We start from the raw sequence: 117,976 nt of genomic DNA, 5'->3' as shown, positions 1-117,976 counted from the left end.
ACAGATTTATGTTGTCACCTAACAGGTAACTCCTGTTTTCAGTTGGACTGAAGGGAATTACAGACTACGAGGTGACAAGAGGTATGAAGAAGCAGAGGTGAGGTGAATAAGAAGAAGGTATGACAGGGAGTTTTAAGGACTAACAAGTTAAACGTGGTGCCTGTGTTTTGGCATGGATGTTATAAATTCTTTATTTGGATCCACAAAATGGTTACTAGTCATCTCAAGGTCCACACCAAAACAAACAATACAAGAAAAGAACAATTTATAATCACACCGAAACCTAAACAACAGTAGATTTTATGTTGTTCTCCCTACAGTAGAGGTTTCTCTGGGTTCTGAGCAAGATTGGTTTGCTCTGACTTCGACTTAAGACTGTTTTTTGAGTCAGAACTGAACAACATGGCTCAGTTTTCTCTCAATGAGCAGCAAGCATGTAAAACTCTTACTGAAGCTCTGAACTGTATTGGATGATTTGTATCTGGAGTTATTTGACTCCCTCTAGTGGTGATCAGGAATGCTTGCAAGTGCCCGATTGCTTACATTGTGGAGCATTATGTCCATAGGTTAGAGCTCCTAAATTTGATTGGTTACACCGATAACAATGGCTGCACAGCAGACTTTTATTGCTGTTTATGCCTGTTTGTACCCTGCTGCAGATGGAGGTACACAGTGTAGGTACAGCTCACATCATGACTGTCCTTTTATCTCCTCTGAGCTAAGCGTGGGACAGATGGTCAAGTAGGTGAACAAGATGGAGCACTGGGAGCACTGGACACAGGCCACGACTCCGGCTCCTCCTCTTAAAATGTTTTTTTTTTATTAACAATCTGATGTCACAGGAAATTGTCAGACAAATGTGGTCCAATACAAATCCACTCCAGCTACAACGCACGCCCAAGGTCAATGGTAAGGTCATACAATCTTTTATTTATTTATTTTTTTCTATTTTATTTAAATTATAATTTAATTGAAGGTAATTGTGGAGCAATACAGGTAAAAAAATAATTAAATTCTGGCCATTTCTTTATTACATATTTTTAAAATTTGATAATATTTGAAGCTTGGATGTGATTGTTTAAAAACAATGTAAACAGATTATTTCTTCAAGAATAAGATGAGATACAATAAGACTTTATAAATCCCACAGCATGTGTTACAGCAGCCTAAGAGTCATAGGCAGAGGGAAAAAAACAACAGTGACCGAATTATTGATGTGAAATGTAAGGCAAGAAGAAAATAGATTAATATAAAGTGAAAAAGTAACAATAATAATACTAATAAGACTATTTACACTATTTACCTTCTACTCACAAATATGACCAAAGAGAATAATTGCACCCCATAGTTGTAATTCACACATGGGGTGTAGCAATGTACTTTTGAAATTAGAAAAAATGTCTGTCTGTATAGTGATGTTGCACAGTGTAAATATATATATGTAATTTCAAAAAATAATTTTCTATTAATTTTAAACTGGCTAAAATAATGAGCAAATTACTTGCATCTTTTTAAAAGACAGGATTATTGAATAATAACTATAAATCATGGTCTTTTAGTAATATTTCCCCACCAGCTTGTGTTTTAAGTTTCCTCCTGTGCGTGCGGCTGTCGTCCTGCAGGGGGCAGCAGAGGTCTGACGCGTCATCACTCTCTTCCTCGGTGGTGGTTTGTTGTCACTTCCGTAGCTTCTGAGCTAGCACCACTCAAAAACTGACAATACAGGACCTCCTCTTGCGGTCATTCACGTTCATAAAACAGTAATTTTGTAAAAATGTCTGCCCGGCTGCTACTCAGGGCTGTCGTAAACGAGCGGCTGACGGCCGCTGCGGAGGAAATACTTCAGGTTTTTGAGAGAACGATCGTAAAATATGAAGAAGAAGCTTCCAGCTCCAAACTGGAGATTGAACGACTCAGATGTCTGCTACTGGAGTCAAACCAGAGGACAGGTGTGTTTATGTTATTTTCTCACCTGTCAGTGTCAGACTAGACTAGAATAAAGTGTCTTGTCACGGAGTAAATCGCTGTTAACTTGTATGTTTGCTGTTTGTAACGTCACTTATTGATTTATTTGACAGTTTTTTTTTTCATAGCCCTGAAAAATCTCTTGAGCTGAGAGTTTTGATCATATATTTGTTTTTTTAAATAATTGCAGCATCAGTTGTTGTATAAAACTATAAGGAAAATGTTTAAAGATTGTGAAGTTTAATAATAACTCAATCAGCAAATCAAAAACATTATATTTATACATCCCAAAATGAGAATCACATTGCCTCAGTGGGCTTTACAATCTGTACAGTGGCTGACATCCTCTCCCCATAGACCCTTGATTCGAGTGAGGAAAAACTTGCCATATTAAGGAAAAAACCCTTATAGAAGAGCAAAAGAAATACCCATCAGAATGTAAAAAGATTTAAATACAGATATGTGGACACAGTAAAACAGAAGAGAGCCATGATCCATGGGAGCCCGGGGTATTACCATCCAGATCCGCCAATATGTGAAGCAGCGGAAGCTGGGAGAGAGAGATTTTCCCAGGGGGCCGTGGTCCAGCTGAAAGGAGCCTGAATGAAAAGGAGGAGAAAGCTCGAGAGAGAAAAGGGATACTGAGAGCGACACAGCTTGCAGCTTGAGAGAGCAGAAACATTCAACAAAAATTAGAGAATGCAATATTTATAGACAGGACAACATGAACTTGAATACTAAGGTTAGATGTTATTTGGTTTCTCAAATGAGAATCGAGTCACTTGTGTCAATATCTATTAAATCCTTTTCTCATTTTTTCCCAGACTTTCAGTTGTCCATGTGTAAAGAGGAACCTCCCCCTGAGCAGCAGCACTGTGAGCAGGAGCTGAGCGGCAGCATCTGTCAGACTGCCCCCGAGCTCCGACACATTAAAGAGGAAGATCATGAACTCTGGGCCTGTGAGCAGCAGGACGAAGAAGAAGAAGAAGAAGAAGAGGTTCAAGAGTTTAATGGTGCTTGTGACTCGTATCTACCTCAGTCATCTGCCTGGAAGGAAAATGAGCAGGAGGACATGAAACCGCCTTTACAACCTCAAAACGATGAAAGTGAGGAGCGGTTTCAGGAGCTGCGGGAAGTTCAAACTGTAGAGTTCGATCTACCTCTCGCGTCAACTTCACAAACTCTGATCCAGAATGAAAGAGTCCAAGATGGAAGGGAAAACGAAAGACCTGCTGTAAGTTTTACAAACCATTCACAGACGGATCTAAATCAGAGGTCTTTAATCGCTTTCACTGAGTTTTGTCGTCAAAATTCGGTTGCAACTGACTATCGTTGTTATTTGTGCGACAAATCTTTCTCCTCCAATCGCCACCTGATAAATCACGCTGTTCGCATTCATTCGAAGGATGCAGACGTCCTCTGTGCTGTGTGTGGAAAGACCTTTGAGTCTACTGAAAGTCTCAATGTGCACCTCGAATCACACAAGGGCTCGAACTGCTGTCACATGTGTGGGAAACACCTCAGTAGTACGAACGCTCTGACTGAACACATGGCCAGCCACGCCGGGGTGAAACTGCACCGCTGCCACGTCTGTGGGAAAGAGTGCGGCCGGAAAGGAGATTTAAAGATACATATGAGGATTCACACGGGCGAGAAGCCTTACCGCTGCTCTCACTGTCGTAAGAGTTTCACCCACAGCGGACATCTGAGGAAGCACATGAGGACCCACACAGGAGAGAGACCGCACCATTGTGACGTCTGTGGCAGAGGGTTTCTACAGAGCACACACCTGAAATACCACCTGAGGACTCACGCTCAGAAATATTGACCTTGTCATCCACGGGAGGCCAGATTGATCAAACCTCTAAGCACAAAACTGAAACTTTAACCAGCCAACATAAAAGTTGGTAAAAACGTTCTTCCTCTAGTTCACATTTATCAAGCGCCTTACACCTACCGACTAGCGCTGCAGCTAACCATTATATTCGTTGATTTATTATTTTCACAATTAATTGAGTAATTAATCCCATCTCAATTGCGACATCTTCAAATAGCTTCTTTTGTCCAAAACTCAAAGACTCTTCATTAGTATCATAAGGGACAAAGAAAAGCAGCAAATCCTCACATTTAAGGAGCTGAAACCAACAAATGTTTGATAGTTTTGCTTGAAAAAACAACTTGGCGATTGATTAAATATCAAAATAGTTGCCTTTCAATTGACTAGTCAACTATTGATTAGTCATTGCACCTCTACTACTTACAGTAAAGTGTAAAAGTAGATCTCTTGTGATAATATGACTTTTCACATGCTCATAGCAGCAGGAATAGCCACTCAGAGACATGACTTAGTGCCATGTTTTCATCGTCAGATTCAATAATTCCTTCATCTGTATGAAGAGATGAATTCTCATTTTCAAAAAGTACATATTGTTTTTTCGTAAAGTTCTTAATTTCTCGTTAAAATGTCTAAAATTGACATGAAAAGAAAACCAAAATGGAGCAAGAAAAGACTTCTGCAGCTGGTTTTCATCCTAAAGAGAATCATAAAATGATTCTTATTTGGTGAGTAGGAGAAACTTACGTCTGAAAGTTCACTGTCGGCAGACCCCGAATTGTTCTGTATGTTCCTCTTCATTCATTCATTGATATGACCGGAGTTCTTTCATTTTTCATTACTCAGACAGAACAGAAGTGTGCTTTTCTCCAGTTAACAGTTCCTATTTTGAGTAATAACACTGCTGTTCACAACAAGAAAATAAACTCTTTCGGTCAGTATTCTTTCTATGTAGCAAACTTTGACGCACGGTAAATCTGTGTCAGCTGTTTTTGTGGTTTAGCTCAGACTTGCTGTAAACAGTGAATAAAATGAATTAGTTAACTGAAGCAGGAAGCACTTTTTGTATCTTACCATGATTTAAGAATAAAGTTGAATCAAGTAGTTTGTCTCCAGAAAATCACTTTTGATACTTAAGAACATCTGATCAGACACTTTAAGTTTTTTACTCAAGTCCGTATATTTGTATCAGCAACTCTCACTTTTACCAAAGTAATATTTAACATAATATCTTTACTTTGACTCAAGTTTGACTTGTGGATAATCTTTTCCCAACGATAATCTCATCCATCTCATCCAATAAATTCTTGTCAGATGGGGGACTCTGGGGTGAAATCATATGAAATGGGCGTTCAGGTCGAATTTATGTCAGTTTTTGTGTCCTTGGTGTGATAAGGTTTTAGAGCCTTTTTGTCTAAACAAATGGAAACGTTTTTATCACTTTGTTTCTGCTGACTAGGTTTTGTTCAGACCGCACTGAACCATCGTACATGAGGAATGCTTCCTGTTGCCAAACTCCTCGACCCTCACAGAAACAACCGGTAAACAATAAATGTTACATGAAGGCATGTTTTCAAAGTCTTGTGGAGAATTTGAGGTAAAAAAAAAAGAAAAAAGTCTTGAGGTCAGTTTGACCGGAGGCCTAAAATGAGAGCAAACATGTTCACATTGTGTTTTTCAGTGATTCATGAGGTTGTTTCTGCCCAGAAGTTGATGTTGCGTAACGACCGCAATCCTTGTCCCACTTGGAGGCTGATGTCAGCACTAAAATGCATTGTGGGTGATCCAATCCCAGACAGACAGATCTAAATGCAGATGTGAATTTAAGCCCTAAATCTGATGGGATTTCATCACTTCCAGAGTCACATTCAGGGACACATGTGACCTCACCTCCTGGGTGAACGCACAAACAGTCTCTGATCACACTGAAAAACTGTGTAGAGCTCCGATAGAAGGCTGCATCCTACAACTTGACAACAAAACTATTTTCCATTTCTGCCCACTGCCTTTAAAAAGTAAAATAAAAACGTAAAGGGACAGCTTGAATAATAAAAATAATAAGCTTCATCTTACTTGGTAAACTGCAACAAGCCTTGACAGTAGCCTAAAGTCCAGACACAAACAAACAAAGAGGGTGAGAATGAGAGACGGGTATGCACGCAGTCCCATGCTTCAAAGAAGCCAAACAAATAACATTGATAATGTTAATGTAATGTTAGAAGCGTACATCTACTTCTATGCTTCGTAGTTCTGGGGAAAAAATGTAATCACAAGAGAAAGATCTTCATTTACTGATATTGTTTCATCCCTAAACAAACTCTCTTTGTTTCCATGCCTGGATAAACAAACTGACCTTATAGGACGACACAATTTCATCCTGTTTTACTTTGTTTATATGTGGCGGACCCTGCCAACTTTCTAGCTTCAAACAGTGTTCTGGGGACCTTATTTTCCTCTGAGAACAGCTTGTTTACTCAGTTATGGAAAATAATAAATAAATAGTTTGTATAATGACCTCATTAGTATTGTAAATATTAAAAGTCTGAGAAATGTATCCTCCAAAACCAAATTCACCAACATCTGCTTACCCCTCACCGTACATAGCTACATATTTATGCACACATATATATACATACATACATACCCACTTTGCTCTCTGTAAACAAGATAAATAAATAGGAAAATAAAATAAATAAATAAACAACTAATACAAAAACCATCCACTTTCTAGAGAGGAATGTAGTCTACCAGCAGGTGGCACTACAGGAGCCTTTATTTATCCGGCAAGTGAGCGAGGGCTCCTTAGAGTCACCAAGAAGTCGCTACAGCTCGTCCAACTTTTGCATTTTGACTGTTTTGACACAACTCAACTGTTAAAAAGTATTTATAAGTTATACACAAATTATGTTGTTATGTTATCATCAGGACATTTGGTACGTTCAGTTCAAGGACAGCCAAGTGGAGACTGTTGCGAGTCCAAATCTCATTTCATTAAACCACAGACTCTGTCCAATGTTGCTCAAAGATTTTATCTGAACTAATAATTAACTTCTCACTTGCAGCCACAAAATTACATCCTCACACTCAGTCACCCATGACTTTTTTAGGACCTTAAAACTTTCGTCTTGGCTCTCTCCCAGGTGGCCTGAAAATCTCACCCAGAAACAGGAGCTCATTCAGGAATCTGAGAGTTTGGGAAGCTGCTTCAGGCAATTCAGATTTTAGATTGTAGAGCCAAAGGGCCTCTGTGGCCCTCAAGACTAAGACCAACTACTCTAATCTGGTTATGTAACCCCCCTGGATCACCAGCAAACACTACCAGATCCTTGGGAACAGGTTCCCACATGTCTAGCCTTAATGGGGATCCAATCATTTAAATCTACAAATCGGGTTAGACTACTGTACCGTAAATTCTTCTGTATGTATTTGACCCAGAATATGGCGATTTAAGAAAACTGGCCCATAGTTTTCTGAAGAAAAAAGGGCAAGAGGTTAATCTTCTGTGAAGTTAGATTATGTGAAACTTACCCAAGGGAATTGTGGGGATTTTCTTTATGTGGGTCAGGCTCAAGAAGGGGGGTTAGCTTGGCAGTTTTTCTATGTGAGAAGTGACATTTTGCACCCACGAGCTGTTACGAAGAATTTCAATCATCAGGAATTCCTCTGGCCCTTGGTTGCATAACTGGGTCATTGAGTTACTCTCCGACCCACCCAATGAAGTCTGCGCAGCACCGAGTGGAATCCAGATCTCCAGCCAGGTGTGGATGGAGTGGATCCAAAAGGGAGTTTCTGGTGCAGAGGGGGAGATGTGACAGGATCAGAGTGGAGGCGGACAGCCAACATCTGGTGGGCATCCTCCAGAGACAGTTTCTTACTTTTATATCATTTTGACACATCTGTTTAATGTGGGAGTCGGACAGAGCGCAGAAACATGAGCAGTGATAACACGTCTTGATGAAGAAATCCTTTTCCTTTTTTCATTTTGCAGTCTGCAGTGGATGTGTCAGACGCATGGTGCAAATCCAAAGACAGTTTGTTTTGTGGAAAAAAGCTTGAGCGACTCCAGATGATACTGTCGCCTTATTGTTTACTTTTATATTGCTAATCCCAACACGCTGCAGCTTTAATGTGTCCCGCAGGTCTGCTATTAAAAGCAGCGACAATGACTGATGCTGCTGCTGCTGCTGGGAGGTTTTTCTTTCCAACACATTTGTTTCCTCACGCACCTCCCCACACTTGACCTTCACAGATCTGATAAGCGGATCAAGTGATGCCTCGCCTGTCAGCTCTCACTTTATTTATGCAGCGGCGGTTTATCAAAATGATTTCAGCAGGGAACATGGACGAGAAGCACAGCATCGAGCTCATTCCTTGGCAAAAGGTCACAACCACGGCAGCTTCTAACATTTTAATTCTCTTCCTGCGTTCTGCAAAAAGATTTGGTGCCAATCTTTAAATGTCATTTCCTTAAAAAAAAAAAAAAAGCACAACTCACTTCCTCCCTCACCACTACTGTGGTCATTAGATTATTTTCAGATAATACGACTCAGTCATCCGTCTGCAGTCTCTCGATCACCAGATTTCCCAGGATGCAGCTTTGTTTCACTGGCAGATATGTGACTCAAATCAATTAATCAGTCTTTTTTTTTTTTCTGAGGCAAGAAAGAAACATTCTTCTTCATTAACATTCAACCAGAACCCCTGTGTTTCCATAACTCTAACCAAAGTGCTTTTGTTGCCTGAAGCTAACCACACGTGGGATGTCAGGATCTAAACATACGTGTATATAAACTGTATTTAAGAAGAAAAGAAAATGATGCAATTTTAGCCTTTATTTAAAATTATTTTAAAAAATCCCATGGTTAGTCATGTCAGAAAAGTCAAGATTACTTATAATTGTGACTTTTACGAATAATCTAGACTGTTCATGTCATATTTACGAAATTTTAGCTCATAATTTCAAATTTACGTCTCATGATTTTCACCTTTTTTTTAATCTCATTTTGACATTTTTGTTCTCATGATTAAGACCTTTTCTCATAATGTAGACTTTTTATCTCATAATTTACTTTTTGGATTTCATTATTATGACCTTCACTCTTAATTTAAACTTTTATGTCAGAATTTTAACTATTTTTTTCTCATAAATTAGAATTTTTATCTCATTTTTTTTAAAGCTTATTTTCATGACTGATCTCATTTTGATTTTTTTATCCCATGACTGAATTTTTATTTTCATAATTATTACATTTTTTGATCTCATTTTGACATTTTTGATCTCATGATTATGACCTTTACTCATAATTGAAACCTTTTTATGTCATAATTTCAATTTTTTCCCCTCAAAAAAATGTGTTTTATTTATTGTTTGTTTTCTTGTTTTTTTTAGTTTGTTTTTTTTATCTCTACCTGGCTGAAATGAGCCTCCATACCTTTAACTATGCCCCCTCTCTCTCTCTCTGACCCAGTACCTGGCTCTGGATTCTGACGCATGCTTCAACAGGATTATAATCTGCTGGTTTATTTGTGAAAATCTCAAAGTAACCAGCTGGCCTGTTATTTGTCGGCTTGTAAACCAGTGAGTCCCCCCTCCTCCCCCCTGCAGCCCCGCAGCCCGTCTCTCGCTGTGCCAGCTGCGTGAATGCGGAGCGTTGAGTTGAGTTTTGCTGCTGAAAGAGACGAGAGGAAAACACAGACGGATGAATGCATGAAGGTTGCTGCCTTGGAACCGACGTGCTGCTCAGATGTGAGGGCATCGCAGGCCGGCTGCGTGAGGGTAAGTGTGTGTTTCTCCTGGTGACAGAGAGTGAAGGACGGCGTCCAGACTGCTGACACAGCCTGCCAAAAATACTGAGCCATGACGGGGGAGGAGGCGGGGGAGGATGCTTGGAAAGTGCGCGTTGCTGGTCTCTGCTCGGTGAATGCAGATGTTTTGCTTTCAGAGGTGCTGGAGCGCCAGGTAAAACGGTGACAAGGTCAAATGGTCACAAAGTCGCAGTGCGCTTTTTGGACGTGACGCGCGCATCGCACAGCCGAAAGTGCGCAGGTTGATGTGTGGCTCCGGGTATTTACTGATGGCTGCACTTGATATGTGATATCATGCGCGTGTGCTGCGGCTTTAATACTCTATATTAAGACCTGTAATATCTCTCTGCACGCTGCGTGTTGTTATAGCTGCAGAGGAAGTTGAAAGCCGACCTCGCTTTGGACTCAAAGTTGCTGTGGGCCAAAGGTTGAGACTTGGGCACTGTCTGAGTTGAACCATCACAGCAGGTGACAGTGTGAGAATATAGATCCTCCTCACACACACACTCACACACACTCAAGCGGCGGGGGGCATCTTGAAAGAGCTCCGAGAATAGACCCCACTGAGCTAAAAACCACTACTGGAGCATGTACACACTTGTGTTTTCACACACATTTCAGAGCCCTCCCTCCTCGGTGTGCTTGATGCAATGTTGGTGGAGCGTGTTTCATAACTGGTGAAGCTGTTGGCTTATCAGCCGTCCTGTGGCTTTCAGAAAGCTGCTATTCTCACGGTGATAAGCCGCTCCGTTGATGTCAGTTTTCACATGCAGCCAGCAGCGTCGGGCACGTAAAGAGGAGAAAGGTCAAGATGTTCAGACGACCCAGCGCCTGGATGAATGCTGGGAGTGAATGTTTCTGCAACTTCAAGTTGTAACAACGCTGTGCTGATGCTCTGGTTAGGTTAAGGCACAAAAAACACCCAGTTAGGGTTAGGAAAAGATCATGCTTTGACTGGAAATTTGTCGAGGCTGATGTATTTAAAGGCCTATGGTATGTGTCCACAGGGGCGTTTTTGGATTCGGGGGGTCGCAACGCTTCAAGTATGCTTGACAACACAAGCAACATCCTCCCCCAACCATGCAAACAATTACAGGCAACACCTGATTGGACGAACACCACTTATGGGCTGTCTACTCCCAGATTTCAAATCGGACCAACGTGGCGGCTCGTTTTGGAAACTTTCTCATATATTCCGAAAGTAGTTGATTGAAATCAAGACTTCCTTATTTATGTAATTAAGGTGAGGGCAACACAACATCCCGTCTCTCTAAACCCAACACTACCAGAATGCTTTGCATGGCTGCTTTCAAAGTCAATGAATGGGAAGCATAGAAAAGACAGATCCCGTGGACGCGCACCATTACTGGAAGGTGAAGTAGACATGAATATAGCAAGCCCTTGTGTCTTTTGTACACAATCTAATTTGCTAGTTTGAGTAAATGTTTTTTTTTTTGTTTAAAAAATACTTTGTGTGCATAAGTGTCTGACTGCATACATCGCACCTGCACCCTCGAGGCGAGGCAAGACAAGGCACGTTTCATCTATAGGATTGCCTGATCATGTTTTTATATCAGAATGAAATGTCAAGCAGTTGTAGGTACAAGCTTTTGCAGTACACAGATTTGCATCGTTTCCTCTCTTTCATGACATTATAAGCTAAACTCATTTGTGTTTGAACTTTTGTTTCGACAAAATATGCAAGTTTTCAGACATCTGAGCGACAAAACAGTTGAAGGGTGCTTTAGCAATTAGTTTGCACATTTATAATGACGAGGGACTCACAAGACAGAGATTTAAAAAAGAGGGATCAAAATCGAAGCAGCAAAGGCTGTGATATTTTGGCCTACATTTCCCATAATGCATCTAATAATAGCATCTTTTCATTAGGCCCTCACTGCCAGGTGGATGTCCATGTCTTTCAGTCTCCAAACCTCCAGTTCGTGTTCACGGGTACTTACACGTTTCAAGCCCAAACCCGTATAACCCTGATGACATCGTCAGACTTGACAAACCTCCAACTGTTTCACGGGTTGAGTTGTTCTCCCTGCTATTAGTAAACTGGCCTTTATCTGCAGAATCATTCATCTTCTCGAGTAGCATAAGTGCATAGAAATAACTCCTAACTGACTTCACAGGCTAGAAGTTAAACGCAGTCGTGCCTCCCGATAAAGTGAGACAGTACCAGCTTTGCAATCAGCCGTCACCTCCTTGTTAACAATAAAACAGCTGTACCATCCCTGTTTGCTCCTCTCACAATCACCTGATCTCTCTCTCGTGTCCTGTGACGACTAACTGACTATAATTAGAAAGTTCAGTCGCAGGGTTGCAGCTCATCAGTATGCAGTGGGGTAACATGATAGAGGGAAACCAGGTGACCAGAAAATTGGAGCGTCAAAGGCGTCATTGTGTTTATAGCCAGACGCCCTCCAGCACACAAGGTCATCATTATTGATGAATCAGGGAGATTTACTGAGGGCAAAGCAAGAGCAGGGCGGCAGACAACAGCAGACTGTCCATGTATCTGGTGATTAGTATTTCAGTTATTTAATGAATTGTTTAGTCTATAAATCCCCAATAATGAAAAAGTTTCCTCAAGCTCAACAAGACGTCTTCGGATTGCTTCTGTCTGGCCAGGAGTCCAAACCTTGATGATATAAAACAGAAAAGTAGAAAATCTTCACGTTTTAGAAACTGGAAAAAGAAGCTGTGCCTCATGTTGGCTCTATGGATGGTAGAGGTGGTCGGTCTACCACGTTCGTCCAGACTGAAATGTCTTACAAAAGACTGATAACGTTCCCATCAGTCTCAGTCTCTTAACGTTTCTGCAAACCATTAATAAGCGAGAAACGTTGCCAAGCCAGTGACCACTGGCACTGCCTGTGTTTCATATGTAAGCATGCACCAATGGATATTTCTAAGGATACCTCGGGATAATTTCCTAAGCTTGTTGCAACAAAAACTGGATATTTTTGACAAGACGTGGAAACATCTCCTGTCGTGTTTGTGGCGGCCAAAAACATGATCTTTCCCTAACCCTGACCTAAAGAGGTTTTTGTGCCTAAACCTAAAAAGATCTTAAGCGCAGCGTTGTCACAACATTAAAACTGAAAAATGAACAAGAAGAAAGGTCGAGTTTCAACATAAAACATTAAGTTTCAACACATCCGTGGTTTTCAGACATGCACATTGCAAAACATTTCTTCTTGGCTAGACAATTTATGAGTTATTAAAATTGTTTCAAATTGCTTCTTGGTCAGTCGACTATGAATTGACTGATGTTTTCAGCACTTATATTTTGTATGTGTTGCCTGCATATGTGTGTGTGGTCCTTCCAGCCGTGTTGATTATCTGCAGTATCTTGTTCTCTCCTATGTAAAATGACCTGAGGAGTCAAAGACTGAGGGAAGGGCAGAGAAAGGGATGGTTAGATCGGGAGAGCTCCTGTAGTCTGAAAGAAAAAATCCCTGAAGTAACATACTTTGAGCATATTTGTTCAGAAAATAATTCTTGCTGCAGTTCAGTTTAGTTTAAACACGTTGGAATGTGGTCTCATTAACTCTCCATGAGTAAATAATCTTCGGTTTGTTTTTACATTTTGAGTAAAGCATCTTATATACACACACACACTTATCAGTTTGTTGCACTTGGAGGAGGCAAATTAGGGTCAGTTTGGCTTTCATCAGCACTTTTTCACGCAGGTTTTTATTCAGCACACTGGCAAAAATGTATACTGAATATTTCACAATAAAAGAATATGTTCGGGTGAGGAACATTACACGACGTCCCCGTGTTGGCTCAGGGAAACTCCTCAGAATAATCTCAAACATGTGCACATGTGTTTGCCATTTTAAACTTTGAAATAACATCCCAACATTGTCATTGTTGCCAGCGGCTTTTCCTTTATCCATGCACTGCTTCAGAGTGAACACATAATGAAGCGCAGAGCGTTTTAGGAGCAGCGCAGCTAATCCTCGATGACATCATACCATCGTGTGTGAACAAAGAGGCTCTGACTGATAGTTCAACCTCATATTCAAGAGGAACAATTTGACTCTTTCACAGATAACGGAAAAGGTCTCCTGATTCTGCCTGCATGTATTTTGTAGGAGTCATACAAGCGTGTTACTGTGTATCTGCTTCTGTGGGAATGTGGTGGTTCTGGGTCACTGCCATTTGGTCCTGATTGGCCCAGATTCAGAGCATGTAACCTCGACAGACCAGAACGTCGATGTTGGATTATTCCTCTACATTCGATTTCATTATTCTTCTCAGTTCAGTGCCACAGTTTAAGCCTGATGTCAGTTTGTGACATTTAATGACTTTTTCATATTTTATGAGAAACTCTTTTGAGCGTGACATCACAGCTTTTGCGCTTAAAGAGATTTTCAGATTCTCTATGTAAGCGCTTCAAATCCCAAATAAGTCTAATGGGATTTCTGTTATTGGAGTTTTAACACAATTTTAGAGCAACAATTGATAATTTTTCCAGTAAACGTGTAAAACATTTGCTGTTTCCAGCCTCTTAAATGTGAGGATTTGCTGCTTTTCTTTGACAGATATGATAGTAAATGAAGAGTCTTTGGCTTTTGGTCTGTTGGACAATTTGGAGACGTTACTTTGGGCTCTGGGAAATTGATTTTATAGACAAAACGATTAATTAACATTATGTAACTCTTTTTTAACCTAAAGATAACGGCTTTAAAATCGTGTTGATGGTACGGTGTCTGGTGTCTCTGTCTCTATCACTTGTTTCTGCACTAGGCAACTTCAGTGAGAGGGTAGGATCACAGCGTTACATACATGTTTACTTCAACATACACGTTTTCAACACATAACATTGTTATGACGTAATGCGTTTTGTTTAGTAGTTACTACATTACATCTGACAGATTGTTACAGACCTGGGATTTGTATTTACAACAGTGGTGGTTCAAACAGAAGGGTGAAGATTCTTGTTTTCTACAATGTCTGTTCGAGCATACAGTATCGTTAAGTTCAGGGAAAGATTGTGGTTACAGATACATTTTTTAAAAAAAGGCTGTTTATGAAGGAGGAAAAGGCAAACGTTAACTGACACAAACTCTGGTCTCATGCAGGAAAGTCTTACGTGCTAGATGTCCATGAATTCTCCACCCTGACCTTCACCCTCACTTTCCTCCTCTCCACTCAGAGTTCACACTGTTTCCACCACTGGTACTGAACATCAGCCTCGTGGAAAAAATCATGGATAATTCCCGGTTCTGGAACTGTGGTCACATTTTTGTCACAAGTCAAAGCTCATGCGAGATTTGATACGTTTTGTTCATCCTCCTGTCGATGATTATTCATGGTGCTACAGAGGTTTGGAGCTCGTCTTGTCTGATATTGAAGATATTTTAGCTTTACTGGCCTGTGATCTGAGTGCGATGTGCAGAAGTTTGCTGCTGAATGGAGCCAAAATTAGGGTTGACAAATGGGGGACTTGTTGACAGAGGTTTGTGGTGTTGCCTTTTACTATTTACCCAAAAGAATAAGTATATATTGATAGAAAAATGTCTTTACTCAGAGTCAAAAGAGAGGAGGACATCTGGCAGGCAAAGAAAGAAAGAAACTTAAGCAGGAAGAGGTCCAAGACACAAGGCAGGCAGATGTGAATTCCCATCCAGTCTCTAACACAGCCTAACTGACTAGGAACAGGTGCAAATGCGCCAGTATGTGTAGGGGATTATGTAGTAAGTGGGAACAGGTGAGCAGGTGGGCGAGGCAGTCAGGTGTTTGGGCGCGGCAGGAACAAGGTTAAAACAGGTCAGGATGCAGCTGAAAGAACAGGCTGGAAGAGGATAAAAGCAAGAATGAGGCTAAAATTGTGACTATATTCTGCTGAGTGAGACTGTGGGATGGATTTCCAAAAAAAGAAGTCACTGGTCAGGGATAATTTTGATATTGAGATTTATGTTTTGTGAGCAGAAGCCAACTGAGTAGGAGGACAATGAAAAAAATGGTAAGATATGCAGGAGTCACTGCCCTTATAAAACTTTTCAGTCATGAAAAGGTAAGATGTGTGTGTTTGTCTGATTCAGGTCTGCAGATATTGCTGCACTTGTTGTTTGATGTGGAGTCTGCTTGCTAAGCTACTTTACATCCCAGAGAGGAAATTACTCTCAAGTCTTGTGACTGAATCTTGGTACATTTTCTTGGTACAAGAACATGCATACAGAGACGTGGCCTGTTTTTGAGGTCTGTGTTGTTTTGACTAGACGGCTTCATTTTCTAGACAACCACAATTTAACTTCCACAAAGTTTGGTCAGCTGAGCTGGTAGACCTGCTCAGTGCTCAGAAACATGAGAGTGCAGCTGGACGCTGACGTGGTTAAAGACAACTTATAGCCTCTTAGATTAAAGATTTGTCTGCTTTTCTTTTTTTTTTGATGGTAAATTGTAAAAATGCTAAGATATCACTTCTGGTAACTTGTAACTTCTTATTATATTTGAAACATAATCAGAAACATATTGACTGATAATGTTAATCATTTGCCAGAGCTCAGTCTTAAAGGGTAGCTCCACCAATTTTACACATTAAAGTGTGTTTAGGTCTTGCGGAGTACTACTGCATATGTTAAATAAGTAGAATAAAGCCTTTAGTGGCTCCAGACAAAGCTGCATGTAATCTGATAAAGTTTTCCACAGAATGGCTGATGAATGAACTCGGGGGAAGAATCTTTCCTCAGAAACGCTTAAGACTTAGTCAACATTAGATCACCTTAATGACACACACTGGCCTGCCTCACCTTTCTGTTTCGTTAACATTCACCCACGATTCAGTTGTCATAAAAGCAGGTGTGGAGGAAACTTGTTGTTGATCATGAAGTCGATCAAAACCAACGTGCGCTGAACGACATCGCAACAACCAGGTGCACTTACAAGTTTGAACAAAACCATGGCATGTATCGATTCTGATCATTTGTTTCCAAACAATTAGGCCTACATTGTTAGAGGAGTGCAATGCCAGTGGACTGTTTTTCATCTAGCGCCTACATTACCCACAATGCATCTTTGCCACTGAGTGACATCACTGGAGGTGATTTTTCAGATTCCATGCAGCTTCTTCTGGAGCCGCACAAGGTTTTATACTAGTTCACACCAAGACCTGTTACACTTTAATGTGTAAAATTGAAGGAGTTAGCCGAGATTTCATTTCTAAGAAAGCTTTTTACACCTAAATCTACAGGAGGCTATGTGTTGTGTAACCTTGAGGCCTTACAACATTCTTCTTCATTTAAAACCTTCTGTAAATACCAACCACTGTCAGGTTTCCATGTGTAAAGTAAGGTTTCACATTTCATTGTGTTGTATAATGACGTTGCAGCCATGCAGCGACACAGTAAATACAGCACAGTGAAAACTATAAAACCATCATTTGACTTTAAATCAGCTTGTCATCTTTTGTCTTTAAGAATCCAAATGTCTCTAATAGGGATCATATAATGTTACTGTTGGATCTCAGTCAGTAGAAACGTAGAGTTTAACCCGTCTCTGATCTGTGACAGGTTTCACACACAGTTGTTGGGACATGCATGTGGCAGATGCATCTCAACCCTGTCAGTATCATGCGAACCACATGCAGCTGAGCGATCCGGTTACAGCTGCTGAAAATACTTTTGGAACAGAATTAGGTTTGAATAATGCACATGGACGAAAAATGTGTGAGCGCACCTTCATCGTAAAGTTACTGATACGAGTTAGTCCACCCAAACGACAAGAAATATAACCTCTTGTCTGCTCTATAATAACAATATTAAACTTTATTTATACAGCACCTTTAAAAACAGAGTTTTGACAAACAAGCAAAAGCAGGAAACTCAAGAAGACAATAATACAGAATAAACACTCAACAGTCGAGCCAAACACAAGGAAGCCTCCTCTAAGGTGAGTTAAAACAAGAAGGCCGAACAGAAAATATAAAAACATAAAAAGACAATATGAGTCATTACAGGTAAAAGGAATAAAAGCCACAAAGCAGGTGAGATCACAGAAAATGAAGAACAAGAATAATAGTAAAAGAATGAAATCAAATAAAGGACGATAAGATAAATAATAACAGATAAAAACAGTCAGAGGAATGAAAAAGAAAGATGAGAAATCAGTTAATCTAGCGATATGCTGATATTTTCCCCTCGAGATGTGTCTTGAGATGACTTGAGGTGTTCACATTAATTAAAAATACAAAATTTAAATTGGGCTGCGACAGGTCACTCAGGACAGTTTTCATCGGAGCTACTTAAGAACAGTCCATTTAAAAGTGCTGATAACTATCAGCCACCTTCCATAGGATAATTGACCTCTAACATCAAGAAGAGTTGTTAACATCATTGTATTAATCACTTAATTATTTTTCTTTTCATAAACGTCTCCTTCTACAATAATAACCGTGAGTATTGTCTTTGTGGATCTGATGGCTTTAACAGATGGCCCCCAGGATCAGAAGAGTCAAGCAAACAAGAGGAGCGGCCCGCAAACAGTCGAGGTTTAATCGCAAGACTGGAAAATATCAGCGGTGCCGTCTCACGCAGGAGTAAAGAGAGAACAATTGAGTAATGGATTTCAGATGGGCAAACAGGATGTCAAATGGACATAACCACGCCATAGAAAACATGGTAATGGCAGGGCTCCAAAATCTTTAAAAAAACTGAGACCTTGCCCTCAGTTAACTCTGTTTGATGATTTTCCTCGTCAGGGAAGGATAACAGGATGGCTGACAGGCTCAGATAAGATAAAAGGATGGACCCGGATGAGGACTGATGTGGATTATCTTTTAACAGATTTACACAGAGTGAAAAATCAATAAAGAAAAGACAAGATCTTTAGATGTTCAGGAGCTGAATTTACACAGAGGAGCAGAAGTATTTTAACAGCTGAGTCTGTCAGCAGGGAATTCAGATTTCCTGAATTGATTTAACAGATGATGTTATGTATACAGGGACATACATACACAAACAAAACTTATCTGATTGCACGCACACACACTTTCGTTCACATACTCACACACACACTGTACGCTGAATGGTGAATTTGATATGTGCATGCTTCATATGTACAGCAGAGGAATGAGCTGACACACCCCTAAACTCCCTGAACACCACATGCTGGTACAGACTGTACCATGACTGATAACAGCATAACAACCAGGAACATTTAGCAAAATTTAATGTTTAACTGCTCAAGAAACAAATGAATTCCTCTGTAATTGTTCATTCACAAGTTAAGGCTGCTGGCATTTTTCACAATCTGTTTCTGCAGGGCTATCATTATGATCTTGGGCAATTTTGTAGGTCTAAACCTGTTTTCCAGCAGCTTATCGTAACAAGTTATCACCTTTTTTCCCTTTTCAGTGTACCGCAAAGGCTTTGGAAATAATTTCAGGCCAATAACGAAATAATAAGGTAAAAATGATCCTCAAAACTTTAAGTTGCTGCTTTTTCTTTTGAGTGAACAACAAGAAAATGTGTTTTGGAAGAACAATAAGTCGATAAAAAAGAAAGAAATGGAATTGTGCTCACTCATAGATACCAGCCACCAAAAATTGCATGATTTATTTCATTTAGATCCACTTATTACTCCCTGAGAAATTAATGAAAATGTAGAAAAACGCCTTATCTCGCAATTAGGGTCGTCACAATATCAGATTTCAAGATATTATTGCGATATCTATTTAAAAAAAAATAATTCTAGCAATCAAATCTATCTTTAATTTTGTTTACTGTGTTTTTTCTCTTTTTTGGCAAATAATTTATCCTCAAAGTACAAGTGTAGGGAGGTGGACAGAGAGTCTGTAACCTTAACTGTAAGAAATAAAAGTGTAAACAAAAGAACTGCACAACCGAACATTTTCACTGGACAATCACAATTATCGTCAATATCGCGACATCCCTATTCGCAATTGGATCTGTCCTTTTATCTGGAAAGTTAATGGGGTCTATTCTGGCCCGAGATCCATCCTCCATCCAGGTTTTGTGGATATCCGTCCGGTATTTTTTGTGTAATCCTGCTGACAAACCAACAAACCAACAAGCGGACACGGGTGAGAACAAAACCTCCTTGACGGATGTAATAAGTCCGTATTTGAACATAGCTTTGTTCTGCACACACGAGGGTTACACATACTCTGAGTATCTAATTAGGAATGACAGAATAGACACTTGTGATTCAACAGTGAGTTTCAAATTGCCACAGAGAAGTTAAATGAACTATCTGAGACCTTAAATTCCTAATTAATGATGAAAAATAACCCCTTGTGACATCACTGGTTGAGATGCGGCCAAAGTTTCAACCCCTATAGACAGAAGCAGCTTTCTGCCCACGTGAGTAAGTGTGGATTTAACCTTTAACACCAGCCCTGTCATCAGGACAGCGCTGTCAATACACATGTTCAATTCAAGCATAACAGCTCGGGAAGGCAGAAATGAAAGGAATGCACGCTCACACAGTCGTCCTCGTACACTGAGCAGAATCTGAGCTGTGAATGTTGAATAATTCCTAAATTTAATGAGCAGAAGAAGAGTGAAAGAAATGATTTATGCGAACTCAAACTTTGCTTCAAAGTCTGTTTACACTTCTCTCAGCTGAAGTACATAATTAGTTTAACGATAAATAGGGTTAACATAAAAGATGTTATCGGGCTTTTTGTTTGCAGAGCAGTGAGGGATGCATCTCCAATCCAAAGAGCCATAAACATTTCAGCTACAGATTATAGGCTAATAAATTTAAAATGTGTTTTGCAAGGTTGCTTCATTTTTTAGATAACTTTGCATCCAAAATCTAATCCCTTGTCGACATTAAGCACATGCCAAAATGCTGATAAATGAGGGTTGTAAAGATTGAAGGGGTGAACTCGACAAATAAAAGTCTATGTTGGAGGAGTTGAGGTGATTTCCATGGTTGCAGACAAGAATGTGGTTGCAGACCACAAATGCAGAATTTCGGGACTAAAGCCAATTTTGAAGTTGCTGGACTCCAACTAACGCCGTGAATCCCATAATGGGCTGTCTGATTCTTAACTCTTGTCCCTAAATGCACCACTGGATTGAGAGGAATGTTTTGTGGATTTGTGGATCATCCATCGTGACAGGGATTTCATACTCGTGTGTGAACCTTGCAGACCTCTCACACTCTGTTGGGAATTTGAAGAAGGGGCTACGAAGGTAAAGATGAGGAGGGATTTTACTCTCATCGACCTCCCTGAGGACTTTTTCTTTGTTTGCCTGTCTCCATCGCTTCAACCCGAGCCTTAATCCTCACAAAACGGAGCCAGGCCTCCAAATTCTTAATCCCAAACGAGATTTACTTCACTCTCTCTGTGTCTCCTGAGCCGTTTAGGGGTTGAAGAGGCCATCCATTGGAATTCCTTTTTCTACCTCTGTCCTCTTAAATCTCAGTATGTGGTCAGAAAGCCACTTCCAGCCCATTCATGGCATGGCCTCCTCCTCTCCCTACACTCGCCTCTTATGCCACAAACTTCACAGGATATTCTTGAATTAGACATGTGTGATGTTTATTTGCTCATAAACATCTGTTCTAAAAATGGCATGAGAGGGAACTGTCCGGGGTCAGCAGGAAGTGAAGGAGTTGATGACATAAGATCTTCATCTGACAATAGAAATATCTACAACCGCGCAACAAAAAGGAACGTTCATTGACCTCATTGAGCAACAAGAAGAAGCCACTACAACCAGAAGAATGGATTCACCGTCCGTTTCAACTTACAGCAAAATCCCCAGACTCCCTTACAAATTGCGTGATTTTATGAGTTGCTGAGTGAGGAGAAACTTAAGAAACTTTGCAATGACAATTTCAACATTAATCATGCCCTCTTGTAAATTTGGCATTAAATTCAATACATTAATATGTTTCTTTCCTTGTAAAAGGTATCAGTTTATCACAGCACCACTGTACCAGCCTGTCTGCTTCTCTGTCTAAAATGCAGCTGCTTGAACACAGTTTGATAATTTACACTAAATCTATGAAAGAAGATAATATTCTAATGTCAGTAAACATGCCAAATTTTAGAAATACAGTAAACAATAACCAACATCGGCAACTTCTTTAACACCCATGGAGACGGTGCCCAGACTCCCTTTAAAAATCATTACATTTTATGAGCTGTTGAGTTAGGAGAAACTTTATAAATTTGTGAAACTTTGCTATGACAAATTCATAATCAATCATGTTCTCTTGTTAATTCAGCATTAAGTACAATGCATACATTTTTTTCTTCCATTGTAAAAAGTGTCAATTTGTCGTGGTACGACTGTACCAGCCCGTCTGCTTCTGTGTTTAAAGTGCAGCTGCTTGAACACACGTTTTCAACCGATTTCATCACTTACAATAAATTCACGAAAGAAGAAGATTTTTATTGATGTCAAATTTTACAAATACCACCAATATAGACAACTTCTTTGTCTCCCATGGAGAAAGTCCCCAGACTTTTGTTGAATTTGGTTGTTGAATTTGGAGAAACTTTATGAACTTTGTGAAACACCATCTGCAAAAAATGTTGAATTACTTTGGCCTTCTTTTTAATTCGACAAATGTTATACATGAAGATATTTCTTTCTTGGTGTAATGAACGTTGTGTCCGTTACTCCATTGATGTACTTGTTGATTTTCATTGCTGTAGAGCAGAACAGTGAGATCTGATCAGTCAGTGGTCACTGAAGGCGTATGTTAATGCCAGCCTTGCAGATATATTGTCACACAGGTGCCTCATAGAAATCAGTTGGTGGCCTCAACAACCTCAGTGCACCTGTCGCGCGACAGTTGAGGCTGTTTTGGCAGTTGTTTTTTGCTCTTTATTATCTGCACGCATCTTTTGGGATTCTTCTCATTTCCATTCAAATTTTTCATTTCCATGAATGTACAGTGTCTTTCCATTCAGTCTGGTAGAAACCATACTCTCTCTTTTCTTGTTTCTGTTTCGCCACTTTCCCTCTTCTATTTTCATTCAGCATGGAAAAATCCAGTCAAGGCTGCACTGAGAGGCTTCTGACTGATTTTCCCCTTTGGCTACACAAGCCAGTAAACAAGCCTCAGAGGAACGCAGCGAGTGGAGAGAGAGAGAGAGAGAGAGAGAGAGAGAGACATATTCAGCTACAGGATATAAAGAGATTTGTATGCGAACTGATATGACCACTGAAATAAAGTGTAGTTTTGTGTCTTCACACCAGCAGAGAGAGACAGGCGTCCCTCAGTCCTCAGCTCCTCCTCGCTGAGGAAACAGCCAGACTAGCGGCTTCTTCACACATGCTTTCTGTCCATAACCACAGCAGGCTTTTTTTAGACAGGGGGGAGACAGGGTGTGGATGACTGCGTACCTACCACGACTATATGAGCAAACAGAAGAGACCAACTCTTAGTGTGTCCAGACTCAAATGCAGCACAAAAACAGACTGTAAACAACGCCTCGGCACGGCGGTTCAGACAGGCCCAAGTGTTATGATGAAATTATACGTTAGTGTCACTTCTCACAGACACTTAAGAAAACAAGCTGTACTCGAAAGTCAGTCGAAGAGAGGATTGTAATATGTTTTTTTTAGACAGATATACAGCAGACATTGTGCTACATAATAGCATCAATTAATTTCTGAGGTCAGTCATTTAAATTACAATAAAACAATATTTCTAATTGCTTTTTGTTCATGGAAAACTCTTTGCTTTCATTACACTTTGGCAAGTTTAACTCAGGCACACCCTGTCCTTCTTATTATTGTGTTGTTTTGTCTTCCGACTGTTGAACACAGTCAGCACTGACCTTCAGGAATACGTATGCTGTCTTTGCATTTAGGAAAACACTGTGGTTAAGTCTGAGTAGTGCAGGGATTGCATGAGGTCACGGCTCTGTTCATCACTTATTGTCGTGTAACTTTGGGGATTTGGCAAAAACAGCCGCACCAAGAGTGTTTTTAATCGTGGTGCTTTTGTGTTACCTTGCTCTAAAAAGAGCAGAAATGTGCTGTGCAGTTCAACTCATATCAGCAAATGGATTGCAGCAGTTTCCTTTTCTGTAGGTGTGTCCCACCAACAACACGAGTCAAGCAGCCAGCAAATGTGTCTGCTTAATAAAAGACAGATTATTATCACTGCACAGGACTTTGTGATATGGTATGTACTGTTAGAGGATATGAAGGTGATTTCTGTCAGATATTTTGCCATGTTATTATCGTGTGTTAAAGGATAAGTTCATCCTAAAAGGAAAAATCAATCATTACTCACCCTCATGCCAGGTGATGGAGAGTTGGATGAAGTTTTGTAGTTTCTTGAGCTTCACAGTAAAACAGCGTTGCAGCATCCTCCTAAGGAGCTGAAGTAAATGGGGACTTGTTTTAAAATGTAAATAAACAACCAAAAACAAACATAAAATGGCTCAATAGAGCTTCTCTAGTGTAATCCAAGTCTCCCGTAGCCTTGAGATGTTATCTACACCCTTTTTCACATTGAAATCCACATCACAATCTTCATCGTAGCTGCTAAGCTCAGAGCTGTTTCACGCACATCATCTATGTACGAGCTCAACTGTTTGATTTGGGATTTACGGGCTTGGATTACGCCGGATGAGTAGTAGGGAGCCATTATAGGTTTTTTAGGTTGTTTGTCGACAATGAAACTTAATTGAACTTTCCATCAGTATGACCTTTATCATAGTTGTCATTTACATTGGGGACACTGAGGACATGTCCCCACAACTTTTTGAAATGACCATTTTTGTCCCCATCACCTTTTCAAGCAGAATTAGTTAAAAAATCAAGAAATGTCGACTAACAATTGAGAAATCCTACATGTTGAATGTTTTCGTCTGCGAATGTGTGATCAGGAATGATTTGTGGCAATCCTTAGTCATTTTAGACGGTTTTATACACACCATTCACCCCAGTGGCGTTCAGTGGGCCTCTAACAGCTCAAATAAGAAACATACAAAATAATGTTAATAATAGTTGTTGTCGTCTGGTGCCAGTTGGTGATTACTGATTGACTGAATGATAATAACTGATCTGGTGCTTCCTGCATATCTGATGTGCCACATCCTCAGAGATAATCTCAATAATGAGATTATTCATAACCACAAAAACAGACAGAGCGTTGGCAGACAGTCATGGGTAGCAGATGACATTTAATGTCGCCCCACACAAAATAGGCCCTCCATGAAGTCTCCCTCCCTTTTTCTAGTGACGAGTGGTGATAGGTTTCAACACAATCGGAAGTTCTACAACTGCGAGTTCAGGGCAGCTTAATCACCAGAAAACAAATCTGTCCACCGCATATGTAGTATGTATATAATGTCAGTTACTTATACTTAATAAATGCTGCTTATTGTGTTTTGTCTCACTAATATATTCTAGTTTTGACGCTATCTGCTAGATAGCATAATGCAATAAAGGGAAAGTTAATGATTATCTGTAAAATAAATATTTTATTGAATTCACGATTCGTGAGTTTTTAAACACGATCCATGTGTTTATTTTTTTCCAATTTTTTTTTGGCTAAAAACGTGCACAGATATTTGTGCTATTTTCGCTTGCGCGGCTGGATTGTGTCTTTTACAAGGATCCCCTGAAGGCAGCTCAGGCTGGAGCTGGTCGCTTGAGCTCTGAGGAGACAGACTGGATCAGACAACACGACTTCACAGACTTAATGACCAGGTAGGACATCACAGCGTGCTTTATTAACTCACTCAGCGTCACTGTCAGTCTGTTATCACCTTTATCTGTGACAAATGGCAGCTGTGCGAGTGAGTTTTTGCTTTAAAACCGACGGTTAAAGCTCAGTTTGCTGATTAAACAACGTTAACGGTTAACGGTTAACTCTCTTTTTAGCTGTAATTCTGCCTTCTTTCGGATGTTGTGCGGTGATTTAGCTCATTTTTTACGGGTCTGCGGCTCGTTTTAACGTCTTAAACTGTTCCCGGGAGACACGTATGAAGACGAGGGTACCGGTGTTTTGATGCCGGACTCCAGCAAGCATGCCTCCTTTGTTGACTAGATTAAATTTACCGCCAACGTCAAACGTGGTTCGTCAGGTCGGGTAGATAGCGGTGATGGGACTGTGTAAGCTAGCAGACTGGAGGTCACAGTTAGCGACAGTGTTGTGGACAGAAAGCCGCTTAAACGAAGAAAATGGAGACTGAAAATTCTGGTTGTATTGACTGGTTGACATCCTCACATTTTGCCTCATTTTATTTAATTCTAATGTTATCAAAATATGGGATAATATCTGTGATAATGTGTTTAAAAGTAGAGTCCTAAACGTTGGACTTTATGCCAGATTTTAGGATGGGGATAAACCAGTCGGCTCTTCATGAATGGTTAACGTTATAAGTCATTAAATATAGAACAAGCATTGAAAAACTCATGTGGCTCATCATGACTGAGGGGAAAACACGTGCTTCACTGGCAGCTTTAATGAAACTTCACTGGCAGCACATGGGGGAGACACTGTCTGTACCACATGACGTGACAGGAGAGAAAGTTAAGAAAAGACTGGTGAAAGTTTTATTATTATGTTGATATGGTGATGACTCAAAACGGATGTGTGGTTTTAAGAGGGGGCACAAACATTCCTGCTGCAAGGTGAATCTGTGCCAAATATGTGTATGTGGGTCACTATAAAACTATTTTAGTGACTTTGATCCTTTCGAGCATTAATATTTCACGTATTCACAATGTAATAATTGTTTTTGCTTTTTTTCTACTAAAAACAAGTGTAAAATCATGCTAATAACTTAAAAATAGATGTATCTTATTTTGAAGAAGAAATGCATCCACTGTATATAGACCAATGTCCAGGAATCACTGTAAACTGGTTTAAAAACGTGTGAGAAATAATTTTATACGGATGTTAGTAACATTTTCTCGGACATCTTTTTTTCTGTGAGTCAAAATTCATCTATCCAACGCAGTGGACGCTATGCACCAAAGGGTATTTTCCTCGGGGTCGACAGATATGGCTTTTTCAGGGCCAGTACTGATCATTAGTTATCAGGGAGACTGAAAACTGATATTTGGGTCCATTATTCATCTGCAGTAAAAATAAAAATCTTTGTCAACATTTTGAACAACCAGTGATGAAACAAACCTATGTATAATTTTGAGGTACTTTACTTGAGTATTTTCATTTTCACTTTATTTATGCTTCCTAACTACTACATGTATTTGATGAATTTAGTTACTTTGCAGATTCAGATTATTTTATTGTTTATAGGCTATTAATTATGACGCGTTACCAATCAGAAAGTGTTGTGGGCAGGACATTGTGAGAGAGGATGCTGCATCAGAGCTATTTAAAAATGTGTTACCATTTTTAAATTGGTGTATTTTATCCGCACTCTGACAGAAAATTCTCTGATACCGATAATAGGATAATGCTGAATATTGGCCCAGATAATCAGTCTACCCTACTAGATTCTGCCTATTGAACTATATTTAGCTAAAATCTGAAGACATTTAATATTGCTGTTTAATATGGGGCTCCGTCGTACAAGAGCCCAGAAATCTGTAACCAAACATTTTTTAATCACCGCACTGGTGTTTTTTTTTGTTTTATCTGTCTGGTTTTCTAAACATAAGAAGATTCAACCATTATTCCAGAGGTACTCGGTGTGTCTCGTCTTCCCTCCACCATTTTTAATTTATGATGCCATATCTCAGAATGACAGAGATCCAAAGACATTTTTTAAATGATATTATTTAAACAATTATTTAAATGTCTTCCAAATGAAAGGGTTAAATGTGCTTGTGGTCCTGAGTAGTGACTTTTTTACAATGACAATACCTGTGATGGGCTGTTGCTTACTTTTGTCATGAAGGTTGCATCATATTTTAATGGTTTCAGGGGATATTTTTGTTGTAGTCTTGTTACATTACTATAACTCCTCTCAATGATGAGAGATCTGTCTGTCTAAGAGTGAGTAAGTGTTTTCCTGGCTTGGTTCCATCTCACACGTGTCTGTGCTATTTATGACTCTGCTGACCCTGAAACAAGGAGAAGAGCACACCAGAATGGTGGCTTTGTTTTCGACTCGACAGCTGATGGGACAGCAGCATCGACCCACCCCTGGGGCACAGGAACATCTGTTTTATAAGAGTGGGAGCTAAGTTTTCCCATATGTTGCCTGTGGTGACTGGTGCTGACGCTGGCAAAATAAAACAATTACCATTTCTGGAAGATAAGATTAGGCTAAACTGACTCATGATCCCTCTCGTCTCACTCATTTAAACCTATCAGTGCTGACTGTATTATAGTCATGGAGATAAGTGGAGTTGCCAGTTCATCATCAGCCACTTGAACCAACTAAAAAGACAGGCAGCTGGAGATGGGCTTTGTTCCAGTGGCGGGAAATGATTACAGCGCAAAGGGGCGGGTCAGGGTGAAGACAATGGATTTGGAGACCTTTTATGCTCCCTCCGTCGTTTGGCATGAAAGATTTTTTTCTTTCCAGAGTTTTCTCCCAGGATTTACCCTGAGGCTGCTCTAATTAGTGTCCCACGAAAGACCCTTTTCCTGTCTCTGCTATTGTTTTCCTGTCATTATTTTTGTTAGCATGATTACATCCCAGTTTTACAAAAGCATGACGCTCTCGCCTGTTTGTCTGGAAGTTGCTTAGGTATAAATCATACACTACACATAGATTGTTTGGGCTTAGTAACAAGCAGAGAGCACAGGTAGAGAATTCATTAGATGTGATCGAGTGGAAGCTGGTATTGTTTGGAGTGAAGCTGCACCCTGTTTTTATTGACTTGCTTGTGCTTCCTCAAAAAGATCTGATGTTTTGCAATGGTGTCGGTGCCACAATGCTTCCTGTTCAAAGTGGACAATGAAGATTAAATGTAATTGTTCAAAGTAAAACTACTCCAGTTGGCCGACTTGATGTCTACAGGTTGTGCCGCTTTTTCCACTAAAAAAAAAAAGTTAAATGTCTTGTTTGAAGTGATAACATTTTCATTAGGGGTTTGAAATTTCAATGAAAATGAAATATCAATTTAATGTCATCTCTTGATGTTTAACGAATTTGCAGAGGCCTGAGTGACAACAGCAACATGTGCCAAGCTACAGTAGGTTTTCTGTTTTGATTGGTTTTCAGACCCCATTTTGCCAGAATATAAAGGTCCAATCAGTGTTATTAGAAGTTTGTTTGAGTTAATTATATTGGTCTCTGTTTCTTACTCAATCAGAGCATTAAGACCCCAACAGTGTTACCTAGGCTGCCTGGTTTGTCTCTGAAATACACAAATGCCTCTGTCCATGCAGAAGTGATGAGGTGAACGTGTATTTGGCCTCCTGTCGGGGTCCTTCTGTTCCCTGAAATGAGCTTTCGAATTTAGGAGTCGTTTTATCTTTATTTATTTATTTTTCTGTCAATAGGATTTAATTTGGCCACTCATGAAAAGCCATTGGCTGACATTAAAGGCCTGTGTGGACAAGCTGTTTGAAGGGACGGCTGCTGACTGTGAGATCGGCTTCCCACCAAACCACAGTGTGTGCATGTGATAGGAAGTTAAATGCTTCGGTAACGTAGCATTTGCTGCCAGGGTGATTGGCTGCAAATACTATAAGTCACATCGACAATACGTCTCCTACTTTTATTCAAAAGCTGACCCAAAATGTGATTAGATTAGTGATTGTTAACTTGTGCTAGCAGGTGTAGATGCATGATTTTCTGCTGTTCATTGAAAATATGAATATAATTACAATGCAGACTGTAATGCGCACTTTGCCTTAAGCTGATTTGGGAATTGTCAGTATATGTAGTTTATAATGTGCATTCCTAATGGTAAAGCTGGATTGTAAAGCTGTATGACTTTAAGATCGGAATTGTGACTCCTTTATTAATAAAATTGCTGTCATAAAAGCATGATCATTGATTTTGAAGATGGGATTTTATTTGCTAAGAACTGAGCTGAAACAACCAATTGATTTCCAGAAGATTAATTGCCAACCAATTTGACAACCAATTAAACTAAGAAAAAATGCTTAACAATCTCTGATTCTAGCTTTCCAAATGTGAGTAGTTTATGCTTTTCTGTGTTTAATATCATTGTAAACTGAATATTGATGCAATTCTGACCACTCGTTGGACACAGACAATTTTAAGATGTTGCCCTGGGCTTTGTGAAAATTTGACAAAAAAACAGAACAACAAATGGCAGATTAATCAATAATAAAAAATAATTGTTTGTAGAGCCCTATTGCTTTGCTTTTGTTGTCTTCGTCTATCCTAGACTGATTGCTATCACGACATTAGAGAATAGAGAATTTGAATATTTTGACTCTTGATACTGTAATGGCTGCACTGCTCAACTACTTGGTTGATAGACACATTTATATTTTGTGACCTATGAAAGCAATTTCCAGTTCAAACCTTCCCACTGTTGTCTAATATCACAAGATACCAGTGACATGATGTGAATATGATAACTTCAGGCATGTAATGAATTCCTAACCACGCTTGATAATGTTGAGCACGGCAAATCTATATAGTGTTTGTGGTGACAAGATGATGAAGGGTTAACTATAATTTGATTACTACATCAGAGGCATGAATCCAGCTTGGTATTTGTAATCCTGTTGCTAATTATTCTCTCTTGATAATTCAAAAACAATTTCAAGCTTTGCTCAGTGATGTAATATTTGGAGAATCTTGCATCTTTTCTTTTTTAAGATTAGCTAACAGTCTGCCTGTTGTTGCACTTGTTATGAAATTTTGTATCTGTTTTCTTCAGACAGACTGAGGACAGGGTCATTAATGCTGTCCTTGAAAGAAGAGCAGTGTGAAATGAGAATCAGGGTTGTAAAAGTCAATGTACTGCAACAAAACTATAAAGTATCCTTGGATGTTCTCGGCCCAGGCTGTTGAGCAAGCTGCATTTTATGTGTGTGTGTGTGTTGGTCATTTTAGGGACGATGTGAAATCGGAAACTTGGTTGTCAGGCGCAGATGTGAGCGGCACATCAATCATCGTTTTTTACGAGTTGTGCATAGGAAGCGTTTTTAGATCATGTGACGTCTAAGTCCTCCAATACCTTGTTGCCATTTGAACCCACTACCCAGAGATTGGTTGTTCCAGTGCAGTGACATAATAAATCTTCTGTCTGTTGTTATTTACACTCTAGTGGTGCCTCCTGTCTCTTTAGATTTAGCATTGCAGATTTTAAGAAAAATGTTCTGTGTGGCATGTGAGCACTGAAGAAGGTAACATGCACAATTTCAAAGTTTTTGTGTGGGAAAGTGCAGAGTACGTTGACTCTACAAAATCCATTTATTTCCGTTTGACATGTTGAATTGATGTTAAGAAATTTCAAGCACCCTTAATACTAATGTTTTGTGTATACAATACTTTGCAGCTACTGATGTGAGAAATTCAATTAAGATCCTGCAACCAGCCACTTAATTGCAACTAATTGTGCTTAGGTTGTATCTCATTTGTGAAAATGATCTCTAATTAGATTGCTTGAATGGAAACCAGCAGGTTTTTACATCCGGAGGGCAGTGGAAGAGAAACTGGCTGATGGTTTCAGCTATGCATTTTGAAGTTTTGTACATTTTTATAAGATTGCAGTGATGAAAGAACCACTGATGGCGTTAAAAGAAATACCTCCATAATATCTGTTATGATAACAAATATTTTGATAAGAGTATCTGCCTTCTATAAGTACTGTGAAATGACCTCGTGGAAAGGGGTTATTCTTCCTTCGCCTCATCATATGACCAGCATCAAACTATTCTGTGTGCCAGCCTGGGAATAAAGGCGACCCTGTTAGAGAGGTATGCTGGTGAGACAAGAAAAATGCACTCCTAACCTTTTCTATTAAAAAGTACCCATATTGAAGATATAAGAAAAAAAAAAATTTAAATGTTTTTTATCCTCCAGTTTTCTTTACGTTTCTTATATCCACTTCCTTGAGCACTTCAATCCCTGTCACCTATATTCCAGTCGTTAGCCCGGGTACCGCTGCAGATTGATTGTCAACTCTATTAAACATGAGATTACCTGCCACCTTTTTTCACTTGGCAGCAATTGGCTTCACTGGGACAGCCTAATGTGTAGGTTCTCACCATCCCCTCCACCCCACACTGTGACCTGCTAGTCAGTGGTGCAGCAGAAAGGCAGAGATTTAATTGCTAAACTTTTAATATCCTCAATATATTATATTAATTGTCAACTACTCAATCTAACTATTGCAGCTCTACATGACTCCTGTGATATTTTCTAGGTGGTATCAGGCCACTGATCTAAGGACTGTCGACCTACAATTAGCAGAAAAGAAAAATAAAACCCTGAAACTTTTCATACAGCAGAGAGTCTAAGGCACTCTTAGACTTGAGTGAAAACCGCAATGCTAACCATGAGTTTGGCATTGTATGCACGAGTCCCCCTACGGAGCCATGTTGGCCGAAGTCATGTTTTAACATGCCTTTTGAATGAAGGCATTTGAATTCATTGGAAGAGTGCCTCAGATTATTTGAAACTAAAGAACCTCAAACCAACAAACACCATCAATCTAAGACCCAACAACTTTCATATTCCAATCTGAGAAAAACAAACAAAAAAAACATTTTGATGTCTCGCAAATCTTCCACTGCTCCTTCCGTGGCAGGTCACCCTGCCCCCCATTGTTCCTTTCCTCCTCATGATGGATGATGAAGGCTTCAGGTCCAAGGGAGTAATCAGGATCTGAGTAGAGTCTAGACAGGAAAAACCCAGGGAGTGGATCCTCACCTGCATCCTTGATGTGTCTGAAGGTCTCAATCGTGTTGAGAACCAAACATTAGAGAGATGCTAGTGTTGGCATCAGGTTGCTGTAAATATTACCACTAACCTTCAAGTCTCAGTCCCAGTGTTGTAGTTGCTGCTCTTATTACTGCCGTCCGGGTTGCACTGTGTTGGAGGTACAAGTGTAGTTCCTGGAGGTTGTCCTGGAAGGTTACCATTTATTTCACATAATCTGATGAGTCCTTACAGGCCAGGGGAAGGCGGTGGCAGTGCAAGTCATAGCATCGATCATGGTGAAAGGCAATTTGCATGTTCATTTCTCTCTTAAAAAGACTTGCAGGGAGTAGTAAAATGGTAATTCATTCCCCATCAGTACCAAACTCACAATGTGTGTCTGTTGGCACCTGCTTGTTGATGTCAGGGAACTGGTCAAAAACCAGTGCCTCTTTATTCAGGTATCTGTATTAAACGAGCAGTATTAAGTATGGCATGATAACAGTTTGATAATGATAACTCAAAAAGGAAGGAAGAGGACCTCAAACAGCATTGTGGGTCCATTTAATTAATTGGAAACACTGGCCGATTGTTGGAGTTGGGTGTCGCTGAGAGGCCAGCTAGTTAAAGTGACAGATTAATGCCAAACTGGAGTTTTGTACCACTCTACAGACTACAAAGTGCCTGTGTGACAGTGTGTGAGTGGTGGGCACCATACCAACACCAGACAACTAACGCCAGCTGGCTCGTTTTCATGACACGTTAGGTTGAGAGAGGCGTACTTACAGGAATCTGGGCCATGGCTGAGCCAGTGTGTTTTTAAACCGTGACTGTAATACCACCGGCTATGATAAATTTTGGAGTATGCTGCGGGATTTGACTGTGTCATTGACGGCCAGTGGGAGGGCGAAAAGGAGGAAATAAGAAACACAGGGTGAGTTGGATAGTGACAGCTACTTTGGTTTAGAAGTTCTTCTGGCAATTAAACCACCAACTGAATGCCGATATTGACATTGGAGTTTTATTACCATATTGTCATCTGAGATTGTAAAAAATTAGGTGACTAACTGTACACAGATGTCACAGTTTGGCACAATAGGAAAAAACGTAGCAAAGAAATCCTATGTGCATAATGCCAGGTTTCTTTTAATTTATTTTCAGCAGACATTAGTACACGTTACAGTATGTTCCACCTGAGAAAGTTGGTACAGGTTGTAGGGAAGTATTCATTCACACAGTGCCTGGTCTTGTGGTACATTTCTGTGTGAAGAAGCACATAAGGACTTGTTGTTTACCAAATAAAGTCCCATGTCTGTCTTACCTCGCATGCCATACAGACCTTTCTCATGAGACTGTTTCTCCGAGTTAGATGGTATAGCGGTATAGTTTAGATACACAATACTTAGTGGGCTATAGTGTGTGTGTGTGTGTGTGTGTGTGTGTGTGTGTGTGTGTTTGTGTTTGTTTGTGTGTGTGTGTGGCCACATTCATATAGAGCAGTCTCTGTCCTTGCTGAGAGCACACTCATGACCAGCCAGATCAAACATGGGATTGGTCATGTTATGTTAGTCAGCAGCAGCAACAACAATCTATTCAACTGTGAATTAATCTAATCATGCATGCCTGTCTTAGCTTTACTTATGAATGGATCAGGAGGCATCACTTAGTTAAAAAACAACTGTAAACGTGTTGAATGCATGTCCTTCCTCATGAAACATTTCCAAAGCTGATTTTTCTGAAAAGTTTGAAATCTGGATTGTTTACATCCATCTGTACAGCAGTCTTCTTCTCTGTGTTTGCTGAAGCATTGCTGCATTTCTTGGCGCCAAGTGTGGATTGTTATGAAACCATTGCGTGTTTCCTGGTGAAAACGAACAAAATGGGAACCTACTCGTACAAATATTGATTCATAGTGCTAGCACCAGGAGTAGAAATTTGTGGACAATCAATCTTTGCATTTTATTTAGAGCTGTTGCATCCAAGTGCTCATGGTCCATGGATTTACTGAGACAGCCTAAACTTCGCCTTGTGTTGTTTAGCTTGATTTGATGCCAAATTGCTCTGTGTTTTTTAAGGAGGGGCGTCTTGAAGAGAACTTGTTCTGTTTGGAGAAGGTGTCACACAGCCATCTGAGCACATGTCTTCCATCAGATCCTGGGGAAAAGATGCTAGGACAAGAGGGGAGGGAGAAGTTAAGAGTGAAGATGAGAGCAAGAAATTGACAGAGAAGTGATGGGAGGTAATAAAAGGACATTGGTGAAAGTAGGACAAGAAAGTATGAAATGCACAATAAAGGCCAGGGGATATGAAAATAATAATGATAGAGGCGCTGAAGAGGAACAGTGGATGAAATGATGTGAGAAATTAGTAGGCAGTGGGAAACATGAGGGAAATGAAGGGAGAAATTAAGAAGGCGTGGGTGTAGAGATTGAAAATAAGATAGTGGAACAGATGGAAATGCAAAAGCATGAGACTCAAGAACATTGTGGAATAATATGTAAAAACGATCCTTCGTGTCCTTCTTAGTTGTTCAGTTTGCTTCTTTTTTGAGCACTGCAAACTTAACTTTTGCTCTATTTACTGTTTGCTTGAAATGATAAGAAAACAAGGAGTTGTTCTGCATGGTATCTGCCAAAGACTGTCACACATATGCTTGGAATGTAAATGCAAAAATGTGCAGGAAGGGTTGAGGGGAGTTTGAGGTAAAAGGAAGAGGGTGGGATGGAAACCGAGATGCAAAGAGGGCAGGTCCAATTGGCAGCAGCAGACAGTTGGGTGTCAACCTACTAAACCTCTGCATGGTATATAGTGAAGCATGCAGAGCGCGGTTGGCCTTTGCGTTAGTTGCATCTGACCAGAGGAAAGAGGAGCCTTTACTCAGCTGTAAGTAAATTTACACGTCATGGTTTTCTTTAAATGATAGTGGGGGCAAAAAATGGTCATGCTTTTGAATAATTTTTATGCTTTTTAGCATATTTAAGAGATTACATGCTTTGTGAGGTGTTGAGTGTGTTTCTAACTGATTTGAGGCTTATCTTGTGAATTTCACAACTGTTATACAACAACCACAAAGCGGCACTCTTCTTTGAATTTTGTTATCTGAGTGTGACCTCAGTGTTTGTTTAACCCTTCATTGTTCTTGTGGTTGTTTTGTTGCTCTCTGTAATAAAACATGATTTTTTCTTGTGAATTTGGAGCTGGTTTTAAACTCAACCTGACACTGTTAGTGTAAATGGTTAGTTGTATCATTTTAATAATGCAACTGATTGTTTATTTGCTTTGAGGGCCCATAAATGAACTTGCGTTTTCAAATATCTAAATATAGAAAGGAGAGACACATGGCTGCTGATGTCAAACTCTAAATGTTTTTCCCGTTTGGCATATGTATTTGTTATCTGTTCACTTCAGACCTGGTGCCACCCTGATTAACCCCTGACTGAGCACGTGACTCCGACAGTCTAACGAGAACCATGACGGCCATCAACGCACCTCGGGACAAGTAAGAGAAATCTGTTTTAGTTGCTGTATCAACAAAATGACATTTGGATTATTTCCAGTGAATAAACTGTTGACATGAAGTTGAATGACTTCATTAATGTGAACTTCCTTTTTTCTTGTTCCCAGATACAATGCAGTATGGATCATTTTATTCATCCTGGGCTTGGGAACCCTCTTACCATGGAATTTCTTCATGACGGCAACGATGGTAAGTTAAGTAACATTTTAAGAAAGTTGCAATCGTCTGAATGTGAAAATATTTGCAACCCTAATCCAAGGAACAACTTAGGGATAGAAGTGAAAGGAAGAGCCCTGTTGGTGGCCTTGTGGTGAGAGACAAGTTAATTAAAAGGTTTGGCTCCACTTAGAGGAAGGTCACCTCAGTCAGAGAAAACAAAGATTGTTTATTTACATTTTCTCCCAAAACCACCTGGTTTCACTCAGGATGGCTGACCTGACTCCAGCCAGGTGGATTTTCATGGCAGCGGTTTAGTCTCTCTAATCTCCAGCCATTCTTTTTCAGCTTAATGGGTTAACTTCTTAAAATGTGGAATTTCAGTTTCATTATCCTGGGGGAGTTTATTCTGACCCACCCTGGGGGAGGACTTTTGTTGAAGCTCAAATACCTTATAGAGCTCAATTGTTTTGACAAAGAAAAGTTGGAAAACCACTTTTATATATAAGATGCACTTAAAAGACTTAATTACTGCAGAACAGCTTCTTTCCTCAGCCAATCTTGTCGCTGATGGTCTTGTTTGTTACATAGAAGGATCAGTATTAAATTGAGACCATTTCATAATCAGGTAAAAGTTCCCTGTACTACGTTCAACAGTCACTCAGTTGCCAGTTTCTAAACTGGTTAAAAAAGTAAAAGTATTAGAAACGCCTCTCAGTATTGGCTTTCTAATTAGTAGATGGTTTATTTTCCTCAAATGTCACAGAAAAATAAAGTTCTAGGCCATGAAACAGACTATATGCTGCTTACATCTCTGCAATTTAAATTCATACAGCACAAACCCCATATTCATTAATTAGTCATTCGGTGCAACTGTTACTGTTGAGTTTCAAAAGCTGGTAGCCATCATAACAAATGTGCATTCATTAATCCTTTTCTTTAGTACTTCACAACCAGACTGAAGGACTCGACCGAAGACGCCACCTCCAATCACACAGCAAATGGGACTTTGGTGGGCGTTGACACTCGCAATGTGCTGGAGTCAAAGTTTAACAACGTGATGACGCTCTGTGCCATGGTGCCTCTGCTCATCTTTACTTGCCTCAACTCCTTCATACATCAGAGGTATCCACCCTTGCTCCATACGGACATACATTTATTCATTAGTATGAACACTTCTCCACCTACAGGAAGCATTGAGTTAAAGCCTATGGGGGAAAATATGTATAGTGTTTGCATAATGGCAAGTGAGCAATCCGAGCTGTAGGGACCACAGTAAGAATGTAAGCCTCGGTCTTAAGATGGTTTGGTGTCCTTTTGAGACAATGTATGCTGTAGTATTTTGAGTAGATTAGAAGGACTGAATTTTAGTTAATGTATTATAAAGAGAAACATCACATTCAAAGGATGAACTCTTTCGAGGAGAATTCTACACCTTTTACTTTCCCGCTCTTTCTGTCTACCCTCCTGCTTATCAGCACCCCTTGGCAACCCCATGCCACTGCAGGTAACATAATCCTGTTATGTGAACGTATGTCTGTATGCCTCCAGCATGTTTGCTTTAATTACAGTCGGATTGAGAAAGATCTGGGGTGGACCCTGACCACGGCCAACTGTTCCCCTGCACAAACACACCCAGGAATGCTATTTATGTTCTCGACTTCCCCCCATCTACTTCTTTACCTCTCCCTGCATCTCTTCCAAACTCTATTCTTTTCTCCTGCTGTCCCTCACTTCCTCAAGTTTTCTATTATTTTAGCATTTCCTTTTGTGAAGAGCAAGGCACTGCTCATTATGAAATGACGCAACACACTCTATTTTCCATTTTCTGTTGGGAGGATCTCAACTTGACCCTCTTGCCTCATTATTGCAAAATGTTTCTCTTTTGTTTCTGTTGAAAAATTAATCGTAATTCAACTCTTGCATAGTACGCGCTATTTACTTTCTGTCAGCTTTAAGAACGTATCCTGTCTTTCTTCTTCTTTCTTTGAACATTTCTCTGATCTCTAATGAATCTAAGCAGTTGGATATTTGCTCCCCTGAACATGATATTAACATTTACTTTCAACATCTGTTTTCAATGATTGGACTCAGCCCAACATTTATTTTTTTATTATATTTCATTTCTCTTTGTTTTTTTTTTTGTGTGACTCAGGATTCCTCAGAAGCTGCGGATATCTGGCAGCCTGGCGGTCATCTTCGTGGTTTTCCTTTTAACTGCAATCTTCGTCAAGGTTGACGTAGCCCCACTGCCCTTCTTCACCATCACAATGATCAAAATTATCTGCATCAACTGTGAGTTTCTAAATATGAAACTAGTATTGTTTCATTATATTTTAGTTGTCAAAGCGAGGAAAGTAATTCAGAATGCAAAATCAAAAGGTGAACAAAATGAAACGGAAGGGTTTTTAGTTTTTATCTGCGCAAGTCGGCTTACTGTAACCTGTACTGCTCTCATTCGCGTGAAGGCTCTGTTACACAAGGAAACTAAATTGAATAAGTCAAATTCCTGCCAAGCTGTTCTGAGTACAGCAATACCTGGTACCCTGTTATATGGAGGTTCTCTGTGACATTCCTTCGATAAAGGGCTTAGTTACACATACACTCGGGTATGCACAAGTCAAGATGATCTTCTGCATCTCTTATATTGTGTGCTTGAATAGTTTTACTCCCTGATCATCAGTTCTTCATGTTTTCTGTAAAAAGAAAACTGTAAAAATTCTAGATTATGTATTGATTATTTAAAACAATTTCCAGTAACACTTTATATTAAGTTCCTTGTAATTAACATGTTAATAGGTAATATGGTCATATAAGTCTTAATGAGGTGCATATTAACATTATATACTAATGTTGTAAGTGAGCGCCAATGAGTCATTGGCGCTCACTGGTGCTTTTTTTTTCCACGTTATTAATATACATTCAGTTGCCACGTTATTAGTTACATCTAGCTAAGACTGATACAGTCGAATTCAACAGACCTGCAATTAATGCTGCTTTTAAGAAAGGTTGTAATGTTCTGTTGTTGTTGAAAGTATTTGCCAAAGTGTTTTTTTAATATGAATTTCTTTGTTCCTTTCATTGTCTCAAGATTTCTCAAACTGTGGAGTCAGTCTGACACTAAGCTGCATTTTTATTATAATCTTAATGAAGGGAAGATGTATTGCAGGGCTTTTGTATTGGAGTGCCTTACTTGCCTCTGTTGCCTCTGCCACATTTCCTCATGCAAATTATTATTTCCATGTGTCTTCTCCGTCTTTGATCATCATCCTCTGCATCCACTGTGTTGGGAAATCCTCCACTCTCATAGCACACTGAGCTTCAGAACACAGTCTGCAATCTCACAGCCTTTGTTTATTTACAATGACTCACTGAGCAGCAGGGATAAGCTCACCCCCCTCCTTATCCCCGTTGGGCCGGTCCTGACCCCCAGGTCTACATGAGGGAACAGCCCATCGTGTTTGATTTGGAGGGGAGGACGCCGTGACCTTGAGGCTTTGATATCGACGTCGGCACATTCCTCACTTGTTAGAAGATTTCTGCAGCTATAGCAATTAACTTCCAAAGTGGCTCTATAATGGGTTGTAATCCATTGGTGTGATGCAAGTTTGTCTGAAAAAGCTTATTGGCCAAAACTTTGTGTAAAGTGAGATGCACAGAAAAGACAAGAAAATGGTACTTATATGAGTTATGTAAAACAATAAGTTTGCATCATGTTTTTAGAAAGGGTGTCATCTCTCCCTGTATGTGAAAGCAATTATTTTTCATGGACCTCTTGATGTGTTGCTGTGGAGTGTTTTTTTCTGTATTAACTCTTTAAGGTAACAAACTCTTTAATGTCCTCGTCTTGTTTTGTGTTTCCCCCCCAGCGTTCGGGGCGATTCTTCAGGGCAGTCTGTTCGGGCTTGCAGGGATTCTGCCTGCCTCTTACACCACTCCCATCATGAGCGGACAGGGGCTGGCTGGCGCCTTCGCTGCTTTCTCCATGATCTGCGCACTGGCCAGTATGTCCCACACATAAAGGACTAGTTCACCTCTTTTATTGTTAGAGCCGCAACGATTAATATATTAACAGATCGAAAGAAAATTTACAATTTGTAAAAACTACACTGAAAATAGTGACATGACGTACAATTCTGTAGCTAACAAGTTTATTTAAGCTTTAAAGTGAAAGTTATAAACACACTTTCACATACAAACATTATTCAATATTAAATGTGTTCAGTGATAAATGTTGTTTTGGTAAAAGGTCAGCCAGATGGGTAATGATTGATAAGAAATGATACTGGCTGCTCTTTAATTTGACCTCCCAGACAGAATTATGAAAACAGCGATAGTTTCTTTGAAGTCCGTATGTCTTCTTCTTTGTGTTGTGAGAGTTTCCTCTTGACGACATGGCTCAGACTGGATTAAGTAGTTCAGGCGTTATCGGTGGGATTGTCAAATAGCTTGTCGAAACCAAAATACACTTTGTTTACTTGGCTTTCAACTGCATCAGGCTACATCCATCCATCCATCCATCCATCGCCTATAACCACTTATCCTGTTCAGGGTCATTGTGGGGCTGGAGCCGATCCCAGCTTGCATCGAGTTCGTTTAGCCTCATACACATTAGTAGTGCAACAGAAACGTAACCAGCAACTATTTAAAGAACATAGTCCAACATTTGCTGGTTTCATACTTGATATTTTGTGGATTTACTGTTTTTTTCTGTCTTTTTTGAGTGTTTATTAATTGATAATGAAAATAAAGATTAATTTCAGCCCTAGTATGATTATATAATCCAACATTTGGAGTTTTAAAAGAGGAATACTGGCTGAAGCTGTGGCCCACAAGAAAAACTGTAGAGTTAAATCAATATTATTGATGTCTTAAAAAACACTCATGACTCAATGTCTCTTGTCTTTGTCTGTAGGCGGCTCAGCCCTGCAGGACAGCGCTTTTGGCTACTTCATCACAGCCTGTGTTGTTATTCTGCTGGCCATAATGTCCTACCTCGCTCTGCCCAGGATGGTAAGACATCATGTTCTCTGAACTTAAAAATGTGTTCTTTCTAATATGTTTTATCATGAGGTATTTGTTTTAAACCACTTTGAAGTATGTGCCATCTTGTGGTTATTAAAAAGCTAGAAAGCTCCCTGTAAACTTAAGATAAGTGCTTTCAGATAAATGATTAATAAAAGTTTTTTACTTTTTTGACGTCTGTGAGGTGATGGAAAACCCATCCAGTGGGAATAAACAGCTTCTCAGGGAACATGATGTCATTTCCCCTGTACCCTCTCTGCTCCGCCAGGTCAATGAAATTGGCTCATTATGGATTTTGTTTTCGTCAACAGGAGTTTTTCCAGTACTATACTGAGAGTGGTGGATCCAGACCCTCTGCTGATGAGGAAAACAAGATGGACTTGCTCAGAAAAGGTACAAACAGTGCTCACAGGCCTGCTCAGATATTTAGGGTCCTGAGAAGTCTTTAAATAAAATCAAGGAAATTAAGGCTGTAAATTGTCTTTAATTTACCATAAATTTGCAGGTGGTGCATCCAAGAGTGGTGGTAAAATTGTTACGCACAGGAGTCAAACATCAATTAGTGTGTAATTGTTTAATTTATTTAGTTTTAGACAATGAGGGTCTCCATTATCAATAGAAGCTTTACGTTATGCTAATGTTATGTTAGCTAGCTTCAAACATTGGCACCTGGCTTGGTGCCATCTTTTTGTTCTCGTCAGTTGTCCCAGACGACTTGTTTGCACGCAGCACACCTGAAAATTCCTTTGATTCCTTCACAACCTCTCAACAGTCGACACTAATTTTGTGTCACCGCATGAAACACCAACGTCTGAGGTGCTGTGGTTTCTTCATACGCTGAGCAGGCAACACTCATTAAAGTTGAATGTTGACATACATTAGGACTCCATAAATTCTGTCTTCGCTATAAAAGAAATTGCTTCAACATCTTTTGTCTGTTCAGGTCTTAAAAAGGAAAAGAACCTCTGACTTAATAATTTGTGTTTATTTTTTGCCCTTCAGTTTTGTATTTTTGTCTTGTCTGAGGATTTTTTTCTCTGTATTTCTGGTGTTTCTATGACTTATTATTTTAATCTGCTGAATATCATCAGGTTTCTGTCAGTAGTCTTTTGCTTGTGTTTGCAGTAAGCGCTGCACACAAAATTTGAACCTTTGTGATCCAAGTTTTTTTTATATTTATTCATAGAAATCATCCACTTTACTTCTTTCTGCTACATTTTTCTGTGGTGAGGTAGAAGAACGCCCAGACGTTTTTCTAACACAGTTACTCATCTGTTACACGGGTGATTCAGTCAGGAGAGTTTCATCTCTCTCCAAGCCTTGAAAGAGCTCCAACTGTGAGTCATCTAAAATTGTCAATTTAAAAAATGAGAATAATTCATACTTCTGGAAAAAAAGAAGCTTTTATCATATTTTGTGCCAGACGTGCCTTCATCTCGACGTCTCTCTCTCTTAGGCCTGCTCTATTTATTACACACTGCTAATGGAAGCCAAACCCACTGAAAATGTGTGTTTCAGTTTGTGTTTTGGCGACAACTCGACTGACTAATGTGATTGTGTGGCATTAATTACTGGCTTGTGAGCGTGTAATGGGAACTCTGTGTTACGTAACAACTAGAACCCACTTAAATGGGGGAATGATGGTCTTACTTTGTGTGTCACTCAACCAACATGATGACAGAGAGCTGTTTTTTGCAGAAAGTCCTGCAGAGAAGCGACCGGTGGTGAGTCTGATGGATGACGAGCCCAAACCCAGCGTGTCTGTGTTAAACATCTTCAAACAGGTGAACAGAAGCTGATGTGACACACACTGAGACTAACCAGTAATAATTGTAGATGTTTACTTCCTCTTCCCCTACATGACCTCTTTTTTTACCTTCTACATGTATGACTTAGATGAAAGTGGTTGCATAATATTGATTATTTTGTCTTGTGCTCTGTAATCAGATCTGGGTGATGGCTCTGTCCGTCTGCTTCATCTTCACCGTCACCATCGGAACATTCCCAGCCGTCACAGTCGAGGTCAGGTCCACAGTAGCAGATGGAGGCGTCTGGGGTGAGTCTGCACATCTAAAATCTGTACAAAGTTGCACTGCTAAAGTAGTTAGTGAGACAGAAACGTTGATAATCCCTCCTTTGAGAGGGATTGACTGCCAGGGTTTTGCCCCCTTTGAGACATTTACTAGTCTGGGAAGATTCTTAACTCCTGACCTCAATCAGTAACAGCGGTTGTTTTGTGTTTAGTTCCACCCTCAAACCTCAAACCGACGACTACCAGCGGCTAAAAATAGCTTTTGTTCTAAAATGTAAATAACTTTTAAACCACTAATCCTAACCATAGGCTTTTAACTCGTGTACAATGGAGTTTTTCAGCTTTTCAGTGGTATCACACATGACTTGTTTTGGCATTCAGAGACTCCGTAGTAAACGTAGTTTCTTCCTCTTGTTCATTTTCAGTAGATAATATATTTCTCTGAAGAAAACAAACACTTTTTGCTTCGAATAATCTTTCTATAACCTTTTCTGTTTACTTTCTGAACTTTGTTGGGCACATCTACATGATCAGTAAATGAAATATATAGATTACCTGTCTTTCATTAAAATACACCTTGCATGATATTATAATAAATGGCTGTAACTTGCTTAGGAAAGGTCAGATGTAGATAAAAAATCATTTGGAAGTATTAAACATCCAAGTACATCTTTTTAGATTAACTAAAACTGAACTTCCTGAGGTTCTGTTTGAGTTCTCAGTAAACAAAAAAACACCAAAGCTTGGCCGGCGTTTCTTAAACTTCCTGTAAATTCATCCATTGTCAGACAAAGCAAATATAAAACTGTGACTTTAAAATCAGCCAGACCGAAACTGCAGGTTCTCCTTAATTAAATGATGTATGACACGTGATACTGACAAACAAAATAAATGCGGGAGAGTCAGGCACACCCAAAATTGTTTGCTTTCTTTGTGGGTTAAACTAATTTACATAATTTTACTGTGAACCAGAAAGTAAGAAATGACTCCACCAGACAGTGATAAAATCTGCGAGGCACAAATGTGTCACCACAGTCTTGGACTTTAATCTTTTTCCTTTTCTTTTCTTTGTCTTGCATTAAATTGGACTTGACTGTTGCTTCGCTTGCAGATCTTTGTAGTTTAAACTAGTTTAGGCACAGAAGTATCTCCTCTGAAAATCTTCAAATAAAACCTCTCTTCCCTGTAGGCTGGCAGTGTAGCTCAGAAAAGTTTTCGAGCTTTCTCCTTCATGAATCACAGCACCAACATAGTTTAAGACGTCTCTAAGGATGATTTGATTCTCTGTTGAGACTGTGGGTCTGCTTTTGAATCTGTGAATCCAAGCGGACAACAGTTTCCTTCCTCCATGAAGGAGAAAGCCACAAGCTTTATTTAGCTCCACCTCTCAAACCTACAGACGTCGGGTATTTAGATCTGCAGTCTTGTTGCTAACAACAACTTGTTTGTCTCGCTCCATTTTCAGAAAAGTACTTCATCCCTGTATCGTGTTTCCTCCTCTTCAACGTGATGGACTGGGCTGGCAGGAGTCTGACGGCCATCTGTATGTGGGTCAGTAACAACACAACAGGGCCCAGTCTTTTTAACCTGCTCGGAAGGACTGGGCTTCCTCTTTGGGTTCAGAGCCAGCTTAAGTAGTTCACAGGCTTGGTCCCAACTAACTGTCAGGTTTTCTGCAGGTTTTGTCATTCCTGCCTGACAGTTACCTTTTTATGTTTGCTTCCTCTAAAAACACCTGTAAAATAATAATAATTTATTTTATTTATAAGGCGCTTTTCTGGACCATTGCCATCAGACAACAATACAAAAAATAGTCAAACAAAAGCATTTGGAGTATAAATAACATTTACTTTTGTAGTTCTAACGGTGACCAACTGTGCTACCTCTCACAGGCCGATCAACAAACTTGTCCAATAAGAAATGTCCTCTTCATAAACACTTTTGCCTCATGGAGTCCATTTAAAAAGACGGCATCATAATATTTAGCCTGATCTGCTGTTGTCTGGCGGCCGTTCGGTGCTGTGGACAGCAGAGACGTTTGTTTACACTTTAATGAAAGCCTTCGGCCAAATAAAATGTTTACACGGGAATAAATCAATGAGTCATGAGTGGAACGGAGGAAACGCATCAGTCACTCAGCGTCTGTGTGAAAATAAAGGAGACGAGTTTTGTTGCTGAGATCAGAGGTTTGTTTTGGAGAATAGTGTGTGTGTACGTGCGTGCGCGGCGTGCTGTGTAAAGGAAGTGGTTTTGTGGTCAGAGAGTTGTGATTGTGGTTATTTTGAAGGTTTGCTCACTCTGCTCCCTCATGTACATCTGGTAAAAAGTCCCCTGAGCTTTGTTTCCATTGTCAGGAATTCATTTCTGACGAATTTCTATTCTGCTGCTAGTTTGCATTGTTTTATTTTTCCAGGGATCGAGTGTGTCAGAGAGTTTTTCTTTGTACTGATACAGTAATCATCAGTTTTCTCTGTCGAAAGTTGGCCTCATCTTTTCACAGGATAAACTCAGATCTCTTAAAACGTCTTAGAGAAAATTCCCAAGTCCAATTTCCTGCGATCCAAATTGAATCAATTCATTCAGTGCAGACTGTGCAGAGTACAGTCAGCTAAACCAGTCTGACCTGCTCTTGAGTGCGGCTCCTCGGTACATTAGTGCAGATAACGGTAGTCAGCTGCTCCAGCACCATGTGAGTTTATTTATCATCATAAGACGACGCTGATCAGGATCGTGACCGTTTTCACTGAGGTTCTTTGTGACTCCGGGTCATTTGGTCACTCGTGTCTTTAAACCCGTTTCTCCCACAAAGTTACAGTTGTTAACCACACCAGTTATAAAGTTAAAATACATTGAGAGGACGTTAAGACATGAGCTCATAAATCTCTTTAGAGAAACTTTAACATCGTAAAAAGAGAAAAAAAATGTAAATACAATAAAAATACATGTATAATAAAGATTTATCTCCAAAAATCCACACACTTCTCTACATACATGTGTATGAATACACCAAAGCAACCACCGTAATCAGTACGGACACACATTACAGTGTTGTTAATAGCTGAAGTTAAATGTTTGTCTCTGTTGTTGATGTTGCTGTGTTTGTCTCCAGCCGGGTAAAGACAGTATCTGGCTTCCTGTCCTGGTGGGTCTGAGAGTCGTCTTCATCCCTCTCTTCATGCTGTGTAACGTCCAGCCTCGTTACTACCTCCCCGTGTGGTTCGCACACGATGCACTCTACATCATCTTCATGATCTTCTTCTCCTTCTCCAACGGATACCTGGCCAGTCTCTGCATGTGCTTTGGACCCAAGTAAGTACTTCAAACGCTCACTGTATGTTCATGTCTGTGGGAGGAATTCTCTTTTTTAGGTTTGGGATAGAGCCCTAGAGTTGATTAGCCTAGCTTAGCATAAAAACTGGAAGCAGGCAAGCATAATGCTACAGTTAAAATATTGGTTATTGCACATTATTTGTCATAATTGTTGCACATTATTTGAGAAACGAAGCGTCGAGAGTCGTCCTATCGACTCAGAGTGTCTGACACTCAGAGCGAGGAGTTGATACAGTTTGATCGAGGAATGATTTCCTGTGGTGCTCTGTGGTGCATCTTGGTGGAATCAGTCTAGTACTGAATGTACTCCTGTGGCTGACCACGACGTCATGGAGTGGATGGGAGCCATTGTCCAAGATGACATGCAACTTGGACAGCAAAGTGTTGTCAATAAACTGTTGCAGCTTGTAACTCCCCCAAAAACCAAGACCACACTGATGTTTTGCTTGAATACAAATTAAACAAACTATCACAGTGCTCATTCAAAACATGCTGTTCGGCATAAACTGAGGGGTTTACAGGTCCAGTCTGAAGCCTCCAGAACTGCTCACATGAGTGATTTTTACAATTTTAATCTGGATGATTACATCGGTACTCTCTGAGTCAGACCACAGCCACCGCTGAGAGGGAGGCGTCAAGTGTGAAGTAGATCAGATGAACGTTTGAGATATACAAGTAACATACAGACAGACAGACGTAGATTCCTTGCAGCAGTGTCCCCTGCCTAATTTTAACTGTGCTGTCTCCAAGGAGAAGTTTGTCTTGCATGTATTAAAAACGCAGAACATACAAAGACTTGAACGTAAAACATATAAAATATGTAAAATAAATGCTAAAACCCCACAGACAACACTGAACATCAGTGACTGCCTCTTTTCATTCACCTCTTGTGAAGAAAGTGAAGTCATATTTCACATAATGTTGAACTATTCCTTTAAGTGAGTCCATATCTACAGTATACTTCACCACAAACAGAACTGTGTGTAATGATGAACCGTTCCCTCCTGATGAATTTTGTCCCTGTGTTGTCTCTGTACAGGAAGGTGGCACCGCACGAGGCAGAGACGGCGGGGGCCATCATGGCCTTCTTCCTGTCCCTCGGCTTGGCGCTGGGCGCTGCGGTCTCGTTTGCTTTCCGGGCCATGATCTAAAATCTCCAGCAGACCCTTCAGTAGACGTAGATTAGACCAACCGGCCTCCAACGCTTTCCCTGTCATCACTCTGTAAGGGAGAGCTCCTCGACAACCTCCAGCTGAGTGGAGACAGCACAGACCAGAAGACCAAACGACCTTGGTCTTCTGACGCGAGCGGTAGAGACTCGTCTCAGACAGTGAATTGTGTTACTGAATTTTTTTGTTTTTCTAATTGATGCCATTGATCAAGCTGGTTCTCTGACACAGATTGAAGAGTGCAGAGAGCAACTCGACAAACAAATCAAAACCAAAAGTGTTAACAGAAATCCGCTGTAGTAGACTCGTCATGTAGAAGAAACTGCCAAATGATGAGCTCAGACGCTGTTGATGAAGACGGACTGCACACGAAGCATCCGGGAGCCTCGTTCACTACATGAGCTTTTGCACAAAATTTTTTAAAAGTTGCAATATAGTTTTATGTTGTTAAGTTATACACGTCTTTCACTTTCTCTGAAACAATCCAATCTTTGGTAATCAAATGAAGTTCTGATGGTGTGTAAATAAACTCTAAACACGTTTTTTATATAAACGAGGCTCTTCGATTCTGGTGTTCGGCTCGTCTACGTTAACCTCTAAATATAACCCATCTCTTCGTAAACTGTGACCCTCGGCGATTTTTTTTAATAATGAGCGTTACATCACATTGAACTGTTGCAGCTTTTATTTTTGATCAAACCAAATACATAAAGACAACGTGGGGAAATGATGAAGGTCATGATCCATCAGACGGCTGCGTGTAAACCGCTTTGCTCCCTCTAGTTTCAGCGTTAACTAGGGTCACGTGTGTGTGAGAGTGTGTGTGAGCTACATAAAGAATGTAAGGACGATTTTAATCCTAAAGACGAGGTTTTAATCAATAATCTGGGCCACTAACAGCTGAATATTCATTGTCGTAGAGAGTGACATTTCGTCTCTCCTGTAGTTTTAGATTAGTTTTAGAGTCTGTTTCAGTTTGTCCTCATCTGCCAAATAGAAGTAGAAATTTCATTCTCTGATCCCACATTGTGAAGTTTTTACAGTTCGTGTCTTCCTGGACAGATTTTTTGCCATAATGTGTTTTTGAACGCAGCACAAGAAGAGAAATATGCAGCTTTCAGTGACATGAAATGTGCCATCGTGACTGAGATTTTGAGACATTTCTCATAATTAAACGTGTTCTCATGGAAGATAGGTTTTATATCAGAAGTAGTTTTTAGTAGGGATGCACGATATGGATGTTTTCAGCCGATACCGATAATCACCCGCTTCTCACTACCGATACAGTATTTTTTAAATAAGTTCATAACTTGTAGTTTATGCACCCCCGAGGGTAAAGAGGCAAAGATGGATGATTTATTATTCATAGCTCTAATAAGATTTATTGTGTTAGACTCGTCCCCCTCCAGTGACGACATCTGTCTACATTGCGTGGCTCTATACAGGTGCAGCAGCAGCATTATTGTTGTTGTTCTTCTGTGTTTGTCTGTGGCTGGCAAACCAACTTTAAAGGTGCATACTGCCACATACTGTGTGTAAAAGCTGCACTTTGTAAGTCAACTAAAGCTATTTGGCTTTGTGTTATCGGCTCTATTTATCGGCTGTAATTTCATTATTTGATAAAAACCGATAATGTGAATTTTCTACTATCGGTCCGATATATATCGTGCATCCCTAGTTTGTTTTTCAAACTCTCGCTCAGTTAGTCTTGTTCGGGGAGTTAAAGGCCTTTTGCCCGTCAGTGTTATATTTTCTTTGCGTTTTTGTGGCCTTCTGAAGTTTTTTTTTGTTGTTGTTTTTTTTAAAGTCTGCTTTACGTGTACACAGTATTCATAACACCAGCCGTATGTTTGTAAAAAGCACACATTGGTCTGCACCTCCATACTGTGTTTTGTTTGTATGGGAGTACGGCGCCAGCCAATAAAATATTCCTTGTATTGCAGCTTGAAAACGGCTCTGTGATAAAATAAAACTGTGTATTTTTAAGAATCTGGCTCCTCCTGTTGGTCATTTTTGGAAACGCACTTCTTGACATCTCCAGGTTGGACATAATCTGGCAATATAAGAATATCTGGAGACACCGAGGCGTCTTTAGGTCACTCTGCTGATGCAAACAGATCTGTATTTAATCCACCTGATTGGCTGCGTTCCTCCACTGATCTTTTCCTTGCGCTGCCTCTGCATGTGACTAAATAATGAAGTTAACCATCCAGAGGGACACATGAATACGCCTCCGTATCAGTCACAAAAATGCAGCCTTTCCCTTCTGTTTTGGTAATTTCTCAGTGACCTTTATGAATTAAAGCCTCTGATTCAAACACTGAAATGTCACAATTTGACACAAAGACGACAAACAAGTATGACTTATGAGGTTTCTCATCACAGCTGCTGTCCGCTGTTTCATCACATTTCTTAATATAAGCCTCAAGTTACCAACTCTATTACCACACTTGCCCCGACTCAGTTCACTCAATCACATTTTCTGGCACTGGTTACAAATACAGCAAACACAACTTTCAAAAACACTTTGAATGATAACGAGGGGTAATGAGAAGTCATTTAAATCAACTATCAAAATGTATTTATGCAACATTTCGACGACTCCCTTAATTTTTCAGTCCATTTTTTTGTCCTCACTCTTAGTATTTATTATTCTTCTGAAATCTTACACAACTTTGTCTTAACATAGATTTTACTGAATGTGTTTGTAATAGTCGATGTGTTCATGAGTTCTGATCTCACTGGAAAAAAACCTTTTTTTCCCCATTTTGGCACTTTGAAGATGTTGCAGGGTCTCTGGCACAACTTCACCTACTTTAAAAAGGTCCATCGAGTAGAGAGAAAAGTCCACATTGGACAAAACTCCAGCAACACTTAGTGTAATTAAGGTGAGGGGTGGTAGTGAATAACAACCTGATTTTTCTGGAGGGTCGCCACTTGAAAAGGTCGAGAGCCGCTGCCCTAAAACATGCTAGAATTAAACATTAGTAAAGAACAGTTGACTTTGAAGTAAATATTCAAATAAAAAAAAAAAAGAAGCTGTAAGCAAGAAAGAAAACAACAGTTAAATTAAAACATTAGTTGCTTCTACACTGAATTTGATTCAGACTAAATACAAAAAACAAGACAACCGGGAGCCAAAAGACTTCAATTGATGATTTATTCTTAAGGTAAACATTTTATTCAAAAATAAATTACCAGAGATATCTTTAAAAGGCAGACAGACATCGTCTCCAACCCACTCGTCACAATCAAAAAAATTCTCCTATCAGAATCAGAGTATTCACACCACATGTTTCTATTAACAGAGAAGGAGAAGCCTAGTGTAAACCTACAGCAGCCACTTATCATTCTTAAACAAACCACAGACTGTTAAAGTCGATCAAGAGAAGAAGAACAAACAGTCGTCGTCAACCGATTCACTATAAAATGTATACAAAGTTTATTTAAATATTTAAGTCAACATACATGCCCGGTTTGTAATATATGTGAACACAAAGAGAGAGAGAGAGACTGTACAGTACGAGACTGGCGCTTGAGGTGAGAAATTATGTGGATGGAATCGATGCAGAAGAGCTCAGACAGATGTGATGCAGCTGTTGAACAGAGTAAAGATAAAAAGGGGGAAAGGTTCAGTCCATTTAACTGAATAACATTAAGTCAGGTTCCTGTTGTGGAGTCGCTAATCACTTGACCCATCATCTTTCACTGAAGAGAGAAAAGTCCAGTGATTTAGATTCACACGACCTTACAGGAGGAGGGCAGAATCGTTTCATGTCAGTTAAAGGAGTAGTTCAACATTTTTGGAAATATGCTCACTTTGGGGCCGACCACACAGACTTGTCTCTTCAGGTTCAGTCGTTTAAAAATACCCTGGAAAAGCATGATTTGGGCAAAACGGCGTGGTGCGACTCTTGCGCTGTGAAGTTGAGCATATTTCAACTTCTAAAAACTGCTAGAAAGACATGACACGCAGCGCTCGAGAGGAGCGCCGTCATGGACGCCGTACCAGAGGAAAACAATGGTTTTGCAGGTGTCTGTGTGATCGGCCTCTCGCGTCTTTGCCAAGAGTTAAATGGGAAGATTGATACACTTTCATGTCCATATATGATGCTACAGCTAAAAGCAGGTTGGCTCATCTTAGCATAAAGCTGAGGCTCTGACATCCACTTATTCAGCGGTTCTCTAACTTTTTCCACTTCCAAGGACCCCAAACTGACACAAATTAGATCATTGGCCTCCATTTTATATGAAATTGTTTCAGGCATGCCCAAACTGAAACTTAACATCGGACCACGGACCAAATCAAAGCACCTGTTTTATGGCATTGTAAAGTAAAATGGAACGATAAGCCATGTTTTCTTAATTAAGTTATGTCCTGCGTAAAGTGACTCTGCCTGCTGTGCACAAATTGTGAAAAATAATAATTAAGGATGGTATATATTTACAGAGTACATAAATAAAACAGCATGAACAATGTTAAATATATATATATTTTAATTAATTTAAATGTTCTTGCTAGAAACCGGGCGCCAACATCAGCACATGAGCTTCACTTTGTTTTGGCCATGAGTTTCATACACTTTCTGTCATAATAAAAGTTTCAGTCACACATTCTGTTTTTTGTTACTTCCCCTTTTTGTTGGGGACCTCTTAGAGCCCCCTAAAGGACACCTTGGGTTCCCCGGACCACACTTTGAGAAGTACTAAGTAACAGGTCTGTGTAATTTGTTTAGTTTTACACTTTGTTTATTTTACAAATGAGACATAAACTGTTAATTATTGAGCTTTAGAGGTCCATTTTAATCAGATTTTTGACTACTGGTCAAAGTGCGGCTGCTTCACTCTGCCTGCAGCATTTTATGCTAAGCTAACAGGCTTGGCTGCTAGCTTTAGCTTCATAATCACCCAACAAATATGAGCAGACTCAATCTTCTCATCCAACTCTCGCCATATTTTCCAAAATGTAAAAGGATCCACATCCACAGTTCCAAGAATCAAACTTACAGCCTGTAGTTCCTAAAGATGTGGTGGGAAACGGCAGCTTTGATGAAAAGGCAGTAGAAGAGAAAATGGTTCAAGATGACAGTCCTCTCTGGCTACCTGGCTACAGAGGCCTGAGCTCTACAAGCTCTTAGCTAGCTTAATGCTACAACACAGTAGCTCTTAACAGTCCGCTACGAGACACTAAAGGCCAGATAAAACACGTCAGCTCTACGTTAAAAGCAGATCACACGTCCTACAGCTCTTTTCAGGAAATATTTAAGGGAAACACGCAGAGACGTACTGAGGAATTGGAGCCACGAGGTGGATTAAAACACCAGAAGAAGAAAAATTCAGTTTTGTTTGATTTCCTGCACTCTTCGGATTTGGAGAAGGAGACTGATCAATTAACCAGGAGAGGATCAACATTTGACAGTTAAAATAATCTCCCTCTTACTTTCAATTCAGCAGAATCAATATTTGTTACCTGATTTTACTGAAACAACCAAAAAAAGGACAAAAATCTCCTCGTTATTAGTGTTCTGAGTCGATTTGTCGCTACTTGTGCTTGCAGGAAACGTTAATAAACAGTCCGAAGAGGAAGTCGACTGAGCTCTGAACCGTCTGGCCTGTTAAGACAAAACCATTAAATGCACAGAAAAGGATTTTAGTTTGCATCCACTGTTGATTACAGCTGCCCACGGCGGTGTCCCTGAATTACAGCTCAATCCTGAAGCGAGTTTAGCTGCTAACAGCAAATATGTCAGTGTGTGCATCTATGGCAGCATGGCACACGAGAAGATGACAGTCCTTCAGGTCCTGTTTTGGCAAGAGGCGACGCTGCCGGCTTCTCTGCTCGGTCCTCTCGTGAAAGTGCAGTTTCTGCTCCGAGGCACTGGGGGGCGATGAAGAGCAGGGCAGACGGCGAGCCTACAGGTCCACAACAGCAAATAAGGAAGGGGGCAGTGATGTGATGAAGGGTGTTTGGAGAGGGTCAGCTTTGGTGTTGAACTAGTTCCACAGTTCTAGGATTGAACACATTGATTGAGTGGGCAGGAGGGTGGTGAACATGACGGGGGAGAGGAGATGAAGAGGAGGAGGAAGAGCGTCAGTGAGTCTTTAACTTGGTGTGCTGCGAGCCCTGTTCTGTCAAGCTGGCTCTGATTGAGTTTACCACCGTCTGTCTGACGTTGTCCTCCATATAATGTTCGCTTAATGGCTTCAAAACCTGCAGGAGAGAAGACAAAGAGGATTCAGTGAGAGGAGGAATGAAGTGAAACAGTTGAGAAAAGGGGACAAAGAAACTGAAAGAAAGTAGGTTAGGGAAGAGAAACGCTTAAGGAACAAAAACAGGAAGTGTTCTCCAACGGAAACGTCTCACACAAAACAAGATTTAAAGAAATCCAGGATGGTTAATAACCGTTTGAGCTTCAAGTCCTTGAGATCCTGAGATGGTCCTGGTGTGTTCAGATACATTCAGTGAAGTTCAGAGGTTAAAGTCTAAGAATCCAGCACCATCGGACTGAAAATTAACTATAAATGAAGCCAGCAAACTGCAGAAGATTCAGTATGAGAAATAAGTGTAACAGTCTGTAAATCCGCCGCCTGTCCAGCAGCTATTTAGTCTTCTTGTAGTTGTTGTTGAGAGGAGTCAGAGCTCCGAGTGCCAGTGTCGCTCCTGATGGGAACGAAGGGAGGAGAGAGACGGGCCAAGCCAGGCGGCTCCTGACCGGCTCCGAGAGTTTGGAAAACACCTGAGAGGACAGCAGGGAGGAACGGGAGAGTTAAACAAGGAACGAGACTGACAGGCACACAGACAGACACTGGAGGAAAACAAGATCGAGCCAAAAGTTTGGGAAGAGATAAAGGAAGAAAGACGGAAGAAAGAAGAAGACAGGGACACTGGTAGCAGGAGGTGGAGGAGAAAGGAAAGGGAGATGCAGGAAATGAGGCAGACAGAAGATCACGTGAGAAATGTGACGCGACACCTCTCACCTTTCTAATCGTCTTCTGTAAAGCAGTGGAGGAGACAGGAGGAGGAGAGACAAGAACAGAGGAAGGAGGGAGAAGTCAGAGGAGACATGAGGGCTGAGTACAGTCTGCAGGTCAACAACTGATGGAGGAATGAAGAGAGAGCAAATAAAAAGGAGGTGCTGATGGAGTTTCAGTGTGGAGAGAGCGCGCTGAAAGGTGAAAAGAAACTGATGGATGATGGGATGCGAAAACAAAGAAGGTAATCAAACATGAAGGAGACAGAAGGAAACAAAAACTGATGGAAGAAATCTTGTTTCTCAGGCTTTTTAAACACCTAAAAATAAAAAGGCAAATAAATATAGAAAACAGAAACCCATGGCATCAACAGAAGATAAAACAGACATACACATGCATTATACTACTGTTGTATTCCTGGAGAAAATAAAATAAAAACGTCATTTACTTAAAAAGCATCTTGAATCTCGTCTTAAGCTTCAACTTCAACTGATCCCCAGTTTTCAGAAATGTAACTACTCCACAGGAATTTGGAAAACTTTGTATCTCCACCCTAACATTACACAATATGCAGTGTTATCGCTGCAGATCGTTTCGTAGCAGTGGTGGCAGATATATCTGTCCCTGCTGGTGTCAGCTTTGGTTTGCAGCACTGAGATTATTCATTTTGTTGAACTGATCATGATTTAAAGGCTTCTTCTATGCTTCAGGCCTTGTGCTTGTTTGTGTTTTCCGTTTTATTTTGTTATCTAGATTTTAATATTCAATTTCCCGTTTTAGATAACTGTGGCGGTCTTCTTACTGTGAGGTCCACCACTCCTGAATGAATGTAGAGGAAACACTGGTATGCAGGAACAAACTGACTTTTTGATCAATAGGAAATTACCTAATCTGATGGCCTAATCGGACCTAAATTTAGTGCTACAACCTGACTAATAATGTTTTTTTGGGGCAGAATCTGATATTCAAATGTTAAAATAATCCAAGAACAATTTATTTGTTTTTTGAACATGACAGGAATCACTTAAATGTGGCTATTAATCAAATGTGACAAGGAAGGATACTGTATGTGTTAAGTGGGGCATTTCACAGCTAAAAAATAAACTTGTTAGCGCTCTCTGGTGGACAAGCTGTGCAACTACAAAGGGCTGAACTATTTTTTTGTAGTAAGTGACTGACCACTGGAATTATTTGCTGGTTACAGCTTCTAAAATGTCACGATTAGTTGCTTTTCTCAATTGTACAATCACAGTAGATGGAACATTTTTGTGTTTTGGACTCCTGGTTTGACAGAAAATGTTATTTGAAACCGCTTCAGAATCAGTTTGGGCTCTGAATAATTGCGACGGACCATTTTCCACTATTTGGGACATTTTATACCAAGCGATAGAAGTGATAAATTGAAAGAAATAATCACTTAATAAATGAAAACAAAAATATAATCATTAGTTTCAGCCCTAATTTAAAGAAGACATTTTTTTCCATAGCCAAGTACATCTGTATAGTGACCGACATCTCACTCTGTTTGAGCTTAGAGTACCTTGACAAACACACACACGGACGACAACCCACCTGTTCCCAGAGTGTCTCGGCCACCAGATCTATCATCGTTCCTATCTCCCGAAACTCTCCAGAATACTTCACGTATGCCCAGGCGCAGAGCGACAGCAGCGCCATGCCCATCACCAGGTTAGCCAGCACTGCCAAGGTGCTCAGCCCGATGAAGCCCGTCACCCCGGACACCAAGTAGGTCACAAACATGACTGCAAAAAGCGTGGCGGGTGTGCGTGCTGCGTAGAAGATGTTTTTGCCGTCGTTGTGCTTGGAGAAGTTTGTGTAGGCCTCGTCCAACTCCGCCTCCAGCTGGTTCTGGTAGCGCTGGCAGAACTCATCGCCGCCCATTTTCTTCACGGAGCGGAAGAAACGCACCGAGTGCTCGCGAAACTCCCCGTGGCAGCGCTCCAGGTCAGCCGGGGCGATGTATGGCTTATCCCCACCACAGACCTGAAAGGGAAGGAAAAGATACAAGACGACGTTGTGACCGACTGACTTAAACTGAATTTATTGTGATTCATGATGATTGTAAAAGAGAGACGTGTCCTTACCAGCTCCATGTTCTTACTGTACATGTCTTTGGCTCCGGCCACAGCAGTCAGGTTGTTGGCTTCTGCCGTTGCCTGAAAAGCAGGAGAAGACGATGAGATTCAAGCTAGCTTTGTTGACCACAGGTGGTGAGAATAAAACCTAAAAATCAAGTCTCATTCTTGATGAGATGCCTCAGATTTGAGATATAACAAACCTGCAGCATGGACTTTGGGTGAGGCAGCTCCTCCCCTTGGTAGATCTTTATGTAAGCCTGCAAGAGTGATACTTTTGATTATTGTGATGTCATTTCTTGGAGTGTCTTCAAATGCTTTGTATTCCTGAAATTTGTACAACCTCAGCTAAAAGGTTAATAAACAATAATAAATGATAAAAGTATTGAAACTGTCATAAATTAAAACAAAATAATACAACATTTTTTTCCAATTTTACTAAATAAAAACGTTTGTTGGTTCTTTATCAAATGATTAATTCTACCCTTGAGACAGAGTAACTTTAATAAAATCCTGCAGGACCTTGAAGTACTCCAGGAGATCCCTGCAGGTGACTTTATTGCCTCCGATCTCCTTCTCCACCAGTCGCTCTGGAGCCAGGAGGAGCGGCACCAGCCTGGCCAGCTCCCTCTTAAAATCCCCATCGATGTCTGAAACACACGATCATGAACATTTCGGTCCGGTGTATTTTATCTATCGCTCTTGATTGTGAGTACATGTTCCCGTTTCCTCACCTTTCAGTCGGCCGTCAAAGTACGGGTTGGTGGCCACCTTGAGGCCAGGGTGAGGCAGCAGGAAGCAGCCGATGTTGGAGAAGCAGGAGTGGATGTGCTTCCTCACGTTCTGCAACTCTTCGTGTTGGTTCTGCTTCACCTGAATCAGCATTCAACCAGACTCTCACAGTGAAAGTGTGCTTTGAATGTGAATGTGTACACACTTGAAGCGCTAAGCAAATTTGCACACACCTTAACAGACAATGATATTGAGTAGGTCTGTGAGGTGTGGCGTGTCTGACAGGAACAGTGACTGTGTGACCGGCTGCTCAAAGATCTTCAACGATGTGAAGAAATGTCAGGGTAGAAACTGATTCTCACCTGCAGTCGTTTGTCCAGGAAGTTGTTCCCTCCTTCCAGACCGTAGTTGTGTTCATAAGGATAACTCCAGTCTCTAATCAGGAACATCAGGGACTGAAACACACCACAGAGAGACTTTATATTAATAACACGATAAATATGGTGAAGTGGCTCCATACTGATCCATTCTCCGATCCCTGATTTTCCATAACTTACGTGTTTTCAGTTACACTGTAATCGAAACATCTCTCAGTTTTACTGATACTTTAATAATCTCCTAATAATATTCATTTAAAATGCATGACTCGCCTTGCAGCCACACATTCAACTGAATTGGTAGATTTTATGCACAGGCTGCATGTTCCCCTATGTTCAATGGTAACATTCACAAATCAGGACTATATAAACGTTCTACACTGCATTAATCAGGGTTTTTGCAGGTTTCAACAAGTTCAATCTGACGTAGACAATTCTAGAGAAAGATAGTTGATTACTGAGTCAGGCTGGGACGCTGGGCAACTCATCTGGGAATGAGACTCAATAAAGCAACTGTCTTGTCTACTTCAGCTTTAATTTAAGACTTTCAGGACCTTTTAAGACCATTATGAGTGTGATTTAAGTCCACACTGGCAAAAAAGTACGAAGGACATGCAGCAAAATTTAAGTCAATTACTTATAGGTAAATTAATTTATTAACATTCAACATAAACACGTAATTGAACATGACTATACAAAAAGGTGTAGTAGTATGTGTGTGAACGCGAGGCTGGATATTGTTGAACTTGAGAGATTTCACATTGTGCTACAGTTTGCATTAGTGGTAATTAATAATAGTAATGTTTACTTCATAATACAATCAATTTTAAGACCTGTTATAGTCATATTTAAGATACATTTAGGCCTAATATTCACATTATTGGATTTTAGACTTTTAGGGCATTTTAATGACGAGTGGAAACCCTCATACATGTACACACAGTCTACAGCAGCAGCCAGTACCTGGAAAGGTTTCAGGTAGATCTCCTCCATTGCCAGCCGGCCGTATTCTGTGAAGAGCTACGTAAGAGAGACAAACAAAACTGTGATCAGAAAACAAAAGTAAGTGGAAGAACTTTGATGCTGCCACTTCCTGTGAGGAGAAGAAATAACACCAACCTGCAGATGCTGCAAGTCGTCTTCCTGTATGTTCTGAGAGAGATTGTACACCTGAAAACAAAGATGGAAATACAAAGTAAGACGAATGTTGACATTTTATGAGAGAAAAGACACAACGTGTTTTCTTCCTTAAAGTCTCACCTGTACAGAGCTGGTCATTGTGCTGAGGGCAAACACAGTGGCACAGTCCTTTATGGTGGACTGGCTGTCAAATGCTCCCTGAGTGTCGACGAGGAGCACAGCAACCTGTCGGGGCGAGATGCAATGAATGTCAATTAAATTTGACCAGACGTGACAACAACTTCAGGGCTTAATGGTATGATTTGTTTGCTAACTGTGTACCTTGCTGCCATCAGGCTTGTCAACCACAAACACGTCGCTCCAGATCTGAATACCTGTGGTCTCCCTCTCGCAGCCTCCTCTCCAGGTGAACCCTGTCAGGGGCTCATCATCACCTCCCATCCACGACTCTCTCTGCAGCAGAGGGGACGAGGGAGGAGAAAGGGAGGGGGTGAGACGAGAGCAATGAGAAACAGGAGAAGAGATGAAGAAATCCACATGGATTGATAGGACAGATGAGGGTAAAGTGTGAGGGGGAGAGACGGAGAGGAGGTGGGAGGGAGGAGTGAAAAAAAAGGAGGTCAATGAACTGAAGTCCACCAGCATGTGGCTCATGTTAGCACCTGGGGGAAAAACTCATTTTTCAAGAGGAGATGTCTTTTAATAATGTATTGTAGTGTAAGAGAAAAAAGTATTACATAACCTGTCATCTTATAGTACAATGTCATGTGAGAAAGTAACCGGGATGATTAGATCGTGGTAAAGGTTTTGGACTCCTTGTCTGTCAATAGGATCACACTCATTACAAGTTATACAACCATCCTAATGATTTGACAGTGTGGAGTACAAAGTAACACCATAAACACAGCAAGAAAAATGTCCTACTCATAGCCAGCGTTGGCCAGTAATTCATTACTGTAATATTATTACTTTCCCCAGTAATGAGTAGTGATATGGATTACAATTTCCAAATCAGTAGGATTAAGTTACGCTGCGTTGCCAGATTTGTTAGGCCAGGTCACGTTGGCTACGAGCAAAACATTTTTAAAAAAAAAAGTTAATTACTGAAGCATCTAATACGACAGCAAGAGAAACTTTTCAAAGAAAACAACGGTGCTGACAATGAAGCTATCCTGCCAGAGAAACAGCATGAACAGAAAGTGGACTTGGACATAGAGGACACGGTTGTGGAGCGACGTTAAGTGGACCAGATGTAAAGAAGCTCTTCGCTGGGTGAGTTATATCCTGGAGGAGATGTTAAGAATGTGAAAGTAATATAACAAGTAACGCAAGAAATTCACTTTGGATATCAAGGAATAAGTAAAGTGGTTTTACTTTTTAAACAGAGTAATAAGTAAAAAGTAACTTATTACACTTCCTGAGTAACTTGCCCAACACTTCTCGTAGCAGAGGATTTATTGTAACTCACTTAAAAACATTGTCCAGTTATGATCTACCCACTCAGAGTTCAAGGTACGAGCAGCACATTGTGACCCTGTTTGTTTGAGGAGATCAACTGACCACAAACAGGACATGTTTACAAGCCTCACAAGCAAATACCTGATTTGCAAAGCAAAGTGTATATGAACACTGATTACCGGCTACCACAACATGACGTCTGTGCTGAACGCCGGACCAGCATCTTATGACAGAGCTGATGGTCATCTGATATGAACAAATACCTGCAGTCCAATAATATTAACACTATCTGTAACATGGAGTGCTGTATGTTAAAGAACCACATCTTGATACAATAGCATCAGTGTTTGTCGAAAAATGTGAACACATGCAGGCCTGACAGACTCGCATGAATGCCCATGTTCATGCCGCTCAACAGCTGTGAGAAAGGCTAAAGAAATTCCTCTGTCTTTCCTGGTGTGTGTGTTGAAGTGTGTTGTGTTAGAGAGAGTATGTCCAAGCGAGTGTAAGGTGATCCTGCCTGTTTCTGTGTGTCCAGCTGCTGGCAGGAGGTCTGAAGGACTACTTGTTGATACTTGTGTCGGTGCAAGTCACACAGTTGTTGGATGGACGTACTTAAGAACGTGTGTGTGTGTGTAATGTGCTAATTTATGTTATTTATTTACAGACATTATGTCAAAGGCCAGTAGAAACCAAACAAGAACATGAGGTAATTAGACTGAAACTCTTGATGAAACATTACATGAATCATCATAAACTCGAGCTCCCCAACTACAGTCTGTCTGAGTCTGAGCCCAGTTGCACCACGCTGTCTTATTCATACACCTTGCTGTACCTCACCTGGTTGAGTACATATCTCAGTATGAACCGAACAGGAAGCACTCGTCTCTGCTCGTCTCATTCGGGCACACATGCCAGCACGGGTTGTAATCTCATCTGCTGTACTGGTTCATCTAGCGCACCTGTTTTCAAAATCTCTACTGACTGTGAATGTTACACAATGTTGCTTTTTAAAATTGTGATGATATATCAGGACTGATATATAGTTATGAGAAATGTACTACACCAATTTGACTCATGGATGACTCATGTAAGAGCAACAGCGTAAGACTGCATTTTCTAGTCATGATCACAGCCTCACTGGCCTATTCTAAGTTGATAAAGTCAACACTTAAGCAATCACAAAGGTTTTTTAAAAAAGGCACAGACACTTAACTTTCGGATTACTTCTTTCTGCTATCAACAAAAACAGTGTGGCATCCAACATCCTACAAGGACACTACATCTGTGTGATGGTTAATTTGTTGGGTTTATACCAAACAGACATGTTTTTTTTACTTCTACAGAACTACATTTGTTCTACAGTACTTTATTATAATGCTAACACTTGACATCATGTGATACCTGACTGAAAAGCTCTTATTTTGTCCTTCAATCTCCACAGGAATATGTACCCTTGTATGTCTAGAAAAAGTATAAAAATCCCACATTATTTCTCTCACCTGATGGTGCATGTAACGCAGCATGAAGTCCAGCAGGAAGGACTTGCCCTTGCGGAAGGCCCCGGCCACAGACACGACAACCACGTTCAGGTCCTTCACGTGATCCTGCAGCAGGATCTTCTCCAGCGCTGCTGCGTCCAGCTCAAAGCTGTGCTCATCCTCGTTGGCCAGCACGATCTGGATGGGCCTCGCCTTCTCCTCCTGTACCGCATCCTGGAGACATGAGTTTGCAATCAATCAGGGTTTTTTCTGGCTTCAAGACACATTTTAGTGATTACAGTGGTGATGAGGCAGTTTTAGCGGAGGAGAGAGGGAACTGAAAATTACAAGGCTGAGATCAGCAGTTAAAGAGTGAACAAGAGGGAGCAAGGGGAAACAAGATGTCATGAACACTTTCAGGCCTGGTCCACACATACACGGCTATCTCCATCCAAAAGGTATTTTAATTCTTACAGCGAAAATACAAATATTATTCCATTTTGTGTATTTTACATTTGTACATTTTTGGATTTACACATGTAAAATAACACAAAACAGAACAACATTTGTATTTTGTCTTGTAATAGAGAACACAGAAACTTTCTTTTCTCTGCTGAAAGCACCGCTTTAGTGAGAAGTCTTTGAAAGTTTACCACCGTAAAGTAGAGATTTGACACCTGCTTTATTTACTGCATAAATAAAATATTTCCCTTGGCAGTTCTTATTGAAACAGTCACATTTATTTGTCAATTCAGTCTTTTGATAACAACAAAAAAGCTGAAACGACTAGTGGATCAAAAGACAAATAATTTGCAACCATTTGGACAATTAAAAAGTACTTTTCAAGCAGAAATGCCAAACATTTGAAGCCTCCAGCTACTCCAACGTTGGATCCAGCTGGTGTAACAGAATACCTTTGGTCACTTTTTGAAGGTCAGGGATATTATGATGATCATTTTCTAAATTTTCTGGTGTTTTAAGAGCAAACAACTACTTGAGAAAGTAACCATCAGATCAATACATAACGAAAATAATTTAACAGATAGTAAATGGAGAGCATTTGTTTGGATTGTCAAAATGTTTGTGTATTCTCTTCCTTACGGTGTATATACGTCGGACTCAATATATATATATATATTTTTTTTAAATCTTCTAGATACAAGTACACAGCGAGAAAAGAAGAAAGAGACACAGGAACATAGAGTCATATGTACATCAGTGTGGTATGGTGCATTCTTGTCAATAGACAGGAACGTTGCAGGACATACAGTAAAACATTACCTGTTCTTCCTGAATCTCTTCATCTAGCGATGAGGTGAAGCTCGCAATTTTGTTTGAGGCTTTGTTCCTGGGAAGCACTTCATCATCCAGGTCTTCGGGCTTGGCTATAGGAGGCCTCTTCTTATGCCGAAAAATGGGGACATCTTCCACGCCACTTAAGCCTTGAGATACCAGGACAAAACAGAGAAAGATAAAATTGCACTGGTTAGATTAGGGTTCAGCCAATGGGCGTAACGTGAGAAGAAGGAGAGGAATGTATATTCAGGGTTATGTAGCAAGACCAAAAAACACTTTCAGAGGAAGAGGTTTCATTGTCATAAATTGGTTTACATGTGGGACACGGACTATTGTTCTGAGACGTTAAAGAGAAAGTGAAAACCTCTCCATGTGGTCAAATTATATACAGGAATGTTTCCAGCATTTTGTGCTGGTCTAAATACTGTAATCCATTCTGGTCCACACATCTAGGTCAAGCTCGAAAATAGCCCTGCACTGAAAACCACAAAGGGGCGGCAAAAGGGACACAAGGAAAAAAAGTTAGCAAGACAGTGTTTTCACCTTTTTTCTTCTGTCACTGAAAGTCTTTCCTCTTAATCTAAAGCATACGTTTCCTCTTGAACTGCAAGATTCCTTCCTTCCTGCCACAACTGCAGAATAAGAACATGTGCTTAACCATCAACTGTGATACATGCAGATGAGTAGTTTATCCTGGTAGCATTATTTTAGGGTTACAAATGATTGATTACTATTATTTATTTATGGTTTTGTCTATAATCTCTGGTGAATCTATATGTCACAAATTCCCAAAGCCCAAGGTGGCATCTTCATATGTCTCGTTTTGTCTGAACAACCAACAACAACCAAAGATATTCAGATTTATAGCCGAACCAATAAATCAGTCAGCTGATATCAGCCAATATTGGCCTATTGCAGATATATTGGTATCGCTGCATTTGTTGTCCAATATGGTGTTTTTTTCTTTATACAAAACATAATGCAGCAAAGATGCTTGCAATCGGTTATAATTATTAAATTCCTAGTGACGTTCATCATTTATCAAACTGTGAAATATCAGTACCTACCTTTTTCATGAGTGTTTGATAACCACATTCAAGTCTTAAATGTATCATGTGTGTGACAAAACTGCATTTCCAATATTTTCAATTCAAAGAAATGTATAACAAAACTAATAACCCTTCCCATTAATGGAGTTGTTTTTAGATCTCTATGAAGCATTATTCACAAAGTAAAAATAACAGACACCACTGGTGCATGATTAATACGACACTCCCTGAAGTACATACTGACAGTGACAATCCCTTGGCCAGATACATGACAGAGTCCACTGAACAGGTCAGACGGCAAGTATTGAGCATTGCTCATTCAAACATTTCAAGTCATTCAACTGGACTGAGCCGTAGCACCAGTGTCTCTCAGCACATTCAAATAAGGTTTCGGGAAACCAACAGATTCATAGACACACCTTGGATGCACCACCTATATCCAACAGAAAGAAAAACGATACAGCTGATGGGAAACTTATGTCTACTCCAGCAAGTAAGAGCACATCATCCTGGAATACAGCCAACCGTCATGAAGACTCATTCAGATGTTCCCTGTAAAGTTGTGTAAGAGTTTAGACCGACAATTTACCCTTCACTACTAAAGCACACAGATGCCGATTAGAGCTGCAACTAATAATAATTTTCTTATTTCTTAATTGATTGATTTCCTAACTACAACTTCCATTTCAATGTACAACCATGTTGTGGAATGATAAATAAATCAACCTTGTACATTGTAATCAATTCATCATTTCAGCTCTGTTGATAATTATCTGAAGATGAAGCTAGATTTGGACGTTAAAAGTCAGTAGGTTCTTCTTTTTTTGTTAAAGTGTCTCCAAGTCTGTGTGTTTAATGGAGAAAACCCTTTTCAAACTTGTATTGTGTCCTGGCTGCTGGATTCTGAGACATGACATTTGAGGCTGGCACAAGAAGAGAACATCTTATGCTGTACAAACAAGTTTATTACAAGCTTGTGTCATCACTGCATGGCCCCAGGTTGTGTCTAGCATTGAGCACATAAATTATATTTCCAACAACCAAAGCTGGAAAACAAGACTGCCAGATTATACACCTTTTTCAAAAGAAGTACATTCTTGCATAATGAATTTTCAAATGAGCATTTCCAACAAATAAACTGGTTCAGAAAAATCAACACTGTGCTGACAATATGCCGGTCTAAGCAAAAAAAAAAAACTGTGATATTGTGGTGAAAAACATTTTAAAAAATCAGACTATTAATGCTACAACTATAAAACCAAACCAAATGCATAATCCATTTTCCGCCACGATGCTATGACGCGGGTTCTAGTCACAAATGTTGGCATGTAAATAGTTTTCCATCCATCTTTGATCCAATAAACGCTCGAACATCACTTAGTCTGAAAGAGGCTGAAGTAAAAGATAAAAAATTAACCCGTGTCACATTGTCGCAGGCCATCAGTTTGCTTTTTATGCTTCCCTTTTTTTAGCCGTGTTTGTGATGTCAGAGACATTTTAAGAAAGAGACAAACCACCAGAAAAGTCTGTAACGCCAGAGATGATGGTTGATATGACATGTATCCCGCCCCTTCCCCTCAAAAGCCAATCGTCTGCTTTATAGCAGCCGAACCAAGAAAGATATCAGCCAGTTGAGTTGTTGCAGAGTCACAACAGTCTAAAGACTTTGGACACTGACCTCTAATAAGCATGCAAGAGGAGGATATCGCACTAATACACAGGATTACCAAGAAAAAAGTGAGATTATTCAGAGACTAGACATTAAACTTAGGTTTGTTCAAGTGAGCTGACAATGTCACGTCAGCTGTAAAAGAAGTTGGTGTCGTAAAACTGTGCACATACACAGGAGAAGTATAACTAGCATTTTAAACCTAAGCAAAGTCAAAAAACTTTTTAAGCATTTTTAAATCAGTTTTGACTGGCGAGTCTATAAATGCAGTTTTTATGTCCTGGTGAGCATATAAAGTGAAGTTCTAGCTCTCTCCCAATTCATTTAGATATGGGCCTGGTCTGGTAGTCCGAAATAACTGCCCAGGGAGATACCTGCTAATTTAGGTGTAAAATGGAGTCACTGTGTTGTTTATTTTATGTACTTTTTTAAAGAGGTGGAAATGCAGGCTTGTTTGACTCCCAGGCGCTGGAGAATTAAGTGATATTCTTGCTCAAGAGAAAAACTGCAAATGGGGCACTGAAGGATCAACCTGGAGGTCCTGCAAATTCCCAGAGGACAGCAGCAATGCTGTGCTGGTGTTGGAGGAGTTGCTGCACGCACAAAGCAGATACAGTAATCTGCTCAGCACACAAATTAGCCCTGCACATTTTCCCAGTTTGTGGCAGTGCAGGTTCTCCTGAAGTCCAGAGCAGCACTCAGCAGCATGAAGTGGCACAGACTGCAGCCACAGAGGGGACTCACACAAAGACACTATTCTGCTGGGACTGCGAGGAGTTTGTATTGCAGCAGAATGTGTATGAGAGACAAAACACAATAAGTAAGCATGCGAGGAAGCTTTACAGCCAGAAACCATTAGCAGTGCTGATATGCGCATTTGCTACACTCACGCTACAGAACCACACTTGATAAAGTGGCTAATGCACTGCCCCAGTGCTCAGCTGGCAGAAAACGAAGGCAGAACTAAATTTAGCTGCATTACTTCTTATCTTATGGAGGCACTGAGCAGATGTTAACTGGCCTACATGTTTTCCTGCCAATGAACAAAACACACAAAGTTACCAAGGGACGAGTCTGTACGGTACATCACACATAAACACGTGAGTATATTCAGTCTCGCATCCCTCCAGTTCTGATGAGGGTCTATCTTTAACTATGCATGGCAAGAATAGAGAGTGTCTACGCAAGCTAGCCTACATCTCACCACTGCGTCCCAAATCAGCTCTCCTTTCCCTGGACTCCTGCACTATATCTGAGGCAGAGTCTGATAAGGCTGTGGTCCATTTAACTCAAGCAGCTGGCTAAACATGGGAGGTTTTATACTTTAAAGATGCTCTTTCAAGAGATTTAGTGTAGAAATTAAGAAATGTACACATCTCTGGGAGTGAAGTTAAGTCTGCAAGGAAAATAGACTACTGTAAGTAAGACAGTGACAAGTATACTGCAAGCACGATTATGAAAAGATTTTGTAGGTTTACGACATTTCAAATTTTTATTTCAACCCTAGGGGAGAACCCTGGAAATTTAAGTGTTTGGAAAGTGGGGATTTCAACACCCTCTGATCCAGGCCATGCATTATAAATAACCCGGAAAATATTCTTTATGGGATCAAGCAACGTGCGTTTATTATGTCGAGACTACAGGAATGCAGAGGCGAGATTTTTTTAAAAGAGAACGAGGAATTCACTGTAGCCCATTAAGATGCAGGTACATTGACTTCCCTGCACACCAGCGCCAAACGACAACCTGACACGGCCTCCCTGGACAAGAGTCAAGGAGGGCAAATGTTCTATTGCAGCAGGCAGACCAAAGGGAGTCTGTGATCTGAGGACAAAGTGCACATTAAAGCAGCTGCAATTTGTGATGTTGTTGCCACAGAGTCAGCTGTATGAAAGTTGACATAAGGGTTATCATGATAAGTGGCTCCTGATCATATTTCAGCAATGAGCCTAGGACAATTTACAATTTGATTACCAGTCGATATAAAGTTTATAGAAGCATACAACAATAAAATTAGGTTGAGAGTGTGCAAAGTCAATTTGTTTTGACCATTCATTTTCTGCTGCTCTAATAGCAAAGGAAAAATGTATCAGATTGTTGTTCCTCTTTTAGGATGGTGAAAATGAAAACAATAATCATCTAGGATGATAAAATGTGAAAATATGACACTTCAAAGCCAAAAGGGGTAGTTGCCAAGTAAAAAATGAGCAGAGTCAAAACAGGAAACAAGAAAGTAGTGACATTTCCAACAACCCTGCTCTTCATCAGACAGTCATTGCTTCAGTGCTTTAAATAATTTGGATATTGTAGCCCTGCAGTGTGCGAGACGTCTTTTAGTTTTCTCGTTTTAAATGTCCAAAATTGCTTTGTCCCATCTGACCAACAGACCAAAACCCAAAGGAGTTTTTTTTAAGCAGTAAATATTCACATTTGAGAGGCTTTTTGAACTAGATGATGTTTCGTAATTTAAACAAATGTAATGATTAATCGACTATCAAAGTTGTTGCTGATGCCAATCAACTTATCTACCAAGTCGAGCTGCTGCGATTTGTCGATTATCAGCTTTTAACTTAATCAGACTGACATTTTATAGACAGAACAACTGATCGTTTAATCAAGAAAAGGATCGACAATGAAAATAATTGTTACTTGCAGCCCTACAAATCACAACCTACTGCTTTAAATCCAATTTAAAGACAGCACTGTTGTCACAGGTGAGGAGATAGATGTACCATTACTAATTTGCCAGTATATATTGTTTGCTTTGTGGTATTAAGAATGAAAACCTTGATCCTGATGGAGATATTTAATATTAAAAAGGTGCACTATGTAGCTTTGGAGAATACATTTTAATCAGAAGAGAAAGATCTTCATTGACTTGATTTCTTTTATGCCAAGACAAACTCTCTTTGTTTTCATGACTGAATAAACAGACTGATCTTAAAAGAACACCACAATTTCATACTGTTTTACTTTGTTTATATTTGGCAGACCCTGCCACCTTTCTAGCTTGAAAACAGTGTTCTGGGGACATTATTTTCCTCTGAGAACAGCTTGTTTACTCTGTTATGGGGGAAAAAATACACATTTCTGGGTTTAAATGATTACCCCATGATTTATTTATGTTCATGTGTTGTGATCAATAGGTTCATACTTTTAAAAGTCTATCTTAAAGCAGTACTAAGGCACACATGTAGACACTGAAACAGGTTTAACTTGCTCCAGTCATACCTCCTGTTCATACAGGCCATTAAAAGATCCCTTTCTAAAGCACTTTCAACTTAAGTGATGCGGGGACAAACACAAATAGTGTAAACCTATCGTTTTACAATGACTTTTACTTTTCTGGCTCACACACCCTCGCGTATCTAATTGTATTCAGAGGACAACATTAGCTTCGTATTTACGTGTATAGGTCTGCTGGCATACTGAACAGACTAAGTTAATTATAGAGTATTTAAAAATATCCGAGTCATTAGCAGGATGAGAAGATTAACGTGTGTGTGTGTGTGTTCTGAGTAGTTACGCCGAAACCTCTCGTTGCAGGAAACTGGTGTAACGCGGACTGTTTCAAAGTTCAAACCCGGTGCAGCCGGAGCCAACACACGGTGACTGTGCAGCTACAGCCGGGTTTACAGACCAAACACCCCGGACAGCCCGCTGGCTCTCTGCGGGCCAGGTGAAAGTGACGGCCCGGGACAAATGAGCCACCGACAGGTGTCCCGGTCGAGTTTGTATCCGGGTCAGAATCAGTTTCAAACAACAGCTTTCGGAGGGAAAACATGTTTTTAAAAGCGAGAAAACAAACGCTGATGAGCACGTATACCCCTCTGGCTCATTTTCATACAGTTTGGACCGTGTTGTCGCTATGTTTGTCAGCTGCAGGAGACATATTCTGGCAGGGGTACCACATTTGGCAGGACACCGCGGGTCCCCCCCAACTGAAAACAGAAGCGTCTGGCTAACGGAAAAGCGAGAGTTTGCGACTCACAAAGACAAAGACGACAGAAACACTGAAACACTTCCAAATTCAGCTCCCCTCGTTGGCGCCGAAGTCGACTAACTCTCAGACACCTATTAGACAAAATAAACAAAGGTTTACCGTCGTCAACGACTCGGCTTTTGCAGTTGGGTTCGAAGTGATTTCTGCTCCTCAACCCGCTCACCTCCGCCATCTTGGACTACTGAAATCTAACGTGGCTGACGTCAAAGGAGCTTTTTTTCTTCTCACGCTGTCTGCTGAACTTCAGCCGCAGCTGGCTCAGCTACCCATCGATGCTATGCGAACTATTTCTATAATTTCACGGGAGCAAACGCTTTTTCTTGTCATATTATTTTAAGGGCACACGTCCTTTTGAGTTTATTTTGCCTCGACATATGTAAAAGTGAGTTTATTTGACAGTAGTTCGCAGTCTGAACTCAGGGGCGCAGCAAAGGTTTCTGGACCCCTGGAAGAAAATACAGAACCGAAGCCACGCCCCTTCCGGTGGACCGCGTGCGACTTTATTTTGAAAAACTTTGCATGGTGAAGGAGGGAAACTAATAATTTTTGATCCCGTTTGAATTGTGCCATGAATCACATGTGTTTGTCAATTTTAAAGATAATTTTCCAAGTCAAGAAAGTCTCAGTTTCTCGTAAATAAGGTAAAATTAAGTTTAAACCGCTCAGTGAACTACATCTTATTATAATGTGCATTTATCATTCATCTACTCGTTCGGTTACTTTCAAAATGCAATATATTACGTTACAATATTACTGTGTGTAGAGTAATATATTACTTTACTACTTCCGCTTTACACTACTTTTTAGTTACTTTCAACAAAATGCCCAAATAACCTATATAGAACAATTAAATAGCCTAGATCTTTTTAAATAAACAAATGGCCTTGGACACGGGGATAAGCAGGCAGACAAAGGATCAAAGTCTGATATATTATGAGAAAGGAATACATATTTTTAATCGTAGGCTTAGTCATATGAAACACAACAGACCTATACCTTCTATAATGTAGCCTATAATGACATGGCAAGACAAAAATCTCTGTTTTTCTATGCCTTTTTATTTTAGTCCACAGAACAAGGAATGCATGGGCATATGTGATTCAAGAATGTCGCCTGGCACATTCACTAAAAATGTTTCTAGCTCCTGGGGGTCCGTGCCCTCTAGAGGTCTTCAAAGTTACTGCAGGGGGGCTGCCAAGTTATTATTTGACAATCTTTTTAATTAAAAGTTTGTAAAATACATTAGCATGAACCCAACATATTATTACTAAAGATACATTTGTTTAAAAAAAAAAAAAAATAATTAACTTGCACTAGCACTGATGATAGTCTACAAATAATTTCTCATGCAATCATGTATGCAGGCCCAGATAGCAAAATTGTTGTGGTTAAGATCTGGCCTACACCAGATACCTTCATCTGGCCCACATACCACGTGGGATGATGGTTGGTCATACCCTGGCCAGATGTCAGCCAAGAGTGAACCGAATAGACCAGAACTGGTCCAAATCTGGGCCACAGCTATTCTATTGTGGTGGGATGGTTCTGGTTTATTCAATACCATCAATCCATTTTGCTGTCTGGCAACCTCACCATACTCCAAGTCACTGTGCGGGACCTATCCATAATGACAAACTAGTCAGTTAACTGAGTACCATATTATTGAAATTCAGTTTTCCAAGCATACAGACATTTTTGAGCCACAGTGGATTGTTTTGTTACTTACAGAGCAGAAGACTCTGATATACTCTCCACCTCAGAAACCATTGCAGAGCTTTTAACATTAGCCATGCCACAACTTCTAACGTCTTGTTGCCATTCCTGCGCAATCTCTCAATCAGCTAAGAGGTCCATTGGCCTGAAAAAATGTTGGTTATAGCCCGAGTTCCTGCTCAGCCTGTTCAACTTACAATGACGTCACTCAGTTTTAAATCGTTTACAAACATAAAACCTCCATGGATCCAAAATTCATGACAGAATGAGTCATAATTGACCTTATTTGCAGTTTGTTGATTATTTATTTTTGTTTAGATTGGTGGTTTTGGTGCTATTATATGATCACCGAATCGACGTAATAGTTTACCATCCTCTCTATTTAGTGCTACTCTTCTACAAACTGCTTGGTTCATTTGAAGCTGCAGCTTCACTCTTATGACCACAGCATCGTAATCATTTCCTCATTGTTGATGCTACTGGGCCTCATGTGTCTTTTGTCTAGACGTCTGTCACGTGTATCCCATCCACTTATTTCATCATCATCAACAATGCTGGTTCCCATCCGAAGGATATGAGATAGGAATCTCAGAGGAAATTTGATCCATTTCCTCAATATGTCTCTGGACTGCCTATGCTCATTTTGCTCTGTTTTGTTTGGGTTCAGTCATAAGAAACAAGAGCATGTATCTCAAATCTGACATTAATATTCTCCTGGTTCTCATCTGTTGATCACAATGAAAAGTCAGAATTATGTCTTCTATGACTTATGAATCTTGGTTAGCATTGTCCTCTTGGTGCATGTGTTGTTGACATAAGCATTGAGCTCAAGACATAGCTGTGCTTAAGAGCCTCAGAGCTACTAGTATGTCTGTAGACTTTAGGTTTGTTTATATATGACACACATAATATTCATTCATATATTCACACATATGTTACCCAATACCTTTTGTGGCCTCCGGTAGTCAGAGTATACTAAACCACACTTCCTCCCTCTGTTTACTCACTACCTTGATGAAGGTTACTTTTGCTTTCACAGGTGGACTGCCCACAGTAAAGACAACACCTTTCTCCTGTGTTTATTCAGATATCTGCTCTGCAGTGGCGCTCCACTTACCAGCTTTATGGCGTTTTAACTGCTCTGAGCGATTATGACAAAAAGTCGTAAAAGCTCTTCACCTCAGAGGATAAACTTCACGTGTTTGCCCAGCTGTTCACGTCCGACATTATGTACTGACATTGTGGAAAGACTATCTGCTGACGGAGATGCATAAATAGGAGCAGCTTTTCTTCAAGCCTCTGTAATCCTATGTCAGATTCCTCTTGGCTGTGGAGGCCTGGTGTTCAGTTTGCTGGTTGGGGAAGATATGAGTTTAAAATCATCAATAAACTCATTACAATAAAGTATGTGGTGATTTGAACAAGATAAGAGTCTTATCTTGATGCTAAGGGCACTGTGAGGGTGTATTCAGGCACAGTGGTGCTTGTAGGTAAATGCCAACACCAACATCCTTGGTCATATCTGTAAGTTAAAGGGAAAAAGTGTATGTAGTCTTATTATTATCATTATTACTTTTTTCACTTTGTCTTTATATTATTCCATTTTGTCTTGCTTGTTCTGTTTTTCATTTGTATCTATAACTCAGTCACTGTTGTTCTTGTCCCTCTGCCTGTGGCTCTGAAGCTGTTGTAACACGTGCATTTTCCCAATGAGGGATTAATAAAGTTTTATCTTATCTTATTCTACCCAGCTGCTAACATGTGAAAAAAGACAATGCATGTCTGATGTGCACCAGATGTGTTACCATGTTCATTATTTTAGTTTGCTAATCAGCACTAAACACACTGAGTGAGCTACAACTGAGGCTGATCGAACACGTTTTGCAGGTGTTTGGTCATAAATCAAAGTATTGGACAATCTTGAGTGCGTTACATTAAAAGGTAAGGGGTCACCAAATTACAACACATCTCTTACATTCATCTAAGGGAACATGTCTCTACCGTATTCCTAAAATGTCCATCTAATAGTTGTCAAGGCGTATAAACATCAATAAAAGTCAACCTAATGGTGGTGCAAGGGTAAAAGTCATCCTCTGAATGTCAGTACAAAATTTCATGGCAATCTATTTAATGTTGTCGTTGACGTAATCAAATCGCTTTCTGTTTTTGTCAGAGCGGCAACAACCAACACAAGACAAAAGTTTATTCATCCATGTAGTCTAGAAAGTAGACATGAAACATCCGCCGAGGCTCAATAGTTAATTCAATCAAGACAAATCCAATATCAAACTCAATAACCATGTATCACTTCACCTCCTTAACCACCCATAACTCCTTAACCACAATTTAAGCTCACCAGATCTAGAACCTGCATCAAATTGTACTCACTCATAGATACCAGCCACCTAAATACACCTAATTCTTTTCATCATTATCCGTGCATTTTTTCAGATGAAATTAACGAAAATGTTGAAAAACAACAGAGCTCAGAAAAAAAGCACCTGGATCCATCACTTTATCAGGATCCGCACCAAAAGTTAATGGTGTCTATTCTGGCCTGAGACCCATCTTTCATCCAAGTTTCGTGGAAATCTGTGCAGTAGATTTTGTGTAATCCTGGTGTCAAACAAACAAACAGACACGGGTGAAAGTGTAACCTCCTTGTGTTAATAATACACAGATAAATAATTAATTTCCGTGCCCAATGGCAAACAAAACAACAAAGTGAAAGCGAGGATAACAAGGAACCAATTCAAACGCAGATTGTGTCATAATTCTATATCCATTACATTGAGCGACCAACATCCACTTGTCCATCGGCAGCTTTATCGCTTCCTTTAATGATTTGTTAGCCTCAGTTTGGTCTGTTTGCATTAGCTGCACCTGTGAGGTGTGTTTGCTCTGGCATTTAGCTAATCTAAACACTCATTTAAGTAGCATCGCCTCACAAAACTACTGTTGTAACATTAAAACTCTAACCTCAAACTGAGTGACCTGGACGAAACCAAGCACACACAGATCAACACAGTTTACATAGAGACAAAGATGGTGGAGGAGAGAAATAGAAGACTCATTCAAAGCTCACCCTAAGTAACCCCGAACATGAGCCAATCAGGATGGAGTCAGCTGACTGTGATTGGGTGTCTGACGAGTGCTGGATCAACAGTCTCTTCCTGAGGGACAACCCCTCATATGCAGGAGATCCTGCTCCATCCCGGGATTACATGTGACATTTAGAAGTCACTGAACGACTCTCTCGTCTTTTCCTGTGCTGCTACACATTCAAAGTCACCGCTAAAGTTTTGTGTGAAGGAAAATCGGTGGTTGTAAACTTGAAAACTGTATTTGAAAGTCCCATTTACTACAAATGTACCACTAATACAGATCAAAACCTCCAGTCAGTATCTACTCTCTGGCTTGTCTGTGTTGTTGTGGTCATCTCCTTCCCTTCCCCTTCCTCCATACATACACTACAGTGGATGAGGTGAGCGGTTAAACACACTTAAAGGTCAAGACCGACAAGGAGGTTCATGCCCGCAAGAGTGACAGATGGAAAATAATTGGTTTTTTGAAAGAGTGAGAGGGAGAGCGAGACCGGCCGTGTTAATCTGTGTCAGTGCTCTTCTATTCTTAGCTGGTCCCACCGGCCGGCAGAAATATGAGAGACACACGTGATGACAAGCGCTGGTAAATTTAGAGAGAGGGTCACAGAACAGTGACAGAACCTAAGAACCAGGTCTGAACTCCAGATGTGTGTCTGGATGGTGCGGAGGAGTGCAAATTCCTCTACGTGGGACCTCATTCAAGGAATTTCCCCCGTGCGTCCTATTAATATGTTTCCCTCTCATCAAGATCCACGTCATATTTGGACACAGGACCCTTGGCCTCATGGTGCGGTCAGTCTGGACAGAATTAACATTTACTGTACATCTTTTTTGACCTCAGCAAGTGGCGAAGACTGAGTAGAGGACTCCCTCTAGTGCACGTAATATGAAGTACATCTGCTGGAGAAAACAAATACAGCCACAAACAGCAGTAAGTGGGGTCAAAGCACATTGTTTGACATACTGTACATATGTCTGTGTGTGAAAATAGTCTACATGCACACGATAAGGTTCCCCAGCTGCTTTCAACGCAGTTTATTTAACAACTTTACTTCAAACTTTACTTAAAACCTGTAAAACCTCATCATTACGAATCATTGTGCTGCTGTTTGTAACTAAGTTTTAAGCACTATCTCATAAACTCCTTTGCACTTTAATCAATCAAAACAAATTCCACCTGCTGACATGACCAGAATGTTTTACACACTGCAGAGGCAGAATGTGCGGTGGAGCTTGAAATTTGGTTATAACAGCTCAAACAATCGTAATTAATGAGACAGTACGTGATCGTCATGGGTCAAACATGGTGATGAATCAAATTTAAAAGCTTGGAAAACCTTTAAAGTTTTTAGATAGATTAGAAATAGAAGAAATCTACTTGTTCAGAATAGACGAGTTTCTGTCCAGAAAGATGTGAAATCAGCCGCAGAACCAAGAAAAAGAAAATCCCCTAAGGTTCACAATTTTTGGGCAAAAATGTGTAAACTTGTGATGGTTATCTGGCTGTGTATGTATGTATCAACAGACAGAATATCTCCAGGACACTGCTGAGTACAGAAATATATTAGAAAACTAGCTCTTTCCACTGCTGCCACATGGTGGCAGTGCAGGCCTGGTCGAATTTGTGAAGCCAGTCATGCCAAAGTAAAGGTTGTTCATGGCAAGTAGAGAGTAAAGATAATAATTATTGTCAGTCTTACATTGATGTTGTCTGTTTGTTTCTCCTGTTCTGTCTTCACTCTATCAGGACCTCAAATTTGATTTTGTTCAAATGTATTTTGTGTTTTCTCTAAAATGACATTTGTCATTTAGACTCAGGTCTGAGCTTCAGCAGTCACAATAAGACGATGACTAAACCAGAAGATCTATACAGAAAGTCCCTGATGCCTTCATTTGCATCAGAGTGGACTATTGTGACGATCTCTTCTCTGTTCTCCCCAAAAAATACCGTTAGACACCTTCAGTCTGAACGCTGCTGCCAGAGTTTTAACAAGACACACATGACCCCTGATCTTAAATCTTTAAACCGGCTTCCTGTTAGTTATAGAGTGGATTTTAGTGGTGATGCTGGTTTATTAGTCACTTAACAACCTGGGGACAATATGCATCTCTGATCTGTTTGAAGAATATAAACAGAACAGGTTCTTCAAGAAGCAGAATCAAACACGGTGGAGCTGATTTTTAGCTACGATGCTGCACACAGATGGAAACTTAAAAATCTAAATGAAAAACTTCTCCTGTGACTTTTAATATTTTAGGTAAGCCTTCCTGGATATGCACATAAAAGTAATGGTTATCTTATTGTAAATAATGTATTCGTCCTTTTTGTTTCTTTATCAGGTTGTTGTGAAGCAAAGCGAGGAAAGGAGACAACATATCCTGACAAAACACAAAATCTGCATCTCCAGGACCGGTGTCTCCATTTTCTGATGAAACATTATTCCTGTATTATTTAGTAAAGATTTGCAAGACATTTCAAAAACCTAAATATATGTCTTTAACTTTCTAAATGTAAAAGTGTGGAGGACAAAGAGAGACGCAGAGAGAGAAACAGAGAAGAGACTTCAGGTATTAAAACACAGCCTCATCCCGTCCCATCACCTCCACTCAGCAACATGTTTATCGTCCCCTCTCTCCAGCTTTCCATACAGTTTGGGTTGCTGAATCAACAGCATTGTTGCCAGGTTGTCATGGCGTCTGATTGTTGAGTATCATGTCACGCGCCCCATCACAGCCGGGCGTCCCTCCGAGCCTGCAGCCGATCCCATGGTCCCGTGACGTTTACCTTGGCAACCACGAGAGGCTGGCAGAGACGGGGGAGCCGGGGGAAGTTGGTGGCGTTGTGGTACCCCATGTCAGAGCCACAGAAAGCGGGGTCCCATATGTTATTTTTGAGACATTTTCATTGAGGCTCTGCATTTGGAGGTAATTGATAAGTATTTTTTGGTGTTCTTATAAGTGTAGAGACACTTCGACTGTTATGTTTTATAAGCAAACTTAATTATACACTTGTACTTCTCGTACTCAGACAAAGCTTGAAATAATAAGTCCCATATAGTGTGTTTCAAAGCTTGTTTTGAGAGTGTCGAACAACCAGAGAAATGGTCATTAGACTCAAAAGTTAAAGCTTAATTATTCAATATTTATTCAAGTAAAAGTATCAGAATCCCACTGTAAAAATACTAGTAAATACTGAGTAAATGTACACAAGTATAGCAGCAAAATGTAATCCATGTCATGCGAGTTGTTCCTGATTTAGAGTGAAATTATCTAAATATTATTTTTGATGCATTTTCATGTAAGAGGCATGTTGATTTTGCTGCTGGTCAAAGTGAAGCTACCTTCAAGTATTGTATTTACTTCTGGGGGGTTTAATCCACAACACTGCATCATTAGAACCCACAATTCATACTTAAAGATATCGTGTTTAGGGAAAGTCACCAATACGAACTGTACTCGAGCAGAAGTCTAAAAGTACCTGATATTAAATGTGCTTAAGTATCAAAAGTACGAGTAAAAGTAGATTATAAAATCTGATAATAATTTTAAACATCCAGTCCATATCTTCTTGAATCAGAAATCTGTTTTGGAATCGAGCAAAAGTTGGCTACAACATTCCCATACGAGGTGACCACTGGTGAACCAGGACCCGGGCCTCTCCGGGATGCCGGTGTCTCCAGGACTCCGAGCCCTCAGGGGCAGGAGTGTGAAAGGGAAAGCCGGGGAGGAGTCTCCGAGGCCAGGCCAGCTAACACACCAGCAGGGGGTCTCATCACTCTCTCCACACTTCTGCTGTCAGGGCTTTTGTTTCAGCAGCATTACTCACTCACAGGGCCCTGCCTCCCAGGTAACTTGCTGCTGAGCTGGTGCTGCTGGAGGGAGGGACAGACGGGACACAGACGCAGCACAGCACTCACAAAATGTGGATCAATCGAATAAAGAAGACAAACACATTGACCACTGAGCATTTTATGCAAAAACTCAAAGTAAACCTAAATGTTTTCAGGCACTCAGTGGGAGATTATCTGTGAACAGAGGAAACAAAATACAGACAGAGTGACCACAGCCTGGCCAATAAGACCAAACCACCTGCTGTATGTGTGATGGAATGTAACTAAGTATATTTACTCAAGTACTTTACTGAGGTACAATTTTGGGGTACTTGTACTTTTTTTTATTTGTATTACCATTTTCTGCTACATTTTTCTTCCACTCCAACACATTTTGGAGGCATTTTTCCTCAACTACATTTATTTGATAACTTTAGTTACGATCTACTTTGCAGATTAAATGCCGTGTCAGAGTAAAATTAACGATTTTTAAATACATTCCTTTGATCGGCGATAATAAAAAAAATAACTGATATTCTCATAAATATAAATTATCTCAAGCATCCTCATCTTTTTCTGCATATATCCATATATCAGTCGGGCTCTAGTATAAGCATACATATACATATATGTATAATTTTTCAATATTTCTAATTTTGCAAAAGTAAATCCTGATTGAAAAGTGTCAAAAAAATGACATCTGAGTGTAGATTGGTTCCCATAAACCGCCCATTCACTCCGCCGTTCAGCTGCCGCTGGGCTTAATTTTTCCTTCAAAAACGAAGGACAAATTACAGCACAAAGGAAGCGAGTCTGCCATTGCCAACCAAAACAGGAAGAGGCAACCGGAAAAACATGAAGAGGCATTGTTTGGTAGCCATCTCCAGGTAACGGTGGAACAACTGGAATAAGTGTGTAAACTCTGCGCTGCATAAGAAAAAAGATCCCAGCTGATGGAGGAGGCAGAGAAGGCAAAGAGGGAGAGTGATAGAAACCGAGGTAAAACGAGAGTGAACTGATGGGTATTCACTCAATGGAGAGCGCCGCTACTGCATTCACTCAATGGAGAGTGCGGGTGTTGTGTTAAGTCCCAACCAAAAATGATATATACATTTAAGTGTACGCTATGTTTTGAACATTTTTGGTGCTTTACGTTGCCGTCAAACAGCCTTTTCCTTTGGCACTACATTCTGCTTGTGCGTAGGAATACAGACATTGTTGTAAGGTTGAGGGAATACAGTCCCATAGGGAAAATGCTGTTTGACGGCATAGTGGGGACTTATTTTAGGTGGCTCGAATACGTCTTGCTAGTGGTTCGGTTTACAGCAGTACGATGCTCTGCTTCCAGCCAGCACTATGTGCTGCTTCTCCACACGGGGGGAGAGCTGACGGTCATCGACTGCAGGTAACACATCGACTAGGGACAAATACCACATACAACCCCACATCAAAAGACCTGAACTATCACACTAACTATCACTATCAAAGTATGACGCTATATCTGACCCTGTAGCGTCAGTTTTGGACGTGAAGGCTCCGCAGTCAAGTTAACACTTATACAATATATGCAACTTCCAGTTAGACTTTAAAAAAGCATGCTAACTTAAGTAACATAACATAATTACGTATGTCACTTATGTCATTTATGTACGTTCATTTACTTACGTTACATAAATTCAAAACAAATTCAGGTCTCTGGAGGTAAAGTCTTAGGAATAACCCACCTGAACATCCCATCCATCTCTTGACTCAGACTTTCTTGCTCTTTATAATACTGCACTAAAGTGGCTCTTCAAGAAGTGACACTCGAGGGGTAACTGTCAAACTTAGAAGCCAAGAGCTATTGACCAGGCTGCTGTTTGATGAGTCTCGGGTGAGAACAGGCTGGAAAAGCTAACTGTTTCCACTTTAAGTACATTTAATACAAGATACCTGTATAAATAACTTTAATTTCAATGTAAAAAAAAGAAAAAGAAAAAAAAGAAATACAACATTCAATCTTGTGAAAATCACCAACAAAAAGAAAAACCTAAACAAGCAGAGAGCGTAATGTTTCTTTAAGGACACGGACTAGTCTTGTAGGTAAGATAAGTTCAACTTTCTATGTCTAATCCAACATTTGAATGATTCAGACAAATATTATTTTGTGTTTCTTTGAGGAGAAAAGTTTCACTGTGTTCACTTCTCCTCAGCTCCATCTCTGGTGAGAGGATGCGGTATAATAACAGGGTGCAGATTTGATTTCAGTTGTCTACCATAGCAGCAGAGCTACTCTTGTGTATCTGAATCCTTCACAGACCGGAGATGGATTTAAATGACGTTGTGTCTTCTGCCTTCCTTCACACCTTTCCATTTATTTCCACCGACTATTCAAATTCACAGCGTACCCCCTGGTGTCATGGCATATACCAAAGGAAAGAAAGAGAGAAAAAAAAATTCAATAAACAAAGAGGAAACATGTTGAACATTCTTGCAGGAATCACGCTGTGTTTTTTAAACGTTCTCCTTTTTTCTTTTTTCTTTTGTTCTAAATGTTTCTGCATTCACTCAGTAATTATCTATGCTTTAATTCTCATCAACCAAATTTGAAATACCCTGAGGAAATATGATTGTTTACCACATTTTGCTGTTTCAAGACTCTTATCAATCATTTCCAAACAATTTTCTCTTTTCCTAAAAAACACAAACTTTGGTTTCTCCCCACAAAAAGGAAGTTAGGAGTTTGTCAGTTTTTCACATTTCACAGCAGGACAACTGGGAATATAATGACACAATCTCCTTGTATTTGTCATATTATCACACTACATAAACTCACATCATTATCACTGCTTTCACACAAATCTCTCGTTGACATGTCGCTTGTTCGTTAAGCAAAGGCAGGAAGTGAGCAGCAGGGTTTATTTAATCCTTATTTGAGCAGGAAATTACTCGTGATGTATTATTATTTTTGCAAAACAGACCCAAAACAACACGAATCAACAGAATCAACACTGCTGCGTACCTTATTACATACAACCCATGTCTACATTAATGTTAGGCAGTAATTATTATTGCAGAATGAAGAGTCCATGTAGGGAGGAGGTTGGAAGAGTCAAACACAGGACTTTCACCCTGGAGACATGCTCAATGTTGACTTGTAGACTTGTAAGTCAATTGACTTGCAACTGTTTTCTGCTGTCAGACAACTGAACAGTTATGAAATTTCGAACCTGGCTCATAACATGTTGAACAGCATTCAACTGCTGAGCAGTGTGATCTGCTATACTGATGTTTAAAAGGTGACAGAGAAGGTCGGGAGCAACCAAAGCTTGCTAAGTTCAGCCAGACGGTGCAGGGACTGTCTACAAAGTGCAACACCGAACAGCTACAGTGACACCAAATTCACTCCTCACATGCAAATCCAAATTAAGTTTTAATAACCAACCGGAGACCACAGATGTATGAAGTGATTTTGGTGACACATTATTGAATATTTCCTTTTTCCCGTGTTGCACTTTGTAGATGGTTTCTGCACACTGGCTTGACAGCTGGCTGCATCTAGAGAACAATGTAATTTGTGCATCTCGTTTGGATGAAAATTAGGCTGTAGCTTGACGTCTTTCTCAAATGACGGAGGCATTGTTTTTGCAGGAGATTATGTCTCGTAAATATACGTAAATAACAGACTTCTACATTTCTAAATCAAATGAGGCCCCCTGATGATACTAGTCCCGTGAGAATCGGGCTTATAATAGATTATCTTCAGTGGTATTGTTTCAGCCACGCTGGTGGCATGCAGTCAGTCGATCTATCACACTGGTTCAGTCTGAAATATCTCAACAACTACTAGATGGATTGCACTGAACATTTGTGAAGTCATTTGAGGTGCTCAGCATTTCTGTTGGATGCACCAAGTGTTGTTCAGATATTAATGGTTCCCAGAGGATGTATCTTGACTTTGGTGAAACATGACACTGAGGCAGGACACATGAGCTGCGTTCAAAGTGCGTTTGAAGAAGCAATATAAACATGAAAAGATTGTTTAAAATACTTGCTGATTCATATTAACGCAGGTAAAGATGCAGAAACAGCTGAAGTTTGCAGCCTGGTTTTCAAAGCTTATTCCATATTTAAAGGCGACATATAATGATTTTTTATTCTTTCCTTCCTTTCAGTGTTTTACATAGTTCTTGTGCATGTAAATGTCTTGAAAGGTAAAAAGGTCCAAATCCGCACCAACAGAAGCTCCTCTCTCCCACAGAATACACTGCTCGTGAAACGCCTCGTCGGTAGTCCGCCTTTAATTCCGTGACATTGTGACATCACGCTACGTCAACGAGTCACGCATTTGTATAACCTGAGCAGCTAGTTTGGCATGTAAGAATTTATTTAGCACAGCTGCTTTTTTGTCGTCAGCGGTGCTGGCTCAGCCATGTGTGAGCTGACCAATCAGAGCAGACTGGGTATTCGGGAGGGGGGACCTTAAAGAGACAGGAGCCAATACTGGGTGTCTGTCTGAAACGCTCTGTTTTAGTGTTTTTGAGCATTAGGGCATGTAAACTTATTCTTGTAGTAACCTTTAATAAAATGATGAACCTAAAAATGAGCGTAGTGTCTCCTTCAAATTGAGATCCTATTGTTTGTGAAGTTTTTAAAGAGTTGTTTTTTTTTGTCACCTCACCTCTTAATCCAAATCGAAGCTCTAAAGCCCAAGTGAAGTTCAGAGTCACTGGTGTTAAAGTTGAGCTCCAAGTCTTTTATAATTATGTCAAGTCCAGTTTAAAGTCATCAGACAACTCCAAACCTTTACTATGCATGTTGCTCACACATTTGTCTTCATGCGTCTGTTCATACCTGCATCGTGTGTTCATGTACTGGAGAGAGAGAAAGAGAGACGGAGCGCTGCCCGCTAACATGAGTGCAGCTCCACCACCTCTCCCTCTTTCTGGGTGCAGCTTTGTGCGCCATCAAAGGCCCTGAGCAAAGAGACATGAGCCTTAATTGTTGTGCTTTATCAGGGGGATAAAGGCGGGATGGGCATCAATTTAGGACGCCTTTATTAGACTACAAAGTGTGACAGACTGACGGAGAGATAATTGGCAGAGAGGGGAAAGGAGGACGGGATGAAAGAGGAGAAGGATGGAGAGACGAGGAGGAGAGGGGACGCGGATGGAAGCGTATTTGATCAGGCAGTTATGGAGCAGAGAGGAGCAGAAGACTCAGAGGACGATGAAATGAAGCTGAACCAGATGAACTCGCTCCGCTGTTGAAGCTACCCAGCTTGTTTTGCAGGAAGGAAATAAGTCCCCCGACTGTAATTACAATATACACAACTGAGCCCCGGCTGCTTCGTAAAAATCCAAAATGTAGTAAATTTTGTGGTGAAATTATCATATTAGCATCATTTCAGAGCTCGATTTTAAAACTTTAAAAGTTGCTGGATCCTCTTAACCTTTACTGCCCGTAATCATATAAACGCATCATTAATTACAACATTGATTTATTCGGTAATCTTGTGAGTGACGTGGACTTTCTCTCTGCAACATAAAGTTTAAATAAATTAGCAAATTAGCAAATAAAATGTTTGCCATAAAGCTCAGATGTTTGCCAGTGAAATGTCTCTCCTCGACGTTTTGAAGGATTCCCTGAATTTAAATGTTTGCAGAGTTAAGAGTCGGATATTTGCCGGGGTGTTAGATGGTATTTTAAGGATTTGTGTAGCGTCAGGATGCACTGGCTGCTCGGTTTTCCTGCACTCCACAGCTTGTTAATGTGACAGGATAATGTTGGCCTCCTTCTATTACATCTGAACTAATGTGTTTGTGTGATTATACTGTGGCGATATGAGGACTGTAAAACAAAAGCTTAGCATCATTTCCAATCTGTCCTCTACACAGCACGCTAATGACATCACTTAGTTTTGATGCATGTTAAAAAGTGCGTCTGGACTGCTGAAAGAAAAAATTCCACCTAAGAGGCATCAGATCAGTTGTCGGTTTCACACACACTCTCATCAGTTCACACACTGACTGAGCAGCCCCGAGACCCCGTCCCTCTCCTCTCCTCTCCACCCCTGACATGAATATATGAGTGTTTTTATGTGCGCAGTGAAAAGGCGCCGCTGAGTTAAGTGGCCTTGTTGTATTCTGCTCGGGCTCTAACGGCTTCCAGTGGGGGGTGTGGATGAGAGGGGTTGTCGGTGGAGGTGGTGGGGGTGGATGAAGGAGAGGCCTGCAGCACCATGCCTAATCAGCCTTTCTCGCCAGGGTCAAGACTTTCTGTCTGGGTCCGCGGTGCTCCCTGCCACCGAGGACTCGCCCATTCAAGCGCACAATGTCCCTGTCAGTCCCGACAACACTTCCTGCCTCTGCTGGCTCCAGCCCTCGCAGGGATACACAATATTTCACAGCTCCCAACAATGGCCTGTCTGCCTGCACCCACCATATGGTTACTATGGGCCACAATATTGACACACATCACTAATTATTCAAAGAGCTGAGAGAGAGGAGAGAGAGGGAGTGGAGGAAGGCGTCTGTCGGTTGGATTTCTCTCTGTAATGTAATGTGAGATTACGCTCTGACTTATACAAGTGTGTATGCCTTCATTGACTCTCTGTGCATTCATTTATACTCAGCTATAAGCAGGCTTGCACTGTACATTTTAAAAGGTGACTTTCTTATGACTGAATGTACTCAATAAACAAACGTTTTGCCTTGTTTACATTTGGCGGAACCTGCCACCTTTCTAGCTCAAACAGTGTTTATTCACTTATGGAAAATATACATATTTTTGATTTTGTATTACGTAAATATTTGAATTTCTTCTCCAAAACTACATAGTGCCCCTTTAAAAAAGTCAGGGCTGCTGACCTCAGGTAAAGTAGATGATTCAATTTAAGTCACACGAGCTAAAACGTTTAAACAATTTAAAACTGTTCGTCTACTTTACTTTTAATTTTGAGCTAATCTGTCGCTCAGATTTTACATCCCAACCAAAAAAATCAAATAAAAAAAAATCTAATTTTTTAATTAAAAAATTCATAACTTAAAAAGTATTTAGAGTCCAGCTATAAGGACTCTATGAAATGGACATAGGCTTGTAATTTTGAGGTAATCAGATTCCTCAGTTTTTTTTCCACTTTGTCAGATTTTACAGTGTGGGGAGTAATCGACCACATGAAGCAGGATTACATAATTAGGATACAAAAAAAAGTTAACTGTATTCTTGTAAAGTTACAGACAAAAAATATGTAATTAGATTACAGATACATTCAGTAAAGAAGGGGATTACTGACAGGATTACAATGTTAGAATAAAGAATGATACTGTAAAATATGACAAAAGGACTTTACTTAAAAGAAATTACAGCAACAGATTACCTAAAAAATACAAATTAAAGTAGATTGATTACTGATTTTTAGCTTGTACATCTTAAATTTACTTTGTAATTTTGAGGTAAAGTAAAATCAACTTTTAAGATTTGTATACAAACACCACAGGGACTTTCTGTCTGAAGTCTGACTTCTCATTTTGTCAAATGAACCCAAAATACAAGCCAATGACACAGGCCCCTAAAATGTGTTAAAAATATTTAGACATGATCACTCAAAACTTTACAATTCTGGGTTGCAGAAAATGTTGTTTCACTATTTATTCACACAAACACAGCTAAATAATGTAAGAAATAAAACTATAATACAGTCTGTTTACATGTTATGCCAAATCCTTCTCATTAAAATCTATGTATGCTTCCAAATCACATAAAATATTTTAAAAAATGATCAATTCAGATGCAGAAATGAGATAGAGACTGATTTACTCACCTGATATACAAATAAAGTTATGTTACTGTGAGTGAAACATGTCTAGGATATCACAAACAGACTGCAGAAGGTGTTTAACTGATATATTCATATGAAGACACACCGTCAATGGAAAGATTTCCTGTTTCAGGGTTTCAATGTTTTGGTGTGAGGCGAGAGGATGGGGTCCATATTGACAGTGTTTTGTGGGAACAGGAGGACATCTGTGCTGCAGTCTACAGGCATCCAGCACATCTCTGTCCAACATATGTCTGTTTTTATTCCCACAGGAGCTCCCTAATGGCACAGGAAATAATAAAACGCCTTAAAACGAGGCGATCTTTGATGTTGCAGAGGAAAAGAAAAGCAGAGAGAAAATTTAATCCATCGACAATCTGTTGTTGTTTCGAATTGTTTCTTTATGCACACATTTTAATTCTTACACGGGTAGAAAAACTCTGTGATTCAGACTGATTGTGTTACTTTGTCCAAGGACTTGTGTTGACACTGGGGGTCTGCAGCAAGAAGCAGGGTTGACGTAATAATATGGATGAGTCAGACTGATTTTCTCTGTCTGTGTGAATCAGCTTGACAGAGCTTCTATCAACTGTCGACAACTTTATCCTCATTGAAAACACGTTACAGGAACCATCAGGAGCTCTCGTTGGTTAAACAGTGAGGAATAAACTCTCTCAGGTCCAACAAACTCTAACAGTTGTGCTTTAAACAGGCTTTAGCGTAGCAACAGTTAGGCAACAAACGACCTCGCCACAGTTTGTGCCACTCATGTAACAGCCGTATAATCGAGTCACAAAGCAAAGAGAGATTTTCCTAAAAAAATAAACACCTCTTTGTAAACCCAGAAGGTGTTAAAAGGATTCCTCATAGACTCTTCTCATCATCTACATGAAGAAATGTATTCCATGTAATCGGTTTCTCAAGTTGCGTTATAAATAATAAAAAATAAAATTCTAGTAAGGCTGTCCTCATCGGAAAAACAACCATGTATTGTGAGTCCACTGTGAAAGCAGCTTATTACTACCAATATTTACGTTTACGGTGGCTGTAGTGATTATTACAGCAGCAGCAAAGGAGGAAGTCAGGCAAAGTAGTGTAGAGCGACAAGTCCGCAGAGGGGGGAAGGTTGGCGACGGATGGTCGGGTCATACAAGCGACTGCTGAAGTTAAGTCACGTACATTCGTTTTTTTTTGTTTAAACTCAACAAAGGTCGGGGACAAAAGTCAGCTGTGAGTTATTTCACCTTACTAGCGTTGTTAAGTTACATCTCTAAATAAAGTAACTTAATTTAGGTTTGTTACGTCTGTCGGTCGTGCGCTGCGAGGGTCATGTGGGTTTGGGAACTGTGATATATGTTGTTTAGCGAGTGACTGGCAATCAACCTATTCAGTCGTTAGGTACGTGCATGTGTTGATTCTAGCTCTTTTATTTCAATGTACTTGAATGATCATGCAATACCTACAGTGCAAACAACACAAATAATACTGCACTCTGTTCATGTAATGTAACGTAAGGACCGGTACAGTCAACCTTTTTTGAATGACTCTTAAGGAGGAAGTTAATCCGCACGTGTAAGTGAATCCATATTAATGTGTCTGAAATGTAAGCTAAGCTAAGAGAAGATAATATAAATAATGATGTATAAAATAAAACAAATCTAGAATCAAAAGAGTCGTTCATGAGTCGGTTTGGCAGCAGCGGATAAACAAAGTGAATCAGAAGAACTGGTCTTCTCTTGTTTATTCCGAAAAAGAGAACAATAAGACGGCAGGAAGTCACAGAGGAAAAGGCAAACATAACAATTTAATTATTCATGCAAAAAATCACAAAAACAGCTTTTACTTTTCTGACCGTCTCACACTGCTGTCCCATCTCTCTGTCCTGTATGTTACAGTAAACCAAAGCACAATTGTTTGCTTTATTCTCACCCTGGAAAGTCAGCTAATTAACTGTTGCCTGCTCTACTGTGAAATTGTTCTCTGATTGTTTAATTGAGCTTCAGTGTGTTATTATGGTTTACCTAATGTTGAATATTATCTGTGAAACACACTGCACTGAAATACTTTTAATGTTTCATCACAGTCTTGGCAGGAGGGAAACTTGTTTTCAAAATGACTTCACCGCTTATTCTTCTTCTCAAATCGCAGAATTAGTTTCAGATCCAGTCGATTTGACAAACTTTGCATTTCCACAGTTTTGGGTTCATTAAACTGCAGCGTCAATAATAATAATTATTTTAATGCGTCGTGATTAGGGGCATGCTAGAGCCCTTTATCAACAAATTGCTTCTGATGTCTTTTCCACAATAAGTTTGGGAAAAATACGTTTTTCCAACATTAAAGCCTGTTTCAGTGTTTTCTATGTATCTACTCATTGTCAGAGTTATGAACACAGCCTGTTTGCATCAACTAATACTGTGTTCAAGGGACTCCCAACATATTTATTTATGATTATATTATATTTATATCATATATTTAGTGATCTTTCACATCACAGCTTTGTGAGGCTGCAGTGCGGTGCTTTTCGAGCTATTCGCTAATGTAAAAAGGTAAGACTATGCTAAAGGGGTGTCACAATTCTTCAAATCCTTGATTGGATTTGATTTTTCGATTTTAAGGTCACGATTAACTAGCATGAAACGCACAGTGCAGCTGAGGCTGATGGGGTTGTCAGTGCTCGGCAGGTTCTTGGTCAGTAAATCTTGACATAGCAGGTGAGATGAAATGTCAGGGGATTGTCAAAGGGATTATGATTCATCCTGAGGTGGACATGAATGTAACAAAGTTCATAACAATAGCTGTCAAGAGATTTCTCTGAAAAACACAAATGTGAAACCACAAGTCACGGGATCACCAGAGTCTTTGTGATACATCAACTGGGACCAAGGGACGAGCGAATAGACCATTTTCTAACTACTTACAGAATTTTAAAAAAATAAATAAAACCAACTTATGTTAGCTACTCAAACAAACAAACAAACAAAAAAGAAAAGAACAAAAACAGAAAACGGCTCCACACTGCTTGTTTGGCGTTATCCAGGTCCAGTCCTGAGATCCTAGCTTGATTTGAAAATACTTTATTTACACTTCCATAGATTTGGATCACATCAGAACTTGATTACCTGTCGCTACATCGCCATACATAAGCACACACTCAGACATCGCGTCCAGTTTTTCCCCAGTAAGTCCCGTTCACAACCATGTTTCCTGTCCTCATCACCATCATCTCTCTCCTGGTTTGCCCTACCCGTTTTTCTCACCACCCTGACCCTCCTAGAAGCCCCAGTCTGCCCCGGCCAGGCTGCCCCCTGAGTGGTGGGAATGTTCTCCTGTGCAGCAGGCCATGACAGGCCCATGTTGGGACAGGCCTCAGCGCTCCACTCCACAGAGCAATTGATTGACAACCCTCACTGAGGGAGGTGGGATTCCTCATCCGTCAGTCAAAATGCCGCTGGAGATGAAGACGCGATGTGAGGGATCGCAGGGACTGGTGACATGTTAGGAGCCCGTGTTCCCTCCTCCCAGGTCCTCAGCAGCTAGGTAAAGTTAGCTTGTTGGCTGAGGGTGAAGGTTGCCACAGGTCCAGATGTTCCCGAGGTTTGCGATCCCTCTCCCGGCTCGCTGTGATGTGCTGTGCCACATCTGTCTGGGCAGAGGTGTGCCATATTGCTTCCCATCTGCCACATGGCACACACACACAGAAACAGAGGCACACACATGCAGCGTGCCCAGAAACTGCCCATTTTAACCAGGGCCATAAATAGTGTAATTCATGGGTGTGAAACAGCGGGTTTTTAAGAGCGCTCAGAGGAACGGAGCAGAGCTGGAACCTTTGGCAGCTGACGGACAGATTTTCTGTTCCTGGTAGCCACATGAAACTCTGTGAACTGCACACTGAACACACTGAGACAGAGCGGCAATGAAGACCTGCTGCTACAAGAAAATGAGAGTCAAACCATCTTTGTCTCTTTCTTTCCCTCTGAATTTCTCCGTCCTTGCGCGTCTCACCATCTGTCTCCTCTTGCTCCGTCTCTCTTTCTGTCTCTCCCCTGTCCTCTTTTTGAGCCAGGGGGGCAGTACGGAAATGAATGTCACCCCCGTCCCAATGTTACTTAGGGGAAATTGACTCCTTAGCCTCGGTGCTGTCGGCGGCCATATGCTGATGTTTTCATATTCCAGAGAAATGAGGAGAGGGAGTCGTAAAGACTGCTAAAGTCAGAATTACAACCCTGGCTACCACTGGTGAGGAGAGGGAGAGGCCCCTTCTGTCACACCACGAGCGCTGTTAAAGCCCCCGATCCCGCAGTCCTGGAAAGTGCCATGGGCTTCGAAAGCACCACATTAACGCTGGCTTTTCATTGAAAGTTAGACACTTTTTTAACATTGCTCCATTGGCAGACGACTCAGCGTTATTCATGGCTTGTGAGGCAGCATGTTTAGCTTCATTTTCTTATTAAACATTCACAACCGGGTGGAGGACGAGGCGCGGTTTAGTCGCTCTGCTGATTGTGGCTTTAGGAGACATCACCAGCTTCCTCGGCACGGACCGCAGAGCTATAGGCAGCGTTTCCAGCTTATCTATATTTCATGCTTTTATCTGCTCTCAGCGTTTAATTAGGCAGTTAGCAGCTCGTTAAATTCTATCGAGAGCAAACTTTTACCTCGTTGCAAAGTTGTGCTGATGTTGAGCTTTTCCAGGCGATGGAGGAATTTGATTACCTTGCATTCACAGTGTCATAAGTTATTATTGAGTTATGTTGTCTTAGCGGGTTAGTACCTCATTTTATCAGGGAGAATATTTGCGTTTTTTTCATCTCATTGAGACAGATGGAGGAATAAATAGTTGTTAAAGAAACTGGAGTCTACCATCGATCACTCTTGTTTTGTAGGAATATTTCAACCTCATTGCTGCGTGAAATTGTGTACAGATTAAAGATGGTATCACAGCTTGGAAGAAGCAAGAATTTTGCAATTGTTGATGCTGCAGTGACTGACTGGCAGCACCGGAAAAAATAAAAAAACAATGAATACAAGGTGTTTCTTGCTCAAAATAAGCGATTGAGAAGTATTTATCTCACTGAAATGCTACTTCATAGACTACTGTGAGTACACTGAGATATTTTTGAATAAAAATGAGAAAGTATGCCTGTTAAGATTTTGAGTTCTTGCTGTAAACTAGACACTGACATATTATCATCTTTTAGGATATTAAAGCAACATTGTGAGCAAACAGTTGCCTATTTATACATCAAACAAACTAGTAGGAACATTAGCATAATTTGTTGTCATCTTTTTGTCCAATTGATAAATATAAATCCAATAATTATTTCCCTTATAGCTCTGTTTTTGGTCTCCATCAACTCCTCGAGGAAATGTTTGGCCAAAGCAGCTAAATGCTCCATTATGTTCACCATTTAGTTGCTAAATTTGTCTGGTTTTTGCTGTAGCTGCTTATTATGACCCACATTTACATTTGAGTAAAGGCAGCGACCTCTAGTGGCTGAAATAATTATATGGTTGCAAAGATGGAAGTCAGGAGAAATAGCATGAAGAGTGACGAAGTCCGCATAGAAGACATATCACCAGAATAACTGCTAACTGTACCTGCTGTTAGCTAGTTTTTTCAGTTAGCCATGCATCTAGCGGTGTGTTGAAGATAGATGTTATAGTGTCAAAAACTGCTATTTTTTTTTTCTTCTGCTGATCATTTTTTAATGTTAGACACTACAATTTTTTTTACATATTGCACCTTTAAGTCACATAAGTAATGTACTTATTTCAACCCAAACCACAGAATTTTTCTAAACCTAACCAAGTAATTTTGGATCTAATCTTGGAGTACAGGAGAGTTGTACTAGCGAGTGCCGGAACGAGCAATAGATATCTCTGCAACACAATACATAGACGTTGTAATGTCAAAGCTGTTATTTCTTCACATTCTTTATAATTTAAGTCAATTTTTTATGTTTTCAGATAAAATTCTTACATATTGGACCTTTAAAGATCTGCTTTATCTCCATTTTGCACTGAAATACATAACATTTCCACACTTTTACAATACTTTTACACACATGGTTTGCCAGTTCAGAGACAGCTGGGTCTCAACCCACACCCAGTGCAATAGTATTAGCACTTCTTTTGTTTTTTTAAAGGACATATAAAAGGAAAATGGCCTATTACAAGTAAGTCTCAGCTGTGTGTGCAGTATGTAAGTTTATAGTTGAAATTACCTGGACTTCTCTTTCCCTGGGAGCAGGTTGTTATTCTGGGTTTGGTGTCCTTTCCTTGCTTTGGTGTTATGGGCCATGTTAGCAGAGGGCCTTTCCAAACCAAACTGCCAACCTGCTGCTCATAATAAAATGACAAAATGACACGAGCTGACCTCTGGTGTAGCGAGAGAGAGACTTGCTTTGCCTCCCTCCATGACTCGGCCTGCAACGACCGTCCAACATGAAGCCTGTCAGTGGACCTGCGGGTCCCATGTGAGCCAATCAGGGCTGTTATGTAAGTGTAGGGTGTTTGAAAATGGCTGCGGCCGGCAACTCAGATATGGCTTGTTGCTGATAATCGGTGGCGTGGCGTGGTGCGGCGTGCGGCTGACAGATGCCTGCTCCAGCTGGTACAGGGGGGGTTTATCGCCCGGTTGGAACGCGGGTCCTCACACCCCTCCACTGTGCTGGCCACCGTCGCCGTGTTTAATGAGTCACGAATTGCCTGTTTGTCTTCTGCTCCCTGCTGTTTCTGCACTCCCGCTTCCAGGACAATCCCTGAAACACATGCTGCTGCGCTCCGCAGAGCAGCCAGACAGGCAGGCTCAGCCAAACTGTTATAAAGAACAAAGTTGTCATTTTTTATTTCTTCCTCTTTTTGTCATTTTTTTTTCTTCTTCTTGGGTGTTCATCTAAGAGAGGGATGGGTTGTTCTGTAATAAAGCTGCCTTTTCAGATGCTGTGCCTGACCTCGCCAATATGGCTACCCCGAGAAACCAGTGCCCATTTGAAGCCCCTGACAAACACATAAATGGCTCTATAATTGGGCCGCTTTGTTGTGCGAGGTGCTGGCTCGTCTGAAAGTGTCGTTCAACACTTTGTGGTAAATGGAGTTACATTATGACAACACATGGCAGTTGCTAAAGGAGCAGAAACTGGCACGCTGATGAGACATAAGCAGGTGGTGTTGACACAGAAATGGTTTGTTTTAAGTCGCTAGAAAAATTTGAAAAAAAAGGGAAAGTTTTCTGCAACAAATAAGCAGATCACAAATTCATCTTCAGGCCAGCGACGGGGCTGTGTGACTCGGCGAGAGAGGAAGGCTCTGACTCGCAGTCCAAGTAAACACACAGAGACGCTTGGATGACCATCAAATGGACCAGGGCGTGCACACACACATACACAAACGCAGACGTACACACTCACAGAAGGGGTGTTTGTAGCCTGTGTTAGGGGATGTTCTGCAAACTGCCCAGAGCTTTGCCTTAATCTCACCTGTTTAATCTGCAAGGCTGGGCGACAGCTTCAGTAACAGGAACAGGTGGCTCTAACAACTGCTGCTGGACAAACTTAGAGACACCATTCTGTAAGAGCTGATTAAAGCCCCAATCTGATTTTTGGAGCATATTAATTGGAAATTTCTTCTTTGAAACGGAAAAGAAACTTTTCACAGTTCTGACAGTTGTACATAACCCATCATGGGTGTTTATTTAATAGAACATTTGTCTAGAAGACATCCAGTTGAGTTGTTATTGGAAGTTATTTTTTCACCCGTGTCTGTTTATTGGTTGGTTTGTCGGCAGGATTACACAAAAACTACTAAACAGATTTCCAGGAAACTTGGATGGAGGATGAGTCTCTGCCCAGAGTAGAACCCATGAACAATTTATGCCGATCAGGCTAAAGGGACATTTACGTGAATTTTCCCTCACTTTCTTTAACATTGTGAGCCAGAGCGTTTTTCAACATTTTCATTCATTTCTCAGGGAATAATACATGGATCTTGATGGAAAAAAATCAGGCGTATGTAGTGGATTTGGATTAGGCTTGATTGAATTAAAGGTGCACTATGTAGTTTTGGGGAAGAAACTCTAAGATCTTCATTGACTGATTTTATGCCTAAACGAACTAAATAAAAAAATAAACTCTCCTTGTTTTCGCGACCGAACATTGTTCTGGGGGACTGAGAGTTTGTATCATTACCTCATTAATATTGTAAATATTAAAATTCTGAGATTGAATTTCTTGTCCAAAACTACACAGTGCCCCTTTAATTGCCCACTCGAATGTCGAGTGATACAGGGCTGTTGAGTTTGACATCGGATTAGGCGTGATCAAATGAACGGATTAAACGGGACTGTTGCGATTTGCTATGTGCCATTCTCGTTATGAATGCATTCACACACTGAGCTTTGAATTCACTGCCGCTCCGCCCCTATTATTCATTTACCTCTGCCCCTTAATGCAAAACACCTACAACCGAAGCATTTCTCCACCTTTGTGAGATAGAAACAGTGACTCAGAGCGCGTGATGATCAGGAGAAGTGAGAACTATCCGTGGAATCTTGGCAGAGTCCGGATTCGTCCCAGTGCCGTGAAATCCTCGTTCTGCGGGGCTGCTCTTTGTGGCCGGCTCTGGGTTCTCGGAGTGGCATTCTTCTCATTGTACAGGTCACCGAGACAGAGGCGGCCGGCCTGAAAAGATCCTCGGTGGGGGGAAACAATGGCTTAAGGCAGCCCATAAATGTCTCCTGTTCAGCTTCGGCCCATTGACTCTTTGCCTCCCCGCCAAGCAGGGCCCTGTCAGACCAGCCCCTCTCTCTAACAGCTTAATTAGCAGAAAGAACAACAATGTCAGAGCCTGTTTCGACTGAGATAAAAACAAGAAAAGACCCAAAAGCTGCTCTCTCCGCCTCTCATTGTCCCGTGATAACAGAGCTCTGACTTTTCTGTTCAACTTAGTACAAATAAAACAACATTCCTACACTGTTCCATGAGGAGCATGACGACCGACTGATGGACCAGCAAGGGGGGAGTTCTCGGCTCTGATCGTGTGGGACTCAGGTTTAAAAAGGTCGTTTCTGATTCATTGTTGTGCTCTTTTACCTTTGACACGGTGCCATAGCATTTTAGTGTCAGTATGAGAGTATTTTTTGAGTGCTTCCTGCGAGTTTACAGCTCCAAATCACCGGAGACGTGGACAGGGAACCTCCACATTCCAGAGGGGTGAATCCTTTATCGAAAGCTGTCTGGCTGAAGGCTTTGCTCTGAACTCAATATGATTTTCATTTTTCATGATAATGGTGATGGAGATGATGATAATGCAGTTTGCATTGTGATGCTAATGCGAGTTCCTGGCGTCACGGGGCGACGGTGCGAGGAGACGCTGCACTGGTGTCCACCACGCTGGCTTTGAACCTTCTTCTGCCCTTCAACGTCTGACTGACTGATGGATCGTGTCCGTCTGACGGAAAGACTGTGTCCGTCTTTCACTTTGTCCACCTACTTGCACGTTTCTGTCAATCAGTTTTTGATTATCCTCTTCCCTAATGTGTTTCTAGCATCTAAATGCCTCCTCTTTCCGTGTCTGTGAACGTCTTGTTCAGGTGCTTTATCACTGTCCTCCTTCCCTCTGGCACGTCTTCATACCTCTACATTTTTTATCTGCCTTACTCATTAATCTCTCTGTCTGTTTGTGCCCCATCTTTCCATATCTCCCCGCTGTCATTCTTTGTTTCCTTTCTTTTATCTGCGGTTCACATCAAACACTGGCACCAGATTGATTCTCATGTGAACAAGGCTGCAGTGGGGGGCCAGGGACCTCTTCCCCGGGCTTTGAAGCTCCTTCCCATCCTGGTCACTGCTTCTCGGACCCCCACCCCCCCCACCCCCAACACACACCCTCTTGTTACTTCTCACCTCTGTCCGCTCTGGGAAATGTCAAAACAAAACATTTACTTTTGCCACGTCAGAGGCAATCTCTCTTACTTTTACATTTAGCAGAAATCAGCCCAACCCTTGGTTTTTAGAGAGTCTTACCTGGTTACACAGCTTTGTGCAAGACATTAAGGTGTGCCTTTAATTACATGTGTGCAACACTGACCTATCATCAGCAGGCACATGCACAGCCTGCATAAGAGTCTGCAGCCATGCTGGCCGCCCTGTGAGGCTGTACTAAACAAATATCAAGCATGAATAAATGAAATGACTGACAACCAAACAGGAAACAGGAACAACAACCACCAATAGGAGGGTGAGGGCGGCTTGTAAGTAGCCAAACAGGCGATGCCCAGGGCAAAACGTCCAAGCAGCAGTTACTGCTTTGCTTAAAACTATAGACCATATTCACATAGCGGCCATTTTCCTCTGACATCACACTCAGGGTGGGAAGCTCGAATGCTGTACTGCTGTGGTCTAGGCTGCATATAAACGTAGGAAATCTGACAAACTGTTATTATTTCACTGCTTCCCGATTGATCTTCAACTGTAAACACTGTTGACGGTTTAATCCAGAGAGACATCGGATCATATTTCAATGTAAAACAACAAAATTGATAACCGATTAGCTTCCATTAGACAACAGCTTACGTCAGCATTCAACGTAAGTGTTTGATTCGATACTGTTTTGATGCGATATGATTAGGAAAAGCGTAAAATAATTCAGAAATATCAACACACATCTTTGGGACATTTTTCAAAAACTGGAAGTGAAACACACATGATGTAATCAAACGGTAATGTTGTTCAAGTTGTTGAATGCTAACATCAGCTAACGAGTTGTCGAATAGGTTTTTTTACCTTAAAATGTGGCCGAATGTGCCTCCAAATGTTCACAATCGATCATCGTTTCAGTTGCTGATCAATTTGGAAGCTTTAAAATGATAATTTGTAAGATTATCTATTTTTAAATGACTTGTTACCTGGAACACGGCAGCGTTACATCATCCCAGCATTCAAGTGTCCCTCCCTGTGCGTGACATTGGAGGAAAATGGCCGCCGTGTTAATAAGGTCTATTGTTGTGAAAGCATGATAAATCAAATAAAGGAAATGAGTGAAGGCAGCTCAGATGACTATATGAGACTTATTTTTATCAACTCCTCTATTCTTTCTGAACAAGAAGACAGATTTTAGACAATGACTCAAAATAATACGGTTTAGGAAATATGGGATGGACTGCGAAATGTCGAAACCTAGATTTTTTTGTATCAAACTTCGCCAACTTTAATCAATCGGTACCAAATTTGACACGCTAACTGCGTCACATTATTGGGCTCGTGGGTTCTGGTAATCCTTGAAAGCAATTTAAATTTTAGTGAAGTAGTTTTACAGAAACTTTCCTCTGACCTGCACCTGGGAGGTCAAACAAACCGTCTCCGTTTAGCCGAGGCTTTGACGAGCCATCGGGAAATCCACCGGAAACCAGTGACGCTGTGGCTGTTTTTTCCCCCTAAGATAGATTAATGGTGATGCAGATGTCTGACTTTCACTCTGACCTCCTACTTACATGTTTCTATAAGTTGGGTGGATTTTTTGTTTGCCTTTTAGTCTCTTCCCTAGTGCCTGCCTCTAGCATCTTCATTCCTTCATTCCTGGCCCTCTGGCACTTCCTCATACCTCTACATTTTTTTATCTGCCTTACTCATTAATCTCTCTGTCTGTTTGTGCCCCATCTTTCCATATCTCCCCGCTGTCATTCTTTGTTTCCTTTCTTTTATCTACGGTTCACATCAAACACTGGCACCAGATTGATTCTCATGTGAACAAGGCTGCAGTGGGGGGCCAGGGACCTCTTCCCCGGGCTTTGAAGCTCCTTCCCATCCTGGTCACTGCTTCTTAGAACCCCCCCACCCCAACCGGACAAAAAACGAAAAACGCACTCCACTTCTCAACTCTTTCCACTCTTGGAAATATCAAAACAAAACGTTTACACTGTCAAGTCAGAGGCAAACAACCCATACAACCTACAAATGTATCTTTTTTTTGCATAAAGCAGAAATCAGCCCAACACTTGAAAACTTGTGTGTAGTTATACATCATATGTGTAGTTCAGGTCACAATTCAAGCAGGATCAAAAATGATTTGTCTCTCTCTGTTCACTACAAAGAAGTTTTTCCTGAAATAAGGTCCCATGGAGCAAACCAGAAGAGATGTGACTTTAGCTCTCTATGGGACATCATTTCTTATTTATCCAGCGATGAGGTCGGAGCTTTACAGGTTACTTTCACAAAATCATCTACTTCAGCCAATTTCATATTTGGCGTATAAGTGGAGTGTAAAATAGAGCCATAGCGACCTAATGTTAGCGTTTAGCTAGCTAACGTCTATCCAAAGGCTCAAAAATGTTTAAAACACTATATAAAAAAAATGCAAAACTATTAACAATAGTTAAACAATAGCAATAGCAAACTGTGTTACGGATGAAAAAACACTGATTTTACACTTGATTTTGGATCATTGCAGAAAAAAAGCTCTTTGGCAAACACAAGTCTTTGATACTTTACAGACGAACACAACTTATACAGTGTAAATGAAAAATGCGGTGAGGAAGTGGTTACCACCCACTTAAGATATTTACACATTTTGTTCTACTATAAAGCGCTTATGTGTCTTAAAAATGGCGGTTGCTAACAAGTGGCTAAATGAGACAACAGAAGCTTTCGGGGAAATTACACCGAACACGGAGACTCATCTACTCACTAGTCCGTCTTTACAGGCCGACTATAGATAAAAACTGTTCAAACTTTAACTTTGCAACTTGTGGATTTATCAATTTACAGAAAACGTGTGCAGTAATTGTGTAGTAAGACGCTTAATGGCGGTGACGTTGAAGTCATGCAACAGCAATGTAGTCTGTTCATTGCCTAACATTAGCTTTTTACTACTACGTGTAAGTATCATACACTTGTGTTTTGCAATAATCCAAAATCCCAATTAAAAAATCCCTTTTTGTCAAGGGAACCAGGGAGATGCTAACTTCCGGGTTATCCTACACAAATACGTCATCCCTACACCAATCTATACCCCGTCTGCCTACTAAAGATCGATTCTAGCGTCAATTGGATCAATACAAAGGGATTAGTTTCAGTATTTCTCTTCTACTTTTTACCCACATATTTGTATTTTATCAACGGGCAGAGTTGTCCAAAAATGTGTCTTGAACACATGAAAGCCTCCACTGATGTGCTGTCGTGTGGAAATAATGGCTAAACGACATAAGCGCATAATTTGGAGCTATTGTACAGATGTAAATGAAAACATTGCGAACTGTGATGCGTGTATGAGGCTGTTTACTGCTTTGGCATCGCCACAAACGTGTTTAAACACACAAAAACAACATGAGAAAAAAAGGGCTGCGGCGTGCTCATATCCTCTGGCTTTAAACAGTCATGTGAAGGTGTGGCTTGTGAAGCAAGTTGTTTCACCTGTTTCCCAGGTTTGAAATCAAATATACTGTACTATATATACAGTATACAGTACAGACTATTCAGACTAAAAATACTTTCAAGAATCTGCTCTCATTTTAGCATCGATGGATTCTCTGGACTATGTTAGCCCTTACCTGTTCAGGCACAAAAGGAGAAACTTTTTGACGAAGGACATAATGCGACCGAAGGACTTGGACGCCCTCCTGCATGTTGAGATCCATCCTACTGATATCTTCCTCATCACATACCCCAAGTAAGGTCAGTTGCTTGCATCATTTTCTGTGAAGTACAACAAAGATCAACACGTGCTTAGTTTGGAATTATAGCTTGTTTGTCTGTTTGTTTGTCTTTATTTATTTCGAACATGTAAACAGTGAAAACGAAGACAAGATCAGGTAAATAATAAATAAATAAACAATAAACAACTAAATAACTAAATTGTTAAACGGATAAAACAAATAGATAACAAAAAAACGTAAACAAAAAAAGACAGAAATTTGGATCCTCCACACGTTTCACATGCTCGAAAGGGGGTAGGAGGAAGTATAAACTTATCTGGTCATACCCCTTATATATACTCATATATAAGGTTAAATTATCAGTATTATATTATTAATATATCAATATTTAAAAAAGAAGCTATGCTGGATATAGATACAAGGTACTATCTAAAGTGTATATAAATATGTATGATACAACTACAATGCATATTACAAAAGCTATATATTAATGTCATTATGTAGTATAATGTATACATAATGTATAAATGCCTATAAATATGTATAAATACACTGTTTACAAATACAATGTTATAAATATTTAAAATGTTTATAAATGGGTATAAATATGCATAAACACCAATACAGTGTACATAGGCATATACACACACATGCACACATACAAACACATACACATATATACACACATACATGCACATATGCACATATACATACACACATATACACACTGCACATATATTTACAGTTAATGAGGCTCTTCCAGATTCCTGTATCTTGCAAATTTGATATCCCTGTATTTATCTTTAAACTGTCGTAAATTTTGGCTTTTCTGTACTTCCACACTTAACCCTTTCCACAATTTAACGCCACAAATGGAAATACAAAAGCTGTTTTCTGTGGTGCGGGTGCGGCAAACCTTTAAGTTTAATTGTCCCCTTAGCAAATATCTCCCCTCCTCTTCGGAAAACGTTTCCTGTATGTTTTTAGTCATAGCGAGGCATGAGCGTTACAGTTAGTCTCCAGATGTTCAGCAAATAACCTCGTAAACACACTCGTTACCATTGTTACTCAGCCTTTCTGTAGAGCTGTTTCATTGTTAAATCATTGAATTTTGTTTTATGAAATAAATTTCCCCTTACATTTTTTCAGAGGCCCCTCAGGTTCATCCTGGTGCAGGCGGGTGGATGTTGCTTTATCGGAAATGCTGAGTAATGCTTGGATATTTTTTTTATTTGTAGGAACAGCGTGGATGCAGCAGATCCTGGTCCAGATCATGGAAGCTGCACTACCTGGCTGGGAAGGAGATGGCACCAACAGGGTTAAAGTTCCTTGGCTGGAGGAGAGATCGCTAGACGACCCTTTCCGCGAAAGGCCTGCACCTCGAATCTTTGGCTCACATCTCCCACCTGACATGTTGCCTGTCGGAGTGAAAGATAAGCGAGTCAAGGTATCAGTTTGCTATTACTCCAGCCTTGAGTCAAGCATCCAGCTGTGACCCAGTACACAAATAAAGAAGCCTTTCTTGAGCGGTTAAAATAACACTGTAATTAGATATATGCACATATTTTTCCTTTAGGTTGTATATGTTTGGAGGAACCCCAAAGATGTCCTGGTGTCCATGTACCACTTTGCCCATAGCTGGGTCCTTCTGGAAACACCCAAGAGCTTTGAGGATTTCTATCAGCAGTTCCTGGATGGTGATGGTAGGTAACAGGATAGCTGGATAACACCTATGCTTTTTTGTTTTCTTTTGCATTTGTACATGGATTGCCTGATTTTATTTGTCTTTTCAAAGGAGAAAACGCAAGCTAATTTCCTTCATCTTCACATACGCAAAACCTCTCACTCACCTTTTGCGGTTGTATTCATCGCTGACATTCACATTTTTGCTTCAACAGTTTACATGGGATCGTGGTTTGATCATGTGAGAGAATATTGCGCAGCACGAGACGAACTGGACGTCCACTTTGTGCAGTATGAGCAGATGTTGAAGGTCGGATATTTGAACATGACAAGAATTTATGATTGAGATGCAGATTTTTGTGCTTCATTCAATGTAAACATCCATTTTTCTGTCCCGAGCCTTTTTTTTATAAATTTATAAAACATATAGTGAAAGTAATCATCCCTTGGAGTCGTGTTACCGTCCGACAAAAGTCTATTATTTTGGAATAAAAATCACACGGATGACATCACTTTTCATCCCTTCACCTTTGACGTATTTCCCGAAGAACTATATCTTTTCAGTTATGAGAAAGAAATGTTCACATTAACTCAAGATTTCATATGAAGCTTTTACTTTTATCTTTATTATAGGGGGAAGAGTAGATTACAAATGGATTGAATAACATGATTAAGTGAGTTTTACATGATTGACAACATACGGTTTGATGCCCTGTAGCAGCCATTTTGTAAAATGTATTCTTTCTTGAATATTGTCATTGGCGTTATTTTCCTTGTTTTTATTGTGTATTCATGGAGTCAATGAGTTATTGAATAATGTGGTCTCAGTTTAAAGGAGCTATTTGTGAGAAGAAGTAGATTTTTTAGTTTCCTTCCAAACGCTACAATCCCAAAAATAGCACCTTCAAATGTAAGAAAAGGAAGTCAAATTTCAGACATTTTTGCCCTTCATAAGTGGACGTTTCTGTAGAATGAACCTTTAACATAATTTTATAAATTCAGCAAATAATGCCATATTTAAATATGAATCAACATCTGTTGTTGACAGGACCTCAGAGGGGAAGTTGTGAAGCTTTGTGCTTTTCTGGGAAAAGTCTTGACAGATGAAGCCATTGATCGTGTTGTGGAGATGTCCACCTTCAAAAACATGAAGACCAACCCAAAAGCAAACTACAAGGACTTGGTTGAAATCGGCCGCTACAAGACGGAAACCATGCGCAAAGGTTTGTCTCCACGCTGACGTCTCCTCTGTACCTCAGCGCAGACACACATCATTTCTGACTTTCTTTCTATGTCTGAACAGGTAAAGCAGGTGACTGGAAGAATGTCTTCACAGTTGCTCAAGACGAACATTTTGACAACGTCTTCAAGGACAGGGTGAGCGACCTGCCTCTCAGCTGCACCTGGGAGACCAAAGAGTAACCGCCTCTTAGAGAGTCGACCTCAGCATGAGCTTTTGTTTTCATTTTTCTCAACACCTTCATTCTTAGCGAATGCCTCCTCCGACCCTTTTATGTACGCAACCTTCAACCAGATCCAGCTGCGAATCGCTGTCGGATCACCTTTTTATCGGAAAAATCAATGGGACTTTTATTTCCGGCACAAGGAGAGCCCAAAATAACTCCTCCCACTTTGCAACTCTATAAAATGGAAGTGAATGGGGCGAAATATAAAAATAAATTCATGTTAAAATGTGCTACTTTGGCTCTGATGCAGCATGCAGTCTGCAAAATAACTGGTAAATAAATAAAGTATAAAGTGGAAGTATACTGTAAAGTAGTAGGAAATTGAAATACTATTTTTGTATTATTTTAATGAATTAGCTTTAGTTGTCGGAGCTGTGAGAGAGTTCCTGAAAGAACAATTGTGGTAAATTAAAAGATAATTGCCCGCTGATGAGCGTAAATCTGTAAATTGGACTGACACACTGATACAAAAGCAGAAATGAATGATCAGTTAACCATACAAGTGGTACGATAGATCAACAATCCATTGTCTTGACTGGTATTTAAAGCACCAGTTGATGCTTGTACTATGTTAATATTTCAACCATTTATTTTCCTGCATTTTCTTTCACTTTTCCTCTCTGAAGAGTTCAAGTGTGTTTCATAGTTTTGAGCACAAAGAAGTTTGAAGAATATAACCATTATATAGGCATGGTCATTGTGTTGATTTTACACCTCTCGTCTAGCCGGGGCTTTGATGAGCCGTCAATAAATCCACCGGAAACAAGTGATGTTGTGACTCTTTTTTTCAATTGGACGGTCAAGCATGAAGTTCAGCCCTGGGACAGCCTTGTGCCTCACTGCGCCAGTATTGTCAATTTCCTGACTGCGTGAAGACATACAACCCACATAACTTATTTTTTTAACAGCGAGGCCCTTTGAGAGCGTCCGTGGCTGAACCATATTTAACCTTTCCGTGTCAGACCACCCGCTAGTGGCTGGGCCTCTGGCGGCCCATTCACCACCCCAGTGGCACCGACAAGCTAGCCGAATATGATATAGAGCCGGGTCGCAGACGAACTGCACGATTTATTCCCCACGAAACCCAAACATCTTTAGAAGATGTGTTGTGCGCTGCCTCACAAAGGCTCTGTAGGCCACAATGCCACAGCAGCGGTATAAATTACCTTCAGTTTGAGGTGGTTTTATGTAGAGAACGTCCATGTCCTACTCTTCCCATGATAAATAAAAGCACTTTTTCCCAGGTTATATCACACACAGGGGGTCTAGCAGTGTGAGGGGAGGGAAGCAGGAGCTATGTCATTGATTCTGTCATTTTTTTCTCATGTTTAGTTTTGGTAGGACGAGTTATAGACTACTGAAAGTAATGTTTAAAACTCTGTTGGTAAAGTAAACCTGAATATTATGAAGGGAACAATAAAGTGATCATGATAATAAATGTATTAATTCTGGGGCACAGAAAAAATAGGTGATTTTTACTATTAAGTTGCCATTAGGGCTGCAAGTAATGATTATGTTCATTATCAATTAATCTACAGATGATATCTTCAATTATTTTTTCAAAAAAAGCCACAAGATAATAGTGGCTATTATAACCAAGATCTGCCACGTTGTGCACTCAAGACTTTCGCTGACCGAGCTGGCTAACTTCTGGTTTAGCACCCGGCTAACATGAATGGGGATAAAATAATTTAATCATGTGGCTCTTCTAGACATTCCTAATTTTACTGGACCGAATGGCTCCAGCTATGACAGTGAAACAAGTCATTTCGCGGTGGTTGTGACGCTTCTTTCACAATCTTAGCTCATGGGAAAAAGTCTTTATGGGCCGCAGCGCGTCACTTTACGATGTAATTACACGGGTTGGCCTCTATGAAAACTGGCCTCAAAGCCAGGGGTCTTCTTGGGGGCTTGGTGTAGCCCGACTTTAACAACACAGAAAATTGATCAGTGATCAATACGAGAATCAACATAGAAAAAGGTGACTCTTTTCATGAGATTTGTTGACAGTAAGAAAAAACACATAACCGGACTTATACTTTAAATGTTTGCACAGAGAGAAGAAGTGTGTAATCCATGATCCACGCCTCTTGTTAGGAAAGTGCTCTAATTTTCCAGCTGGACTTAAATTCATCAGTCAGCCTATTCTCACTCTCTCGCTCCTTCTTCATCACTGTGTCGCCTTGTCATGACCTTTCCCGACTGACACTCAGCAGTCCCAGATGACCGCAGGACTGCGGGACAATCCCAGTAGGTTAATAATTACTCTGAGTCCACAGTGAAGGAAGCCTGACCCCAAACACGGCACAGCAAGGAATGGGCAGCCCACGGCACCGCTGATAAATGAGCGACAGCTACTTTTCTCATCTGTGTGTGTTTTGAAAGGAGAGTGGGCAACATACCTTCAAAGTGTTGCTGTTTTTGCACAATTGTAGTAGCACAAAGACTTTGGGAATGAAAGTAAAGGCATGTTGGGAAGGGATTTAGAGATAATTTGGATCTCTGCAGCATCACATATTGTAGCTATCAGAGACTCTATAGGTCTGATGCGCTTATTACAGTATGAATGTTGCTTGGAAAAACAAGAATTTTTTTGCTGATAACGACTTCAGATATCTTTTTATTTGTACTTTTTATTTGGGGGTTTCTGCGTTCAACAGCGAGAATACAGCACGGAGATGTCAGAGCTGCGTGGAGGTAAAGTACGACAGAGAGAAGAGAGAAAGTCCAGCAGAGAGAAAGTGACAGAGCGACGCAGAAGCGGCGAGGCAGAGGCCGTGGCTTCTCTCAGAGATGAACATTAATAATACGACGAGCCACAATAGGAGCACTGAGATCAGAGAGATCACCTCCATTGTCCCGCCATCTCCTACTGACACCGACCGCTCTGGTGAAGGAAGAATAAGAAGAATAGCGGAGCATAACCTGGCCGCTCACCATGCCCCTCTTTTTAAAATACATAATGGCCTGTGGTCCTCTGCTATGCCTTTTAAGTGTGTGTTGTGTTGGAGACAAGATGTGCAGAGACGTCGAGGTAAAGGCCACGTTTCAGCTCAATGCCGCCACTGAATTACGGTGGGATTTCTGCTTGTGGGAGTTGCTGTGATCTCAGTTTCAGGGAGTCGTGCTTCCATTTACATTTAGACGTGCAGTGATTTTTATATTAATGTTCAGTTGACATGAACTGATACAAACAAATAAGCCTCTGAAACATTCAGAGAATAAAGTCTGAACTTTGAGCATGTTTAATAAATAGTTTATGGCGCACTACAATGTAACAGTAAGCAGATGTAATTATTTTTATTAACAATTATATTAAAAACAACAAGGAGTGAATGTAAAATGCATAGTTCGAGTCTCTATGGACTGAGCTACTGCCGACCCCAAAGCACTCAGATGCTTTCACGTGAAAAAACACCATTTTATGAAGACCTTCCTGTCCTTAAACCTTATTTTGTTGTTGAGTGAGAAAATTTCCTGTTTCTAATTGAAATCAACTAGTTGAAAAGATGTTGTAGAAAAGACTGAGATAAGAACTCTAAACAGTTTTCAGAGAGATTTTGGGGGGTGGATGTAGCTCAAGAGGTAGAGCGGGTTCGATTCCCCGGATCCCCCCCGGCTGCAAGTCAAAGCACTCTTGAGCGAGATACTAAACCCCACAATTGCTCCTGATGAGCAGGTCAGCGTCTTGCATGGCAGCCTCTGCCATCGGTGTAGGAATGTGCGTGTGAATTTCCTCCAGTGATGTCACTCATTGGGTAAGTTGCATTGTGGGTAATGCAGGCACCAGGTTTTGAAAAGGAAGAGGAGTGTGTGGAATATAACAGGTGATATTTCTGGTTCTGCTGTACTGATTTTCATCATTTGTATTTAAACTGTCCATAATAATTCAAAACCTGGTGCCTACATTACCCACAATGCAACTTAGTCACTGAGTGACATCACTGGAGGCAATAAGAGTTGCCCTTTAAGGAGAGTACTCCATCACTGGCAGAGAGATGTGTTTTAAATCAGCAGAAAGTAGAATTAGAGGTTATCTCTACATATGTAATCAGTTGAGCTCTGATGCTCGCTGTATGAGCACATATTTAATTTTCAGGATGTCTGATGAGAGGCTGAGTGCAGGCTGAAGTCTCCGCGAGGCCCCGAGGTGCTTCAGAACAGCACGATGAAGGGTGGAGCAGTGTCAATAGAGCAGAGGTTCAGTGGCTGACCAGGGGAATCCCTGTGGTCATTAATCATAGGACTGGACAGACATGTTACTCTGAGGTGGACAGGTCTGGGCTACTGGACTACAACACGTCCTTGACCTTATCTTAGCTCTTATCTACTTTTATCTTCTATTTTCATGGTTTTCTTAGCTTATCTTTCTCTTTACGCTCTTGATTGTAGTCATTTTTTTTGTTGCACATTTTATTGCATCTTCACTGTAAAAACGTGTGTGGGACACATTTTGATTGATTGATTGATTAACTGCTGGGAGAAGACAGGTCTCTCTTCTGCTGATAGGACACCGATCACAGAGGGCACTGTCGCAATTTAGCTTTTCTGATGTTATTGGCCCCTAAATCAGTGTGAGCCCTAAAGCAATGTTGTTCTTAGATTGGGTCATGACCCTCAAGGTGGGTCACAGGAAGATTGGTATGGATTACTCTCGAAAGGTTGGTATCCGAAGTCAGAAAATAACAGTTCTTGTGTTGTCTATATGTGCCCGAAATAAAGAAAGATGACGAAGCAAAGAATCCAATAATTACCACTGAGTTCAGAACTTCCTGTCCCATTACTATTCTCCATCCGTCTTCGTCTTTTCCCCTCCCGTGTTTCCTCTCTTGATGCTTTCATGTTATCTTCCTTTCTTGAAGGAGTGTTTATTCAAAGCCTGATGGACCTGAAGGCCGCCGCACTCCAAGTGTTAAAGCTCAGCCTTCCGTCTAAGCGCAGCCACTTTGGCAAATAAAGAAGATGAATGTGTGCAAATCTGAAAGCAAACAGCCGAGATTGTCAGCACCGCGGGAACACGATCGGGGCCGTGTGAATGATGATGTCGCTTAACTCGCTGACAGATCACTTAGTGGGCTTGAGAAGGCGGCTTTCAGATTCTCCTCTCCTCTCTCCTCTCCTCTCCTCTCCTCTCAAGGGATGGAGCTTTCGTCCAGAGCCATTTTTCAGCCAATTTATTTCTTGATGCGGTCTAACCTGGGGCATCTCCCGCTGGGGAGGCTTTATGTGGTGATTAATGACGGGTATTTAGCCCAGGTACCTGGGGGAGCTGGAGCCCATCTGCACAACACTGACAGGTACAACACTGCACTCCAGGACCAGACAGGACAGGCCAGGCCTGCAGCAGACTGGAGAGTGGCAGACAGGTGTGATGAGTGTCACTGTGACTCCGCCAAGCACGGTTACATGTTTCTGCTGCCAAGTGTTTGCTGCCTTGTTTAAACAACTTGAGTTTAAACTTTTAAAATTTTTGAAGATCAAATTCCTGGTATCTGTTTTCATTTCTGTCTCCCTTTATCTCACGTGTTCCTCATGGTTTCCCCTGCTTACTTCCAGAGCATCACATGAAAGAGCAAGAGGACCCGCTGGCTGAGGCCAGATGATTTAGACATCTATTATACGCTTGAACGCCTTGTCTTCTTCACTCCATCATAGAGCATCCCTCAGCAGAACAGGCCCAGATGCCAGAAGGACCCTAATGAGATTAGGCTGCGGACAGGTTGGTGGCCAGTAGCTGTCACAACTACTCTGTCTGTGTGTGGAGAGATTAATGTGCGAGTGTGCGTTTGCATGAAGGCGTACTTGTGTGAGCTTGTGCCAGCGCAACGGTACACGAGTCTGTGCGAGTGAGCGAGTGTGCGCGCGAGCTGCCACGTTGATGGTGATTAATGAGCGAGGTAATCCATAGTCTCGTTCTGTCAGTGATAGACACATCAGCAGACCCCCAGAGCCTGATGAACAGACTGTGCAGCTCCATCAGTCAGAGCACACAAACATAAACACACATTCACACACAGGTAGCACAAATAAAAAACGCCAGTGTGACAGACTCTTGGTTGTACTCCAGTTCATTATCAGATCAGAAAAATCTCATTATGTCCAGATAATGGATGATTTATCTTGAACAGAGAGCTAGTTTTACTTTTCTTCTAAATCATTAATTGTCCCGCGTGCAGCTTTGTGGACACACACCTCAACACTAAGAGCGAAGGCCGTGGTAATACAATGCTAACGATGGGCTGTTCATAAAGCCGGCAGTCTGCGTGCACAATGCTTGAAACCCTGTGGCCCCAGACTCCTTTGAAGCCCACTGAGATCAAAAAGCAATGCTCCATGGAGCACAGACTAGGTGAGGAGCATGAGCAGAACAAGAGACGAATGGTTGGAAGCGAGGAGGGAGGGACTGAGGACAATGCCTGCAGGACAGGGCTGCTGACTTCCGAAGATAAAATCATATTTTGAGGGCAGGCGTCCAAAACTCCCCGTCTGCCTCCGTCTCCCCTCCTGCCTTCCCTCCTTTCTTCTCTGAATATGGACAATGACTGTTTGCGTTTACAGAACCATAAATCAGAGGTGCCCATTGCCACAGAGCAGCTGGCACGTTTGCCAATAATTATAATTATTAATCATGCCGATTTCACGGTCTTCAGCGGGACGGCAGGAGACTGCACGGGACAGGGTGCGGCTGGCGCCTCCGGACCCGCAAAGCAGGCTGGGAAAGGGAAGAGTGGCCTGTAGACGAGTGGGGGAGGAGGAGAGTGGAAGAGTAGCAGGGATGGAGAACCAGCGGACAGTAGGAACATAAAGGAAAGCTGGAATAAAGTAAAAACCTTATTTACTCAACATGGAGTCAGCAGGGATGACATATTTTTGTCGGCTAACCTGGAAGTTAGCATCACGTTCCCTTGACATAAAGCCTGTGAGATGTCAGAATTTCTGGTTATTACAGAAGATGAACGATGTGGCAAACACAAGCTTATGATACTAACATGTTTTGTTGCTAACGTCAGGTTGTAAACAAACTACAACGTGGTCGTATGATTTCAACATCACCCACACCAAGCTTCTCACTACGCTATAGTATACACACTTTGATATAACTCTATCAATCTACAAGTTGGAAAGTTGAAGTTAGAATAGTTTGCAGCTAAAGTCCGCCTGCAAAGACAGCAGATGAGTGTCCGTGTTCAGTGTGATGATGTTCAATATCCCCAAAAACCTCTGTAGTCTCACTACATCGTGGAACAAAACATGAAAATCTCTTTTGCCTGTGTTAACCACAGACCTTATTTCAGGCAAGTGCAACAATGTTAACTTATTTTACAGGTTTCTGGACTCATTACCAGCACCACAAAACTGTAACTTGTTTGATAATCACATTTGTGGCAGACTCAATCAAAAAGGGACCCAAATGCAGGACACACAGGCAGGCAGGCAGGTAGGAAAACAAGGCAGGCGACAAAAACTGGCAAAGGAAAATATAAAAGAAATACAACAACTGAAGACGCACCACAAAATCACAGGAACACACGAGAACCAGGGAACAGGCACAGGAGCACAGAGGACGCGTGGATGAAAACAGGACCAGCGCGAGGATGACAAAAGACAAAAGAAGAGCGAGGGAACAACACAGGCTTAAATACAAACCAATATAACGCGGGTGCAAGTGGAGAGACACTGGGAACAGGGCAGTGCCTACGATGCTGGTGTGAGACAGGTGTGGGGTGAAATCAGGCTGGGGAGGAGCGAACACAGGAGGGATCAGATCACTGGGAACAAAAGCGAGCAGGAAGTGGAAAGTGACAACAGGACACGAGAGGATGTAACTACAAAATAAAACAGGAAATAGATCCATGACAAATGTGACAAAATATGTGTGTCTGCCAAAGTAACCAAGTCCTTTTTAATGACCGAAGTGGTGTCAAACCATTTATGAATTAATACTCAACAGCTAAAGTACACTACTCAAAATTAGTAAGGGACATTAGGATATGAATGCATATATGCAATAAAAGTCAATTGAAATGTTTTGCATAAAAAAGCAAAAAACAAAATTCCGATGTCACAGAATAAACGATCAAATGAAACACTACAATACTCCTAAATAATCTTGAGCATGTATGTCGTCCTACGTGAAATCAGAAACTGCATCTCGATCCTTAAGAATGTTTTTTATATGTTTGACTTGGACGTGTGTTAGAAACTTTTTCTTTTTCTAAAATGATTTATTCCGTCACTTTACTCCCCAGGCTCATCTTCATCTTATTTTGCTGCAGGAATAGAAAGCTTCAGGTGATTACTCCAAACACCGAGCCTCTGAATGACTTTTGTTTAACTACTCGCATCGATTCCAACAGCTGTCGCCAGCTCCCTCCTCCTACTCAGGCCCTCTGCTAACCAGCTGCCTTACAGAGCCTGGTAAAGCATTGTGAGGTACTGCCAGCTTGTGTCATCTGCCTTTCACTTCCACAATACTGTAAATACGAGGACGACTGCATAATTGGACGGTTAACTAGTGGGAGAAGGTGTTTTCCTTGTTAAAATGCGTGCGTCTAGGGAGGCTGTGTGTAAGAATATGTTTATGTGTACGTGTACGAGCATATGGCCTCGTGTGTGCTTTTATCCATGTGTCTATTGTCGTACTGTATGTATTCATTGGTGTCTCACATGTACATATTGTACACTGAACAGATGGGCGCTGCATGGGTGTGATCAACAGAGACCCGAACGCTGTTTTCACGATCGCCAGTACAAACCCAACGAATGCCGTGAGACCTGCGGGGTCCAGCTCTGGTGTGAGGTCAACACATGTCTGTGCTGGCACAAACACACAATGAACAGATGTGTTATTCAAATCTGGGGACAAATAGCAGCTCAGAGAAGTGATTCATTCTCTGGGAAAAGTGGCGACGCGGCTATTCGGGTGGTCCAAGAGGGAAAAGGACATGAGAACAAAAGTATTTAATCCTTAAAGGAGTCATTTGTAAGATGTGGCCAGAATTTAAGTTTAAAATATTCAAAACGTTATCAAAAGAGTGTGAAGGAACAACAGACAAAGATGTCCACGTGTTGCGTTGCAGGGATGATTCGTAAATTCGACTTTGTACTGCAAGAGGCGACAGTCCAACAAGCTCCTGTAGTGTCAGCTGGGAAATATGCCGGCTTTTAACGTCATTAATGAATAAAATACACACATACAGCTGAGTTTTGAATTCAAATTTCTTTCTTTGACCAAACCAAGGGGGGCATGTCTTTGAACACATTTAATTCAAACTCGACAAAAATGAATAAAACTCACCAAAACAGGCTTGGTTTGTCTTCCCACAGTCACCTCTGGTTTGATCGAAATAAATCCTCTATTCACAGAGCAAGACGTGAGTCAGTCTTGACGGCTTGTAGGACCCGGTCCAGGCTCCACGGCTAACTGAGCCATGAGGCTAACGGAGGCTAGCTACAGCCGAGGATAGCTAGCAAAGAGCAGCAGTTCCCTTTATGTTATGGAGCCACTTTTGAAAATAAAATTTAGATTCTCCTCTATTGTTTAGGAGATATTACCAAAATGATACCGTCGCTTTTGTGCATGATTTTCAAAATTGACATTTGAGGGCTGGTGTTGCTAGGAGACATACTTTAAGGCTGCACGGTGTGCGACCAGCTGGTCCACATCATAACCCTGTAGACACAAACGTTAATCCGATAAGTTTTACACTAATTTAACTAGTGCACGCTGTCCAGACTGTGCAGATACAGCATTTCACTGGCCGAACATCGTTGGACTCAAAAATTTAGTTACACCAATAGAAGTTAATGTAACCTCAAGCAGATGAGGAGCCAAAAAAGGGTTTTATAGCTTTTAACACCTGTTAACAGATTTTAATGTATACATTTGGTGGAATTTGTGAGCCAGTTGTATAACCCCGTTGGTATCTCGTGTTATCTGCGTTTCGTCAGCGATTAGCAGTCTTGGTGGTTGCCAGTTGAGTTGTACAGTATGCACAAACTGGCAACCACGTGAGGGGGCAGATGATTCGGACAGCAGCGGTGTTGTAACCTGAACGCGGTGGTGGGGGGAGAAGGAATGCCATATTTAGAGGCTGAATGTTAAAAATAACACTTTATGCTTTTAATTCACTCATTAAGTGGATGCTAGTTAGCCTGGCATGCTAACATTAAAAATGGTGCCGCTACAATTCAAGTACCCTGTGTATCCCCAAGAACAGTGATTTTTTTTTTCTTCTTTTTTTTAAATTGCAATTTTGACCAAATAAGAAGAGAAGTCAAAACTAACAGAATCACTATTCATACTTATTTTTTCAAATTATATCATGGCTCTAGTTTATTTAGGTCTGGTTTATACCGACAGTGTTTAATCCATCTCTTTCCTTCTCTGTGTCTCCGCAGGAGGTGGGAAAATTGACAGCAGGTTTGATGGATGACCTCCAGCTCAACTCTCCCTCTCCATCTCCATCCTTCCTTCTCCTCCTCTCTCCGTCCCTCTCCTCTGGCTCTCCTTATCCTCTCCATGCATAACACAGCCTCCCCTGGGCAGGCCGGGACAGGGGAGGCCAGACCCAGAAACAAAGCACTCCCTGCCATTCGAATGCCCTCCCCCCGAGCTCCTGTCCTCCAGGGAGAGTGCTCTCTGCTGGGCCGGGGCTGTTAATAAGCTGCTAATGAGGAAACAGACCTCTATTCTCTGCTAACATCAAGACAGATGGACGCACACGACATGTTTGTTTTAAACTTCCTACTGATATGACGGATTAGATGGAAGAAAGGCTCCGATTGGTCTGACTGGAGTTGGAGGCTTGTGATTGGTAGTGGATTTTATGTTGCGGCCAATGTACTGTTATCAACAATTAAAGTAACTTTAATTTGAAGAGAATAAAACAAAGTAATATGATTGTGGAATAAACTAAATAGGACCAGGTTTGCTATTTTTAGTTGCTGTTCTGGAGCTTTCGATCATATCACATGTTCTTCATCAGTAGATGGAGTTCACCTCGTTGTTGGTGAGTTGTAGAGGGTCGTATGAACTGAACCTTAAGCCAACATGCATGAGAGACAGTGCTCAGAAAAAGTGGAAATCTAATGTGATTGATCAGAAGCTCTTGCTACCAAATGGACCTTGAGGGTGGTCAACTCTAAAAGCGGTTTTCCACCAGAGCAGCGCGGTGCTTCGTCAATTCACGTTGGGTGAGGCCCAATAAATTCCCCCTGGACCTCGAAAGCCCCTTTCTGTCACCAACATATAACTTAATCAGGTGAGTATCAGCTACATTATCATCTTCACTGTATCCCCAGCTGCTGGGAGATCTCAAGCCATAGATTGTCCTTGACCTGGTTGTTGAGGTAGTCGTTGTGGTGGTTGTCATACCATATTGGATGCTGTGGGACCAAACTGATAAGGTTTTCTCCCATTTTGACCTGGACATCTGCTAAAAGAAAGGATTTCATTGGTCAAACGTAGACAAGTCGCTCTGTGCTCCTCACCAAGTGTAATGCCATTTTAACAACAGAGCCTCAACTTACCGTTATTTGTGCAACTTTAACTCCAACTTGTTGAACAAAGTCGGAAGTTATTTTCCAGTGTTGATCTCGGACCCATGGTGTTAACATTGTTGATTCAGGAATGAAGTGAAATGATTAATTAATTTGTGGCACATGATCTTAGGGTTTGGGGAATATATAAAGTATCTTCAAATACAAAAGTCTCAAGTCCAAGTGAAGTCACAAATCCTTGAAAGTCCAAGTCGAGTTTCCAATCTTATTTGATTTTGTCAAGTCAAGACTAGTCATCAAATTTGTTCTGGTGACCGTAACACCTGTGGCGAAAGCAATAAAATTACAAATCTTTAACCAGATTTTCGTCCTTGTTAAATTGTTCGCCACAATTTGCCATTTCCAGGAAGAGGATTGTGAATCACTGCATACGTCAGTTTATTTCCATGTAGGTCTTTGCCCTCACCCACTTTCTCTTCACCTCTGTAGCCTCCTTTCTCTCAGCTTGTTGGAGGAAGCAGCATGCTGTAAACTCTGCAGGCCAGATGTGATCCAAAGAGACAACTGATGGTATTAAAGACACCAACAGGACTTGGAAGTGTGCCTTTTCAAACTCTGCATTGTCTACTTAGGTCCATCAGTGCAACAGGAGGACTGACAGGAGGTCCGCACTCAAGTGCCACACTCGCATTGAAACCCCATCCTCTCTCTGTCTCGACAGGAGGCCCATGCAGGGCTGTCTGTGCCAGGCAGGCAGCCTGGCTGTGTCTAGCGGTGGGAGGCATAACAGACAGGTATTGATATGGATTTCTCTGCAGTAGGCCCCAGCAGAGAGCCCGGGGACTGTTAATAGGCCTCTAACGGGATGACCAGCCCGTGGACGGCCCCCACCGACCCCCCAGAGAAGGGGAGATGATAACAGATGGAGGGGGAGAAAGGCGCTCTTCCTGCTTGACGGACAGACGGAGAAAGGTGGAGGGTGGGGTGAGGGTGAGTGACAGCTCTTGGTGGGGCCTTAGAAAGTAACAGTGTTGGTGTATTTGCTGAGGGCAACTTTTCCTCTCAATGGCAGTCTTACCTCTTGTTTGTTGTGCCTTTAAAACAGTTACAATTGGAGGGTTAGCGTGCTGGTTCTGGTGCTAACGAGGAAAAAGACTTTTGAACACAAGATCTGATAAACTGAAGACTACAAGTCTGAAAATTAGAAAAAAAATGGGGATGTAGAGTTAGAAAAAAGGGAGCCTGTCAGTCCGCTGTAGCCTGATAAAAAGAAAATTGGTTACTGGTTATGTTGCATCGAGTACTCTTAAATTGTCCAAATCTGACTCTGAAGACCATAACAAACCCTGATTTTACCCACAAAATCTAACTTTTTTTACTGCATTGCCCCGACGAACTGTGATGAAGTGTTGTGTACTGCTGCTCGACTGCAACAGGGTTGTGGATAGCTTGGCCGTTCTCCCTGGTGGTAGTTAGTGTCATAGTTACCAGCTGCTAGATTCCAGTGCAGCATCCAGTGGCTATTAGCACAGCATCTGCTGCTGCTGACATTCTCAATATAGCAAATCAGAGCACTGCTGCTTTTATGACATGATGTACTAGAGAGAAAGATTGCTGCACAAAGCTACTTTCACTTCTGTTTACACAGAAGGACTGTGTGTTTTATCATATCTTCACAAAAACAAAGGACAATAGCAAACACCCACTGCTGTTGCAACCACAACAAGAGGAGGCATTGCTTTCCCCAGTCGCTATCCCCAAATAATGATGGAATAACTGTGGAGACTGCACCCCGCTGTTAAAGACGGCGAAGGAGAGTGATAGAAACCCGGGTAAAACAAGAGCAAACAGAGGGGCATTGAGGTTTAAACCAAGGCCCAGAATTGTTCAGGGACCTGTCAGGAAACCTTAACTAATACACTGGGTTAAAACACTGTACCAACAAAAAACAAGGACGTTGCATTAAAATCTGGACACAGCGTTGGAGGCGAAGCTGTGCAGACACTTCGTTCACAATGTAAGCCTATGGGAAAAAGTCTTTGGGCCGCAGCGCATCATGTGACGATGTAATTACACGGTTTGACCACCGGGAAAGTCGGCTTCAAACCCTGGTGCTCTGCCTTGGGGCTTGACAAAGACCCACCTGCGAGCTTACCTACGAAAGTGAGGCACCAGAAAGAAGTGAAGCTCGTAGAGAGGCCATCGCCCATAGACATTGTTTTGTCAGAAGGTGTTCAGGATCTAATGGCAGGACACCACACGGGAAAATATACAGACTGTCCAAAGAGTAAGATACACAAAAACATCTCTCTCGATTTTAGTTAGTTTGGGGAAATGTGAACAAAACAACAGAAAAACACGTCTTTTTCTACAAAACAACCAAGCTCGTCATTAGTTTAATCATCGTGGAGTAAATGTGTAAATGTGTTGGTGTCCTGCCTTGTTTGGTTTGATAATTTTATTTTGCAGAACTTTGCTGTGATGTGCAATAAAATCTAGTTATTCTTTGAAATATGCAGTAGTCAAGCATGAAATTACTCTCTGGTAGCAGAAGGGTTCCTCTCTCTCTCTCTTTCTCTCTCTCACTCACTCTCTCTTTCACACACACACACACACACACACACACTGTCAGACATTTTAAATGGTTTATCTGAAACCTCCGATTAAACTGAGACACATAAGATTTAAATATTACAGATGTTCGACCAGGTTTAATGACATGAATGAATTTGAAGATCATCGTTTCCACCACACCGCTACCTCTCTCTCTCTCTCTCTCTCTCTCTCACACACACACACACACACACGGTAGACACACATCCCCCCCCGGCCGATCACTGTGTCCTGTCTGATTGGGTGAGGTCTTCAGGGAGTCATTAAGTACAAAGCGTTAACATCTGCCAGACATTACTGAGCCAGAGCAGTTTTGATTTGTCCATATGATGACTCTGGCCCATACAGACGTTGTTTGTGTGTGTGTGTGTGTGTGTGTGTGTGTGTGTGTGTCTGGCTGCCCACTGCTGCTGTCACTTCTGGTTTCACACCCATGATAATGCCTGTTTATAATTAGAGCTGTGCGTTCCCCGTGTGTTTCCCTCTCCTCGCCGGTGCCGCGTTCACACCGCTGAGCTTTGCCAGGCGGAGCTGGTGCGGACCGGCCGTCTTCACAGCAACATGGTGAGATCATTGTTGCTCTGAGATCTTTGCGCTGAGATGCTTCTGGTAAATTCTGCTTTTGCTTTGCTTTAAGTAGCACTGATGTCTCATCAGCTTGGGGGTTGCTGTTCTTTGGTTGATCTTGCTCACTGACGTTCATCCAGCTCCAAGAAAACACACTTCTTATTGCAATTAAAATGTTGAACTATTATATTATATATTTTTTATCATT

At 40.8% G+C, this 117,976-nt stretch overlaps 4 protein-coding genes across 8 annotated transcripts; 3 read left to right on the top strand and 1 right to left on the bottom strand.

Moving 5' to 3' along the window:
- The first annotated feature begins 1,665 nt into the window (after positions 1–1,665).
- Positions 1,666–4,903, top strand: LOC311270415 (uncharacterized protein). The gene is made up of 2 exons (XM_084375267.1): positions 1,666–1,949; positions 2,790–4,903. Exons 1-2 carry the CDS (start codon positions 1,775–1,777, stop codon positions 3,791–3,793), a joined length of 1,179 nt encoding a protein of 392 aa, XP_084231393.1. The 5' UTR covers positions 1,666–1,774; the 3' UTR covers positions 3,794–4,903.
- A 4,461-nt stretch (positions 4,904–9,364) lies between these two features.
- LOC311270626 (equilibrative nucleoside transporter 1-like) lies at positions 9,365–49,554 on the top strand. 4 transcript variants are annotated; one of them, XM_084375637.1, is made up of 13 exons: positions 9,365–9,575; positions 35,745–35,835; positions 35,961–36,042; positions 36,953–37,134; positions 38,165–38,304; positions 39,879–40,013; positions 40,925–41,022; positions 41,346–41,427; positions 42,733–42,818; positions 42,982–43,090; positions 44,532–44,617; positions 46,176–46,375; positions 47,436–49,554. In XM_084375637.1, exons 2-13 carry the CDS (start codon positions 35,807–35,809, stop codon positions 47,545–47,547), a joined length of 1,341 nt encoding a protein of 446 aa, XP_084231763.1. In that variant the 5' UTR covers positions 9,365–9,575; positions 35,745–35,806; the 3' UTR covers positions 47,548–49,554. The 4 variants fall into 4 exon arrangements, with proteins under 4 accessions (XP_084231763.1, XP_084231762.1, XP_084231765.1 ...); XM_084375636.1 differs by lacking the exon at positions 9,365–9,575 and adding an exon at positions 25,119–25,275; XM_084375639.1 differs by lacking the exon at positions 9,365–9,575 and adding an exon at positions 34,417–34,575.
- A 1,157-nt stretch (positions 49,555–50,711) lies between these two features.
- On the bottom strand, positions 50,712–70,171 carry atl2 (atlastin GTPase 2). Of its 2 annotated transcripts, none has more exons than XM_084374683.1 (14): positions 69,938–70,157; positions 63,103–63,263; positions 61,843–62,055; positions 59,204–59,335; positions 59,003–59,107; positions 58,862–58,912; positions 58,706–58,762; positions 57,728–57,820; positions 57,368–57,506; positions 57,156–57,283; positions 56,837–56,893; positions 56,643–56,714; positions 56,110–56,541; positions 50,712–53,776 (listed from the first exon to the last, which is right to left on the bottom strand). In XM_084374683.1, exons 1-14 carry the CDS (start codon positions 70,008–70,010, stop codon positions 53,657–53,659), a joined length of 1,833 nt encoding a protein of 610 aa, XP_084230809.1. In that variant the 5' UTR covers positions 70,011–70,157; the 3' UTR covers positions 50,712–53,656. The 2 variants fall into 2 exon arrangements, with proteins under 2 accessions (XP_084230809.1, XP_084230810.1); XM_084374684.1 differs by lacking the exon at positions 50,712–53,776 and adding an exon at positions 53,803–54,302 and having other exon boundaries at positions 69,938–70,171.
- A 29,631-nt stretch (positions 70,172–99,802) lies between these two features.
- LOC311270199 (amine sulfotransferase-like) lies at positions 99,803–103,042 on the top strand (the record flags this gene model as incomplete). Its single annotated transcript, XM_084374943.1, has 7 exons — positions 99,803–99,951; positions 101,087–101,097; positions 101,176–101,384; positions 101,514–101,640; positions 101,836–101,930; positions 102,669–102,843; positions 102,924–103,042. 7 exons carry the CDS (start codon positions 99,803–99,805, stop codon positions 103,040–103,042), a joined length of 885 nt encoding a protein of 294 aa, XP_084231069.1.
- Between the last annotated feature and the right edge of the window lie 14,934 nt (positions 103,043–117,976).

Source organism: Pagrus pagrus, assembly GCF_965226575.1.
Source record: "Pagrus pagrus genome assembly, chromosome: 15".
In the NCBI taxonomy this organism is placed as follows: Eukaryota; Metazoa; Chordata; class Actinopteri; order Spariformes; family Sparidae; genus Pagrus; species Pagrus pagrus.
The sequence above is the reverse complement of the archived record's forward strand: the minus strand, read 5'-3'. Positions and strand labels throughout refer to the sequence as shown.

Excerpts from the sequence above, each read along its gene's own strand:
- LOC311270415 (XM_084375267.1), top strand. The coding sequence starts at position 1,775 with ATGTCTGCCCGGCTGCTACTCAGGGCTGTCGTAAACGAGCGGCTGACG. Across the intron at positions 1,950-2,789 it reads GGAGTCAAACCAGAGGACAG|ACTTTCAGTTGTCCATGTGT; the intron begins GTGTGTTTATGT and ends ATTTTTTCCCAG.
- LOC311270626 (XM_084375637.1), top strand. The coding sequence starts at position 35,807 with ATGACGGCCATCAACGCACCTCGGGACAA. Across the intron at positions 41,023-41,345 it reads ACCTCGCTCTGCCCAGGATG|GAGTTTTTCCAGTACTATAC; the intron begins GTAAGACATCAT and ends TTTCGTCAACAG. Across the intron at positions 42,819-42,981 it reads TGTTAAACATCTTCAAACAG|ATCTGGGTGATGGCTCTGTC; the intron begins GTGAACAGAAGC and ends CTCTGTAATCAG.
- atl2 (XM_084374684.1), bottom strand. The coding sequence starts at position 70,010 with ATGGCGGAGGTGAGCGGGTTGAGGAGCAGAAATCACTTCGAACCCAAC. Across the intron at positions 58,763-58,861 it reads ACGACTTGCAGCATCTGCAG|CTCTTCACAGAATACGGCCG; the intron begins GTTGGTGTTATT and ends TCTCTTACGTAG. Across the intron at positions 56,542-56,642 it reads ACAGTAAGAACATGGAGCTG|GTCTGTGGTGGGGATAAGCC; the intron begins GTAAGGACACGT and ends CTTCCCTTTCAG.